The 122,165-nt window shown below is 38.1% G+C and overlaps 4 protein-coding genes, 1 long non-coding RNA gene and 1 pseudogene across 5 annotated transcripts; 4 read left to right on the top strand and 2 right to left on the bottom strand.

Annotated features, from left to right (window-relative positions):
- Positions 1-15,631: 15,631 nt before the first annotated feature.
- On the bottom strand, positions 15,632-20,359 carry LOC109092928 (synaptotagmin-4-like). Its single transcript, XM_019106644.2, has 4 exons — positions 20,041-20,359; positions 18,451-19,313; positions 17,403-17,523; positions 15,632-16,716 (listed from the first exon to the last, which is right to left on the bottom strand). The coding sequence occupies exons 1-4, from the start codon at positions 20,072-20,074 to the stop codon at positions 16,406-16,408; spliced, it is 1,329 nt and encodes a 442-aa protein (XP_018962189.1). The 5' UTR covers positions 20,075-20,359; the 3' UTR covers positions 15,632-16,405.
- Positions 20,360-23,597: 3,238 nt separating this feature from the next.
- Positions 23,598-26,853, top strand: LOC122137888 (prefoldin subunit 3-like). Its single transcript, XM_042726891.1, has 6 exons — positions 23,598-23,740; positions 24,021-24,145; positions 24,416-24,482; positions 24,663-24,761; positions 25,217-25,355; positions 26,183-26,853. Exons 1-6 carry the CDS (start codon positions 23,660-23,662, stop codon positions 26,257-26,259), a joined length of 588 nt encoding a protein of 195 aa, XP_042582825.1. The 5' UTR covers positions 23,598-23,659; the 3' UTR covers positions 26,260-26,853.
- Positions 26,854-28,657: 1,804 nt separating this feature from the next.
- LOC122137887 (ras-related protein Rab-39B-like) lies at positions 28,658-32,275 on the bottom strand. The gene is made up of 2 exons (XM_042726890.1): positions 32,057-32,275; positions 28,658-29,127 (listed from the first exon to the last, which is right to left on the bottom strand). Exons 1-2 carry the CDS (start codon positions 32,269-32,271, stop codon positions 28,701-28,703), a joined length of 642 nt encoding a protein of 213 aa, XP_042582824.1. The 5' UTR covers positions 32,272-32,275; the 3' UTR covers positions 28,658-28,700.
- Positions 32,276-33,949: 1,674 nt separating this feature from the next.
- Positions 33,950-38,491, top strand: LOC109092926 (ras-related protein Rab-38-like). Its single transcript, XM_019106641.2, has 3 exons — positions 33,950-34,475; positions 37,224-37,504; positions 37,613-38,491. The coding sequence occupies exons 1-3, from the start codon at positions 34,283-34,285 to the stop codon at positions 37,811-37,813; spliced, it is 675 nt and encodes a 224-aa protein (XP_018962186.1). The 5' UTR covers positions 33,950-34,282; the 3' UTR covers positions 37,814-38,491.
- An 816-nt stretch (positions 38,492-39,307) lies between these two features.
- LOC109093525 lies at positions 39,308-41,672 on the top strand. The gene is made up of 3 exons (XR_002018409.2): positions 39,308-40,203; positions 40,321-40,407; positions 41,018-41,672. It is a non-coding gene; the product is annotated as an uncharacterized LOC109093525 (long non-coding RNA).
- Positions 41,673-44,813: 3,141 nt separating this feature from the next.
- Positions 44,814-82,552, top strand: LOC122138031 (annotated as a pseudogene).
- The last annotated feature ends 39,613 nt before the right edge of the window (positions 82,553-122,165 follow it).

Raw genomic sequence — 122,165 nt, 5'->3', positions numbered from 1 at the left:
TCTAAGTGAGTCTGTCAACGAATGACGTAAACTTGTGTCTGTTTAGAGCTCTAGAGGGAGGCGGGGTTAGACAGATAGACAGATAGATAGATAGATAGATAGATAGATAGATAGATAGATAGATAGATAGATAGATAGATAGATAGATAGATAGATAGATAGATAGATAGATAGATAGATAGATAGATAGATAGATAGATAGATAGCGGTCTGAACAAACAAAAGAAAACCAACTACTCACAGTCAGGTCTGCATGAAAATAACAGTGATTTTAGGCATGTGTAAGCTTTCATTTCTCTATATGTAATATAAAATAGAAAATGTGGTGGTATGTGCAGTTGTTTTCTAATCTCACTTTCCTCCCTTTTCACTTTTTAAACTCTTTTTTTTTCAGTCATTAATTTTTCAGTAAGCACATCTGTATATGTGTGTGGTTTGAGGCAACCCAGAAGCAAACACGCCCTTCTATTGATTGAAAGTCACCCTGACTCAAAGTCTCTGAGGTTCTGACTGATGAAGAGATGGATTGTGTGAGGCAGGGAGAAATCAGAGCAGGATATGAGTAGAAAATGCTAGAGAAACAAAGCAATAAATGTGAACTTGTTTTGAGTTTAGTATGCATTTTGCACATGCTAATGATGGCTTAATTTTAGGGCTGCACGATTATGAAAAAAATCATAATCGATTATTCCATTGAAACTGTAATTGCGATTATTAATTACGATTATCACAATTTACACTGAATGATGTTTATACCATTGTTTGATGCAACTGCATGCTGTATTTTTATATGAAAATAAACAAGCTGAAAACACTGTAACTGAAAAACTTTTAGTGCTTTTCTATAGTATTAAGCTTTAAATGTCAGCTATACATCAGATTGGTTTCTTGTTTAAATTATAAAAAAAGTAAAAATATGAATGGTATTATAATGTTATACTAAAATTAAAATTAAAATAATGGGAAAAATCCTTAGGATAACATGTAGAAAGAAAAAAATGCATCTTAAACACACAGAATAACATAAGTGGACTAATTACCGCTTTGAACGATTACATAATTGTGGCATCCATATTTGTAATTGCGATTAGAAATTTGATTAATTGTGCAGCCCTGCTTAATACAGTATACAACAAATTTTGTATGTCTGGGTGTGTGTATGAGCTCTTTGTGAGTGACACAGAGGACATTGTGATCTTGCGATTTGAGTGACATTCTCCTTGCGTGGACAGAACTGGTTGATGCTTGCTCATTTACAATGTCTCACAAGCACACACACACACACACACACACACACACACACACACACACACACACACACACACACACACACACACACACACACACACACACAGAGGCTCTAATTAAGGATGCACAGACTGTCTGGCCAGTTGTAGATCGTTAGCCCTGCATGTTCTGGAGTCAGAACGCAATTATCTGGCTGTGTAGTGCAGTGGCCTCATGATCTGTGCTCCAATTCACCCCACCCACAGAGCTCAGATCTGGCTAAAGCTGCCATGGGAGGCCTCAAGTCAAGCTGTATGTGTTATTTTCTTAAAGGGACAGTTCAACCAGTTCATCAGCCTCATGCCGTTCCAAACTTACTTTCTGTGGAACACAAAATATATTTTTGATAATGTATCTGTGTTTTGTTCTTATGCCATACAATAAAAATCAATGGTATTCATGGTTATTTTGGACCCCACTGACTTTCATTTGTGTTCTGCAGAAGAAGAAAAAAGTAATTCAGGATTGCAACAACATGAGAGTGCGTAAATGATGACAGAATTTTCATTTTTGGGTGATATATTTTATTAATCGCACTGCTTCTAACTTATGTGACATTTTAAAGTCCAACTATATGATCTAATCCAGGGATTCCCAAACGTTGGGAGCCAAAGTCCTACATGATCTAAACTATTTACTTGAAGTACAGAAATTTTAATTTAATATTTCAATATTTCAAGAAAACATTTGACATGCAGGTACACAAATAAAATATAGGAAAAAATGTAATTTTAAGATTATTGATTTATTTAAAAAAATGTAAAGATTTATTTTAATTTGACACTTTTTTAATTTAATAAATTCTTAGTTTTTCATTAACTCACAAACCCTTGTAGTTCCCTCACAAACCCCAGGTTAGGAAAAACTTGATTCATTCAGAGTGATTTGCTGTAGTGTTGTGGAAAGCTTTGGATTTAATTATGAAGAGAAGCACACTGATACATTAAGCATCTCTCTATATGACATAAGTAAGACATATTGTGCATTCCTCTATATGTGTATAGAGGAGTGTATGTGTCGTTGGTGAGTTAGAAAACACTAAGCAGTTGCCATGTTTTACAGGACTTTTTAGCATATACATGTGCACACACACATATACACACACACACTATTCCTCAGTGTCATTGACTGAATAAGCAGCCCGCCTTAAAGGTTACACTGACAAACTCAGACAAATGACATTGAGGGCTGTAAGAGTCTGGTTCTATTTTATGGAAATGGCTAAGCAAATATTCTTTCGCATTGTGTGCTTCTCTGAGATTTTTTTTTTAGTATTCTTTTCCAAGAATCAATGTGCTTGTTATGTATACTTGTACTCGACTTATATAATCCCACATTGTTATATATTCCTTTATAATCTACTATTACATTTTTCTATGATATACTTGCAGTTTGTTATTCAACAACATGAGTTTAATAATTGTCTTTTCTTTTTTTTTCTTTTTTTTTGTACTAAATTGTATTGTACCCTAAAGTTTTAATATAGGAGTCTGATTCTAGACTAATTTTGTGATTTATTTGAATTTGGCCATTTAGCTCCACAACCAGTCTTTGTGTCCTTTTAAAGGTCAGTCTTGCTAGAAGCACCAAGCACAAATTAGGTTCCATAAAGTACAAGGAAGAGATAAAGGAGAGAGGTTGGGCTGGCCGATTAGATCTGAGGCTGATCGATAGAGAGGATATATGATCTGGTTCAGTTTTCAGCAGCAGAGAGAGACTAATGTTTGCACAGAGAGAGAGAGAGAGAGAGAAAGCATGAATGTGTATGTGTGTGTGTATGTGTGTGAGAGAGAGAGAGAGTGTAGTTTAAAGAATGTATGCCACAGCCGCTGAGCTGACTAATGGCTGTTCATAGCAAGTCTTCAGATGACCACAGGGAATAAATGAGAGAGGAGAGAGCGGAAATGAGATATGGACATGGATAGAAAGAGAGTGAGATGGTGTGAGAGGACATAAATTGTTCAAGAGTCCTTTTACCACAAGAGGAAACTCAGAAAACAGTTTAAACCCTTCTGAACTTTTCTGCCTCCCCAAATCTCTCTTTATCTTGCTCTTTATCTATTTTTCTTCACAGGAAATGAAGACAGTTTCTCTTAGTCTTTACCTTAGACGACACATCCCTGGACTGACTGCAGTAGATTCAATGGTCATTTGATGCATATTAGACACAAAAGTGACAAGTTTCAATTGGATTTGCTGACTGATGCGTAGCTTCAGGGAGTCGGACTGCACAGGCTGTTATTGTGGAATCATCTTTTTCAGATTCACATGTCCCTAAATGTCACATGGAATGATATTTTCCAGTCTAGCAGGCAGTTCTTGGCCAGAATAAACTGCAAAGTGGGCCAAACTATTAGACTAGTATTGCTAAAACACTCAAAACTTTCACTCTCTGAGAATCTCTTTACACTGCTCTTAGGGAAACAGATTCTTAAGAGTTTTTTTTAATCTCAACAATCCACTATAAAAACTTTCATCCATGAAAAGCTCTAAGAGAATTTGGGGGTGTGTGGGTGTATTATGTCCCTTAATTCAGTCATGCAGAAGAGAGGCATCTGCCGTGACTCACACTGCTATTTCTTCTGGGCAATGGGACAACTTCTCACAGATGTAGATGTAGCTGTGCTCCTCACAGAATGGGCTGGGAACCAATGACACTTCTTATTCAGAACTGGCTTTATTTAAAACAAATACAAAAATACCGTAAGTGAAATCTGTCTTTGGTGACTTGGAGGAGAAAAATTGCTGTAAAAAGTAATTGTTTTTGTTTTCTTTGTGCACAAAAAGTATTGTAGGCCTGGGAACATTCAGTTACATGGAGGATCAGAAAGCTCTAATTTGTATCAGATCTTAATTTGTGTTCCTAAGATGAATGAAGGTCTTACGGGTTTAGAACGACATGAGAGTGAGTAATTAATGACAGAATTTTCATTTTTAGGTGAACTATCCCTTTAAGGTTTATAGCTTAATTACAGAACAACTGACTCACCTGGTTTAGTGAATCAAGTATTGCTTATCAACCAAATCCAATAATTTGGAGAAAGAAAAATGTAGTAAAAAAAAAATGTTAACACATTTTCATTTGTTTAGCAATGTTGTTTAATATATAGTTCTTAAATGTACTAAAAGAATCATTAATATAACTGTCAAGGAACCAGATCCAGGGCTGGAAACATTCTCTATGATCCCAACTCTCAGATCATTTACAAAACACATGGCAGATGAGCCTTGGAGGGCAGCCTGGGGTTTAGAGTGTTTATGTGAATGGAGAGGAAGCAAATAATCCCTGGGTGAGTCTTGTTGATTTGCCCTCTCCCTTTCTCTGTGTCTCCATCCTCTCATTTTTCTAGTGACTGGTAATATCCTTTCCTCGGAAGTGCGGCTGCCTGGTATTCAAATCACACACTATCATTATCGCAAGACTTATTTACCGTTTTATGTCTGTGTGTGTGTGTTTGTGTGTGCTGAGCTGTTTGTGTGCTGGTGTGCCATCCATCATGTCTCCCAGCATGAGCACAGCAACAATTTGTCATGTCACACTCCTGCCAGTTTAATTTTGGCCCGTCAGGCATACTTTCTCCCAGTAACAACTGCTCCCTCTTTTTCTCACTACCTCCCTTCATCCATCCCTTCCTCCTTCGTTCATTCACCCTCTCTGTCTCCATAACAACCAAAGGAGTTTAGCCTTGACAGTTCGGTGGAATGGTTTCTTTTCTGTGCAGAGTTCAGTAATTCCTACTCTCTCACACACACACACACACACACACACTCTCTCAAGTGCAACGGCTCTGCCTCGTATTCACTGAGACTCTCAAGCAAAAGCTTTGTCATTCCTCTCCACTTCTTAGCAGCCTATAGATCTCCTTCACACAGCATCTGACACACATACACAGAGCTTATGGAGTAGTCTAGATCTGATTTGTGCTGATACCTGCTGAAGGGTTTGTTCAGTGTGGGATGGGTTCATCTCTGAAAACTGGGTCAGCATAATTCATACTTCTCCCACTGAGACATAACAGCATGTGTGTGCATGTGTGCATGTGTGTGTTTGTTTGGGTTTTGCCAACATTGTGAGGATCAAATATACCCACAAGGAAAACCTGAAATCACCTACATAGCCCACAAGGAAGATCTCTTAATATAGATGATAAATAATGTTTTTACGATTATGTAAAAAAGACAGAAAGCTTTGCATGATATTTAGGTTTAAGGGATGTAAAATACTCATTCCTACATCTGCAGCTATCAGCTAAACATTACATGTAATGAAACTGGAAAATAATTCTTCATAAACCATTCAAAAATGCTGATTTGGTGCTCATGGTTCTCATTATCATCAATGTTAAAAACCATTTTGATGCTTAATATGTTTTGAAACCATAATATGGTTCGTCAGGATTCTTTGATGAATAGATTTTTTTTAATCTCACTCACACCCCAAACTTTAGTAGCTATATCATGGTTTTTTCACAAATATTTAATGATAAAGTTTGTGAGGGATCATGCGATATTGAAGACTGTAATGGCGTAATATAATGTACGTAATGGATACTGAAAATTCAGCTTTGCCATCACAGGAGTAAATGACATTTTCAAATATATTATTGTATGAAATAGTTTGGTTGTTATCTAGCCAAAAGCTAGAAGGATTCATCCTTTCACTAGCAGTCTCTTGTAAAAGGTTTCTAATTAAAGGTATAATTTATATATTTCTTTGGGGGTGTGTGTTGGGAGAGAAGAATGAGAGCCCTTTAAAGGCTTCGGTGGTTGTTTAATTGTCATTGCCGTTGAAGGTCATGTAGTTCCAGCGGTATGAGTCAGCATAATGCTCATCCAGTGGCCCATCATCTGGACACATTCACCTTTAATTAAGGACATTCAGACCAAAAAATGGCAAATCACTTTCCTTCAGTTTTCTTTTCTTTTTTTTCCATTCATCTAATTTGTGTCTTTGACTGTGTCATTTTTCAGTCAACCTATTTCATTCATTTTAAAAGCCGTTCAGTTTCCTAAAAAATAGTTTTCCCAGAAAATATAAGGCTGTTATAGAAAATGTGACCACACTTTATTTTTAAGGTCAAGTTCTCACTATTAAAAAACCATTAACTATGGCATAGATTTTTTTTGAGAATCAATAAATTCTGAATCATTTACCATTGTGTAAACAATTTGTAATCATGTAATCCATAAAAAAAAGTAGCTGTAATCTGATTACAAACACATTTAAAAATGTAATATTATCTAATTACAAGTATTAAATAAACAGAATCTGATTATGTAATCCAGAATACATATAATCAGTTACTACCCCAGCTCTGTGTAATAAAGCTGATACAAATACACCTCTGCATCTCTCACTAAACCAACCCCCAGCTCTTGTGTCTCTCTCTGGTTCAGACCAGGTGATCTCTCACACTCATAGTTACATTTCTGCAGTTTTCCTTTTTCATTTTAGGTAATAATAGATCTGAATGGATGACGCAGTGCCTTAATTAGCGTTTTAGGTCCTACTCAAATGAATCTCCTGAGCTTGTGATGACAGTCTCTGGGGAGACTCGCCTGTGAATGAGAGTCTCTGTGTTGTCTGTGGAGGTGTTTGGGTGTCAAGCCTGACGAGACAAAAATAGAAGATCCAAAACTTGTAGAAAAAACATGCACAAATGTGTCATCAGTGAGTTTTATTCAGTACCTCAAGGCACTGCTGTGTGTGTGTATATGTGTGTGTGTGTGTTTGTGGCCTTAGGCCCAAATCACAGTGGTCCATTTCTTTTCTGTGATTTAATCTTATTTACATCCTTTAATAAAACCATTTCTCTGTCGAGACACTCACTAGCTGCTCTGAATGCCAAGAAGTCAGAGCCGACCTTACATGCCTCATCTCTCTTGTACATCTCACATCACCCTAATATTTCATCAGGATCCTCCATCAAATGCACAGACTCAGTGTTCTCTCATTTTCTTTATCTCTTTCTAATCCTTTCCCTTTGCCTTTATCTCACTCCCTCTCTTTCATTTCCACCTTTCTTCTTTCTATTGGTTTATGACCATTTCAGTTCCAACTGTTTCTCCACTTTTATCTATTTCATTCATGTTCTCTCTCACTTTTAAGTTCCGCACTTCCCAGTTTCATTTAAGCTTTACTGGCAAGACAAATGACAGCATTTTGTATTGCCAAAGATGTAGCAGTTTAGACAATAACCTCCTTGCCTCATTCACTCGCTGTTTCTCAGCAAGGAGACAGCAATCCTTCATTTGTCATTTCATGATATACTGCAGCATTTAAAATGCATGTCTATTACATCTGAGAGCTATAAAAGATCCTAGCGTGGAAACACACACACACACACGCACACGCACACACACACACACACACACACACACACACACACACACACACACACACACACACACGCACACACACACACAGTCTGAGCTGATTCACAGCTTGATCTCGCAGCTCCCGCAGAGCTGGACTGGACAGGGTGGGGACGTGTGTCTGATAATGTTGACGTGGCTGTTCTTTTCAGATACTAGCTTTGTTTCCACAACCTACTGAGTCGCCCACATAGATAGCATTTAATGGATTAATCGTATCCTGTTATCATAAAAATGATTTAAAATCCATTTATTTCAAAGTAAGTATAGTTCAAATCTATTAACATATTTACTGACATATCGCTCAAGACTTACTGATAAAAAAATTAAAAGTCTAATTTATTTGGAGTATTTGTTTATTGTACAATGCACACTTTTAATATTAAGCCTAAAATGTGTTTTAATGTCATTATTGGTGAAGACTGTATGATCTTTGAATATTAACGGTCTTTAAAAGCAAGATATTTAAAGTGTACCTGAAGTACACTTGCAATAGTTCCACTTTAGCACAATTAAATATACTTAAGTATATCTTTAGTTTGGACCTCAGCACTACTTCTGTACAATTAAATTGCTTTAAGTACAAAATTAGTTGTTCCAATTTAGCAGACTTCAGTTATACCAGTTTAGTATAGTAAAAGTACAATTGCATGATATTAGATAAATACGTAATAGGTATTTGTAATATATACAGTATACCATGAAATAAATGTATTTCAAAAACATTTCATTGTATTTACTTTTCACTAGGGTTCACACTTTTAAACATATGAAGATTTTAAAGCATTTTACACTTTTTTAAAACAACCTAACGTTCAAAGTCTTGACAAACACTACTGATTAACAATTACAATTAGGAATTTCTTTAAAGTTTAATTCAGTTTTATTTCTACCTCTTTAAATTCAAACAGACTCATTTTATATTAATTATATTCATGATTTTAAAAAAATATTAATGAAAAATGAAGAATATGTTGCTTCCTTAGAATATTTAGAGGTACGTTACAATCCAATTCATTTTTTCTGTCTTCAATCTCTGTAATTAAATTGCATGTTGCATTCAAACTTATATGTATCATTTACCTAGTTCTTGTGTATGTGTGTACTTTTATGCTTAAAGTATAACATTGTTAGCTTAGTAAAATGTGCAAATTACAAACTTAGATTTAGTTGGTGCCTTAGATAACAGATTTCTATGTCGGCAGTAGACAGCATAGCAGAACTAGTGACTGAGAGGATCAGTTTCTCAGGTGTGCAGAAACTGATGATAGAGTATGAGCTCTCTTTTGACATTATTCTCTCCATTTTGTGGGCAGACAGGTTGTGTGTGTGTGTGTGTGTGTGGATCAGTGTGTGTGTGTGTGTGTGTGTGTGTGTGTGTGTGTGTGTGTGTGTGTGTGTGTGTGTGTGTGTGGTTTGACCATTGCCCAGTGCTCTTTATGCCGACCTATTCTCTGATGTATAACTGGAGAGACACCAGCAGACGCATCATTGTGTATTACCTGACGTCAGAATCTTAGTCATCTTATAGATTTGCATGCACAGCACACACACACTTTTCACAATTCCTGTTACTTTATGATATCCCCCTCTGCCTGTCCTCTCATTCTTAACGTTTCTCTTCTAGCCTCAGCATGACATTTTTTTAACTGTCACATGCATACAAACATCTGTGTGTATATCTACATTTAATGCATCTTGTAGATAGTATGTGTATGCTTGTCTTTTCTGAGTGACTGACTCTTAGCTTTTTTTTGTCACTCTCTCACAAGGGTGTGTGGATTGGTTATGAGGCAATTAAGTATTTATGGTAAGTGTGGGTACTCACGTTTGTACTAACTAACACATGCTTTTATAAACCTGGAGCACTGACACATCAGTGTAGTGCTCAGTGGACTGACGTTGAAGGCTAAGAATAGAGCTTTAGCTCATTTTGCCACCGATCCAAGAGAAACAGAACATTCAGGCCCTTCTTGATATTCCAAGCCTTGGCAACCCACCCACAGGTTTTGTGAGGGTAGCGTTCTTCCTGATGCCAAGATAATATAATAAATAAATAAATAATATTACAATTTAAAGTAATTGTTTATATATTTATTTATATATAAATAAATGTAATTTTTTATTCCTTTAAAATAGAAAACCGCTCAATATTTTTTGTAGAAACAGTGATGCACTTTTCAGGGTTTTTGAAATGAAAATTGTGCTGCTTAATATCAGTATAAAACTTTTTACAGGATACTTTGATGTTTAGAAAGTTCCAAATAACTGCATTTATTTGAAAATAGAAATGTTGTGTAACATTATAAATGTCTTTAATGTAATGCATTCTTGCTGAATAAAAGTATTAATTTATTTTTAAAAAATGTCAGATTGTTTCCTGAGAAAATATTCTGGACATTAGATATATTACTTCCAAACCAATTTAAGAGCAACAATTTAATTGAGGTTCAACAAATAAAAAACAGATACAATACGGATAAACAAATGATAAAGCTTGGCTTATTGAATATCATGTCCCTTTCTACGGAAGCACTTTTTGTAAATAATATGATCACAGATCATAATCTAGATGCACTCCAATTAAAAAAAAACTTTCAAAAACCTGATGATTACATTATTTTAAATGAGTCTACACCCCAAGATTACTGTTATAAACACGAGCCACGTCCAAAAGGTAAAGGAGGAGGTGTTGCTTCAATTTATAACAATGTTTTCGGGATTTCTCAGAGGGCAGGCTTCAAGTATAACTCGTTTGAAGTAATGGTGCTTCATATAACATTATCCAGAGAAACAAATGTTAATGATAAATCCCCTGTGATGTTTGTACTGGCTACTGTATACACGCCACCAGGGCACCATAAAGACTTTATTAAAGAGTTTTTCTGATTTTACATCCGAGTTAGTGCTGGCTGCAGATAAAGTTTTAAATTGTTGGTGATTTTAATATCCATGTTAATAATGAAAAAGATGCATTGGGATCAGCATTTATAGACATTCTGAACTCTATTGGGGTGAGACAACACGTCTCAGGACCTACTCATTGTCGAGATCATACTCTAGATTTAATACTGTCACATGGAATTGATGTTGATGGTGTTGAAATTATGCAGCCAAGCGATGATATCTCAGATCATTATTTAGTTTTGTGCAAACTTCATATAGCTAAAACTGTAAATTCTACTTCTTGTTACAAGTATGGTTGAACCATCACTTCTACCACAAAAGACTGCTTTGTAAGTAATCTTCCTGATGTATCCCAATTCCTTAGCATATCCAAAATCTCAGAACAACTTGATGATGTAACAGAAACCATGGACTCTCTCTTTTCTAGCATTTTAAATACAGTTGCTCCTTTACGCTTAAGGAAGGTTAAGGAAAACAGTCTGACACCATGATATAATGAGCACACTCGCACCCTAAAGAGAGCAGCCCGGAAAATGGAGCACAGCTGGAGGAAAACAAAACTAGAGGTATTTCGTATTGCCTGGCGGGAAAGTAAACCTATCCTACAGAAAAACATTAAAAACTGCTAGATATGATTACTTTTCATCTCTTTTAGAAGAAAACAAACATAACCCCAGGTATGTATTCAATACAGTGACTGAATTAATGAAAAATAAAGCATCAACAAGTGTTGACATTTCCCAACATTAAAATCTAATAAGTTGGGCTTACTTAAAAAAATCTACACTGTAAAATCTAATAAGTTGGGCTTACTCAAAAAAAAGTATGCAAACTGATTGCCTTGAAAAAACTAAGTAAAGTGAAATAGGAATAGTATGTTGTACTGACAAATGCTTAGTTAGTATAGTTAACTTACACAAGGGTTCTAGTAACTAAAAAAGAACTGTAGGGGGTACTTGATCCTTTCATTTAGGTTTACTCACAACTTAGTATAGCTACTCACTGACTCCCAGAATGCATTGCGCAGAATAAATTATGCAGTTGCTTTTTTTTTACAGTTGTTGTTTTTATTTGCCAATTTTATTTGCTGTCTTGTGTCAGTAGTAGCACAACAAAAAGAGCAAATAAAATGGCTATTGTTACAATTAATGAAAATAAATTAAACTTAATTGTTACCATTGTTGTGATGCACGTGATGAATGACAGAGAATCGAAATTGCGTTACTCTCAGACCCCCGACTCATAAGTCAAGTCAAGTCAAGTCAAGTCTGCTTTATTGTCAATTCTTCCACATGTACAGTACATACATACAGAGAATCGAAATTGCGTTACTCTCAGAACCCCGGTGCATACAGATAACACTAACAGTAGAGCCTAAAAATCTAGATCAAATATAAAATATAAGATAAAAACTATACAATAAGGGAACGTAAAAAAGACATAATAGAAAAAATAAAATAAAAATAAGGTTAAATAAAAGCAGCGCAAGGCACATGGCAGATAGAGTGCAAACCATGAACAAACAGTGCAGATAAAAAGATTTTTAGTGCATAAAAAAATAGCTTATTCAGTCTGATTAAAAGTGACAAAGTGACAAAGGGCTCAGAGCAGTTATTTTATTAAACTGACTGATGAGGAGGTAGAATGATGTCAGATCCATGGTGAATGAGGTAGTGAGCAGACCACTGCTGCACAAAGTGACTGGTGCATGACATTCGTATGTTAGAGGGAGGGGGGGTTCATAGTTCAGTGGTGCCTGAGGCAGAAGAGGGACGGGGGGGTAAGTTCGGGAGCGAGTTTCAGCTTCCTGACAGCCTGATGGATGAAGCTGTCCTTCAGTCTGCTGGTCCTGGCCTGGAGACTTCGCAGTCTCCTCCCTGATGGCAGCAGACTGAAGAAGCTGTGTGACGGGTGAGTGGGATCACCTGCAATGCAGAGGGCTTTTCGAGTGAGACGGGTAGGATTATATAAAAAGCATATCAAGGTATTTATGAAAAATAAAATCTCAAAAATGTCATTATTAAACGCACACATAAAAATGCTCTAATTAAAAAATAGGTCTTTTTATAAAAGCAACCTATTTATTACTTCTCTTTGAAATCAAATAACTCTGATTTCATGATGCATTGCTGCATTAACAGAGAAAAAATTATAGTAACATAAATGAAGTTTCAAGTGCCCAACCAAAGGGAACGCTAATCACTATAATGGTGAGAGAAGAAAAAAAAAAACGCAATTAGCAACATATTAGTGCACTGCTGCCTCTCACTGGTTTATTAATGTCATTGGTTCCTTTGTGGCTACTTGAATATTTTAAGTAAGTGTCACTCAAAACAGTAAGTAAAATTGTTTTATTTGCCTTAACTTAATAAAACCTAGTAAGTATAACAACTAAGTAAAGATAACTAATTAAATCTAAGTAAGGTAAACTATTGGATTTTACAGTGTAAAATCGATACTATTAGAGATAAAATTGTAACCATGCAGCCGTCAGCTACAGTATTGCATCAGACAGTGCACTATAGATCCTCTGAGGAACAGTTCCATTCCTTCTCTACTATAGGAGAGGAAGAATTGTATAAACTTGTTAAATCATCTAAACCAACAACATGTATGTTAGACCCTACTCCATCTAACTCCTAAAAGAGGTGCTTCCAGAAGTCATAGATCCTCTTCTGACTATTATAAATTCCTCATTGTTATTAGGATATGTCCCCAAAACCTTCAAACTGGCTGTTATTAAGCCTCTCATCAAAAAACTACAACTTGACCCCAAAGAACTAGTTAATTATAGACTGAACTCGAATCTCCCTTTTCTGTCAAAGATACTTAAAAAGGTAGTATCCTCACAATTATATTCCTTCTTAGAAAAAATGGTATCTGTGAGGATTTCCAGTCAGGATTTAGACCGTATCATAGTACTGAGACTGCTCTCCTTAGAGTTACAAATGACCTGCTCTTATCATCTGATCGTGGTTGTATCTTTCTATTAGTGCTATTGGATCTTAGTGCTGCGTTTGACACTATTGACCACACCATTCTTTTGCATAGACTAGTACACTTTTTATTGGCATTAATGGAAGTGCATTAGCGTGATTTAAATCGTACTTATATGACCGCCATCAATTCGTAGCAGTGAGTGAAGAGGTATCATATTGATCACAAGTGCAGTATGGAGTACCTCAAGGCTTAGTACTAGGGCCGTTACTCTTCACGCTTTACATGTTACCCTTGGGAAATATCATCAGGAAACACGGTGTTAGCTTTCAGTGTTAGCTGATGATATTGAGTCTATATTTCTTCGCGGCCCGGCGAAACCTACCAATTTAAAAAACAAACAGAATGCATAGTCGATATAAAAAACTGGATGACGAGTAATTTCTTACTGCTAAATTCTGAAAAAACAGAGGTGCTAATTATAGGACCTAAAAGCTCTGCATGTAATAACCTAGAAGGCTTTCTAAGATTTGATGGCTGCTCTGTCAATTCTTCGTCATCAGTTAGAAACCCAGGTGTGCTATTTGATAGCAATCTTTCCTTTGAAAGCCACGTTTCTAGCATTTATAAAACTGCATTTTTCCATCTCAAAAATATATCTAAATTACGGCCTATGCTCTCAGTGTCAAGGTTAGATATTGTAATGCTTTATTGGGTGGTTGTTCTGCACGCTTAGTAAACAAACTCCAGTTAGTCCAAGATGCAGTAGCTAGAGTTCTTACTAGAACCAGTAAGTATGACCATATTAGCCCGGTTCTGTCAACACTGCACTGGCTCCCTATCAAACATCATATAGATTTTAAAATCTTGCTTATTACTTAAAAAGCCCTGAATGGTTTAGCACCTCAGTATTTGAATGAGCTCTTTCATTATAGTCCTCCACGTCCGCTGCGTTCTCAAAACTCAATTTGATAATACCTATAATATCAAAGTCAACTGCGGGCGGCAGATCCTTTTCCTATTTAGCGCCTAAACTCTGGAATAACCTACCTAACATTGTTCAGGAGGCAGACACACTCTTGCAGTTTAAATCTAGGTTAAAGACCTGTCTCTTTAACCTGGCTTACACATAACACACTAATATGCTGCTAATATCCAAATCCGTTAAAGGATTTTTAGGCTGCATTATTTAGGGTAAACCGGAACTGGGAACACTTCCCATAACACCCGATGTACCTGCTACATCTTTAGAAAAATGGCATCTACCCTAATAGTAGTCTGTTTCTCTCTTATTCCGAGGTCACCCTAGCCACCAGATCCAGTCTGTATCCAAGTCAGAGGGTCACTGCAGTCACCCGGATCCAGTACGTATCCAGACCAGATGGTGGATCAGCACCTAGAAAGGACCTCTACAGCCCTGAAAGACAGCGGAGACCAGGACAACTAGAGCCCCAGAGACAGATCCCCTGTAAAGACCTTGTCTCAGACGACCACCGGGTCAAGAACACAGGAAACATATGATTCTTCTGCACAATCTGACTTTGCTGCAGCCTGGAATTGAACTGCTGGTTTCATCTGGCCAGAGGAGAACTAGCCCCACCGACTGAGCCTGGTTTCTCACCGGGTTTTTTCTCCATCTTTTCACCGATCGAGTTTTGGTTTCTTGCCTCTGTCGCCTCTGGCAGGCGGAGCTTGGGACACTTCATGTACAGCGATATCGTTGACTTGATTGCAAATTATTGCACAGATACTATTTAAACTGAACTTAGCTGAATGATGACATCACTGAATTCAATGATGAACTGCCCTTAACTGTCATTTTGCATTATTGACACACTGTTTTCCTAATTAATGTTGTTCAGTTGCTTTGACGCAATCTTTTTTTGTTTAAAGCACTATATATAATATATATATACTATATATAATATATAATATATAATAAAGATGACTTGACTTGACTACTTCATCTGTATCTTTCTCTCTAATGCTAATCACTAGTATTGATTTGTGTGTGACGTAAAACCACTGACTCAGACTTCCTGCTCATCACAGTAAATAGCATTAAAACAAATATTGCTCCATCAGATTGAATGAATTTAGATGAACTATATGACAGGAGACACACTGTATTTCTTTCTCAGAACTGGGTATTTTATAGCAATACAGATATACAGATATCATTTCCACATTCTGTCTCACACTCGACTGAACTAACACACACGCACATTCACATTTATATATACACACACACACACACACAGACACAGGCACGCACACTCACACACGCACTGCATGCGATCCTGTTCAGTTCGTGCAGTCGTCCCGCAGTAACACATCAGTCTCTGCTAGTCCGTGCCTAATTTAGGCTGCTTCCACACCATGTTAACTTACAAAAACGTCAAGCAGAAAACACACAAAAACGAACCAAAGTCGAGAAATCAAGTATAAAAGGAAGAGAATAAATGAATTTTAACATCTGAATAAACAAAAGATAAAAGCATTTCTTAAAAAATAAACAGATCATTCAGTTAATTTACATCATCACATTACCAGGATTTTCTTTAATTTTATCGCATAATGGAGTATTATTGACAGTGAGAAGAACAGCAATAGCAACATGACATTCTGTACTGCACAAAGTGGTGATCGATCAGGTTTCGAATGAAGCATGAAGAAAAAGCGGCATCGGGCATCTGAGACAGTCTTTGGAATCATTAATTGGTCGGGTTCAGCTGCCGCCTCCCCCTTTAGAAGAAGCCCCACCCCAATGATATGACTGAGATTAGTTGATTGACAGAGGACATTACTCGCGACAAGTCCACAGTTCAAATCCTGCCCACTCAACCATGAATTTCCAGTGACAGTTCCTGGGCATCTGTCGGCAATGCAACCAACAGAGCTAGTCTTCGGACAGCGCGTGCCATTTAGCGATCTGTCGTCGCGGGTGGTCGCAGATCTCGCGCCAGTGCTCGCCGGCGGTGCCAGGGGAGGAGGTGCCCAGGAGGAGCCGGCCAATGACAGGTGTACGGGACGTTCTGTCAGAGTCCAGCAGGAGGAGCTCCACACTGGTGTCTCGCAGGCCATCTTCTGAGGGCAGGTCGAAAACGAAGAGCTCATTGAAGACGGGATTGGGGGCGCACTTTTTCACATGCGTCTTCTTCTTACACACTCGCTTCTTCCCCTGGAACAGGTTCACCTTCACGTAAGGGTCTAAAAAAGATGGCAGGAAGAGAAATAAACAGAGTGAGACAGAAATCAATACTTCAGTCGATGCACAGAAATGATTCATTGTGCACTGGGAGATCATGGACAATACAGCTTGAGAAGTGTTGATCATGTTTATTATGGTTGACTAAAACCATAGAAAACAACATGTTACTTGAAATGAAATAAATGTAAACTAAAACAAAATATATTAAAAAATATTTAATTATTATTTCATCTAGCTGGCAAGGGCAAAATTTCTCATTTTCATTTAGTTTTACTTGATGTATTAAAACAAGCTACAACCGAAATAAAAATTAATAAAAACTAAAATAAAAAAGACAAAAACACACACAATAATAAAGTTATTATTAAAATTATTATTATAATCATTATTACTAATACTAAAATTAATATTTATATAATTATTGATATATTAAAACTATTAAAATTATTTTAATAAAAAACATACAATCAAAATGTAATTTAATTTTTTTGTAAAATTATTTTTGTTTTCCTCAATAAGTATTGTTTTTTTTAACATGCAGTTCTTGAAATGTCTGCAATCTCTCTCTCTCTCTCTCTCTCTCTCTCTCTCTCTCTCTCTCTCTCTCCCCCTATATAAATATATATATTAAACATGGTGCTTCAGCTAATGACAGCTTCTATCTGACCCGTGCTTTAAACCTCACCCGAGGGTCCGTTGGAGTCAGTCTTGGGCAGGTGGCGGGCTTTGAGTACCACCACAGTCAGAGTACTGGTGGTCGACTGATAACACAGGGATAGAAGTAGCTCTCCTCGACCAGCACTCCTCTACAGAAAAAGATAAAGAACCAAGACATTTATTTATATGTTCTTGCAAGGTTTGGACACAATCAGCATCACAAAGCCCAAAACACCTTCTTTTTTATGATTTCACATTTGGGCAGCTAACCCTAGGCAGGTTTAAGAAGACAAACTTCTAAGTGCGTTAACATTACGAGCAACTGACTGTGAATCATTCCTTTGGCACAACACCAATGTATGACTCCAATTATGTGTGAACACGGCAGCATGTTGCCTTGGCAACACATCAGCAGGGTTCTGCTGCTGCCACAGTGATGACTTGGAATGTCTCTCAACCAATGAGGCATAATTATGTGTGTTTAACTATATGCAGCCACAGTCACCAATGAAAGATAATAGCTTTCCTTTCAGCTTAAATGGAGTGGATTCTTATGCACACAACAGTGAAATTGTGTTGCCAAAACAAGATTTTGTCAAAGATTATGACTTCTGCCCCGTTTACTATTATTTTAATAAGGTATGTGGCCTTTCAGTCCTCAACAAAGCCGTTAATGCATTTAGGAGTGCATTATATGTGACAAGAAAATTGGTATAGACTCTTTATTAACAGGTTAGTTCATTTATTATCAGCCTAAATACATGCAGTCAGTATTTAAAGGCAGAAACACTGAGTCATATGTGGTCCATTAGTGGGTCAAATTAAAAATTTACAACCTGTGGAGATGGATGGTAATGATTATTTATTGACCCAATGGACAAAACTGTCACCATTAATTGTTTGTCTATCCAGACTTGGGTGTGTCATTGACTGCCCGCAGTAAGCAAGACCAACTTCTGACTGTCTATATATACAATACATTGTTCATTGTAAATAGTCTTATATTTAAATACATGCATATTCATGTATATATGTGAAAATTTGATCAAAAGAAATATAATTAAAGCTATTCTTACCCTGACATTCCTTTTAATAATGTCTCGGCTCATGAGGACGCGCCCCTCGGATAGGTCGATGTCAGCCAGAGGAACGAGGGTCTCTCCGATCACTTCATCACGTGAAAAGCGGTCGAAACTCAGCACCATGAAGTGCAAAGCCAGCTGGGAAACCCGTGCATATGGGATTCCATAGAAGCTGAAGGTCTCGTCGAAGGCTGGGTCCAGAGTCTTCCTCAAAACACGTGTCTTCACCTTGTGCTTCTTCTCAGGCAGCAAGGTCAGCTTGATATAGGGGTCAGAGGTCAATGACTGTTCATCAGTGGGAGACAATCTTTGTGCCTCCTTGATGTGAACCATGAAAGCCTTCTTTTCAAAGTTGTACTCAACCGAAAAGTAGAGTGTCCCCAGGCCACCCTCTTTGTCCTGAGATTTCTCCACAGCCGGTGTCGGTGTCTGACTGGACAGAATGCTTTCTGGAGTACCAGCCTCCTGGTTACCACCTGACCCAAAGCCTGCTTGCAGAGACGGGATGTCCAGGTCTGGGGAGCTACGCACCTTGAGTTGGAGGGTTGGTGACTTGGAAGTGAAGTTTCCATTAAGATCTCGTTTCTCCAGGTCCAAATGGAGCTCTGACCGCCCACCGCTGGGACTGAGGGTCTGTTTTCCATGAGCTTCTGGTGTCTTTTCTCCTCCAAACTTCTTCTTTCCATTCAGGCTCTCAGGGTAGATGTCAACTCCCTTCAGCATGTGGACAAACTTATAGGGTGGGGTCTTGTTACTAGCCTTATTGCCTTTGCGCTGACAGCAAATCCATGCAAAGATGGAGACGCTGAAGACCATGCCAAACACACTCACCACTGCCACGCTCACAGGAACCTCCGCTATGTATAAAACAGGAAATTGAGAAAAAAAAACACACCAATAATTTATTTATTTACTAGATGTATGTAGACTTACTGTTGCCTTAAAATATTAAAACACCTTCAATAGGGGAAAGTAGAGAGATTATATAAACTGTTTTGCATCTGAGGCAACACAAACACTGACATGTGTTCACGTTAATGGTTAAAAACATGTAAAACCATGCAAAGAAAAATAATGCCACTTTTTCCACACCGAACAAGGTCTCAGGAGATCACTGTCTCTTAAATCATGGCGGAGATTACTATTTACATTTACAAAGAACTGTTCATTTCGATTAAGCTACAAAAGCCTGACAAGCAACAACCATGTGGCAGTGCAGTTGCAGTAGTGTCTGTGAATCTGGAAAATTTCCGTTTTCGTGGAGGGTGCAGCACCTCTCCAGTGAATCAACTAAGATGCTCTGTCAGCCTTTTGTCTTTCTCTCAGAAAACAAATCACGTACACTTATGTGACTAATACGTTATCACCGAAGGCTTCTGACAAACATCTCAACTCGTTTAAGAATCTTCATACACCAGTGATGTCATAGGCTACTAATAGAGCACGCGCCTGTTTATGCCTGTCCTCGCGCATCAGTGAAAAGCCGCGTTACTGTTACTGAGCCACGTTCCAAAAAACAGTTCTTTAACCATGCACAAATACCATATGTTCTCCTAAAATGATAAATAACAACAATTTACTCACCGAAATGTGCTTCTTCTGTCGTCACTGGTGCCATTGTATGCGCGCGCTCTGTCCAAGGTCCTGAAAAGATGCTTCCAGCTCGCGCTGCCGCTCACGATTCTTCACGCACGTTAAACTCGCCCGTCTTTCTCTTCAGGCGGAGACTAGAGACACGAGACTGAATAATTTAATGCTTGTAGTAGATTAAAAATTAACGCCTGTTTATTGTCGTTCCAAAATAAACAGAATAAGCTAGATTTCCCCCGTTCGCAGAGGTTTCCTCACACCCGCCCAGTGCTGATACTCGCTGCGCTATGAGTCTGCCTCTCCAGTCCCCTCCCCTCCAGTGAGTTCATCGCTTCTGACGCAGTTCTGACGAACACGACGCCTGAAATCACTGCCCTGCGCACTGATACCAAACACATGCCTGTTAATCATTGTAACTGCCCAGTGCTTATGGCGTATGTGTGCTTTCAAACGTATCTGAAGAGGTCCAAGTGAAATGGTCTTTGTTGTGGTTCTATTAACGGGAAGGACTGAGCTGATGACACTTAATTTCATTTGCTGAAGTGCACATCAATTCACAAAGCACAGGCCCATCACACTGTGTGAATTGAGTACAACATGAACTAATCTCTTTTATGTTTCCTGGAAGTGACTTTGGATCATAATAACATGGGTAATAAAGCAGTCTGCCTTAATGAATATCATTAATACGACCTAAACTTATCTGGTTGGTCATATAAAAACCAGTGGACTTGTTTGTTTTTTGTTCTGTTGGCAGAGATGCATATGGTCTGACGTCTTTTAGGCCCTTTCTTAAAATTCTTTAATAAGTGTGTCATTGGTAACAATGTTCCTGTCCTTATTTAACATCTGTTGAATATTCATGCTCATTAATGAAAATCTGATTTATTGTGCCATGCTCAGAGCATTCTTCATCAATTTGAAGTTTTATTTAATAATATACAGAAGGGAATCTACACACAGACACACACAAAAATATTTGGTTCTTCAGCGGTTCTTGAGGGGATCTATGTTTTTTACATACAAAGTTTAGTTAGAGAAATATTAAAAAACAACATTAAAATACAGTGTATTTCTTGAAGATAACGTTGTTCTACACTTTTTTGCCCGATATATAAGGAAATATTGGAAATATCCACATAAGACTTTTTGACCTCAGAAAAGCATAAAAGTGATTCAAAACAGCTTTTGCCATTGTAGTATATTCCCCATTCATAGCAAACATATGAGAGTGGAGTAACATATCTAAACTGAGGAGAATGGCATTTGACAAAGGTGCTGTATAGCACTTATAGTGGTTCTCTGATGATTACAATCCAGTGAACCACTTGCATTCATCTAAAAGGCATGCTGAGAGCATAAGATGTTAAAATTATATTACATTTATTAGACGCTTTTATCCAAAGCGACTTACAGTGCATTTAGGTCATACATTTTTTACCAGTATGTGTGTTCCCTGGGAATCGAACCAACAACCTTTTGCACTGCTAACACAATGCACTACCACTGAGCTACATTAACATAAATAATGGAGCTATTTATAATCGGGTAAAACAGGTAAACTGACATTATATTTCTTATTTTATTAAGAAATGTATCTCATCCCCTATGCTTTTTATGAAGAACATGCAGATCTTAAAACATCCGGAAATCACAAAATTGAAATGCAGTTGATTATTTTAATTTGCTGCTCACACTCCTAGCCTTTTCGCTAAAAAAGATTTTTCATCATAACAGGTGTATAAATGAAAACATTCTAGACTATGAGGAGGCTCTGACTAGACAATGGGTGGCTTGGGTCAAAAAAGGTTGAAAATCTCTGGTTTAAATGAAGCCATGACTCTATCTTGTATATACCCTTGTCTCTAACTGGACACTGATTTCAGCAACAGCCATAAATCATCATCAGCGTGCATTCATTTCCTGAGTCACCTAATCAACAGAACCTCCAGCCACTGTATTAGCAGCCAAACTATATTTCAGGCAAGCAGGTTGGTCAAGCACACTCTTTCTATACAGAATTTATAGTCGGTTCAGCTAAACCTTTTTATCCAGAAGTGAGTACACAAGGACAGTCTGCCCGAAGCAACCTGAGGTTACATGCTAAGCTCAGTGGCATTGCTCATAGCTCACTCTCTGACTCAATCAGTAGTCTTTTGATTAGCAAGACTACCATAGACTTTAGTCAGGGTCAGGGTACACATTCTATTTTTATTTTTGTGCAAGAAAACAAGGCTGTGAGGGACAGGTGTACAGTCTGTTGTTATTGTCACAAACATATGCTTTACAGAGTTGTTATGAGGATTTTTTTGTTGTATTTTCAGTGTTGCATTAGCAATCAACAGGAAGTTAAAAAAATATAATAAAAAAAACTAATTAGCAAAGAATTATATATGGGTGTATGCTGACTAAGGTACATACCGTACACATCTACTCCATTTTAGCATTGTACTTATTCAGTTTTATTGTGGTGAGAGATACAGAAATTTATCAATGAAAATATTCAGTGTTCAAGACCAAACAGTGTTCAGAAAACATTTACTGAGGTCCTTCACACCCAAACTCTCACATGTATGCAGTGAAGGCCTGCACTTAAACACACTGGTGATGTCGTATTGCATCATTTTAGTATGCAGAACAGAGCGCTGACTCATTATCATTTAAATCGGATTGAAGATAAATGGCCATTGTATTTATCTTTTTTTTTTTTCATTTTACCCTAAATGTATGAGATCACACTTTTTATTAAATACAAAATGTCATTAATAAGTATACAAATAAGAATCTGTTAATGAAGGCTCAACACAATAGAACCATATTGATGCCAGTCAAGCAAGATATATAACATAACATTAAAAAAAAATACTTTAAATAATACAACAAAATAATAATAATAAAGAAAATATAATCACAAGTTATATACAAACGAACAAAACCGTTTTAATGCCTTTTGATTTTTCATTTTACTATAAGGGCATCTGCGAAGTATTTTAGATCATTTCTAAATATAATAAACAAAGGAGGAGATTTAAAATATCTTCATTTATGTATAAAGTATTTTGCTAATAATATAATATTATTAATCAAATCGTACAAAACGAGCACTCTTTAGTTATTCCGTACATTACGCTATTGTAAGGTGAGAGTGAAACTATCAGCAACCACACCCCTCTCTACCATCCAGTCCTGCGACAAATAACATGTAAAAAAAACAAACAAAAAAAAAAAATCTTTATCTTAAAGGAATGTTTGCATAAATTAATGTATGAGATCACACTTCTGGCTCGTCACCGCCAGCACACGTCACGGCCAGCGCCTCGTGCTCTGTCTGTGGGTCGTTTGGGCGACACTGACATCTGCTGGTTGATTTGTTAAGTGACGAAGCCTACAAAACATAAGTTCACCATGACTAAGGTACCGAATTTGAACTCAGAGAACATTTTCAAACACATTTAATGAGATAATGAACAAATTAAAACATGAGTGGGCCCTAAAAATACATAAGTGGCTCACCGTTAGAGACGGACGCCGTTACTTTTATTTTGCAGGCAGCGCTCGTGCGTAAGAACAACGGGCGCGTGCGTGAAGAGGAAGAGCCGTGAGTCTCTCCAAAATGGCGACGACCATAGAGAGTGGCAATGCAGGAGCTGGAAATAAGAAAAAACACCTCGGAATCCCCGAAGCAATATTTGTGGTCAGTGGGATTATGACAGATAGTTAATTTTCATGTCCGTCCTGTCGACAGTTTCCCTTGAAAGCGGCGTGTTGGTTTTTAACGGCTTTCTTTGGTAGAAAGCGCCCTGCTCTCCTTATAAGGCTGCAGGCTTTGCTAGCTCATGTCTTGAGGGTGCAGTGGGCTTTAAATGAGAGATAACACGAGATTAATCAGTATTTAAGTACTACACAGGATGTAATTCATTAACGGAAGCTTGTAAGATGTTAATGAGATGTGGACTGTAACTGTGCTTCTGTAGGAAGATGTGGATGCATTCATGAAGCTGCCGGGCAATGACACAGCAGACGCCGTGCTGAGGAAGCTGGATGAACAGTATCAGAAATATAAATATATGGAGCTCAATCTGGCTCAGAAGAAACTCAGGTTTGCTTTTGATCTATTCTACGCGGTAGAGTAATAGTCAATGATTAGTTTCTGTGTCAAGGCTAATGGATGCTCTTTCTATACGTCTGTTTAACTGGCTGCCAGTTTCCTTTGCATCATTGCTGACTATCGTTTTCTTTTGTTATGAGGAACAAATAAACAGTGATTTATTGCTGCATTAAAAAAAAAAAATCAGGTTAATTACTCAGAGTAAGCATAAATTATTGGCACTAATTCCACTTTACTCTGATATTTTTTTGTATTTCTTAGGTTGAAAAGCCAGATCCCACAAATCAAACAGACGTTAGAAATCCTACGGCACATGCAGAAAAAGAAGGTGAGCCTATCACAATAATTAAACTCCCATATCTCCATATATGCAAATGGTTGGAGGGAAGCAAATTAAAGATCAACTCTCTAATGCCTAAAAATGTGCTTTTAAATGAGTGTTTTGTTTTCTGTCCTCTCACACTTTGTCTCATCTATTAATTGTTTGTTTTCTTGTTCTTAATCCCAGGACACTACAGATCTCATGGAGACACATTTTCTGTTGGCTGACAACGTCTATTGCAAAGCCTCTGTCCCACCCACAGATAAAGTGTGTTTGTGGCTTGGGGTAAGCACTGACTACTGTGTGTCGTTGTTTTAATAGTGAACATGAAATAAACAATTGATAATATCTAATTTATTAAGTCTCCACACAGATAATATCTAATTTATTATATCTCCAGACAGATAATGTACAGATGGAAAAAATCAGGTTGCTCTTTTTTCCCCCCGAGTTGGTCAATGAGAAATACATCATATTATGTAAATAAAAATAGGGTAGGACTTGAATATTGCTGTTTTGACATTTTCAGTATTCAAAGTGTTGATGTTTACTGCCTATAGCTTTTCCTTTTTAGACTATTGTGCAGCTCAGTTGTGTTGTAAGAGGGTTGGTAGGGGATTGTGCAGCTTAAGCTCCTCATGAACTGATGAAACTTGATTGGCAGTGTATCACATGGCTGTCTATTAATCGTTAATGTGACAAACTAGCTCACAGCCATGGTTTTTGTGTTTGTGTACCAGGCTAATGTCATGTTGGAATATGATATTGATGAGGCCCAGGCACTGTTGGAGAAAAACTTGGCTACAGCTTCCCGGAATCTGGACTCTCTGGAAGAGGACCTGGACTTCCTTAGAGACCAGTTCACAACCACTGAAGTCAGTATCCTTTAAAAATGGCAAATATATAGAGAGACTCAGGTTTGTATTTGTTCTTTTCCATAATTATGTGCGCATTGCATTTGATTAGTTCTTTACCTAAAATCTTTTAAATTGAATAATTGTCTTAGTTAAAAATGTGAATGTAAATGTCAGATCAATATCTTGTCAGATATACACACTGCCATTCAAAAGTTTGGGTTCAGCAAGATGTTTTAATGTTTTTTTTTAAAGAAAGTGTCTTATATGCACTAAGGCTGCATTTATTTGATAAAGTATTTGATGTGTAGAGCAGTGGAGAGCATTGAGACACTTCCTTTTGTTACTTGTTATCAGATATTTAATAATGAATCTTGTTTAGATTTAGCAAAGAGGCCAGCTGTGAGAGAGATGGAGTTATGCACTGCACCAATTTGGTGGAAAAAAAGTAATAGTGTCATAGCTATAATGTGATGGGAAACGTTAATATTTATCCGTGCAGAAATTTCGGTATGTTTAGTGTTGGTTATGTGATCAGTGAGTGAATCAGGTGAAATATTTCTATACAAAATTCATATCAAATTCTCTCAGCATCTCAGCAAACTGTGATGTATTTTAATGGTTAGTCAGACATTTGTTTGACATCGGTTGATTTCTTTCAAGGAAGAACTCCTTGGTTAAATCAGATACAGGCCATAAGTGCCACCTGTTCCCACCATCTGTTAGAATCCGTTAGTTAACGTTTTGTTGAAGACTCTCGTGTCATCTAAGTGTAACATGTTCTTTCAAGTGGCAGTGTGAGGAAATACTTGCCAACCTTTTCAGATCCCCCCTTAACCGCTACTCTCCCAGATATGGCACGCGTTTACAATTGGGATGTCAAGAGAAGGAGCAAAGACAACCTCCTCAAATCAGCTGAGCGGCCCTAGAAGAGGAGGCCTAGTTTGGGTCCCACCCCACCCAAAATACTTCCCCATCAGAACATTCACCGCCATGTATCTGTTTGCACCAACACCAACTGTTATCTATTGATTTATTACTTTTTAAAGTATTTTTTCAAGTAAAGAGGTGGAAAAAAATCAAACAAAAGTCATAATGTTAGTTTTCTTTTTTAATGATGAATTATTAGCTGTTTAAGAGGGGGCCTCTCTCCACAGGGTCTACACATTTGTCTTCCTCGGTGCTCTTTTTTTTTTTTTCTCTCATTTGTTGTTTGGTAATATTCTGAAATTTCAGTTCTGTTAAAGCAAAACTGTTTAAACTCCTATGGCCCTCAAATTTCTTTCTGTGGAATTTTTCTTGCCAGATTTTGGTGAGATGTTTGTCAAAATGCAGCGTGCAGAATATCAGGGGACATTCGGTTTCATTTATCAGCCTCTCCTCCACTTATCTTCACTCCTCCTCCTCTGATGTCTGTTTTTTCATCTTTTGTCCTTCATCTGTACTCATTTGTCACACTGTAGTCATTAAACACTGAACAAGGAACTAATAATGAAGAAATTTGGGAAAAGGCACAAAATCGATGAGATGGTCTGTGTTTTTAATCTGCATACAGTAGCTTTTTATAATTCCTCATCTGATTGAGGTTCTGGCAGTGAGCGGGATGAATAGGCTTTGATGAATCCAACTAATTAAATATGTGTGCCTGCAAATCTGTACATTTCTTTCAGTCTTTGACAATCACTTGTGCGGTACTGAAAATACACATTTTGTCTTGATATTTTATTGCATTTTAATTACATGCTTTTGGAGCAGCACACCAGCTGTAATGATAATATCATCGAACTGTACAATGGCCCTCAGTTCCTACAGGTCGGGGGTGGAATGTTAATGAAGTTATAATATACACAACCAGAACATTTTTAACATGTTTTTTAATCTCTGCAGTACATTTACAATTCCCTTGATTAAGAAGTACAGGGTGTCTCAAATTCACTGAAACAGTAGTGTTTGTACAGTCAGTCCTTGCAAATCCACATAAGCCACAAAAAGCTTATAGAGCGAGCAAAGTGGTGAACCCAATCCAAACTCCTCTGGTTCTTACCTGAGACCCCGTCTCAGCCATGTTTTGAAATGGCTTCATGTTATCCAATAATGTGACAGATTAACTACTCAGCCAATTGTGCACTGTTATGGACAGTGTCGAAACACATCTCCTCCAATCAGATTCAAGAAAGCGACCATGGATACATTTCTTAGGGGTGAGAGTGAAAGTGAAGAGCAAGTCATTTCAAAGTAAAGATGTTATAGATGAATAAAGTAAGGGTTAAATACATGGCGATGCAAGCTCTATAGATACAGATGTCTTGTGTAAATGTGTACAAGGTCAGTGGCCCTCACTGGGTGATTAGAAAACCTATAGGAAGAGCTTGCTTTTTTCACATAGTACATAGTACAATCACAAGCTGTAACATCAGAAACACTCTTTGGGATAAAAGGTGTAAAAGATGTACTTAAGTACAACTGATTAAGGTTTCTTTGTAATTCTGATAAGCTCCAGAGGCCTCTTGTGGTAATGTGTGATAAGTGAAATGTTAATATTTGTAAAATAATGCACGTTTATTAATCCATCTGGGGCTCATGGATCTACTTTCAGTAGTCTCTTATGAATCTCTGCATTAGATCATAAAATTAACCTCTTTGGTGATATGATGGATTATCATATCAGGTGACATGTATCTCGCACCATTTCAATTACAATTGAAAATCTAGTTTTGTTCATATGGGAATCATTACAGATTGTGTGTTTTTCCAGTCTTGGTATTCTTCATGTAGTATATTGCAGTATATCTCCTTTCCGTTTGTCTTTACTAAAATAATCAAACACTTGACACCTTCAGCAGTCAAATGTTACAAGTCTGAGATCTTTGAGTCAACAGAAATGCATATCCCAGCATCCATCATTAAAGTCAGCAAGTAAAACTTGTGTTAGTCAGTTTTCTGCCCCATGATACAACCAAGAGAAGATACCTGGAACAAGCTTGTTCTTGATACTGGAGATGTCCAAAGCCAGAGCATCTTCATTTGGGAAGTCTAACTTTCGTGGCTCAACAGAATGAATGAGAGATGTTACAGCTAAAGTGCAGATATAGTTCTGACCGGCCTTTCAGCAGGAGTTCTACAATAGCCTTTTATTCTTAGCAGTTCAATTTAGCCATTTACAAGATTGTGGGATTAGGTAAATGAGCAAAGTAGTATAGAAAAGTGAAGCAATATGGCATGGTGGGACTCATTTAGGCATTCATCAGGCAGGAAAGGGGTGATAATCATAATCAGGGAGTTGAAGACTGACCCTGTGATTGGAGGAAGCAGGGTTTTTTGTCAACCAGGGCCCAAATGTTTGATAGGTTCCAGGGTGATGATTACGGACTCAGCAGAAACACCGGCGATCACCCTTTGTCACTTCTTCTGACGAATGCACCACGTTCGGTACAAACCCGCTCTTCACTCCCTCCCAACCTTCCTGGATAGTAATCTCCCCACTCTTCACCAGCTCGAATATATCCCGTGTTAGCTCCGTAAAAGCCCTCTCCACGTTTATGGCATCACGTGCTGAAGTCTCCACGTAGCGCATGCCGTATGCAGCCGCTAGTTTCTCTGCCTCTTGCCGGCTCACCTGACGCTGTGGTTCCAGATCACATTTGTGGCCGACCAGCAGGAAGACAATGCTGTGGGGCTGCACGTGGCTACGTGCCTCTTCTAGCCACTCGTGAACGTTCTGGAAGGAACGACGGTTGGTGATGTCAAAGAGCAGTAGACCCCCCACAGAGTTACGGTAGTATGCTCTGGTAATAGACCTGAAGAAAGCATAATAAAATGAAACAATGTTCCTGAATTTGAATTGAAGTAGCCTAGTATACGGGATGCAGAACTGCAATTCAAATTTAAATGTAAACAAGTAGAATTAATGTCGGCATGAAAATGTATTTTCTAAATGCATGTTATTGATCTGAAATTGTAATGACTCCAGCTTTCAGTAAAACAACAGATTAGTTGGAAATTTCACACCTTTGTTAGAACTGACTGAAAGTTTGCATTCAGACCTGCCTCCTCCATCCAATCAACAACTAATGGCCTGAACAAGATGTTCTACATTTCTCTCGTCACAATACAGAAGGAAAAATCTGTCACTACTTGTGTTTTAAATAATTTAATTTAAATAAACTAATTATAACTAGAAAGGTAGAAATTTTGTAACAATAGTCTTGAATGATAAAGTCAAATGCCCTGTCAGTAAGAAAAAGGTTTATAAGTTTGTAGATAGATAGAAAGTTAGATAGGGTATTGTGTAGCATCTAGAATAAGATGATCAAACTACATGTTTATGAGAAGTGGAGTGTGGATGTCCTGCAAAATTAGAAATGAATCTGAGAAAGGCATTTGTGTGTGACAGGTGCAGAGAGAACAGGAAATGTAAACCTGCAACAGAAGGCAGAGATGAAAACAAGGTAGATGGGAAAAAAATGTAAAAAGGCATCAGAGTGAGACTGTAAAACAGTCTGAGCTTGTGAAGGAGTACCGCTGGGAATGCACTGAGCTGTGAAGGATGCCGAGGGGCCTCTGGAGTTACTGACATCACTTTATGTCAGACATTTGTGACATTGAAGAAGGCAGTGATTCACCAATATTTATATTTCCTGTGAGTTCTGCAAAAAACTTTTGTTGGTAAAGAGACCTTGAGATGCATTCATTAGTAAATATAGACAGCATCTCTGAATCCCCTAGGGTTAATATATAAAAAAAAGAATCAGTGATGTGTGAATAAGTCTGTCATCAAGTCTGGGAGAGATACATCAGCACGGATACCATGGAAACACCAATCAGGTGGATAATAGGGACTTCTGATCAGGTAAGCTTGATGATTTAACTTAATTTCTCTTGATGTGTAAGCAACTATTTGACAATGTACAATAATTAAAAATTAAATAAAAATATTTCTGAGCTAATAAACAGTTATATTATTTATATAGACATACAGGTGCATCTCAATAAATTAGAATGTTGTGGAAAAGTTCATTTATTTCAGTAATTCAACTCAAATTGTGAAACTTGTGTATTAAATAAATACAATGCGCACAGACTGAAGTAGTTTAAGTCTTTGGTTCTTTGAATTGTGATGATTTTGGCTCACATTTAACAAAAACCCACCAATTCACTATCTCAACAAATTAGAATATGGTGACATGCCAATCAGCTAATCAACTCAAAACACCTGCAAAGGTTTCCTGAGCCTTCAAAATGGTCTCTCAGTTTGGTTCACTAGGGTACACAATCATGGGGATGACTGCTGATCTGACAGTTGTCCAGAAGACAATCATTGACACCCTTCACAAGGAGGGTAAGCCACAAACATTCATTGCCAAAGAAGCTGGCTGTTCACAGAGTGCTGTATCTAAGCATGTTTACAGAAAGTTGAGTGGAAGGAAAAAGTGTGAAAAAGATGCACAACCAACCGAGAGAACCACAGCCTTATGAGGATTGTCAAGCAAAATTGATTCAAGAATTCACAAGGAGTGGACTGAGGCTGGGGTCAAGGCATCAGGAGCCACCACACACAGACGTGTCAAGGAATTTGGCTACAGTTGTCGTATTCCTCTTGTTAAGCCACTCCTGAACCACAGACAACATCAGAGGCGTCTTACCTGGGCTAAGGAGAAGAACTGGACTGTTGCCCAGTGGTCCAAAGTCCTCTTTTCAGATGAGACCAAGTTTTGAATTTCATTTGGAAACCAAGGTCCTACAGTCTGGAGAAGCTCACAGCCCAAGTTGCGTGAAGTTCAGTGTTAAGTTTCCACAGTTTGTGATGATTTGGGGTGCAATGTCATCTGCTGGTGTTGGTCCATTGTGTTTTTTGAAAACCAAAGTCACTGCACCCATTTACCAAGAAATTTTGGAGCACTACATGCTTCCTTCTGCTGACCAGCTTTTTGAAGATGCCGATTTCATTTTCCAGCAGGATTTGGCACCTGCCCACACTGCCAAAAGCACCAAAAGTTGGTTAAATGACCATGGTGTTGGTGTGCCTGACTGGCCAGCAAACTCACCAGACCTGAACCCCAGAGAGAATCTATAGGGGATGGTCAAGAGGAAAATGAGAAACAAGAGACCAAAAAATGCAGATGAGCTGAAGGCCACTGCCAAAGTAACCTGGGCTTCCATACCACCTCAGCAGTGCCACAAACTGATCACCTCCATGCCACGCCGAATTGAGGCAGTAATTAAAGCAAAAGGAGCCCCTAACAAGTATTGAGTACATGTACAGTAAATTAACATACTTTCCAGAAGGCCAACAATTCACTAAAAATGTTTTTTTTTATTGGTCTTATGAAGTATTCTAAATTGTTGAGATAGTGAATTGGTGGGTTTTTGTTAAATGTGAGCCAAAATCATCACAATTAAAAGAACCAAAGACTTAAACTACTTCAGTCTGTGTGCACTGAATTTATTTAATACACGAGTTTCACAATTTGAGTTGAATTACTGAAATAAATGAACTTTTCCACGACATTCTAATTTATTGAGATGCACCTGTACATCTTTATGGAACTGGGGGTCTATAGGATTTTAATTCTATGAGGTAAACCACCTAAACAACTTTATATGAAATGTAGTCATCCACCCTATGAACAATCAATAAATGATTGGACAGTTAGGCTATTTACAGTGATGCAGAATAATGAGAACAGTGTATAATGTAACATAATACAAGATAAAGATTTACAATACCTGAAGCGTTCCTGGCCTGCAGTGTCCCAAATCTGCAGTTTAATGCGTTTCCCAGGTTCAATCTCCACCAGGCGGGAGAAAAAATCTACCCCGACTGTCGGGTCCGACACTTGTGCGAAGCGGCCTTCTGTGAATCGTCTAATTAAACATGATTTTCCAACAGTGGAGTCCCCAATAACAATCAGTCGAAATTGGTAAAGCCAAATTGCCTCCATGTTTTATTCAGGTCTGTCAAAGCAAAAAAAAAGAAGTAAAGTGAATTAGATGCTGCCAAAACATGTGTGATGATTTCCAATTCCAAGGACAGAACAGAAAAGAGAAAGACAATTCTTTATTTTATTCACTTGCATTTTTATGTCAGCCTGTTTTACCAGTTTACTAAAAGGAGAAAACAGAGCAAATTTCTCTTTAAAGCTTTCGTAACCTCTTCTGAGGATGTGTTGTAGTTATCTCTAAAGGTAGCTGAAGCACAAAATTATCCTTTGAGAGTTTAATTTTAAGGCCTGCATCAGTTATGATAAGGATCTGGTTGTGTATTCTTTATAAATAGAGCTCAAGATGTGACTTTATTTTTTTAAAATATAGCAAATATATTCTATTCAAATATATTCAACTCTATATAATTGCCATACTATTTTAGTATTAACTTAATGCTTTTTTCAGTAATGGAAGAATATAGGCTACACATAATTAGATTTAATGCAATATGTGTTTATATGTTCTTAGTCGTGTGCAACTGAATAAAACCAGTCTAACAGTAACATGACCTACTGACAGTAGGCTATGTGATGCCTGTTAGATTATTGAGATTTCACTGAGGCTCGTCTGGTAGCTGGACTACAGTAGCTGGCTATCGTTGGCCTTGTCGTTATAACGATTACTACAATCTGTTCTATATCTACAAAAGAGGCAACTGTTTAACAAGCGTTGTCTTTGTGTAGAAGCATCTGTGTAAAGGGTCCCTTATTCGGTGCTCTTTACTTACGTTGTTTTTGTTTGGTCGGTTCAAAGCTACCAAACGGCAGATTCCATAATCTATAAATAATTAAAGCATATCAACAAACCGCTGGATGAAACGACGGACATAAACTATTTACATAACATACCGAATAATAAACAAAACATTCGTCTCTACGGAAAATCAAACAAATAGGTGCACACCAAACAGCGCCGTGCAGGCGGTCTATTTTTCTTGGATGTAGCTAAAGATGAGTCGGCGTGTTGTTGAAATGATCCCTGCGTGGATCAAAGTCGCGTAAAAGTCAAAGGTGATTTATGCATGTCATGTTTTGATCCACACTTGGAAGATGGAGAAATGTTTGGATGTTTTGTGCTGATGAAATGGAAGCGACAGTAGAAGCATCATATAGCCTGACTCATCCCGCATCAGCACCAGTACCACAATCCTCCTAATAGCAGTCACAGACACTTAAATATTTCAATGCTTTCTTTCTTTGACTCACTTATTTTGTTTCATACATAATTTTATGCTGATCTTGGGAAACATAGGCCTACTGATTTTTTTTTTTTTTTTTTTGATAGGCCTATACATTTTCAATTAGCCTAGGCCTACTTTAAAAGTGCCAGATTTGAATGTTTGACTAGGCTACATCCTTTTGTTAAAACGTTACAAAAAGTAGTATAGGCATTGTCTCTACTCCTTCTTGGGTAAACTATCTTCCAGTTTTACTTTGCTTAAGTAGGCTATACATTATCTATAGGCTACGTACAGTACAGAGGCATCTACATTTCTTGTGCGCCGTCTATTTCAAGTGTTACGAGCAGACGAACCAGATAACCAGGATGACGGGGGTTGTAGTTTATTCTCGAGACTAAACCCTGGACTAAAATCTCCTGTCCTAAAGTTCAGTTAGGCACACTGTGATCGGCTTCTTGAACAGATCAGCAGTATAGGATTTGGCTTGAGTGACTCGACAGCGGATCCACAGCGCGGTGAAAAGTTGTCGACAGTCAGGCAAAAGAAGTGCGAAACTTCTCGCTCTTGAAGGAACGCTTTTATGAAACGCACTAGTTGACCGCTGTATGCGCGCGTCCTCAACTCCAAAGAAACGCAGTGAATTTTTGTGTTGTTTTGTTTGTCATTTTTACGATCCACCAAAACCTAGATGTTGTGAGAACTCCATCCAGCACGACTTTAATTTTACATAAAACAAAAGCTTTCTTTCTTTTGGATAAAAGTGTCATGTACTAGTCAAGACTGTTGACATGCAGCAGGAGAGGTTACTCAAAGTCCTTGTCATTGGAGATTTAGGTGTGGGGAAGACTTCCATCATTAAGCGTTATGTGCATCAGGTTTTTTCTCAGCATTACCGCGCGACTATCGGTGTTGACTTTGCTCTGAAAGTCCTGAACTGGGATCACCAGACAGTCATTCGACTGCAGTTGTGGGACATCGCAGGTCAGTTGTTTAAGTTATGTATAGTTCCTCGTCTCTGCCTGCAATGTTAATGATTGTCACTGCTTTATCTAAAAAGTCAATAGGCTTATGTAAATAAATCAGCATATTGGTAGTTAAGAGGAGCCTTCAAGCGATATGATATGACGTACTGCGTCTTAAACTATTCTGCACAACATTTTCTAAATCTTGAATGGCTATTTATAGTAGCTATTATCCATGTCATTTTGGACTCAAACTCAAACACTAAAAGATCATGCCTAAGATATCTGTCAGCTACCTACATTTATACATAAAAGACGGATTTTTGAGTCGTCTTAAATATATAATCAAAGTGGTGCCAAAGTCTGCAGTAATGCACTTTGACTTTATATTTACTGTAGAAAAAAAAAAAATCACAAAATACATAACAAATTAAGTTTTGTGTCACATAAAATGGATGGAACCAAAACGGTTTAGATAAAAAGATTTTTACAGTGTTTACAAAAAGAATATGATGTCAGACAAGTTTCAGCCCTTTCTAACCTTCAGTTTCCTAGCACTGATGTTTTTTATTGACCGTACACAGTGGAAATGCACTACATAATATTATTCCTTGGAAAAATAATCACACACAGGAGGCTAAACAGAAAGACATAAAGAGAAGAAAAATGTTACTGGAGTAATGCTTTTAACACTTGGCTTGAACAGTGCCATTACAGTCCATGTTTGAGATTTTCCTGCTCTCAGCTGGTGTATGTGATGTCACAGTGGTATGAATGATTCTCTGTGTTTATACTCAGAATAAACTGAAGCACAGGGACAGGAATGTGTGTCTCGTGGTTATATTCACTGGTCTCGTGCTTATATTGGTCTCATGTGAGGGTCGTCACATCACCTACTGGTGGAAAACACACAAAAACACACCAGCTCCAGGACAAAACATTCACACAGCGCATTTAATTCAACATGGCTGACAGATTGGAAAATGTAGAGATATGTTTACATGATTCTAAAAACTAGAGATAGAATTGTTTTTATTTTTCAGGTTTACGAAAACAATTAATGTTAAATTAACAAAACTGGAAAGATTTAAATAAAGGTTTCTATTAGCATAGTTAGTGACAGTGTTATGAGTGGCGCTTGTGCTCATGAGCTTGAATTTAACTCATCTGGAAGATTGCATGACAGTCATCCCTAATTGAACGCAGTAGTTTTATGACCTCACACAAGACCTCAATCGAATTTCAAGGTACGCCACGGTGAACCATGTGAAAGTCTAATTGGCCTCATTTCGCCTTAACATTTCCCGTGGTAATGCATTAATACAGGTTAGGTCCATTTAAGATCCTCCATAAGAGAACTGTTCTCATTGTAAAACCTTGCCAATCCGGTCACGTCTTTTTCTATTTGGTGCTATGAAATCAAGATAAAAATGTATGTAACCTTGATGATGCAAGAGTTGGAAACAATGCAGGACTGTAGGTAAACATTGAAGCTAGTGCACTGTGGAGAATGATTGTGTCATATCAAAATTTAGAAGTTCCCAGACTAGCTAAGAACATTTATTGACATAATATTGTATGATTTGATTCAATTCAGTTCAAGATATATTCAGTTAAGCACACATAATAAACATGTTAGACAATGATTACAGTTTGTGTTTGTAATGATTACAGTATAGGGATAATATACGTATGTCCATCCAAAGTTGTAGTAATATATTAATTTAATGAGTTAGCTAGTATAATGTGTCTTCCTGCCAAAAATGTGTGTAGAAAAATACTGTACTATACTGTCATCCCATCACTATAGGTGTCCCATCAGCATGACTGTTCACAGTTAGTTAACCATGTCGAATTGTGAACCGTGTTCAAATGGAAATGCATCTGTCTGTTCTGACAGATTTTATAAAAGAGCTTAAAGATTTTGCTTTTCCATTATGGTCAAGCACATGTCATTTGTGATATGGGAAGATGTTTATGTTGTCTGCAGTCAAGGATCTCATGCACATTTCTGAATGGCTGAGTAGTGTGTTCAAGTTAAAGTCAAAGTTTAGCCATTCTAAGAAAAGAAAAATATTGTGAAAATATTACCAATACCAGTACAAAAAGCGGGAACAAAAATGACTTTAAGTCATCCAAGACTTAGATGAGTTGTGAATGGGTGCCTTCAGAAAGTGAGTTCAAACAGCTGATAAAAACATCACAATAATACACATGTACTCCATCACTACGGTCCATCAGTTAATCTATTGTGGAGCAAAAAACTATGAATGTTCATTATCATTTAATTTCAAAACATTGCTTCAAGCCTTTATCCACAATTTTGCTTTCACCAGTGAAAAAAATCATAAGATGAACCGGGGATGGACTTTATTTACTGGAAGAAGCATTATTATAGATAATAGAAGTGGTGGTTTAAAGTTAAAACGCCTTAAGGATGAATGTGTTTCTTACAAACATGCAGTTTTCCAGTTCACAATACATTAATTAATGGACTGGGGTCTTATGGATTATTGTGATGTTTTTATCAGCTGTTTGAACTCTCATTCTGACGGCACCCATTCACTGCAGGAGATCCATTAGTAAGCAAGTGATTATGGAATGCTAAATTTCTCAAAATCTGTAATATAAAGAATCAAACTCATCTACATCTTGGATGGCCTGAATGTGAGCAAACTTTAAGCAAATTTTTACTTTCGAGTGAACTGTTCCTTTAAATAACATACACAGAAACTGTCTTGCACTTTTTTTTCTTATATATTCTCAGGACAAGAGAGGTATGGCAACATGACACGTGTGTACTACCGAGAGGCCGTTGGGGCGCTGGTGGTTTTTGACATGACTCGTGCTTCCACCTTCCAAGCTGTGTTGAAATGGAAAAAAGATCTTGATTCTAAAGTTGCCCTTGGCAATGGGCGTCCCCTTCCAGCTGTCCTGCTGGCCAACAAGTGTGACCAACAGAGACATGGTTTGTGTTCCAAACTGCCCAAACTCGACAATTTCTCCAGAGACCATGGTTTTGTGGGGTGGTATGAGACGTCTGCAAAGGTACTGATTATAGGCTATATATTTTATTATATTACACTAGCTAGTGACTAGATGCCTGTTTGAAAATACATTTCTATTCATATTATATTTTCCCCTTTTTTATAACAGGACAACACAAACATAGATGCAGCCATCATGTGTCTTGTAGAAAATATAATGGCCATTGACACGGAGGCTGTTCCTGTGGAATCAGACCCCAGTGTACTGACCCTCCCTGCTTTTGATTATAACCTAAAAGAGCGCAGTGACTCTAGTTGTTCTGTCTGTACAACATTCCAGTCCAGCAGAAAACCCCACAGTGAATTATAGGGTGAGATGATGAAAAGAACACTGAACAGAGTGGGAAAGAAAAATGTAGAGAGAAAAAGAGAGAGAACTGTCACACCCTTTGGGCCTTCAGATTGTGTTGACGTAAGATGTTGTGGCAAAGACAAGACCATGAAGCCTTAACACTTATGCACTTTCATTTACACATACCAAACACAACAGTCATCAATAAAACATGCAGCGTTGACACAGAGTTTTCTCTGACAGATACCTAATAATGTTATAGACTTGCAACTAAGTAAGGCTCTTGCAGTTATACTGCAGCAGAAGAGCAGTGTGTGCACATTTACCTCAACGTTGTGTCTGTTAAAGCCTCTGACTTGAACACTGTCTCCTAAAAATGTGTGCATGCATTTGTGATTGCGTAGGGTGTGCTATTTTAAACACAGTCTACAGCAAGCTTGAACACGATACTTGAAGCGCTAAAAACACAGTTAAGTAGTCTATTATTGCTTATCAATTTAAGCTAAATGCAGATCACAGATGACAAGCACATCTGATCCAACTATGTTTTTTCTTTAGAGATATGCCTGCACATTACAATTTTTCAAACATAATAGCTGATACAAAATAATTTTAGTTATTTATTTTGTATATAAGTTTATATCAAGGATGATGTAAGATCTTGAAATTATAGTGACTTCAATTCAAAGTTAAGCAGTCATGTGCAAGCAAACAAAAATAATCAAAAAACTTAAAACAACAACAACAGAAATCAAACAGCAAAGAATTATCTCTGCGCGCATGCGTATATAAAAAAAAAAAAAGAAAGAATTAGCATCAGACATGTAATTGCACAGAAGTGTCTCGGCTGACACTGAGGAGGCGCGTGCCTAGTGTTTAAATGTGTCTCTGGATGTTTGAGTGTTTGCATGTCATGACCCATATGCTTACTGTCTGCTCACAGCAGTAATTTTGCACCATGTCTGTTTAGTCTGACTTGCAGAGGTTTTTATTCACAACCCACCATCCATGCTCCGGTGCCCATAATTTATGGATCCCCACAGCTCTATTACTAAATAGGCTTCACTTTTTGACATGATTTGAGCAGGTGTTTTGGACTCTGTAACTGTATAGTTGCATGTATCTTGTAGCTATAATTTAACATCTCACAATACAGTAATCATATGTACATTTTTTATTTCTCTCTGCTTGTTGGACTGCTTAAGTGGTCTTTGCCACATAGAGCGTGTCTAACAGTGACCTTTACTAAGCCTACTTTTTATTCAGCAGACATGATGATGAATAATTTTATGGCAATTTATACGTGACAGTTAAATGTTTCAGCAAAAAAAGAAATGGCCTTTTGTGTCACTGAACATATGTGTATGCAATGGGTTGAATAATGAAAAGCTTTAACCAACCTTAACTATGTTTGTCATTTTTTCATGCTGTATTAGCATATATATAAACATTTTTATATAATAATAAATAATACAGTAATTAAAAGGTACGTAATTATTTTATATATTTTGATTTCATTGGACATGATATTAAAAAGATTTGAAGTTGCGTCCCCAGATTATGCATAAACCCTGTTACCATCCTAATTCCCTTTTATTAAAAGGATGCTAATTTCTGTAAATAATATTTAAAAAGTTATGAAGGAGGTGGTTTTAAAAAGGCAGCCTATACCATTTTATACAACAAACAGCTGGTTATAATCTCAGAGCTATTAGTTATTATAAATTATAATTCAGAAACATAATCTAATCTTAGAGTGATACAATGTTTAATATCTAAGGAAAAAAAACATTTTAAAATGGTAATTGGCCCATTTCATACATTTACTGTTTTTGACAGATACTCCAGAAGAGCCCTCAGAAAACGGGAAACTTGCGGGAACATTACACAAATTCAATGCAATGCACAACTGAGGCGTGATTTCATTCTAGCGTTATGTGCAAATGAAGGCTAAAGATGCTCTATGATTTTAAGAGGTAATTGCACATGTTATCATTTGGAACAATATGGGGTGAGCTGCACGGGCTAATGAGAGAGAGCATCATTTCACGCCCATAGGAGTAGTGTATTTCCAGGCTTGGGCAATAATCGTAGGTCCGAGAGCATCCCCAGCGAAAGAGTATTGATCGCTTTACAGGTATATTGTAGTGGGGGAACGTGAATAGGCGAGCGATGAGGATATTTGCTCCTTCGACACTCCAGCTGAAAGATGCGATAGTGTCACGGCGCGTCGTCGTTACCGAAAGATCAAAGGGAATTCCGTAAAAGTGCGTTGGACAGCAAACTGTTACCGGCGTTCGTGCTTATCGAAAGGTTAACGACTGTCGGGACCATATTACCTTTGAAAAAACCGGGACGAGAAGCGGTGCAAGATGTTTTCCTGAAATCAAGTTTGAGCAGGTATTTTGGTAAGTAGCACACTTAAGAGAAATGTTATGTCAGAAAGGATTAATCAAAAGTAAATTGCAATTTGTAAAAATAAAATTAAATAGATTTAAAGTTATGTTTTGCTGTGTTTTCCAAAGATGATACAGCCCAAACCGGTAAAGTCTCCATAATGCTGTGGAAGGATACAGAATTGCTGCTTCTGTTTATTTTTCCATTGATTTCAGGTACTGCCTTGGATTCTCTTACTTATAAAATATTGTTCATGTACAGCCAGCTGTCTTGCTCTCTATTTATTAATGTTTAATAGTTCATTAATAATTAGTGGCATCTTGAAACAGTTTATTTAAATAGTTGTAGCATAGGCTACTGTTTGTTTATTAACTGCATCTTTTATATTTTATAGAAGTGTTAATTAATAAGTTGTTTTAGTAGATTTTAGGGTAGTATGAGAATTAAAAAGACCAAACATTAAAATGAAAACATTAAATTAATTTCTCCATTATTACATATACTATCTCTAAACAGTACTACACAGTACACAATACAGTACATGCATGTTATAGCCTACAATACAATGTACAAAAGAAGATGGCCTTAGTCTTTTAAAATATCTTCATTAGATACTTTATTGTGGCTGGTGGACATTTTGTAGTTGCATTTTTTGGAAAATATACACAGAATAATAAAATGTGCAATATAATATACAGTAAACAAACTGACAGGTAAAGGTTATTTCACAGCAGTAGGTAAAATATTGCGAATGTGATGATATGATTTATCTAATAAATAAATTGCTAAATAAAACCAACAGCTCATCTCTTCTCAATTTACCAGCCCAGGACTCTGAACTACCTGCAGTAATGGACAGTGACATTCTCACCGAATTTGCATACCAACCTGGGCCATCGTACCTGAGTCTGATCCTGCTGGCTCTGACCGTGGGACTGTCCGGCAGCGTTTACCTCTGTGTGCTGCGGTACATTTGCACCGGCTGCTGCCAGCCTGTAGTTGTTGGACCTGAAGATGAGAGCATGTCAGGAGTGGTGTGATAGCAGCTTTTGTTTGATTCATGACTGTGAGATTGGTATGTGTGTTGAAGCACTTATGTTGGTCTTCTTGAGTGGTGAAATAGACATCAATGTTCTTGCCTTATTTAAGTAATATGGTTGAAAACAGTGAAAATCTGGTCAACTATTCCTGTTATTTTCAAAATAAAACAGCAATGTTTCAGTCAGAGATCACTGAAAATCTCTGATTAAAATGTTATTGTTTTATTTCAGTTGAACAGTGTGCAGATTTTTGGTTGAGGAATAGCCCTATGTTTTTCTATGTTTCCATTTTCCTTTTGAAATACTTAAATATAAATCACACTTTTTTAATTAATGTAACAGAGCTAAAGGGTCATATAAAGGACATCAGAATGTTTAAAATGTAAGATAGAATTTGTATAATAAACTGCTTATCGCTTGTTACTCACTTGAGATAAAAGCATCTGCTATATGAATATTGTAAATGTCAAATTCACGATCTAAAGCCTGACTGTATGTTGGCAGTAAAATAATTGATTTAGCATCTACAGAGACATGCATTTAACTACACACGGATGAACACAGTGTTGACCGAATGAGAGGGAGGAGTAAACCATTTTAGCAGGTTTTGGATGCTCTGTTAGTCAAGAGAAATCGTTAACAAGTCCTCTGCAGTACCACACACTGTACTTTAAATGAATGTATTAAGAGCTTTTGTAAAAACAAGGTAAAAGAATTATGAAGCCATTTGAAAACCATTTTTATTTTCATTTTTTGGGCCATAGATTTTAGTTATTTTTAATGATCTAATGATCCAGAATCGTTTTTTTGGAATAGTCACCCAATGCAACTTTCTATTACATTTATAAGCAGAATTTGAACCATGTTGTATTATTTTCATGTCAACATCTCTTGTTTAATAAAAGTAGGATGCTCCCTGAGCAAGTGATCAGTCAGCTGCAGAAACTGTTGCCAAGGGCTACTGCTGGATCTAGTTGCCATGGAAATAGTTGCATCTATTTTCCTCTAGATGGGGCTGTCACATCAGCTGTTCAGGATCACCGAACTGCAAGTATTCAAAATATCTGCTACTTTAGATGTTATAGAAATACATTTGTAGTTCAGTTTAATGTTGAGTGTTTTCTAGTGTCAGACATATTAATGTTCATTGCAAATGCATTGTCTTTGTGCATATGAATATCACACCATATATATGTTTTTAGTAATTTGATAGTAGTTTTGACAATGATTAAAAAAAAACAGGTTTATTTACAACTAATGTTGTGTCTTTGTTAATCATAACCTCAGAGCTCACTGACATATAGTTTAGAGTGTCATCAGTTTTAAGTAGACTATATATAGCCATGTGTGACACAAGTGCAAATGAACTATTTACAAATAAATAAGTTTCTAGAATGAGACATGTTCTCATGCTCCTCCCCAAATGAAGTCATGACACACCATTGTGGTTTTTGCTCTTTAAACCACTTCCTCGTACAGAGAGGTGTTTTTAAATGTTCAATGCACTTCCCCTCTGAAACATTTTCCTTTGCTTACCTCATGTTTAACAAACTGGGGTTTTAATACTTATGAGAAAAGTCAGGTATTTATTTATTTTTTTAATTCAGGGTTATATACATGTTTTAAACACTCAATAATTTACTTGTTCACTGTTATCCACTACATTCTAGTAGGCCTATGTATACATCTAATATAGACATAAAAATTTTAAGCGAAATGTGAAATGTTTGTTCATCTGTTGTGTCTGTTATTTGATGGCATTTGTGTGGAATATTTTAATATACTTACCCCCGGGTTTCACAGAGCAGACTCCGCCTAGTCCTGGACTAAAAAATGTAAGTCTGAGCTGTTTTAAATGAAAGAAACTTGCACTGACTGTTCTTAGATAATATCAGTGCCTTTGTTTTGTCTCAAGATGCACACCATGTTTTCTTTTCTAAGGTTCGTTTTATATAAAAAATACTCAACTGCCCTAACTGAAACTATGGACTAATCCTGGTTTAGGCTAAGAGCCCTGTCTATGAAAGCCGGGCCTTAGTGTCTTTTAATTACATATTTTTAAAATAAGTGTTTCATGAACAGATCAAATGGTATTTGGGGCCTCTTCTCACTTCTCTAATTGGGGATTAAACAAAGAAAAAGGGCTCAGTTCATAATGGTGGGCTCTGATGGTTTCCCGGTCTTCATTCTGCCTCATGCATCAGGTGTCATAAAGCAGTAAAAAACACAACAAGTCAGCCAGTCATTCACATGTGAAGAGACAAGGGCAAAGACACCTGAAAGCTTTGTTGTGGTTCTCAAACATTTGGATGTCGTTTTCAGAGAGACATGCAGACATACAGGCTAGTCACATAAAAATAGGTTGAGTGACTGAGTCATAAGCATTTCTATGAGACATTCCGAACATATTTATACTTCAAAATTTTGGCCTGCGGCTGATGATTTGAAATGCAGGAGCCAGGAGGTTCGTGAGATTGTGATGTCGACTAGCAATGCCAAACAAACAAGTTTTAAAAATAAAACGTGTAAAAAGGATACGTTACATTTATTCAAAATTTAGAGCATTTTATGTAAATGATTTATGGATCATCTGTAAAAAAAAAAAAGGACAAAAAAAAAAAAAAAATCACAAGAGTCCAAGTAAAGAGTGGCAATGCTATTTCCCACGAGCGCGTGAACGCCACTTGTGCATCCCCGTCCAATCAAAAAGCAGCTTTTTCTTCGTTCACGCTGATCACAGCGAAGCCCCCATTTTTGTCCTGAACGGCTTCCGCCAGCGCATTTCTTTAGCAAACCGGAATAACGTATAGCTGTACAGTTTCAAACCACAAGCCACCACAAAAGCCACAGCAGGACGCGGCTTCAGACGGTGTGGTTTACTGATTCACTCACCACCCCTCTTTCGGTCCCGAGCTACTCGACGTGAGTCGCTCTCGGTCTCCCACAGCGGAACCGCGTCGTTATCGCGGACTAAAGGGGGGAGACTTTTTTGCAGCGGTACGGAAGGGAAGAGAACGCAGGCATCCGGTTTAGACGCGCCTGGCTCACCGGGCTGGAGTCCAACTTGAGACGGACACTTTCAGCTGCCCTCGTCGGGATGCGTGCTGGACTTGTTTTTAACAATATTTACTCCTCTTTTTGAGTATTTTGTGTAGATCTAGGAATCACTTCGGCTCGCGCGCGGGATTGTTTTTGTTAGTACGTTAGTTGTCTAACATAAGAAAGCTTGAGCGCTAGTTCAAGCTCAGACGTGATTTATCTACTCAGCTGGCTGGGCAGATAGTTTAGAGAGCTTGTCGATTAGATAAGTCCGTCTAAATAACTAGATCTTACCGGTAATGGTTTTTTGTGTTACCGCCCCCCCCGTATAGTTAAGTTTTTTAAGTTAATCCAGCCTTCTCACCGTCTGTTTTGCCAAGTCTCTCATAGGGTTTGGTTTGTGTGTCCTATGCATATTTCTCGCGAGCAAACTGTTCAGAGTTCTTGACTGGTTAGGTTTTGGTGCCAGTAGTAATAGTAGTGTTTATAAAGGCAGGAAAAACCGCAGGCCAGGACAGATCTAAATCTCAAGCTCCTAGTCGATGTCGGTGGCTGGAGGCTTCCCAGATCCAGTTTGTGTTTTCCTTTAAAAGGTCTGTATTGGTGAGGCTCAAGCTGGCTGACAGGTGATATTTTCTGCCTGAATCCTCTGAGCTGGCCTGACTGATAGCTATGACATTTTCCCAACAGTTTGTTTTGTATCTTCAGACTTCAATATTTCCAGTTTCTGCTCTCTTGGTGCCAATGTTGTATTTAGTGTATATATTAGCTAACAAAAGCTCCGTGTTTCGCCCCTCCAGATTAGTTACGGCATATCTAGTTGTGACATTTTTACTAGTTAGTCAGAGAAAGGTCAAGTTTTCCTTCCTTCCTTTTTTTTTTTTTTTTTTTTTTTTTGCTACTAGTGTGTGTTTGAATTAGTGCCAGTTGACTTGGTGGCTGGTTCGAACGTATCAAACTCCAAACCGTTTTGTGTCGAGTTAGTGTATATCTTTTTGTAAAATCGTGGAAAGACACACCTTTGCAGCGAGACAAGGTCAACGTTTAGCGAGGGTCATTTTTCGTATCTCAGAGTTGAATAAAAATGTCAGGACGTCCATCACAGATCGCAAGCGTCGCAGCGGCCCCCAGCACAGCATGACTGGGTCCGCCATCAGCAAAGCCGTCTGCAAGGCCACAACGCATGAAGTCAGTGGACCCAAAAGGCAGAACACACCTTGATTGTGAGAGTATCCAAAAAATTTTATTGACATGGTCTCTTCGCAGTTATTCCATCCCGAGTGCTTTTTTTTTTTAAAAAAAGCTCAAAGACTTACTGCATCCCTGGCATGCAGTCCCCACTAGCCTTGCACCTCCTCAGCTGTCTGGACACCAGTGATGAATTGGAGCGTGCTCGTGATGGGAATGCTGATCTGTCTTTGGACACGGTCAGTTCGAAGGAGCTGATGCCACTGTAAACGTAATTTGTGGGCCATCTGATTTTTTTCTATAATGCTCTATATGTTAATTCAGCAGTGTTTAGTAGAGGTTATGTCACTGTGCAATCAACCTCAATCTGTTAATAATATCTGCTTCATAATGAACGAGCGGTAAAAAAAATAGCCGCTCCGGCTTGAATCAGTGAACGCAGCTGTCAGGGTTTCTGATGCATTGTGTTTGAAGTCATGTGTTGTGCGTAATGTCTCCGCGTCTTGTGTGATCCCTCTTTAACAGTCTTCGCCAAGACCGTGTGAGAGCGGTGAAGGTCAATACAGGCGTGTGTGCAGTGAAGCATTGAGTCATTGATTCTTTTGACAAAAGCAGAGTTAATGCAGAATGCAGCAGGTCAGTTTCATCCTCCTCGCATTGGCAGTGTTACAGCATAGAGGAAGAGTATTTGCACGACTTGTATCTGATATACTGAACATAGATAGATTGCATCTAGGTGCAAAATGCTCTTCATCAAGGGATTTGTTATTTAGAGCTTTTAACTGCATGAGTCTGGCGGCTTTTGTCACTTGTCATGTTGTAAAACCCCAACATGAGAAAGTCTGATTGGGTTGTTGTGTGTGTTTGTGTGTCTGATTCATCATGTGTTTGCAGACACAGCTCATGTTTAGTCTGGATTTGTTTTTCCTGTGTCAGCCGCCAGTTATGCGGCCTAGCAGCAGAGTGCCCGAGCATCCAGCTCCAGTGCTTCTGGTTTAATCTTGCAAACACTGGCATAACAGTATTTTCATAACTGTATCTCAACACACAGTTACTTAAGGTCAAGTGTTGCTCAGTTCCCTTTTTTTTTGGTCAAAGCAGAAAAGTATTCTTATCCAGAAGCATTACTTGCTTTAAACCAGTTTTTAGAATTGGGAAATTTCAGAAGCCTGGACTGATGTATGTTGTTTTGCTTTTGTGTGTTATTAAGACAACATGCAGTTCGTCATAATTATGTATCAGGGATGCATTGGTAGCATATTGGTTATTGGCTGAGATTAGATGTTTTTTTTTAATGCTTACTGATATTGGATGATATTGGAAATATCATTTTTTTTATTTTTTGTTATATTTAGATTACTTTTGCCATCTATATTCAGTTAAAGTTACTCCTTTAAAACATGTTTGAGTAACACTGTTAAATGAAAACCTTCAGAGAATTTTTAATGCTAGATATTTATGATGTTGTGTTGCTCAAATTCATTTATTGCACGACTCGTTTTTATTTTTTATTTCAGACAAAATATTATGCAATTATTTATTGGTTATATTTGCCATAACTTTAAAATAATTGGATTGGCATATGTTGTATCAGCCAGATTTTTTAAATATCAGTGCATCACTGTTATTATCGTAGTTTAGTAAAGCCCTGTGTTTATCCATTTGCTTTTTCATTTTGGCTAAAGCAATCTGTCAGACAAGCTGGAAAATTTAGATAGTTGTCAAAGATGTTGATATGGCAGTTTTTTTTCGTCTTTTGAAGGTTCTATCTTTTGTTTTGTTTTTGTCCAGTTTGCATTCACTTTCCTGTTCTGTGCAAACAGCAGTGAGATTTTTACTGGAGTCAACAAACAGATTTTTGTGCTCTGACCTCTTCGGAAGCCGTGAGTGGGACACTTGAGCCTAATATTGTACTGATCTGAAATCTATGCCCAGTCTTGCATTCTAACAATAAACTAAATGGGGAACTGTTTTCAGCTTTTTCACGCCATTTACAGGTCCTCTTGAGCAATATTTCACAGAGAAAAATGACAAAGGCTGTCTGTAATCACAGATTCTATCTTGTTTTAATGTAAATTTGGGGTGTCAGGGGGGGGTGCACTAGATTTTATCAGTTCACTGGGAAACAGTTGGCAAAGCCTGCCAGGTTTTTGTGCCATTTATAAGTTTTGACTGTGCCCATTTCAAACTATTAGTTGGAAGTAAGCAAAATATTCTTAAGTACAGCTAGAAATTTATTTGAGTTACACGCTCCTTAAATACGGAATAAACACAAACGTATTAATTTCATCTAATGGTCGTTTAGCTCCTTTCTGCCTAATTGGTTTAAAGCTGCAGTCAAGGAAAGGTTTGCCTCTTTTGTCGCCATCTCTGTTTGAAAACCTGCAATTGCAGCTGTTTGCGGATTTATCTTTCTTGCTTGGGATGTGCTCTTGTGCACAGGGCGGTTGAAATCTAATGTTTTTGAGGAGTATGTGACCGCACCCGTGTGGATATTTACTGTACTTCGCAATCACAGATTCTAGCCTTTGTCTTGGGAATATGTGACCCAAATAAGAATTTTTACCAGATATTGTCATCTGAACAAGTAAACAAGTCTGCCACGTTTGTTTCTGACCAACTAAGGAACAATGCATTACAATAACATCGTGCTAATATTACCAGTGGTGATTTAATTTAAATTAGCTCATGTCACATCAAACCATGCAAATTATTATTATTGTAATAGTTTATTCTCAAATTATTAATGTTAACACAGGGCTCCAGACTAAGATTTGAGAGCAGTGGCACCAGCGCCACTAAGTTTTTACAGATGGTGGCGCCAGGTGAGCAGATTTGGTAGCGCTGGGGTGGTGTGTGGGGGTATTCAAAATAAACATCATTTAATCATAAAATTACTATTGTTTTGCATTAATAAGTGCAGTTACTAATAACATTTCATGTTAATTTCTTATTTATCGTTCGCAATTTTTGTTTGTTGTTTTATACAGATTTGACAGTAAAGCACTAAGCTTGAGTTAAGATCATACAAAATTTTACTTTATTAACAACAGTAACAGGGTGCAAATCTACTTTTTATATACAGAAAATTTTTATATTCCACTCTTATTAAATAAACATTATATTTATAGCATATGGAACTGACCAACTTCAGTGATTTGTGTGTGATTTTGTAGCAATTGAAAAGTGTAGAAAAAGCACTTTGTGACTTTTCTTACTTCATACACAAAAAAAGTGTAAAATTCTGACAAATCAAATTTTATCATTTCAAAATGTAGAGAAAAAGTAGAAATAAATAACTAATAAGCCCAATAAGTGCTCCTCTGCTGCAGTCTACTTGGTTATAATTGTGGGATTTGATGTATTTTTTTTTAAATTTTACGTAAGTGTTTGTTTACCACAAAGTATATTTTGTTCATCCCATTAAAAATAACATTCAAACTGGATCCTTTTAGAGCTTCAAAGTGCTGGAAACAGTTGTGTGAAATGCTTGCAAAGTCATGGAAAAGTGCTTGAATTTCGGTCTCTCACAATAGGTTGTACAAACCCTGAAATGAATGATGTAATGCATTTGACTATTTCTACCACAACACCATGGTTGCAGTTAGCATTACAGCTTCTGGTTTCCTGGCACGTTGTCCAGCACTGTTTATAACAGAGACTTCTTTGCAGAATTTGAATGCTTCTCATTAAATCTCACTGCAGACCTTATCATTGTGTGGCGAATTCAAACTCTTCTCACTGGATCTCGCAGCACTGTTGCATCTGTGCAGTAACAGTGTCCGCGCAATCAACCCTGGCTCCCCGTGGAAAGCTGTTCTGAGCTCGGACAAGTTTGTTGTGCGTCACGGTCGAAGCTGATAAACGGTTGGGTGTCACGCTGTGCAGCTGAGATGTAGCCCGGTTTAGTTTCATTTCGTTCCGTCCGCGCATTTGATGTTTCTCAAATGCAACAGAAATAGCAGAGCTTATGAGATGGGTAACGCGGTTGGTCCGCACCAGTGGGCGTATAACAAAAGTAGGCGCCACTGGCGGAAAAAAATGGGTCGCAGTCTTCGCAGTCTGAGCCCCGGTTTAACAACCTCAGCATTGCGGCCTGTAATTATAGTGTGTATTAGCAATGGAGATTGTTTCCATATTAAAAGTTATGTTTAAACGCCAAAAACAACTATCTCCCTTTCGAATTGGTTGTCATTAAAGGGTCATATGTGTAATGTACTGAAAAAGAACATTTGATTTTTGTATTGGGTGTAATCTGCAATGTTTATGTTGGTTTAAGGTCAAAAAACACATTAATTATTCCACATACTGTAGCTTATTTGTTTTCTCCTCTATAGCCCCCGCCTTTCTAACAACGTTGCAATTTTATTGTTTTTGGCGAGGTGTTCTCTCTGATTGGTCCACCTATCCATGCATTGTGACTGCCCGAATGCCTCAAGCGTGTGACAAATGTTACGCCCCAAACACTGTTTGTGGACACTTGGCGAGATAAGACAAACCGGTAAAACCCATTACAAACAAGGCATTCATTGCATCCACTTGTAACACTCACAACAGAAATAGAAGGAAAAATTTTAAATCCCATCATATGACCCCTTTTAAAAACCAAATCTCATGTAATCCCAGCGATTCTGTAATCAGAAGCACATGGTTAAAACGGGAATATAATTTAATTTCATTCACGTTTCATAACACACACAATCCTTTTTCTGGATTTCAATCCGACATCAAAATGACACATTTAGCTATTATAGCGGCTGTGAGAACAGAGCGGATAACCGATCTGCCACCCTGCAGATCCTCACATGTGACAGCCTAGTACCCCCGGGACAACTTCTTTATGTTTTACAAATGTGACGTATGATGCAGTGCCTTGCTCGAATTTCCAGCGAAACCGTACCCAATACCACTGAAATTAAAGGCGATAGTTTTTGAAACACTGGCTGGTTTTGTACTTGCTCAAATACTAATTTCATATAATTTTTACCAAAAAGTTTACGGACTGAAGCTTTAAATTTGATAAAAATAAGCAGTTTCCAAATAGTTGAGTAGTTTTAAATGATGTTCTTAGAAATAAATATTTTAGATCTTTCTTTTTTTTTTGATATTCTTTTTCTTGTTTGTTTTTGGCAGTGCATTCCTTCTTATTTTTTTTGCCTTGTCACGAGTGTTGCTTTCTCATGACGCACAGGTTAAAAATGTCAGGTTAAAAAATAGTTATAGAAAAAAAAGAAACACAAAATCCTTGCATTCTGTTCCAGTCTATAGAGTTCTGTCTTTGAACTCAAAAACTCAGAAATATAAACAGCCCCAAACTTGTTTAAGAGAAGCCGAAGGAGCTGCCTCATTATGTATGGGACGACTTGAAGTCTTCCAGAAAACCCAACAGGACTGATTAATTTCAAATGTATAGTTTTGCACATGCCTAAACCAGACTTTACAGCCCGTAGTCAATGATCGTGAGACTCAACTAGCAGCGTCCTGAGTCTGGAGTGTGTCAGGGTTAAAGGTGAAGTGTGCTGATTTTTAAACCAGAACAGCTGAAACAATGCTGTGCAGCAAAGACAAAAACAGCCATTTTCAGACATGTCTGGGGAAAGACCACCCAGCCTTTCAGAATACAGATTACCCTTCAGGATGCTTGGTCCACTGTTTACAGCCATCGGCTCTGCAAGAGCAAACTGCTACACAGATAAGTAGCTTTTACCTTATGAACTCATTGTAATTTTGTGGATGATGGATGTAGTATTGCTTGCAAGTAAGAAGAAATTGACCCAGGAGCTGCAGTACTTAAACTGATAAAAGAGGATGCCTTTGAAGTACAGTATTCAGTAATGGAGTTTTGTTTTTAGGGGAGAGAAGAGGAAAAGCAGTGGATCAATGTTTGCTGAGCATCATTCAGTGTGAGGACACAACTGCAACACAGCTTTGAGAGAGTTTAATACATGCTGCATGACACATTGCTTCTGTACCCCTCACACTTATAGTGCTGATGGGCCTATTTATAGTTGCTGAGGGCCGTTGGCTCTGTTTGATAGCTTGTTTTTGTACCTTATACGAGCCCTTGGTTCCTGATATCCGACATCTCCTGCAAAACCTGGGATTTTATTTATGACGCATCTCAGAAGAGAGAATTCTCTGCTCTTTTTTTTTTATTCTCAATGGCCATATGTACAAACTAACATATTCTCAAATTCAGAACATAACTATAACATTTATTGCACAAAACTAGCATTAACCTCACAAAAACAGACTGACCCAAATAAATGGACATTTGAAAGTCTGATAAGAATAATTATTGAAATTAGGATGTAGACACAAAATTAAATAAGAACAAATGAAACTTTCCTTAAGCTTAAAAACCTCTCAGAAAAAGTTGTATTTACATGCAATTCTCTTTATAGCATCAAACTATAAATAATAGTAATAACAATAATGACTAAATAAAAGTAAAATAATATTTTTGAATGTCTATCTTTTATATATATATATATATATTATTAAACAACTAGTTGCCATTATCTAGGCCAATTTGGGGGACAGTAGGTCACACTTTATTTGAGGGTCCAATTCTCACCATTAACTACGACTTTTTGCTTCAAACTCCTAAATTTTGCTGCTTTATTAATAATCAGTAAAGTAGTTGTTAAGTTTAGATATTGGGTAGGATGTAGGAATGTAGAATATGGTCATGCGAATATGTGCTTTATAAGTACCAATAAACACCAATTTGGTTAACAATAGACATGCTAATTAGCAACTAGTTAATAGTGAGAATTAGTCCATATACTAAAGAGTTATACCAACATTATTGCATCAACAGTCATGCTTAAAGACTCGAATTAGATTTTTCTGGTTTTCATTGCCTTATACATTTTCTCTGACGTGTGGGAGAAATAGAGTGAGGACTGATCTTATATATGATTGGTGGCTTTCTTTTTTGCTTTTTTATTATAGACTAGAGCTTTAAATAAAGGTTTCAAGCTGTTTTTTCTCCAAGTTGCTAATTAGCTGCAAATCTGTGCTGGTGAAAAAGAGAGAGGGGGGAGAAATATGGGAATGATGTGAGGAATGGCTGCGGTATTCCACAGAACTGTGTCACTGAACTCACGGGTTCAGGAAGCCCTTATAGGCCCTTTTTTCACAAAAAAGTCACCGTCATCACATTTATGTTCCTATAGCCGCTGGCGAAGACTGACCTCGTCTCGACATATTTGCAGCTTGATTGTCAGAGGACCTTATCCACCAAACCGACCCCAGATAAGCATAATTTCCTTTTCCAGCACTTCACAATCACAGCAACAAAGGCCATCAACACACAGCTGGGGAAGGAAATGGAGCCAGAGATACAGACATAGCAAACAATCGTTCAAAAAGGAACCCAGCTATTTTAATAGAGGTCCCAGGTTCCCCAAGACAGAGTGAACACAGGCGTTTATTTGGAGACAGAATCTCCTTGCCATTCTCCTTCAAGCTAGCTGAAGCGGTTAGCCGATAAAAGACTGCATGCTCATTAAATTTCAAAACGGTTTGCTGTTCTTATCTGCAGGTTATTGAGGTTAGCAATTTGTTTCTGAGCATAGAGAAAAATCTCAACAGATTATGGATGTCCTCTAATCTGAGTGATCAGCTTTTCCACAAAGGAAACCACTATCCTTTTGATATTTTTTTTTTATTGATGTAATTAGGGATGAAATGACTTACTCAACTCATGATGCGATTCACGAGTAAAGTTTTTTTTTTTTTAACAAAATTATATTTAAGAACAAATTATGAATTAATATGTCCTTTTATTATTGCTTGGGACAAAATGCTGTACATTTATTGTGAAATGATAAATATAACTATAATAATATACGATATAGGCACTTGCATATGTATTGCTCATTTTTTTGGTTGTTTGAATTGTTTCTATTGTCCTCATTTGTAAGTCGCTTGGTGGATAAAAGCGTCTGCGTAAATGACAAAATTTAAATGGAATGTAAACTGTAAATAACAAAACTAAATTTTAAAATTTAAAACAAGCCCCAAATCAAATAAATCTAAAACACATACTGTAAAAGAAATCTCATAATATAAACAAAATAAGGCTTTGTCTGTGCTCTTTCCATTAAAAATTAGAGGCAACCAACTGCATTTTACATCATGATCCAAACAAAGAGCTGCATACACGCAACATTAGCAGTTTTTAATTTAAATTAGGTTGTATATTTTTAGAGATTTTGAAGCAACAACAGAATGGTTTGACTTCAGTTTTGTGAAACTATGTCATAAAAATATCTGCATTTGAAACAGCAGACGAGCTGAATGAGACGCAGATTCACTCTCTGCCAGCAGGTGGCACCTTAAAGCATTTCCTTGGTTTCAGCTCTAAACAAAGCAGCGCTGCCACTTTAATATGCATTATACAGAGGGCAAGATGAAAAAGAAAAAATACCATCTAAACTTTTCTAAAGGCAGTAAGTTCTCCTCAGACATGCATTCATATAAACGCCTACCACTAAATGAATCACAATTTGTTTAGCATCTCAGCCGATTTGAATCGCCACATATTTGAATCTATTTTCAAACCGGCTCGTGGTTAATCGGTTAAATCCCTAGATGTAATAAACCCTTTTCATGCTCTTCCACTGGAGTTCCATTTTGTCAGAACATGTGGCTAAACGCCACACACACAAAAACTTGTCTAGTGGTTACTTTGTTAAACTATTTACTATTCTGAAACCGTTTTTGTGGTCCCGTCAGATTTAGAATTTGAATCTTAGGACGGTTTTTTGGACTGTTTAATACAATGACAATAAATCTGGGGTGATGGAATTTCAAATGCTCATTGCTGTTATGGGAATCAGCTTGGCAATACAAATATTGACGTCTGGGTCAGGATACGTAAATATTTTAATTTTGTGGTGTTGTGATTAGAACTGTGAAATTGCAATCTTTTAGTAACTAGCTTCTCATTCATCTTCATTGGACTTAAGTACTTTGCCCAAGAAGTACTGAATTGCAACTTTACTTCATTGTAGAGCAATAAAAATAGCGTAAAGGAGCAGGGTGGTAAGAAAATATCGATACACATGAGTATCACAATATTTTGTTTTGGCGATACTGTATCGATTCTCAAAAATGGAATATTGATGTTTTACAAAAAAAAAAAAAATCATACCAGACAAGTTCATCATACAGTTGTTTCATTTTAAGTTTATATCACGACTGCTTGATAGCATCTTCATCTCTGAACAAAGAGAGCAGCGTTCTCTCATTTTTGGAGGGTGTTTTTGTGCAGTTGGGGCGGTGCTCGCGTCGCGGTTTTCAGCGATTCCACGCGGAACAAAAATACAAACTGAAAAACCCCTGTGAAATCCAGTGGGAAAGGTTCTGAGAATGTTTACCATCTGTATTTATCTTATTTGTTTTAAAAAAATTTTGTTTTCTTAGAAACCCTGCACGTTACTTTATTTTTCATTGATATTAAGCAGATGCAATTTTGTTTGTTCAGATCAAAAAAGTTATGACATTGCTTAAGTTACAATTGTAAACTTAAAACTGTGAACCTTTTAAAAAACAGGGTCTAGAATATATATGGTCTTTTTATAAAATAAATTTTATATGTATTATACATTTAACTAAAGGATTCTGCAAGCACTTTTAAATTTTCCCTCTTTACTCATACTGCACAAAAAGTTGAATGTTTTTACAGGGACTGATTATTGCAAATGCAGATCCCACTGTGTTCTGGTTAAATCATTTTTAATTCTTTATTAGGTGCTTTATGTTTGCATATGGTGGTGTGTTCTTAATGGACAGCTTTCCTAAAAAAAAATCCTATTCCTAAAATAAGAAATATCCCAATATATCGCCTTACTTACATGGGTTGCGATACCATTGCGATACTGTATGTATCGTGGTACGTGTCGTATTGCCAGATTCTTGGCAATACACAGCCCTAGTAAAGAAGATTGGTATGCAATGATGACGTGTACTATAGTTCCCCGCATGTTTATCGTAGCACAAAAACTCAGCAGACTTGCACTGACTGCTGGTCAGTCTGTTTTCCCAAAAAAAAAACATATTGAACTAAAAATATTGATTTTTGACTGAGACTTTAGTGCAATAAAGCATTGCAGTGACTCTGAAATGTCCAGTTTCCCACTCCACATTTAGTGCCATTATGGGCCAGTTCTCCGGAAGTAGGGGGTCATGCAGGACTGACCTGGAGTCAGTGATTAGTACGGTTGGAACAGGGTAATTAGCATGGCAGCTGTGACTGGTCAGAGGTGAGCACCAGCTATGGTCTTCTGGCTGACAGCTGGACAGGACTGTCAGGCCACCTGGTCAAGTTTACTTCCTCGTACACACACACACACGAAAGAAAGGTTTCCTGCCAAACTTTCCTGTGCCTCATCAAGGCTCAATCCTGATTAATTTTGTAAGCCCGGGCACTGCAGGAAATAATCATGCTTTGAATCAAAAGCACTTTAATTTGTAATTTTGCTCATTTTTCATTCTTGCAAAGAGCTGGTTTTAAATCCAAACCAGTCCTCTGCCGGGTCAATTATGGCGTCGATGTATGTGTTGCAAAATCCAAGTATGTTTGTAACATCTGTCATTTCCAACTGGGTGGCAGGCTCAGCCCGGTATGGATGTTTACAAAGGGCTTTGTTTGTCTGTCAGTCTAACAATAAGACTTTGACACAGACTGGAGTGAAGAATGGGTGACCTCATCGCTCATAACCTCTTCATTTGCTGCACTGTAGTGACATCACTGGGCCCGGTTTTCTTCCCCTTCTCTTCTCTACGATTCGATTCTCAACGCTACAACTCATTTCGTGCACTAATGCACAACATCTTAGCATGGAGCCATCCAGGTGTGTGTGTTTTGTAAGGGATAACCATGGAAGTGTGATTGTCTGTTTTAGTGAAAGACTGTCAGAAAGTCTATTTAAAAGGCTGTGGGTTGAAGCGCTGCCTTTTCTCAGTTACTCTGGAAATCAACTTTTATGATCACAGTGTGTGACGCTCAGAAGCATTGTAAAGGAGAAAATTTGAGATTAGTATCAATGTTGCATTATGATTTAATTTGATCGCAATTGAAACTAGAAAGAACAAATATCTGTGTTTAGTTTCTCTTGAGCAGTTTGCTTTTGCTTTTGTCAAGTACAGCATCTAAAAAGCTGTTTCCTTCCAAGTGTACATTTAGTTTAAATGTACATCAAATTCTGTTATTATTATTATTATTATTATTATAATTACTACATATATTAGTAAATAAATAATATATGTTTTATACAGTATATATTAATATATTATGTATATATTAGTAAACTCTATTAACCAAATAAGTGTATTAATAAAAATAAATATTTAAAAGGTAATTTCAAAGTGACCAGAGCATACATAATAAATATTTCTTAGACAAAATTGCATGACTGCTTTTGCCAAACCGGGCATTCTACTCTGAGCTTTTTACATCTTCGGACTATGAATTTTTGCCTATCTATGACGATACTTTTAAACACCAAAATGGTTGGTAATTTGACTAATCAAAAAGACAAAACCACAATACAACAAGTAACAGTCATATTATTTAGCAAGACATTAGTTATCTGATTCGCTAGCTCCATGAAACTGTAATGTATGTCGTACATTTATTTTCAGTTTAATCTTTCTCAATTAACAATAGTCATAGTTTAATTGTAAACAGAAATATTATCAGATCTACTATTCTACTTTGAAGCTGGTCAGGTGGTACAAAGTCGGAGCTCTCTGAAAAAATTATAAGTTGTAATTATGAGTTCAGTGAGAAAGAGATGTAATTCCAATAATGCATGAACGCACCCTGTGAGTGTGACTATAGCATTTTATGTGCAAATATGTATCCACATTAAGCCAGTATATGTTTTTAATGCACATTTTAGACATTTTACAGGCATCTTGGTTTTTTCATCTAGAATTTTTTATAATGCACTTGTAGTAAAATTTGCATGTGAAAACCTGACTGAAGTAGCAGCTCTAATTGCACTGGCAAATGCCTATTTAATAGTTTTCTGCTTAATTAGGCAGCCTAAATGTTTAAGAATGCTTAAAAAGAAAATAAAAAGTACTGATGCTTTCATTTAAATTAATGATACTATAGAGTAAATACAATAGTGCTCAGGTCCAAGGTGTACAAACCACATACATTATCTATGCTTCAAATTGTTATGCAGGAATGGGGAGTTTTTCTTGCTTAATTTTTCACTTTTATTTATGCCTCTCTCAGTCTTTCTCCATTTAAGACAATGGACTTTGTGATCAATACCACCAAATGTGTTGGGTTTAATCTGATTAAATCAGCACATATCCTCACTTTTAGACAAGTTTTTCACTCTCTTTCTCTTTCCTTCCCCCTCCCTCCCAAAGGAGCCAATCAGCTCGCAGGCTGTCCTTCTGACCATAATAGAAAGTGAGCAAGAAAGAGGAAAAGAGAGACAGAGTGCTGGAGCAAAAGCCATGATGCATTTCTAGACTGGAGGAGAGAGAGAGATGGGTGAAAAACACTGTTGAACAGACAGCCATTCTCATAACTCATCCCCAACAGGCTGCAGTATGTTTTTAATAGTAGTCACACTGCGTGAATATGCATTAATCCTGGGAAGAGAGGCTGAATAACTCAGTGGAAATTGACTTGAATTCTTCAGGATTGCACACATTTATTAATGCTGGTTTGCAGTACTAATTACTATTGCTCACTAGAAGTACTGGCACGTAACTCGTGTTGTGCTACGGGCATGAATGATACCCATCAAAATGTGCTTCTGTGTGCTATTACTTTCTAAACGAACAGACTTGCATTTTTTTTTTTCCCCTGTGATGGGTGATACCAAAGACATAAATATAAGGGACCTAAGCCATATCTAGAGACCAGAATATCAATAGATTTAGGGCTGGCTCTTTGCACTTGGGCAAGTAAGCAGCCACACAGAATAACCTAGTAACCACCTAGCAAACCACCCCACAACACCCTAGCAACTAGGGCTGGGTGTAGACCAATTTCAGTGTTTGCAAACAGTGATGACGTTTTTTTTGTTTGTGGGGCGGAGCCTATCTGGTGGCAGAAAATGGCAGTTTTAACATAGCAGTCTCTGGGAAGCCATGGGATAAAAGGGAATTAAAGAAATTGTAATTTTAGTTTAGAGTTTATATGTCAAAATTCTAACTTTTTTTGCTTGCAATTCCCAGATTCTATCTTACAATTTCTCTGGTAAAAAAAAAAAAAAAAAATCAACTTGTCATTCTCCTCTTTTCCCCCGCGTCGGCTCAGAATCATGAGTTTATAATCCCACACTTCTGCCTTTTTCTCAGAATTGTTTTTTTTTTGTAAGTTGCTTCTATTACATTAAGTTAATAAACCCTGAACTAACTTTAATGATCAATAAATTAATATTTAATATTTTATACATTTACAGCATATTACAGGTTCAGTACTGTTTTTTTTTTTTTTTGGATTTAATCTGTATCGACCATTGTGGTCCAACCTAGCTGTCGGTATCGGTAAAAAATTCACTATTGGTTGACCAATTGTTTTTTCCCCATACATCTTCAAAATATCTTATCAGTCTGTTCCACAGAAAGAAAAAAAGTCGACACGGTTTAGAGCAATATGAGAGTGAGTAAATAATTGAACGTTATTTTTGGTTGGAAATAATCCTTTTCAATGCTGTAAATATACAGGGATCCTTCTTACTTGGTAATTATGAAAATGTTTGATTGTTAAAAAATTAACAACAGGGCTCAAGCTATGCTGTGATTAATAAATTAACCTTATGCATTTGCACTGTTCCCACAGGTCCATCAAATGGTTTTTAATTGACTTAAATTTAGTTTTATAATTTAAGGCTAGTGGAAGTCCTTAAAAAATATATAAAAAATGTCTCACCATTTTTAAGAGGTTTTACAGAAAAAACAGAAAATTACTATCCGGTCTAAGTAAGGTTATTAGACTTCAAAAAGCAGTGATGGTTTGCACTGTCATTAGGGGATATTAGTTACATTGATTGTATTAATTGAATAGCATAGTGAGCAGCATGTATCTAGCACGCGTGTCTGGTTTGTGACAGAGCAAAACGGAAATCTGAGTGCGTGCGGAGCGGGGGATAGATTCCGCGAGCTCAACGCCATATTATTTTAATGTGCTTTCGGTTACAATAACTCGCTCTCGATTGCTGCTGCTTCTGCACCGCATACACATTACTGTATAAGCACTGCAGACGGCCACCAGGAGCCCCTAGTCCATTGTGGAACCTGCTTAAATGTATACCCAAATCACTGTACACTAACACTTGAGGCATTTGCACGACCTGGCCACGCTACCATGAGCTCTACTGACCAAAGCTCCTCCATCGGCAAAAAAATCAAAAAATCACATTGGATCACGACCAGTTTATTTTATTTATTTATTTGCTTTTGGCAAGTGCATAGTCTCGCGGGGACCGCCCTATAACTTTTGGCTCCTCTCATTACCATTACTCATACTCACCACCAACCCAACCTGGATTTATAATACTTATAGCCTAAATACTATGGCTAGTCTAATGCGTTACGATTCTATTGAAAATAACAATAATCGCGTTCTCTACATAAAAATAATAAAAACACCTGAGCTGTCGGTGAGTTGACCCAACTTTGTTCGAATGTGGAAAAATCGGAGTGGACTGGAGGAAAAGGAGGCTCAACAATACAACAGCATGTAGGAAGCCTTGTGATGATGTAAGAGTGCAGTCTGTAAGACGCGCAGACACGGACAGCGATAGACGTGACACGCGAGAGCATATGGCACACGAAAAATGTGGCGTTCACAAGCATTAGCGCTGATGTGAGTCGCAAATATGCGGAAAGCAACTTTCGAAATTTGTCCTTAACAATATGACGTTCTCGTACCAGAGATGTTTTGACCCACATTTCTCAAGCAATTATAGGACTGATTGCTGACGTGAGTATGGATGGATGTTCTTTTTGCTCAAGAACATCAGTGCGTGTGGGTGCAAACCGAACAAAAAGTGATGCCGAAAGTCCAGTACTCTTCTTGTCACTGCTGATACTGCGACTGGTTTCGTGTTTGTATGTGTTACTTTACTAGGCCATAAGTATCCACATTTAATTTTTCCTCCACCTTAAATTAAAGCAAATTTATCCATTCTGATGAATACAATTTTGTCAACTAATGCGCTGTTGATGGATATTTGTATGCCATTCTGATCAATAGCCGCGGCGCTTGTAAATGTCATTCAACACACACGGCGTAATTTAATTATTGCTGACAGTAAGGTCTGCCTCATGATCCTGAAAATAGGAGAATATTGTCCGTATGAACAAGACCAATAACAAAAAAATATTTAAGATAAAATACATTAGGCTATAGCTTTATTTCCTTTTGCGGTCAGCACGTGCGGCAGCATTTGCAACTTCGTTTGGAGCCGGGCCGCCAGGTTGAGAACCACGGTTCCATAGAACATGTGGTTTACACCTTTATCTATAGTGCTTATTTTGATCTTATGTCTGTTCAGAGGACATGTTACAACTTTTGATAATAAGTCTAATGGGTTTTTCTTTTGGAAATATGTTTCAAAATCATACGAATGCATTGCTGACTGGATAAGCATTGTCTGTGGTGTGTCAAACACGTGATAAAAATCAAAATTGCAAAAATGATGCAAAGAAATTCGCCATAGTTTGTTTTGGTCATTATTGCACAAGGCCTAGAGAAGGGTGTTCGGCCCAGGCCCCAGAAGTTTTCGCTCCCAGTGTCAGCCCAGCCCCAGAGCACTAAGCTCACGGAGGGCTCCAGTCCCCGGTCAGCCCAGGATAGGGCTCCCGATGTACTAGGGTACAGTCCTCTTGCCAGTTCCTGTGTGATAATCATACAGACTCCAAGTGGGGAGCTGAACTACTTACCACTTAGAACTCCCTATTTCGAACAGCAGACAGGCCCACAGGGCCAAATAGGCCGACAGGATACGGAGGAGTAAGTCTCCCTCATTACCCCGCTCTGTGTGTGAAAACGATGTTTTTCTCTCATGGGAAGGGGGGGTAAGAGGGAGATGTGCACTTTGAAGAACACAAAAAGAAAACCACTAAAGGGCTGTAGGAGGAATGTCTTCATTATGCAAACAGGACACAGAACAGAAACTAGAGGAGGGCGCTCGGTGTAGCCTCTGATGGCGTTCAATGGAGATGACTTGCTGTCTTGGATGTGAGTATGCAAAGCAAAAACTGCGGCTGCTGCTGCATATTTAAAGACATGACGCTGCCTTTGGGCTCTTTTCTTGTCTGGTGAGTGTTGGCCCTAGACAGAACGACGAAATGGGTTTAGAAGCTGTCCTGTAGGCGTGCACAGAGGGGATATTATGAAAGTGTCCACATGAGATACTTCGTTCCATTAGCACTTGCTGCAAATTCTTTAATGTGTGTTTCATGCAATGCAAGGGCCACATCCTATTTTTGTGTCCGTGGCTGTGTTTTATTGAAACATCTGTGATGGATCTTTGAACAACCATAATCGAGATGTGAATCAGTTGATGTTGTGTGTCTGCTTCTAACATGGATGCCCCCTGTGTGGTTTCCAGACTGATCCACTGCACCACATGAGATGAATGTGAATGTGCCCCAGCTGGCCGACACTCTGGTTGAAAGAACCACCAACTAGCAGCTGGGTTGTGGTCTTCAAAGCGCATCATCACCACACAACCACCTAAGATGTATGGAAATGAGGTGAGAGATTCTGCCCTGGTGGTCTTCATATATTTTTTTTAGTCTTTTAATGTGGGCCCCATATCTGCAAGTCAGCCATTGACACTTTTCTGCACTGTTATCATTAAAGATCCAGCTCGGTCAAATTGACCCTACATGACAAATCACACCTCAGCAGTCACAATTTCCTGTTGTGACCAAGCCTGTTTGGAGAGACATGGTGACAGTAAAAAACATTTACTTGTGCCGTCCTGTGATTCGGTTTTTACAACTGCCGCAAATCTGTAGGTAAAAAAAAAAAAAACACGTATTAAATGAGTAAAAGGACCCAAAACAACAGAAAGGACTGAATGTGTTTGCAACTTCTAAGCCCGGCTACATGCAGTAAAGCCTCATCCAGGACATGTCATCTTGTGTACATTAGAATAACATTTTCTTTTAGTTCAAAGGCAAGCTGTCCGTTTGAGACCTCAATGATGTCCATATTCAATATTTTAACTATTTTAATATATTTTAAAATATTGTTAATATTTTACACTACCGACTCAAAAGGACTGTGGACTGTTTTTGAAAAAAAAAGTCTCTTTTTGCTCACTAAGGCTCATTATTTTTAAAAAAACAGTATATACTAATACAGCAAAAACTGTAATATTGTGAATTTAATATTATAGTTTACCTGGTTTTCTGTTTATATTAGGGATGCACCGATTTTCGGCCGGGGGCCTCGAAAAAGTTGGATCAGCCTATCAGCCTCTTGAATATGTTTATTCTGCTTATGTACAGTCTCTGGTACCTGGCTTTTACTCTACCGGAAAAGCAAAAGTCCGCCTAAAATAAACGCGCCCCAACAGGAAAGTTCCTATGTAGTAAAAAAAAATACTTGCTCTTGTTTGCTCATTAGCGCTACTGTATGCGGTAGCTCGTCTGAGCCACTGCGATGAACCATAGCGGTCGTTCCCTCCATTTGGGCATGGTGGATCGAGCTAGGAATAACAAAAACAAACAGTTTTCACGAAAAACTGAGGCTGGTTAAAATGATCCGTCTCGTTCACGTGATCTGCGCCCCCGCTATGCTTGCTCACATGCTCTGATAATAATAGCTTTTTAGGACTGTACTTATTTGGATAATAATGTCAAAAAAAGTTATATTTTAGATTTCTATATGCATAGAACTGATAGTAAAATAATACATTGATATTCAATATTAATATATTTTCGGTCCAATTTATTGTGTTACTTTCAAAATGAGCTGCCCGATTAATCGAATGCGATTGTCATGCGCATCTTTTCAGTAAAGCGGATCTGTGATTAGTAATGAATCTCCACGCATCGTCCTTTTCAGATGGGGAGCAGCATTTACTATGCACACAGATAACCGTAAGTTCACTGACAAGCTATGCAAAATCGCGTTTATAATCGCCAGACGCATTTCGCATCGCAGGTCAACGATTATGAAATCGAGAAATTGTTCTGGCTATTATGAAAGCTGTTTGTGTAGCTTGTCAGTGAAATACAGCTCTGTGGAGTAAATGCTGCTCCATCTGAAAGTGTCGTGAAAATACAAACATTTAATAACATGTTTAATACTCCAAACTTTCTTCATAACCATCAGTCGACTAGTGTTTGAAAGATAAAGATTTCTGTGAGATGATGTGACTTCTTACACAGACATAAGGCATGCAACATCTTTCATAGTATTCTAAGCAGTGATAAAGGTTAAGTTCGGATTAGGCATTGCATTATTATATAACTTTATTATAATAAAATTCTAAATAAGACAACTCAGGCTAAAACCAGGTAAATGTCGTAGTCGTGTGTGTTATTAGTGCACGTTGAATAATATGAAAAGCAGTTAAATCTTCTACGTTTACGCTTCAGCAACCACTATAGGGATTTCCTGGAATTGCTTCCTGACTGGGCGTGTATTTGGAGTGGTTCAGTTGGCAAGAGTGCGCCATCATGGCCTTCAGATGGAGAGTTACTGTTGATCACAGAACCGTGCTTCACTGAAAGAGTAATTCGATTAATTGTGCAGGACCTAACCTTTCAATAAAAAGCGTGGTATGGTATTGGCTTGTTTTTTTTTTTTTTTTTTTTTATTGTGTGTCATTTAAAATTGAGTTAAATTAAAAAGTTTATAAAATTACTTTTTATTATTTAAAAAAATTATAAAAAATTATTTCAAAGCATTTGTAGTGCTTCTATTTGTTAAGTAACTTGTATGCATTTGTAAAATTTAATTGGTACCGAGTGGATGGCATTTTTTGCTAGGAATGGGAAATCTGAAATCATTCTAATATGCTGATTTGTTGCTCAAAAACCATTTCTTATTGTCAGTGGTGCCATGATGTGTTTCTTTGAGGCTTGTGTTCAGGATTTTTTGAGGAATAAAATAGTTTAAGCATTTACTTGAAATGGAAATGTCCTCTTGTAACATCATCATATAATCCTTACTGAGAGGGAAGTAGTATATATTTTCAAGTCAGCTTTTTTTTTTATACTGATGGCAAACCTTTGAATGGTAGCTTTGTGTATTTTTGCACGGTACATTTACCTATTGGTAGGGTAGGTCATGTTCAGAAAGGCTAGCATTAGCAACTTTGAAAGCAAGATCCCCACCCTCCCTGCGGTAATCATTTTTTCAAGGCCACGGGCCTCCCCAAAAAAACACAACGCGCTCAGTGCAGCCCAGAGACTAACCTGTGACACGATGAAAGATGGCGTTGGTGGAGGGTTGAATGCACCGCGTCAGAGTACCTCATGTTACTGCATTCACCGATTGAGAAAACATTACAGTACAAAGTGCATAATTTTACAATTATTGCGCCTTTCATTCTTGTTTGGGACCGCTCTGTCTGATGTATCATGTCTGCGCACAAACAGGGTGCACAGAGGAATGAAAATACATATTTGACAGGCAGACAGGACAAACCTATCATAATGATTGGACAGACATTTTTCATTGGATGAACATTTTTATGGTCCTATGCTCTTACACAGACGATATAAACACCACACAGATATATTAGACTGCTTAACTTACCAAAGCTATCGGGATATATAGAGACTTTTCAACCAGCATAACAAAAAACTGTTTTTGAACCAAAACACCTGGGCCCTGCCTTTGAATCAGATGCAGATCTCCAATTTCCATGATTCTGAGCCACATTTAACCGTGATGTTAGTGTGTCCTGTGTGTGTTACATATAAAACTCAATATATTTGATTTCATTAGTTGTTGTATTGTCATCCTCATGGGGGCTTAGTAGACAATATGTTAAACTCCTCCTGGATGTTTCTAGCATTTTGAACACTTGCAGCCATGTGCTGTTAGTACAATACAATGTTTGAGTTTGAAATTGTGCACATTGCAAATGCAACAACGAGAGTTAGATACTTTTATACAGGCACAAACACACGTATAGTCCACTAATGATAAACAGTGGGTAGGTGAGAAAACAAGACACACATACACATTAATGATATATACAGTTAGGATGTGACCTAGATGTGCACGTGGCCCGCTTAATGCATTGCTACAACATGAGCACCTTGCTACAGTATCTAAATGAGGACGTACCAAATATTTGTTCTCCTTTTTATGGAAAGCTAATTGTAACTATTTTACACACTACTTTGAAACAGAAACTACAACTTTTTAGAATTAAAAACACATTATGAACACTTTCACAGTACTTCTGAGTGTATCCCAAAAGGGACATTTTTGTCAGTTCAGAAACCTTGTGGGCTTCAGTTAAACTGCAGTTAATTCAGCTCTAAGAGATACTGAGTAAGTTTAGTGAAGGATTCATCTGCTTTAGATCAATAACTTCATGAGTCATTGCATGATACATTAAAAGAATTGCCTCAGTTTCATTTCTTTGTGAACTGGACTATACCAGTCGCACTGTATATTTGTTTTTAAGTGCAGCCACTACTGAAGAAAACACACATCTATTGTATCATACCATTGTTCTTTTAACAGTACACAGTCCTTTTTTATCTCCTCACATTCAATTGTTAGACTGCAAGCTCACAACTAGGATACAAATATAATTACATTTTCTGTGGCGCTGTAGGATTCTGCGAGGAAACGCATAAAAACAATGGCAGCGCTAGTATGACTCGGACAGCGCGTCCTTCATCATCACTTGGGTATAAAATAAAAGACCTTCACTTTAGGTCCTCAGCCCGCCTAGTTGTCAGAGATAGAAAGGCGCACAGGACTGTCCTTTCAGCACACCCTGTTCGCGGCATGACGGGTCCCTAATCAGCCAGGGGTGGTTTTGTTATCAGACCTGGAACCGTCTGGTACCAGGTCGAGTCTGGTCTTAATCCTTTACATATTATGGCTTGAAAAAACAAATGTTTGGTTATCGCGTCCGTTGAGGAACAGAGAACATTTGGAGAGGACATTTGTCTTGTCCAGCAGTAGCCCTGTAAGAGGGCATAGGAAGGGCCACAGATAAGGTGTTGTGATACAGTTTTTTCACATGCGTTTGTGCAAATAGGAGAGAGAAAGGGCGATGTCACTCACTGATGGCCTAGATGGAGAATGCACAGTTTGCTGTAGTGGACGTCACCGGAAGCGTATGTTGTGTAGGGTAGAGATAGAGAGTGAAGGGGGGTATTAAGAAACAATCAGGTTTAGGATAGGGAAACTTTTAAGAGACATGGAGAAAGGCAAGGGACAGAAAGAGAATGATTGGAATTTTAATCCGCTGGTTCATGTGGGCGTCACACAGTGGGACTAATTGCTTAACCTTGTATGGGGAAACCACTTCCCCTGTTGTCCGTGGAGAACGGTCATTTACGAGGGAAGACTGAGTGGGCGTGAGTGAAACTCATACTTGAGATAGAGGAGTCGTGTGATTGTGTGTGTGGAGGGAAGTTCCTGGATCTAGTTAACGCTTGAGGCTCAGATAAAGTTTTGTTTTAATAACGATAAATAAACCCCTGATGATTCTATTTAAAGAGGGACCTGCCTCGGCCTCTTATGTCTTTTGGGTTTCGACATTAACTTCTCTTGTCAGTACTATGTGAGTTGAATAGCCCATAGACAAAACAAACACTTGTTCATCTTCAGAAATACACAAACACTGACCAGTAGATTGAATGAAAAAACAGACGCGTGAATGTGAGATAATTGACTATGATTGCAGAATATTTGTCACTTTTAAAAGTTGCATCCATCTAATCACTTGGGATCGTGTATGTATAATAAAAGTTTTTAAGTGAATTTCCACCGTTATTATCTCTTAAACGTATTTTGTTAACACTTTAGTATAGGGGCCAATTCTCACTATTAACTAGTGCTTGTTAACATGCCCTATTATTAACCTATTGTCTGTTTATTAGTACTTTTTGAAGCACATATTCTGCGCATGAACTATTTCTACATTCATAACTCCATACCCAATACCAACTACCTTACTTATTATTAAGAAGCAGCAAATTAGGAGTTTGAGGCAAAAAGTTGTAGTTAATCATTTGTTAATAGTGAAATTAGGGCATTAAGATAAAGCATGACCTATATTTTATTAAATGGTGCTGGTTTAACTTTCTCAAAAATTGAAAAATAAATAATTTTGCTTTGGCAAAATGTGGTGATTTGTTTTGAATCGACTCACTGTTGTCTAATGCAGCTGTGGGCCCTACAAGAAAATCAGAAATTAACTTCAGTATTAAACTTTACTATGTTTCTGTCCTTATTATGCAGTGCATTGTTAGTCCAAAGATGAAAAAAAAAAAAACTGAAATTTAATTAACACAGCTTTCACATCTGAAATCGTCCTTTTCTTGTACAGCTAATGTCACATAGGCCACATGGGCTCCTGGATGTAAATCAATGGCCAAATAGCTGTAGGCATTGTTTCCAGGCCGTATTGCTGTAATTAATGCAACCTTTCTGAAAATATCGCTGATACTTAACACAGAGATTAATGTCAACTTAAAACCCACCAAAGAGTTTCAGCATTTAAAGTTATGCTTTTAATAAATCCATGTACAATGTCAGTCTTGAAAATGCCTTTTGCCGTCTGTGAGCGTCAACAACAGGTGCTCGCATGTACTCGGGATTCCAGCCTCTGATTCATACAGTGCACTTGCAGAAATAAGCTGCAATTCAGTCATGCTGTGTGATGGTTTTATAATTAATTCGTGCTATTTATAAGAGCAGAATGTTGTAATGTATAATCCATGGAGTTCATAATTTCATATTTCAAGAACATAATTGAGCATAAGAGCCATAATTGCTTCTGTTTTTCAGAACGATCTGTAAGTGACATGAAAAAATGACTACGATTTTTATCATTACAAATTCATACATACAAACATTTGTTGTGAGCATCCTGTAAAATTTGTAAAGCGTCTAAAACTGCACAGGAAAAACAACGCCATTCAGGGTGGTGAGTTTGAAGGCTTTTTCTGACATAGCTGTGTGAAATGGGCTGCTTAAACATTCTGGCCATGTGCTGACCTCTGAGTTCAGGTCTCTCCTGTGTGGGATCTGTGTGCAATAATGGATGGCTGTTGTGAAGTGATGTGCGCTAGGTAAGGTAATTATTACCTTTATGAAACATTCTCTCACTCCCCTGAGGACTTTTCCTTCTTTACCCCTGCAGGGCAGGAATGGCAAATCTGGGCAGAAAAACAAACAGCTGCTGCGCGGTAATCAGTAATTCATAAGTAGGGAGTACAGATAAACTACATGTTGGAATTGGTGACTCACCTTGTTGGATTGGACCATTGACTTCTTTCCTTTTTTTGTGGTAGTATACAAAGTGGCAGCGACATAGGGCTCCTACTCACAGTTATCCATGATACTTTTTCACTGCTATAAGATGTTGTCCACACTGGTGTGCGGCAGGGTCATTTTATTTATTGCATTGCATTCTTTTTTTTTTGATGGTGAGATTTTGTGAGCGTTAAAACATAGCACTACATCAGTTTGTATGGTGCATGAAGTTTTTTTTTTTTTTTTATTTGGTCACGCATTTCTGTTTTGCGTTCTGGTACAGTCAGTTTAGCTCTGAATCAGATTTGATTCCAGCTCTCTGCTTCACAAATCAGAATGGGTTTTGTGTTTGAAAAATAAATCGCTATCCAACAATGCACCTCCTTTCGCACAACCTGTCATCATCTTTTGTGCTCAGCCGGTTTTTTCCTTTAAGCCTTTATTTTTTTTTCTAACCGCGGGTAATTGCTCAGGCTGTATCCATAGAAACCTCAGAAACATGTATTGGATCGAGAGAGCGAAGACCAAGCAGCGGCACATTATCAGGGCATCATCATGGCAGCCTATTTGCACATGTTCCCTGCAGGGTTAGCTCACCAACACGCGCACACATACAGATTTCACATAGCAGAGTTCCAGCGCTGCTTCTGGATCAGTTCCTGACTGCACCAACAAAATCAGTGCCTAAAACACGAGCAATCCCGGTTTCCATATTGCTGATATCTTTCCCTCAGCCTGAGCTGCTGTGTTACATAGAAGCTGCTCTCTTTGGGAAAAAAAGCTCCCTGCCAAAGAGCCTCCTGCCTTAATAATAAATGAAGCTTCACTCTCACAGTACTTTGAGGTTTTGTTTCACATTAATTATTTGCTAAGCAGAGACCCTTCCTGGCCTATCACTCTATATTTGTCATCCTGACATCAATTTTTTTTTGAATAACCTCAGCTACGTAAAAAAAGGCATTGAGATTCTTTCATGGCGCTTCAACGCAGAGAAGCAGGCAGGAGGAATGTGGATTTGCAGACGCCACTGAATTTAGTAATCTATATTGATCTACGTTCAGGAATGGAGCAATATCCTCTGCAAGTTTGGTACACACTGGCTCGGGCAATGCATTTGTTCCACAAGGTTTCTCTCTGAGGTTAAGCCACGGTGCCAGAGAGAACTAGCTCATGCTTTGCACAGCTGCCATCCTGGGGTTTTTTGTCATGGTCTGAATATGGTACGCCTCACTCTGCTTCTCGTCTTAAAATCCCTAAGGATTTCAGACCGGTATTTGAGGCACTGGTGCAAAGCAAGAAGTATCTCAAGTAGTTTTCTGTGAGAGATGATTGGGAACACACTGGAAGAGCTGAATTTTTTTTTTGATGCCAAGAAGCTTTGAAATTTTAAAAGGAATCCCCTTCCTAAAATATTTATACATCCACACTGTATAATTTTGTTTATAAAGATTAATTTATACTGTGTAAGGAAAAAGTGTGATTTTTGAGTGACAATTTTGTTAGCAAAATTACATTTTTAATTTTTATCTGTACTGTACAAATTCATAACTTATAGATAAATATTTCCAAATGTTAATTTTCTTTCTGTAGAATTTTTACAATAAAAATACAAAACAAAAATACTATTCAAAAATATACAGAAACCTTATACATATCTCCTTAAACTCTCTTCTTATACTTCATTTCTGTTCTTTTTTCTGCTGAGAAAAACTATGGCTGATGGCAGTAATTGTAACTGTTAAATTCTTAGTTTTTTTAAGCTTGCTGATACTTTCTATCCACACTATCCACACCATTTGTCATTTTTTTCTATATTGTTAAATGCAGCTGAATTTTTGCCATTTGGCTGCAAAAAATTCTAAAAGAAGCGAATGAGGAACCTAGCACACCAGCCTCAATCACATGACCAGGGCCACCCCAGGAACCATGAGCTCCTTTGAGATCATTGATCTTTCAAGGGGGGTGTGGCCTCTTTCCCTCTATATAACACCCAAAATGGCAGTCAGCCTACTGTTCGGTGGATCGCCACTCTTGATCCGACAAACTTAAGTAGAGTTCTAGGAATGTGGCATTTTTTTTAAGCCTCCCATTCCTTCAGATGCATTTTAGGAAACTGTGATTTCAGTGACTCTCGACCTTTTTGCCACAGGCTGAAAATGGCCCCTGCCAGGACTATTTTATTCCTCTGTGCCAAGCAGATTTTGCCTGACTGCAGAGCCTGTCACCAGGTCCTCATGCTGGTTCTCCCCTGGGGTGAAAACAAGCCTAAGGCTCCATCCCAGTACGTAAAAACTGTTTCCTTGCTGACTCTTTTTCTCTGGTTTATGGATTTAACAAATAAGATCAAGGTTCACTTGATGCATTCTGGTTTAGACTCAGTGTGGCACTGATAACTTTGTAGTGTCTTGTAAATGACATGGACAAATACAGTTTCTAGGAAAAAAACAATTTGTTCTATTCGGATTTACTCACTAATCGTTTGTTGTCGTACCAGCCTATAGTGTGTTGCAAATAGGCACAGGCTGTTTGCGCTTGTAATTAAAGGGGTACTCCACCCAAAAATGAACATTTTCTCATCATTTACTCACCCTCACGATGTCCCAGATGTGCCGTCCCAGTTACTTACGTTCTTGTGTGTCTGTGGTACACAAACAGAGATTTTTTACAAAAGTTAAGTCTCATATTATGAGTTTTTCATGACTCAAACGTCAGCAGAGCCCACCCTCACAGAGATTTGATGTATATAGACTTCTCCGATTATTTAGTAAGTTTAAATCCTGTCCTTTTCTTTCAGTCGGTTTGCAAGCTAACATTGAGATCTTCCTCAATTCCCCCATCAACAATCGAAAGATATAACCAAGCCCCCATCATCCTCCTCTCTTTTTTGTTTTTGGTGAAATTGTTCTACTCGAACGTGCATCACAGTACTAAAGTAAATATGTCTCTGCTTCAGTTACATCTCGTTTTTAAACCCTGTGGTTGTTTGAGGGGGCAGACCTTTGTGTGCGCGATATAGTGACTAAATGAGATCACTTATGTTTCATTTTTTAATCTCAGAATATGATTTTTGTGATCAGATCACAAAACATTGATTGGTGGTGAGCTCTGTGTAAAGGTTAAAAGCGAAATGTTTGAGAGTCTGTTTTTACTTTTTGTTCGTCATGTCCACCACCCATACATGAATGAGGTCAGAATGCATGCTAGTAGTAGTAGTTCCAAAAATTCCCATCAAGCCCGTTCACAACAGCCCCCAGATCGCCTTGTGATTCTCTTTGCTCTTTTTTCCTCAACCCACAGCTGTGTGAGCTGATGGGACGGGGCTGGATGGAGAGGGGAGCTGCAGCAGATGTACTTGCCAGCTCTAAGAAAGCTCACAGGAGTCTGGTCTTGGTACACGGGTCTAGGGTCTCACACAGTGTACTGCAAATTTAGCAGCGAGGAGTTTCACGCACATCAGGGATGAAGCGCTCTCGGCATTCTGACAGATTAAGAGCTGCAGAATCACATCTTGTATAGACCATATTTTGATTATCTCTTCTCTGTGACCCACAGCGTTTCATGCAGTATATCGGCCTCAAGAAACACGCTCTTCAATCTGAACAATTTCCTTGATAAAGGTGCATTGCAAGGTATGTCAGAAACATGAACACCTTTCCTGTCTCTAAAGCATTGTATGAACACTGATGATAAAGCCCCATCAACCTTTCTCTCAGGCTATGACATGTCCACGTTCATCAGGCGGTACAGCAGATATCTCAATGAGAAAGCCCTTTCCTATAGGCTGGGGGTGGACTTCACCAAGATGAAGAGAGGGTGGGTATACCTCAGTTCTGCCTCTGTAATATTGTCTGCCTAGAGTCAAGATTGTGTTCAAACACATCGTCTCAGCAGGACTCAAATCTATCAGACTAGCTGATTACTCTGATAATTAAGTTGCTTTTAAAAGCTGATTAAGTAGCTGATTTTTTTAAACCGCTAATTAAGATTTCGAGTAAGTGGCGAGTTCTGATTGTTTGTTTATCTGTTTTGTGGTGCAGTGTTGATGGAAGTCATGCGCACCATGAACACAGAGAAGCTGATCAAAACGTTGCCTATCATTCAAACCAGTGACGCTCTGCTGGATTTCCAGGTTTGTTATGGATAACATGTATGTATGCTTTAAAACTTCCCAATGATTCAAATCAGAATTATTTCTTTATTTTTATAGAATTGGTTTTCTCTTCTCTCAATTTTTTTTTTTTACTGGTTACATGCTTCATAATCTCCTATTTAAAAAAATCTATGTAATGAAAAGTTTGTGGTCGAAAAAAAGTAAGATTTGATTAATGTTTTTAAAAGTACTCTTCACTGCATTTAGTTGATCAAAAATGCAGTAAAAACAGTAATGTTGGGAATTGATTTATATATAAAACAGCTGTTTTCTTTATTTATATGCATTTTTAGCAGTTAATTACTTCGGTCTTCAGCATCACATGATACTTCACAAATCATTTTAACATTTAACGTGGTGTTCAAGTAACATTTCTTATTATTATCAATGTTGCAAACAGTTGTGCTGCTTAATATTTTTGTGGCAACCATGATCATTTAGTTTTTTTCATGATAGAAAGTTAAAATTTATTGTGAGATCTGAATCTTTTGTCACATTATAAATATCTTTACTGTATTTTTTGACCAATTTAATGCATCTTGCTAAATAAAAGTTTTAATTTCTTTCAAAGAAAATCTTACTGACCCCAAGCTTTTAAATGGCAGTCGGTATGAAAACAATTGAAATGTGGATGTCTGATGAAATGCAAGAACATTTACAGTATTACAAGTCCCTTAGTCTTAGTAATTTCCACCTCAGCTTGGATGGATTTGATTGAAGTTATAATCAGTTCCTTAAAATCAAGCGACCCTGAAGCCCCACGTTGGAAAACACTATTTTAGCAGAACAACATTGATGTGAGTCAGTGCAAGATATTTGGTATGATGTGTACTCTACTCCTGTGGATGTGTGGGTCGGTCCCGTAGGCTAACCCTAATGAGCTGACTAACGGAGTGATCAACGCTGCCTTCATGCTGCTCTTCAAGTCCATCCGTCTGTTTGCTGCCTATAATGAGGGCCGTTATCAACCTGCTGGGTAAGAGTAATCCACTCCCCTTTCACTCTGGAGAGGCGTCCTACTCTCACACTCGCTTTAGGGGTTACGTCTTACTGCTTTTCTGAGCAAAGAACAGTGCAGTTGAACCACAGGAGGCTCAGGTCTTTCTGTACGCTTTTACATATTAATTACTAGTATGAGATAATTTCATCCAAATTGAACTGCGTCTGTTTGTACACCAAATACAATGTTTATTAAAGGGGGTGGTTGATTGCGATTTTACTTTTTAAAGTTAGTGTTTAATGTTACTGTTTGAACATAAACAATATCTGCAAAGTTAGGAAGTTGAAAGTTCAATGCAAACGGAGTAAAATTCTGGAAGTTTAATGCCTACAGAAACGGCTGGTAGGAACTACAACAAGTTACTTCCTGGGTTTGTGATGTAGCAAACCCAGATAAACCCTCCCCTTAGGAAAAGGCAGCAAAGGGGGCGAGGCCATACTGCGCTGCTTTAGAGAAGAGGAAGAGAAAACTAGAGGTGCAAAAAAAAAATTCTGTTCATATAATGAATCGCAAGTCTTCTAATGATTTTAATGGATTCACAAGTTTCAAAATCAATGTTTTAAAGCCTCGGTTCTTAACTTCTTAACACAACAGCAGTAGCATTTACAAATAACAGCATATCTAAAAGTATGAGACAAACAACATACAAGAAAAACATAGGCCTACCTTTAAAAGCCGTGCTTGCACAGGTTCTGCATGATCCTCTTCAGTAATATCCTCTGCTTCTCATTCAGGCTCAAACTGATAAGAGGTATTAACAACGCCGTTGTTTACAATAACAACAGGAGCACATGCTTAGCCAATCACAACACACTGGACTAGCAAACCAATCAGAACCCGTCGCCTATTTCTGAGGGAGGGGTTTCATAAAAGCAGGAAATGATCAGCGCGTTTCTCAGAGAAGGGACAGAACGGTGAGGATAAAAGTAAATTATGTGAAAAAATCACATTAGATTGCACCCCATAAACAATCAAGCCTGGAGAAAAAAAAAAAACACAGTGAACCACCCCTTTAAATCAATCCTGCTCTTGGTAGAAAACATTGTGTATATTTTGAAAATTGGTGGTACCATTATTATCTATAACCGCTGTTGAATAGGTCTCTCTAGACTACAATGTTTTGAAGTGTGTTTTAACTTTAGCTTGTTTCTTTTTGGTTGATTCTTAAAAGTGCTGTATGTAAGTTTTTGACTTTACTAAAGCATAAAAATACCATAATATGTTTGCAGATATTTAAGAAACATGCTAAGTTAACATATTTGTTTATCTGAGGAACAATGCTACAGTCAGTTATTTTCTTTTGAAAATGTGCGTTCGGGAAGGAATGTTGGTCTTTGTTTTGGTTTGTGAAACCCGCCCACTGTGAGTTTACCCAATTGTATTTCGGCACCCCGGGTTGCCAGTTGGCGGAAAACACAGCTTATTTAATTTCATTCATCATTAAGTGCGCTTGTTAAGTGCGCTTGTTGGTGTTGTCAATCTGGCAACCTGCGTGTGCTTCAAGTCTGAGGAGGAGGGGCTGGGTAAAAAAAAAAAACCCTCTCCAATATTTTGAATTTGGACTGCAATACCTAGTTCAACCACTCGGTGTCAATCCTACATACAGCACCTTTAAAAAAAAGATTTAAATGAAGTGAGGCCAGATTTAGTTTTAGATTTATGAAAGATTACACATTTTATACAATTTGTTTGTATTTGTGTATTTGCTTTTTTTACTTGTTCTTGCCCTGAATATAGCCACGGTTGCTGGCATGGAGCTAAATTAAAGCAAGCCAAACAAATATTACCGGAGCAAGTCTTGACCTTGTATCGCAAGAACAGTTGACACTTTCAGAACAACACTGTGTGCGATACTTGTGCTTTTGTCCTATGTTTGACCTGACGTTGCACTTTGCATCCAATGTGTGACTCCCTTAATAGTCTAGCAGAAACGAGGCTTTAATTCCTCTTCAGCTATTGCTGCTTTTTACTCTGTTTGAGCTCTAATTATTCAGTTGTTAAGTAGTTCATTTTTCCATCATTTTTATTGTTTTATTATTTTTTTATGTTGTAACACGTCTGTTTAGGTTGATGGTCTGAAAATGCATTAGAGTGCTAGCTCTTATATGCCCCTGTCTCTATCAGACAGCCCAGAGTATTTTGACAGTCCTCTGATGGGTAATTGCAGTCTTTATCTGTTTGAGTTGCTCTGCTAATCGTTCTGCTCTCCCTCGTCTCTCTTTTTTTGTCCTCCTGTTTCAGAGAAATACTTTGATATGAAAAAAAACCAGTGTAAAGATGCCCTGGACATCTATAAGAAGTTTCTGTACAGGATGACCAAGCTGTCAGAGTTTCTTAAAGTGGCTGAGGTACCAGTGCAATGTGTCCACACACACACACACACATGCACACACACACACAGACAGTGTTTGATAACGACAGGTCTGAGATTAGACAGGCTGTTCAAGGATTCCTCCCGCTCCCACAATTTCTCTCTCTCTCTCTCTCTCTCCATCCTACAATGCTCTGTCATTCATATTCACTAGACTGATGCATGCACGGATGCCATATATTTAGTGTTCTGGCACTGCAAAGCATTGCACAGTCCCCATGAAATGTGTCCATATACACATACATGTGCCTGTCCTGCCAAAAAGTCATTTAGATGTCACTAAAGCCCCTTTCACACTGCGATTCTGGAAAATACACAGGTAATGTGTCCCGGCAATTGTTCCCGGGTCACTAGATTTTGCCCCTTTCACACTGCCAGTGATTTCCCGGAGTATGTGCATGCGTTCACACGCGTCCCGTAAAGACACGTGACATCAGGATGTGACGTGTAATGCACGAGTTGAAAATGGTTAGACACGTTAACTTTCCCTTAAGCTGGCGACGATCTCAGCTTCAGCGCAGAAAAGTGAGGAACTACTTAATCTCTGCTTCATTACAGTTTGCACATATTTTTTTTTGTAGCGAACGTTGATCTGCCTTCAAAACACCAGGTAAAAGAGTCAAACGATAACATGCGTCATCATTACGACGTGGCATTGGTTTTGGCTTTTGATCACACAAAGCTTGTTCCGGGACTGAACCCGGGCAATGTTACTAGGTCCCCCAAACCGGGATGTGTTTTGCGTTTGAACCAGAATGTGATCCGGCAATGTTCCGGCAATTTTCCGGGTCGAATGTGCAGTGTGAAAGGGGCTTAAGTTTCACCCTTTGTTTGAGTCGAGGTTGAAAACTGCCCTCTGTTTTGGTTTCTCTGTAACAGCTCCTAACAATACTGCAATTGATAAAAAAAATTGAAATGAGCATAACATCAGACTGTTGGTTGAGGGGTCTCATCGGGTATATTTGTACTCAAAGTACAAACTGTTTAAGTTTATTAACTTGCTTATTACCTGACATACACTACCGTTCAGAAGTTTGGGGTTAGTAAGATTTAGTTTTTATTTTTTGAATAAAATCAATACTTTTATTCAGCAAAATGCATTTATCAAAAGTGACAGTAAATAGATTTATTGTAAACGGTACCAAAAAATTTCTATCTTCAAATTATTGCTATAAAAATCTATTTGATGTCAAATAAATGCTATTTTTTTTACTTTCTATATATAAATTGAACAGTTTTTCACAAAAAAAAAAAACTAAGCTGTGCAACTGCTTTCAACACTGATAAAAACAAAAGTATTCTCCTGAGCATCAAAATCAGCATATTAGAATGATTTCTGAAGGATCATGTGGACACTGAGGACTGGAGTAATGATGCTGAAAATTTATCTTTGCCATCACAGAAAATAAAATACATTTCAAAATATATTAAAATAGAAAACCGTTATAATAATTTGGAAATATTTTTCACAATATCTTTTAAAAACAATAAAAAAATCTTACTGACCCCATATTTTTAAAACGGGTACTGTACATATATAAATTAACCCCCAGCAATCTCCACAATGATTAAAAACACAATCTTAATTCAGTAATCATGAATGACTGGATAAGCTCCTGAAAAATCCATGTAAAGTTATTGGTCAAAGTGTGGGAACCCTGCAGAGAGAGTATACTCCACTAAGACTGCTTTATACAGTGTGGGAATGAGCTGTTTCTCTCCTGTTATCCGTACTGTGGCCATTGATGGCTGTTGTTCCTACTGTGGATTCACGTGGCGCGAGACCTTTAAAGTCTCTCTCTCCTTCTGGCCCAAATGTAGATCTGTTTGGTGCTAATAGGACTCTCACTCCCTCCTCTCTCTCTGACACTGATGAATTCCCGTGCTGCCACCTTCTTTCTCTCACTTCCCCTCTCAGTTCATCCAGCCAGGCGTTAGACTGTCTGGTTTTATGTTCCAGACTGACTCTTCTTCTCAGGGATCGATTTGACAATGAGTCTCTGAGAACAATTTCCATCACCATGTGAGATTCTTGTCTAATTTTCTTTATTACCCCCCACCATTTAAAAGTCATCATTTGTAAAAAATTGTTTTTGAATGTTAACCACACCTCACAGTCAGCCATGTGGAAACATTATCAATGTCTGTGTTCGTGCCCACTGGTCCTCTGTGGCTCTCGGCATGCACATCTCTGTTATTTTTATTTCCTTCATTTTTAGTCACTGCATGAGGTAATAATCCTTTGTTTGTTCTTTTTCAAATTCCTCCCCCCTCCCTTCGTTTGTTTGTTTGTTTACCGTTTTTTTGTTTTGTTTTGTTTATGACACAGCAAGTTGGGATTGATCAGGGTGACATCCAGATCTCACTCAGGTCAGTGTACATTTCATTTCCACTTTCTGTTTCTCCTCTACTTCCTGACTACGCTGCTGCTGTCGTCCATTGTACCACCGCTCTCCCTTCCTTCGTTTCTCTCTGTGTTCCACCTGTCCTCGTCCTTTCTCTGGTTGTCTTATGTGCTGTTTTTGTACCCATGCTCACTGTTTTTTGGACGTTCTGTCTCTCCTTTTTGGTTTAAAAAGTCAGACTTAATATTAATCGCTTCAAGACTTGTGGCTTGACAGACGTTACCAAACACTCCTCTCTCTGTTTAGTTTCCTCTCAAATGTGTGTTTAGTGATGATCACACTGTTTCAGTAGACTTTGTGGAGTTTCACTAGGCACAGTTCAAATTTGATGTCTTTGTTTGAGTTTTGACATTACAGAGTGGGGTTAACACACTATATTAAATGAGTTTATTCTCCTGCGGTAACACATTGTTTATTGTTCTTTTCAGACGACTAGAGGATCTTACCTTGTAGGTGGTGGGTTATATGCACTGCTTGTATATGACATAACTCTGCTACTACTAGTGCTGGGTGATATATCAAATATTTACAACATATTCAATCATTTTTCATTGAAAATTAGCCAACATCATTTTTATTTGACCGTCCAATTATTAGATACCTGTGCCAGTATTCCAGTTTTTGCACTTAGTATACCGTAAGTGCAGAAATCTTTTAAAATTAAAAAAATGTTTTCTATTTTAATTCAGTGGCATAGACCAATTAAAACTTAAATGTCTCATTGTACACAAAGATAAAACTGAAGAATGTTTATATGAAAAAATATGTGGGTAATTATTATAATTTAATAATATATTGTTGTATTGTTCCGTTATAGTAGTACTGGAATGAAAGCAAAATTATTTGTTTTATTTACAAATAAATAATATAAATACAATATAATATTTAATTATATAACATGTAATAATCATGTAAATATCAATCTGTTCAATTAATAAAAAAACATTCTTAAAAACATGTTTATTTATTTTTTTAACATTTTACTGTATTTTGAGTCTGATTCTTGGTTTAGTCCAAAGTAATTATTCCTTAAATTGAAAGCCATTTTAGAGCAAAAACATACTTTATGTGTTGAAATCAAAAATCATCAAAAAGTAAATATTGAGGTAATTATTTTAGCTCTATCTCCCAGCCCTAGTTCCTTTCTGAATGCATCATCTGATTCATCCCTTTAAAACCAGGCTAACTGATTGAATGTGGCCCAAACTGCCATTCTTTTCTCTGTCACTTTGCAGGCATGGCTGTACATCGCTATTTCTGCTGATCTGAGACCAGATGTGAAGTTGTCTCTTTATAGTTTGATCAAATCGTTAGCTCAGATCAGCATAAAAGCAAATCTCCGGCTGGGTTGCATGATGGCTTCATGCTTGCAAACCCCCTGACCATCAAAGTTGGAAAAGGTGGAGCTCTTGTGAGAGCTATATGATTTACCCACTGCCCTGTTTCTCCCTTTACATGAGAAAACTGCCCTACGTTTGTAGGATTGTGATGAAGTATTCATGTAACCTCACTTTGTCCTTTGCGTAGCTGCACGCACATCTATAATGTAGTCATTTAATCAAAAGCCTGTTCGTGCCGTGTCTTCTCCAAGGAAATCAAATCAGACAGGAAGGAAGCAAATTAAAACTGTTACACTTTCATCTTTCTTTTTAATCTCACTTCTGTGGAAGTTAGGGGTGGGAATCTTTAGGCACTTCATGATCCGATCCAATTCCAAAACAATTCTTGAACTACATTTTTTTTCCTAATTAATTCTTCTTCTGTGCAAATACAACTTTACATTTTAACCAAAATTGGCCGAATATCTATCTATCTATCTATCTATCTATCTATCTATCTATCTATCTATATATATATATATATATATATATATATATATATATTATATATATAATCTATATATATATATAGATAGATAGCTAGATAGATAGATAGATAGATATTCGGCCAATTTTGGTGTAAAATGTAAAGTGTGGCCCAAAAAACTAAAGAACTTGACTAAAGAACTTTTGTAACTTAAATAATAGATAATAAAATAATAATAATAATAAAATATTTTTTTTTAATTCCTTCTTATTTAAGTTACAAAAGTTCTTTAGTCAAGAGCAGTGTGAGATTTTCCTCTCGCTTTTGTTTGATTAATATGAATGGCAGACAGAACTACTATTGGACGGCTTCCTCTTTAAGACCGAAGTCTGGATCAGTTTCGTTTTCAGCTGTTTATTTTCTTAAGACCTAAATCACTGTGTTTGAGGATACTTGCAAAGACGGGGGATTCTGATGCATCTAAGTGTTTATAAAATCGTTCAAAGCCAATAAAAGCGGCAAAACATGCACTCTCCTCTCACACAGAAACAGAGACAGCGGATCCATATAGCTCTGTTGTTGTTTCAACAACTTAAAAATCGGTTGTTTTAAAAACGGCAGTGCTTAAAAATGCGTGTCCACGCTTACAGATGTAGTCCCTCGTTTAGGAATGAGCTCCTCGTTTTTCGTCCTAGCTGGTTGTTCTCCACCTGGTTCTGTCTCTGCTTCACGCCCCGTGGTAAACAATGTATAACCGTAAACAATGTATTTTGTGACACCACAAAATAAACAATAGAGCATAGTATGAAACGATAGAATCTTTATTTTGTACATCCGATATATATCGCCATATCGCACAGCCCTATGTGGAAGTAATAAATTTTCCCGCTTATCCGAAATGTTTGTTTTTAGTTCTATTTGAATTGCAGACTGCTGCATATTTGTTTTTCTCTCTTTTGGCTTCTGTTTTCAGTTGAATGGATTAGACCCAATCTGCCCTCTCAGCGATGTGGAGAAATAGCCAACCTAGATCAGATCCAGACATGTTGGCCTATGCTCAGTCGAAGAGCTTTCCTTACCTTTAGTCCATAAGAGCAGTTTATACTGTGTTGTCTGTTCTGGAAACTTGGCACAAAGCACCTGCTCTTTCACCAACCATGAGCTCTGAGCTTGTGCTAACATTTGCTCTCATTTGAATGAAGCAGCACGGGGTGTGTGTGCTCTTAGGTGTTAACATACACATCCCGTGTTTGCTGATGTGGGACCTGTGTTATGCTTCCTCTTGTAGTTGTTAAGATAATTCTTTTCAAAAGAAACAACTCCTATATCGGTATAAAGGGCTCAGAGGGGGGAAGGTTTTAGCTAGATTTGCGATTCAGCACCACAAAATCTCTTGCAGAAACCCAAAGTACTAAATTCCAAAAGCCAGTATAAAGAGTTTAATGTCATGGTCCGATAATGAGGTTATATCAGTGACTCATGAGTCTGTCATGCGTTTGAGGTTGGAGCTTCCAGTGTGCATGTCACTTCCTCTCTTTCGAATTCGTAATCTTCCTCTCTCTTGTTTTCTGTGCTGTTTATCCTTTGCCTGTATGCCTCTTACTAAAAGCTTAAAGCATGCTCCTGTTATTATTTGCTGAAACTCAGGTGAATCGATCGAGTGGGGTGAGCGTTTGTAAGTGTGTTTAACCGTGTGAGAGTGTGTACTCTTTAAAACTGGATCTGTATGTTTTTTGACCCTTCAACTTTTTCCTGCAGGCTCCCAGCAGTCTCTTGGAGGCTCTTGAGCAGCACCTGGCCTCTCTGGAGGGAAAGAAAACCAAGGAGCTCTCCGCCGACAACAGGTACGAAATCCTACAGTTCTAAAAAATCCAGCATCATACTGTAAAACACTGTTTGGGCAAACATCTGTGAAAACATGAAACCAAAATTCATTCATGAATTTCAAAAAATTCACTAAGACCATTCTAAAATAAATCCTTATAAATTGAGTAGTTTAATTTCAAGTCTTCTGAAAAACATGATCGGTTAACATGATAAAACAATTTTAATTTAGGCTTTTATTCACATCACAAGTATTGATCAATGCATCTTACATAGAGCTCATTCAGATATTGTATACACAGCCAATGCTCAACCAGTGAGGTCTGTTCTCACATGTCCAGCAAGCAAGGTAGTTGATCTTCCATGTTTGCCATATTTATCCGTGAATGGGGACAAATCCCATTCCGCATTATCCATCAGCAGGGTGAAAGTAATGGGCGCTGAACAGATATACCCCAGAAAAATATTTTTATTTTTCTTTGTTTTATCATTTTAATCTTTTGTTGTCTTTGTATTTTTGTCACACAGGAATAGCGTTTTTGCATTCCAAATTCCAAATGAAAACATTTTAACACAAAAAACATTGATCTGTGAATTCCAACATTCACTGACATTTGTGTGTATACATTACCTTTATATTATGTAAAATAAAATACCTTTTATTAAGCCAATGAATCTCATTCATTCATGTGTGTACATCTTTTTTTTTTTTTTACATCAACCTTTTTTTTATTGCTTTGAAGATAAGACAGAGTCAAATTATCAAATGCGAAGTTTCCTTTATATGCTGTATAAACAGCACTTTACATCACAAGCCATATGTTGAAGCACTTGATACCAGCAACAACAAACCTTTAACAAGAGATTTATCTATCTATATATAGCCCAACATACTGCAAGATATGGACACTTTTTTTTTTGGCTTGTGTAGAGTGCTAAATTAATCAGGTCCTAAATCAAGAACTGATAGGTAACTCACACTTCTGTGGTTATCTGTTTTTTTTTCTCTGTAAGCCAACAACTATGTCCAATGCGGTGTCGGTCTCTCTCCAACGGCATGTCCTTCTCCTTCTCGTCCCGCAGGATGGCCGAGAAAGAGAAACAACAGGCCCTGGAGGAGGCGCGAAGCCCGTCTGCAAGCTCTCAAGGTGGGTTACAAACTAATCCCATTTTTTTCTGTGAATGTTTCAAATTGCCAGTTAAGTTTAAGTGTGGACAGGAATTGATGTTGGCTGGTTCTATGTAGGGGATAAAGGGTTGCAATACAGTAAAGGCATATCCCAGCTCTATCCAGAGGAAGCAGAAGTTGTTGCTAACTGAGATTTGGCAGAATCTTTAAGCTGCTGTTCTGGGAACATTTTGTTCTACACATACAAGGTGTATGTGTGGTTACACAATAAGCCCTTGTACCTTGCAACGATTAAGCCTGCAGCTGGTAAGTGGTCAGCGGGGGTTAAAAAACACCTCTCTGTCCCCCATCAGGAGTTACTGTCCTACCTAGTGGGACACAAATACTCACCACCAACACACCAGATGCAAATGAATGACAGGACGGCAGTGGTGTGGACTGTATCCCAGATGGCAAAAACAGCTATATATCTGAATAGTTCAAACATTCAAAAGCAAATCAAAGTACAACATCCAAGGTTTTTTTTAACATTTTTACCAGCCCCATGTTCGGATAAGTTTGTAGTGTGACATTGAATTGGTGTTTCTTTGTGATTGTTTGGGTGCTCAAACACTCCACAGTGTTGAGGCAGTGCTATCACTTTCTTTTTCTGTTTTTTTCTTCTCACATTTTCGTGTTGTTGCAAAGGCATAAAACCTTGACATGTCGAAACCTACTTCCTCGCTCTTAGAAACTAGAATCTAGGGCCTGCATGGTTTAAAGGAAAGAACTTGAATTGTGATTTTTCTGATTAGAAATTAAAATCTAAAGTATGATTTATAGAGGAAAAAAAAAGTTTTAGGTTTGCTTGTTTATAGGGTTGCGCAATTTGGCCCAAAATGTTGTGTTTTATCTATCAGTATGATGATGATGATGATGATGTGATGATGATGATGATATATAATAACTAATAATAATATAATAATAATAATGTACACATTTAATAATATAATAATTATATCTAACATTATTACTACACAATAATAATGATTGTTCTTGTTGTTATTCTAAATAAAGTATCTTATTTATCTTTATTTAATTATTTATTGCTAAATAAAAAAAGGATTAAAACAAGAAAAGTTACTACTGTAATATTTCACTGTAAAGGAGAAAATAGAAAAAATATAACTTTACAGTACAACTGTAAAATTTAAATGACTAATATTTATGCCCATCTTGATTCATTTTCAGATGTTAATCCATCAAGCTTTTATTTTGGCAGAAATCAATCGGTTTAACTGCTTTTCTTTACAAGTTTGGGAAGATGGTTGACACATGTTGTACTCCCCAATGGATGTTCTAAATCAGGGGTCTCCAACCCTGCTCCTGGAGAGCTACTGTCCCTGCAGATTTTAGCTCCAACCCCAATCAAACACACCTGAAGCAGCTAATCAAGATGTTCAGGGGCTAATTGATAATTACAGACAGGTGTGTTGGAGAAGGGTTGAACTGAAGCTGCAGGGATGGTAGCTTGCTCCAGGAGCAGGGTTGGGAGATCCCTGTTCTAAATGACTTAAACTCAATGTAGAGAGACGAGGAGGTTGTTTTGTGGGCAGTTTTTGTTCTGTGACCAGCAGTCACAGGCTCAGAGTGCTCACATTAAAAAAGAACACAGTAAACGGTATTGGTCAAAGTGCCTAGTGGCCAGACTTGACTTTGGATTTTGGTTGTTCTGATGTCAAATAGTTGGCTCTAGTAAGTTGCTTAGGCTGAAATAACTCTACATGCTGGCGATTTATTGACTTTTTGCTTGTTCTTTTTGTGATGGTTGGTCTAAAGTCTGATCGAGTAGTTGATGTTTTTGAGTTGTGCTCGTTTCTGGTCAAAGGAAGTGGACCTTGTGAGATCTTTTGACTTCAGCCATCTTTTCTACTGTACAAATTACACACACACTAACACACACACCACCACACACGCACTAGATCTGAGCTGTAGCTGACTGGCACTTCAGCTGCCTGAGTGGCTCTAATCTGTCTGATTCACAGAGCAGAAGGAAATAGTCTCTTACAGTGACCATCGCGGTAGGAATGAGGCCGAGCAGCCCAGTCTTAAATGCTTTGTTCCTCTCTAAATGTTTTTATCTTGCCCATGGTGATTAGTTGAATTGTGATAGAACAGCGTCTGAAGGAGATCAGCATACAGTACCCCCTCTGCCTCTCCCAGTGGAGCACACAGTCTATGGTGAGTGCCAATCAACCACACTTGCGGGCATGGACCTGTCACCAACCGACCACAAGCCCACCTTTACAACAAAAGGTCACTAACATGCTTGTAACATAACTGCCGTATAACTATTATCTATAAAAAAAGACCTCACACATGAAGACAAGTAAAACATTCGAGCATTAAGTAAGAATAAGAATGAAAGTAATAGAAACAAGTAAATAACAAATTGCTACATACATCATATAAAGTAATTCAAATGTAATAAAAAACAGTGCTTATTCTTCACTGTGTAAATTAAATATCTATATTTTTATTATTAATTTAGCATTAATGCCCCAGATCCAATATACGGTTACACGTTTTCCCTTTCTAGCTGCTTATGCTTTTAAAACAGCAAGAGCCAAAATTAGTGTCTACGAAAGATACGTGCAAGATACAGGGTGTTTTGACAAAAGTGGTGTATTTACCCGTCAAGCCCTTAGAAAATGGTGGCAAACAATAACTGTTAAATACTCTCCGGCGCACTATAAGCACCGTCCCTCATGTGCAACGTGCCTCTCCTGACAAGCATCATATGTATCGGAAAGGACTTCTCTTTTGCCGCTGATGATATTTTAACGGCTTAAAATAAATTAGTTTTAAACTGCTTAAAAACTGCATGCAAATGATGCTGTACATTTTGTCGACTCTGTGTAGCACAGCAATGTCATGTAAACGTGTAAACTGAGGAAAAAAAACACTAGTTAGTTCAAAATTCGTCCTACACGGTTGACAAATTTCTACCGGTATATCGGCCAGCACCCCTATGTACAGTAAATACAAAGCTCAGTAAATATATGCTATAACAATATGGTCCGAAGCCTGAGATTTTGGGATTCAAATTCAAAAAGGATTAGGACAGACAAATGAAGAGATATTTAAGATATCTGTAATACTTCATTAGTGGCTTGTGCTCATTCATAATATTGAACTTAGCAAAAAAAGTCAACATCTTTCAAGTACATGCAAAAACATGTTTTATAACTTGATCACATTCAAAAAATATAGATTGTCAAAGATGCTATATTCATAAATCTTGACACTTTAAATATTATATTTATTTAGATATTAGTATCAGTGTTTCAACATCTTATATGCTGGCTGTACAATACTGCAAAGTATAAAATGTTTTAAATAATTGAATAGAGTTTCTGGTAGTCATCTAAACTTTATTTGATGTATTTGACAACTGTTGGCATCATGAATCTCATGGTTGTTGTGGCAGTTGCCTTGCTGATGATGGGCAACTCCCACAAGGGGTTGATTGTTGTACAAGAAGTGAGCGGGATGAATCTTTTCACCCAGCAGTTCTGGCTTTTAACATTTTTTTGAGGTTCTTTGATGATCCTTTTTTTGTTTTTTTTTGGACTCGTGAAAGTGTCATTTGAATTGCCATTGGTGAGAATGAAAAAAGCGTTTGTACCAATCTTTACGAACTCCAGATGATTTAAAAAGACGCAATCCAGTGCTGTGCAGTAAGATCACTAGTATCTCGTAATGGAGATGCACGATACTTTTTTAGATGAAAGAACTGAGCCTCTCTGCTTCAGATTCCTTTTCATACCCCTTCAAAGGCCTTTACAGAACGACACACAAAGACTGAAAAACGTTAATGCAGTATTTAGAACCTGAGCTGATACACTATGATGTGAGAGAGGAGGGAGTACTAGAAAAGGCTAGCGTCTACAGAAAAAGGACATGACAACGTCAATAAGCTGTCGTGCTGCTGTTTCGATTTCACCTCACTTTCTCCAGTGAGTTGATTGAAGCCTCTGTGGCGATCTGGTGGTGCAACATCTTGAAAACGATGAAAATCACAGTTCCAGCTGCTTTTCACTAAGTTCTACCAGACATTGTGTATAATTATCCTAGTTTCTAATTCTCTCAAACTGGTTGGTGATACGTGTTCTGTGTATGCTAGGGCTGTGCAATTAATGCTCTCTTGCCGATTTTCATATGCGGCATCGTTGTCAGTAAAGCCACAGAACGAAAAGCCTTCGGTTAGGAAGCGGATTATTGCCTAGCTTGTCAGTGAACTATGGCTCTGTGTAAGTAAATGTCGCTCGGGCATTGTGAGAGTACGTGATGGAGATTTACTACTAATCACGGAACTGCGGCTTCTTACTGACGAGAGATGCGCAGGATTTATGCTATTAAAGATTGATGGTTTTTAAATGTTTTTTGGAAAAAGTACTCTTATGCTAACCAGTGCTGAATTTGTTTGATAATAAAATAAAAAACGGTTTTATGAAACCAGTAAGTTTACAATTTAAAATCTCTTTCTCTGTTTTAATTACGAGTGCTGGGTAACGATAGAATCGTGATTAATCGCATGTGCAATCCCAAAATAAAAGTTTTGTTTATATAATGATATGTGTGTGTACCGTGTATTTTTAATGTTTATATAAAGACACCCAAATACAGTATATATTTGCAAATTTTGCTTTTCCTCTGTATTCCTACATGTGTATATTTATATACATAAATATGTTGTGGTATAAATATATTTGTCACATATAACAGTTTTCTTAAAACTAGTACATGCGTGTGTGTGCATTCCCATGATACATAATAAAATATGCCACAGTAAACTTCACGCATTTATTTTGTACACAAAAGATTTTTGTTGGATGCGATTAATCGTTGCACGGTTCAGCACTAATTTGCATATTTTTTTCTTCATTGTTTTTTTTGTTGGTGCATGATTCTTTGATAAACAGAAAGTTCAAAAGAAACTGAATAATTATAAAAAAGAAACTTTTTTATAAATATACAGTATGAAAGTCTTTACTGTGACTTATTATCACGCTTAATTTAATTTCTGAATTAAAAAATATTCAAGTTCTTACAACAAAAACTATCTTCTTGTTCCTCAAATATGTGGAAATTTGGAGTGTTGTAAGGTTGCCTCCATCAGATGTCTTGTGATTCTTTCTTATTAAAGTATATTGAACACATAGCTTGAGAACTTCTGCATCTTGTTAATGGTAAAAACTTCAGATATTGTCGAGCATAAAATGTTTATATACAATATCTGTGTGGTAGAAATTGAAATGTTTTACTTTTGTACTCCAACTCTCTTTATCGGTGTACCAGCATGCCAAACCTCAACAGTGGACTTGTTTGACCTCCAGCCGTCCTTCGTACCTGCTGTGCAGAGCACTCCTATTCTCCAAAGCCAGCAGTGCCTGGGGAGGTGCGGCCCACGTCCAACACACTCACACAACCACCCGATCAACGCCTTGCCGGCATCTATTGCTTACCAATCTTTAGATCAATGACTTTTACTTTAGTCCCTGAAAAATCATTTAGAACAGATAAATCCTATGCTAAACTGGCAAGTAAATGTTTATCTATTATACTGTTTGTTCACTTGCTAGTTCATTTCCCATGTTTGTCAAAAATACTGTTTGGCAGATAATGGTATATTAGATTGGTTGGCCCATATTGCAGCGTTTATGGCATCAGTGATGCTTCTCAAAGCGGCGGACCAAGCAGAGCTTGCTCGGTTTTGCAACCCCAACAAGGTTTTGTTGTGTTTGTGTTCTCCATACCAATACAGGCTCCTGTTGTGTAGCGGTTAGAACAGTGTTTCTCTAGATATTCCCAAAGCATGACCGATTGTGGGTGCGTTTCACGTTGAGGGATTATCGACGCTGGTTGGGAGCTGTGCTGAGTGTCAAGAGGTCAGTTTTCAGCACGTCCGACAAAATCTGCTTGGCTTGTGTGAATTGAGGGACACAAGGTGCGAGCGTGTAGACCCACTGCCAGGATTGGTAGGTCACAGCCTGCACTTTGGAGCGTTGCGCTTTACAGCTAGTGGGCAGGTTGCACTGAGGGCTAGCCAGATGCACAAGCGAGAACGCAGGTCTCCAGAGACCCACATATACCTAATATACAGCGCAAAAGACACAGCAGACAGATGGAGGGATGAGGGTGTTTTAAAAAACGAGAAAAGGGACTGCATGAGGTAATGAGTCAGAGTAGTGAGAAAGAGACACAGGCACAGGAATTGAAGCTGGTGTTAAAATATTAAGTCCATACGAAAATCATGGGTAATAATACTAACGGAATCCACCAAAATTTAGGACCGTTTCAAGCGCTTCAGCTGAAAATGGTTATTTAATGACATTTTAAGACCAAAACGCATTTAATGGCATTCTCAGATGGATGGAAACTGTTATCAGAAACTTTATGGTTCAATGGGGAAAAGTATGCATGTAAAATGGTTCCAAGGTGAACTGGGGTTGCAAAACAAACAAATATTGTGAATTATTTTGATAACATTGCGATTGACAGTTGTGACATGAGAACATTTAACATTTTTTCATATTGCTGTTGCTTAGGATCTTCAAGCAAAAAAGACATAAAAGCAGTTTTGCAATGGCGTCTGGCAAAAAACGACCAACAATAAATAGAGTAATATTAACACCACAGTATTAAGCCCTATGTGTTTGCAGATTGTATCTAGATGAATTGTCTGCAGCACTTAGATCCCAAATCGACAAATGGTGGCAACTTGCAAAGCCGAAAGTTCATGTATCCTGCCATTTAAAAGTTGGGGGACACAACACTGCAATGATTTTTTTTTCAGGATTCTTTGAAGTAAGGAAGGTTTTACAGATTGATTTATGTTAAAATGGAAATATTTTTTAACCTCCCTAAATATCTTTACTGTAACTTTTGGTGAAGTAAAGTATTAAATAAGGATTAACAAAATAAATCAAAATCTTACTGACCCCAAACCTGTCTGCAGTGAGTATGCACAAATGCGGACACACATGCTGGCTGTCCAATGGTTTGGGTAATTTGAACGTACAATTTTTAAATGATAAGTGTTGAATTTCGTTGTTGTCACTGTTATGCACTCCACTCCTGACCCCCTAAACAACTGAAAACAGTCTCAGAATTGTCAATTGGGCAAAAGATAAGGGAAACACGTTCATAGTTTTTTCTCAGCACAACAAGCATGGGTTGTGTGTAAATCTTTCCATCTTTACATGTTTTGTATGTGTGGTGTTACTTCCGGTGCTAGACAGCAGCACTCTTCCTCCCATGGCTTCCATGCCCCCCATGAACGTAGATGTTGATGACTGTATCTTGGGCCTACAGCTTCCAATAGGGATGTGAAGCATCAGCTGGTTAAATGTCTCACACGTGTGATGCTTAATAACTTGCGCTTATTAATCTCTGAAGTTTGATCATGGCTTGTGGCGCTTAATAACTGCAAAACTTCGTAACTTCACCCTAAAAATAAACCTCATTCTGCTGGTTTTGCTGTATGGTGAGTTTGTGGAGCTTTGCCGCTGGAACGCTGATGATGAAACCAAACGGTGCAGCCGGCTGCAGCACACCTGCCCGCCTGACTCGGTTTCTGGAGAGATTGGGAATGTTCTTTGGGGAATCGCTTATGCTTTTTTTTTTCCCCGTCCACTTACTCACTTCGCTGCACTGTGGTTGTGGACAGTCTGTTATTCATCCCTTCATCCATCTACTGTGTGTGTGTGTGTGTGTGTGTGTGTGTGAGGCTGGGTGCTGACTGGCATTTTTTCTCCATCTGTTAATCGCACTGTCGCCACACTCCTTATCTGAACACAGAACAGACGCACACACATTTCCTCTCACCAGTACATCCATTCTCTGTCTGCCCCATCTTCCCTTTTTTTTTGTTTTCCCCTTTTTTTACTTGGCCCCTTTTTTTTCTTACCCTTTGCTTTTTTTGCCCCCCCCCACCCCACCCTCGTCTGCTCTCTTTCCTTGGTTATGATGGCTGATCTGATGTGGTGAGTGTACTCGTGTTTTTTTTTTTTTTTTTTCTTGGCCTCCTTAGTTCCTGCTTGCGAAGCAGGAAGTAGAACTGTAAAATATGGCATTGGTCAGCAAACTGTCTGTTGTTTTGTTTTTTTTCTCTCATTTACTAAAAGAATAAGCAAAATGATCTGTTTTTTGTACAATTTGAAAACCAGTTGCCTCTTCAATTAATGAAACCTATCAGCTGTTTGAAGTCAACATTAAATTGCATTCACACAGTGTTATTATTGTAATATTTATGTATTATTACAGTATTGTTAGTATGTAGATTTTTTTTTTATTATTGGTTTCAGTTTTTCATATTTCAGTATATTTTTTCTATATTTTAATTTTAATGCGTTTAATAATAGCAGCATAATTTTTTTTTGTAATTACTATGCCAAGGCAAAATATAAAAACACATATTTTCATTTCTAATGTTTTGAGAGCATTGATGTAGAGACCTGTGTGGGACGTGTTTTTTTCAAGTCCCGCTCCCGCAAAGATTCTGTCCCGTGCCTGCCCACCCGCAGAAAGATATATAATATCTGGTCCCGCTCCCCGCCCACAAAATTCATGTTTTTGTCCCGCTCACTGCCCACATAAAAGTAATCTATATTAGATTTTTTCAGCACATCAAAGAAATTACCATAAAAATGGTTCTGTAACATCTCCTAAGATCCACATCTCCGATCCCAGCATATAAACACTCCCAATAAAATAATTTTAATTTTAGTAGGGATAAGCCATTAACATTCACAAACCAGTGTTATTTTTACTAGAAAGGCAAGCATGGGGCGGCTGCATGCATGGTTTGGCATGGCAGAATGCGAGCAGCTCTTCCTTTGTTGACACTAAAAGATGACATACTCAGTTCATCGTGATCTCATAAAGCCCTGTATATAACACAATGAACATATGCCCAATGAATATTTCAAAATGTCTACACTTCATGTGTTAAAATGAGAGGATTCATGAGCATGCAATGTTACAGCACTGCGGTGAGTAGATTTCTAACCTAATCACCTCTGATTGGCCATTGTGTTCCAGAAATCAACAGCTCTGGAGTATGTGATTGGCTACATTGCGCAAACCCTGTAATCACGTGTTATTAAGAGAAGCTCTGTCTAGCTTGGGCACGTTAATCATTTTTTTATTATTATTAGTTCGTTTTTGCTTTCGTGCAACACATAAATAACAATTTATGTTTTGAAACATTTTATGTTTAGATAATTTCTATTTTGCGGGAGTCCCACAAATCATTTTATTTCTCCCACATCCCGCAACACAGCGACGGTCTCTTGTGACCGCCGAAGCACCCACACTCGCCCATCAAGAGGTCCCGCAGGTAGTACAGGGTCTCTACATGATTGGTGATTGTAATAACATTGGCAAGATTTTAGAAAGTTTGTGTTCGTCTGCAAACAATATCTAAATAGCTGTTGGTTAACATTTAATCAGTAGCCTTTGTGGTCCTAAAATGGAAAAAAAAAAAAAAAAAAAACGACAGGCGAAAAAAAAAAAACGCAAAGTCTGAGAGTTATGTGTGTGCATTTTATTTAACACGACTCAAAGGCCATTTTTCCACTTTGAAAATAAACAGGCACTTAATTAATCATCCACAATATACAGACGAGAAAGAGAAACATCGATTAAGGAAAAGGAAATGTGAAGAAGAAGCACAAGAAGAGAGATGGGCAGAAGCCACTAATGTTGTTGACACCTCAATATTTAGTCTACATAAGGAGAAGAATAAGAAAAATGAAAGAAAAACGGGGCCTATGATGGGGCGATTTGCCCATTGGAGCATAGATTTCCAGGTTTCTTTGAAAGGAGCTTTCATTCTTGGTCGTAGTTTTTATTTCTTCTTTAGATCGCTGGGGTGGGTTCTGGCCCGTCCTGACCTTGGTGGTTCTGCCTATTCTAGATCTCTATGCGGTCTCCTTTTGTCATGCCGAGAGTGAGTTGGCACTCACAGAGGCGTGCATGCCCGCGGCTCGTTATCATTCAAACAAGTTCAGCAGGACCTGACAGCAGCACTTTCTATTTCGGTCTCACTGGTTCCTGTCTGCTCTGGGCTCTTATAAACACCTATGGCCCTCACGCAGCATGATGCGACAAGTTGCCCAAGCCCACCCCACGATATAAGAAGCATTTGTTGTCACATTGAAAGTCGGTTGTAGTAACGGACGCACATTATGAGGCTTGTGTGAAAGTCCTTTGAAGAGTGTTATTTGATTGTTTTAATGTACAGTGTACATATTTGAGGATGTTGCACTGATCCTGTTTTTCCCTTCTCAAGACTGATATAGCTCGCTGGTTAGCAATGAGCTATACAGAGAGCACTGATATGATCACCATCGCTGCACCAATAAGTAACAGTTTTATACTTCACTCTCGCGGCTGAAACCCTAACACGCCCATGTCACAGCAAGACAACGACAGTAGACGTGCTAGGTAGAAAGTAGCAACAGAGACGAATGTTGGTTCGGCAAATCGTAAGACATAATGTCCAATTCTTTTAAAAACCAGAAAGTGTCAGCATTAGTTGCAGAAAATAATAAAACCTTGATTTGCTGGTTGCTTGACGTTGTCGCCTTCTGCGGTAAGTGTGCAGTCTGCAGCACAAAAAATTAAAGTGGTTTTGCCACTCTACGTACTATTTAATCAATGGAAATAATATAGGTTTCTCCTGTAGTTTTTTCTCAGGCCAGATGAATGAGTTAGGAGACCTTCGAATTGAAAGCCACACGGTGATCGGTGCAAACTAAGGACACGGTCATGGCTTCTCATACAGGCAGGGTAAAACTGTTGGGCCAATGACCTGGGATTCGTCCTGGGCCAACCTCGTATAGGCAGTGAGTCCCTCTTGCCCACCGCATTATTGGTCTGTTTGTGTGGGCTTTCTTTGTTTTCTTGCGTCATTAAGTCCTCTGACCTTCAAATTGCATTTGTGCTACTCATTGTATCTTCTGAACAGAGAGTCAGCCGCCATATGTTGTGCTATCTGCTATGGGTGTGTATGTGTGGCGTGTTAGTGAAACAGAGATATGAAATTATTTATATTTGCCAGCTTCTGGGGAAATCTGATCGTTTCTATGACTGCCTCCAGTGCCTGTAACTCTCTCAGTATATGCGTGTTATGTTGTGGCTGTTTTCTATATATCACTATCCGGTTTCTTTTGCTCCCGCCTTCTTTTTTAGACCCTTGCAAGTTTGTGGGGGAACACCAGGCAAACCAAGTGGAGGAAAATTTAACAGATTGCTTATATATCTAAGTAAAATTTCAAAAAATGATTGTTAGATATAAAACTCTATCGTTATAGACAAATGGTCTTTGCGAGGATGGACAATGAGTCTACTGTCTGATATATAGTGATCAGCATGGAGGATAAGAAAGGCTGAAAGCCGGCTAAGGTGGCACACTATAAATGGCAGCGTCAACAGGACAAAGAGCAGACATCCACTGCCTGGAGCCATGCCCCTTAGCCACCTGCTGCCATGCCACCTGCCGCCCCACCCACCTGCACTGTGCCACACCACACCATGGTGAGAACACACCCTACTGGCCACACACTTGGATGCACACACTTCACTCACACAAAGTCACCAAGGCTGGGCATTTATTTGGGGAACAGAAAAAATACCGTATTTACAGGAGAGAAAGTCACCAGTACACAAGCAAGTTGTACCATCTTAAAACTGTTGTCTGGAAAAATCTTTTCTTATATTTATGTTTTGTTGGGAAAAACGGAGTTTTCTGGTTTTATTTATTATTTTTCTGCAAACCGTCATACATTTTTTTCCAAGTAAGTTGGCCATTTTAATAAGACACTAAAGCGGATATTGACCCAGCAATGATTCTACTCATAGATGCTTTGCGGGCCTCTTTTTGCTATCATAATAACACTTTACTTAAATTGAATATCCATATGTCCGTTTATTTAAATAAGACTGTAGTTAAATGAAGAATGGGTTGTTAAGGAAAGTTCTAAGTAAGCATGCTCGGTACGTCCAGTTATCAGCAAGAAATAAACAAATTTAAAGTTATGAAGTAGCACAACCCCCGATTCGCTTCTGTTACCCGCTTGTGAAGACTGGCTATTACATTAGTAACATTTAATATCACTTTAACTGCTTAGATTAAGCAACAGACAATTGGCTTGCAAGTACTTAAATAAAACATCTCTGTCATCACTGCGAGAAACATCATTTCACTACGCTTAAACTGTACAAAACCTCGAAGGAAATCCATCTGTATGTTGTTTAAAGCTCAATGGTCCAGTCAACCAAAATATCCAGATTTTCCATACAATAGAATTCAGAAAAAAAAAAACAAACAAGTTCTTAGTTCACAACTTTGCTTGTGAGCTCGATGGTGTAGCTTGCCAGGAAATAATGGCATGTGGGTTGTGTTTCCTGTCTCACAATCACGGGTGTTGTGATTGATTCCAGTTCATGCAGGTGATGTGTTCGTCTTTCTGAAGACGGATAGAGAGGAGTTTTCATCACTGTTACATGTGTTTATGGCCTCTCTTGTCTCTCTCTCACAGGGGCGTTCAGAGTACTATGACCTCCTGATAGACTGCTTTGGTTGAGAGAGAGAGAGCAGATGTCTGTGAATAGAGCTAATCATTCAGTGATGCTCTCTTTCTGTCTCTCTGCCACCTTTTCTGTGGTCCGCAGCTGGCTTTCGTTGGGACACGTTTTCTACTCGTGTCTGAACGTGCCTTCGACATCTCTCCTCCGCTCTCTAGTTCTCTATATGTTTGCTGGCTTGTACCTCTGTATCTTCTTGTCTTGTGCTTTAACCCAGCATACTGGAATGTTCTAGCTGACTAGGTTTAGTTATGTAAGTACCTCCTTATAGTACTGATACATGGTGAACTATTACCTTTGTAGCTAATTGTTTAACGAGGGAATCATGAATTGCTCCACCACACATTATCCTCTACATTATTCACCTCACATTTCTACATTCTCACATCCTTATTTCTTGAATTTCTTGATTGCAATCTTTGACTATTTGGATCATTGTAGTTAATTGTTCAAAAAATTTTTTTTTTAGTTGTAGTTGTGGATGAAAATGGGCAGGTTACTGGAAAAAGTTGTTTGTGGTAATAGTATCTATAATGAACACAGATAAAACGTTGTTGGTTATTTTCGTCCATTGGTTGCTTTAAGGAGGGAAATATCAAATCGCCACTTGTATAACAATTATGTTTAAATCCTAGTTTTTATTTTACATTTTACTTTAATGTTAGTTTTCTAAATTAGTATTTTTTTAATTCACAGCAGTAGTGTACAGATTTTTAAACGGTAATACGAGATGAATCCTTACTTTAATCTAATAATTATATATAATAATAATAGTATAGTAAGAGCTATTTATATACAGATGGTAATTGGTATTATGTATATCATATGCCTAGATGTATGTGTATATTTTTAAATTATAATAACTTATTTTTTAGCTTGAGTTTGTTTGACCACAAGTGGGCTTTTTATGATATAATAGCCACGCTAGAATACTAACTTAAAACCAATAGTTTGGATGTTTCCTCTGTATAATATTATTTTATCTCACACACTGTGTGAATGGGCCCTAAAAACACATGTCTACTCGGTGGTGAAAAGGCCTTTCATGACTTGCAAAACCCTCATGCACTACTCGCTGATAAAACACAGAGAAAGTACAATATGTTATTTTCCTCCCGGTGAACATATTAATGTTTTGTTCGGCCTCTCTAGACAGCGCTATTCTGTAAGATTTGATGTATTCATCTTTTGGAGCTTTGACTTTTGCAATACCCGTACGTTTGTGTCATAATGTTGTGCGTTTGGGGGTGGCTGGTAATATTACGTAACAACACCTGTTTACGCGAATTCAGACACCGGAAAACTGATGACAAATACCGAGGTCCCTGTGTCTTCGTGTACATAGCATCATGTAATCACATATGTATGCCATGTTCTATGAATATAAGTTGTCATATATATAGTATTTAGAGGCTTGTTATTATTTTAATGTGGGTGCACAGCTTAATTCATGTAAGTCTTTGGTTTTAGGGAAAAACAATTTCAGACATACGCTCACTATCAAAGTATTTTAAGGTCAACCTTACTTTACAAAGATCGATTTTCTATTTTTAATCGATTTTTTAAAATGTAATTTTATTCCGTGATGATGGCTAAAGCTGAATTGTTTTAGAATGCCAGTCTTCAGGGTACCAACGACACTGATTACATTCCGAACGCACCTCTCATTTACTTGTTTGTGGGTGCGTAAGATAACATTTTTTTCTCGTGTTGTTATCTAGTATGGTTGATAAACAGTTCAAAAGAAAATCCAGTTATGTTTTATACATTGAGATGATATAATATTTTGTGATTACATAATCAAGTTGTCTTGTCTCAAGCTCTCGAACTAGCTTTTAATTATGTGAAAGTGCGAATCCTTGTGATTCAAGTTTATTTAAAATGTGAACCAGTGTGGCGACTGTGTTTTTGGACTGTCTAATCTTTACCAATGCATGTAAATAGTATACAGTCGTTTTTTATCTCTATTTTTATTTATGTGGTTCTTCTGGATATAAGTTTTTTAGTACTTACTGTGATACATGTTACATGTTGCCCTTGTGAGCTTATACTTTTTTGTGTGTTTGCTTTCAGTGTATTGTATATTAGTTTGTTTTCATCGTTTGGTGTTTTAGAATGGAATCCAGCCCCGAAAGTTCTATGTGTCTTGGTATGTCGACGCGTTTATAGTATTCTCTCTCGAACCTTGTTGTTCTAATTGAGTTTTGTTGTGGTTTAGATGTAGTGGTTTGTATCAGGTAATCAGGTGTTTGACTCAGTTGAGTAGGAGTACAATTGGTCATATCGATCAGTTGAAGCATTGTTTGGTCATTCAGTCGCAACTGAGGCTTGACTGTTGACGACCCTTTTTTTTCCCCCTTTTAGCGACTCATGCGTCCCATGGCGAATTTCCCGATGACAATCAATACCAGCCCAGTTGCCATTGTGTATGGATATGGTGCGTAATTGTACTTTACAGTGGGCTACACACATGGATACTTTGTGTATATGCATTTCTGTTAATGTGTTAAATTAGTCCTACAAGATAAATCATAATCATAGAGATAATGTTGTGTTTGTGTGCAGTATGAAAGGACTAGTTTATGTGAGTCACAAACTAACACTCATCTTCGGGACCAGCAGGATATATCTGTGTGTCGAGAGGGATCCAGTAGAGTGCCCAACCGCCCATGTTGTACAAACCACCGCCTGTTCGTGGCCGGACCCACTAAACCTTCCAATCCTGATACTTGTCCCGGAGAAGCCACAAGGTACACACAACAAAACAACATTAGTATATCCATACGTATCACGCAAGCATGTAGTGGCACCTCGCGGGCATTAATCCGAGTTAATAACCAACACTGACACTGTAATACAACACCTTTATACGTAGTTATTATTTTCAGTATTCAAACAAAAAAAAAAAAGCACTGAAAACTTAATTGTCAATAGACACACAATAGAACGTGATTTACTGTCTATTTATACCCATTAATGATAGTAAACTAAAAAACTCCAATAGGATTAAATTGGACGCTTAGAAAGTTAGGAACAGTATTAATAGGTTTCGTCTGTTTAATTATTATTAATATTATCACATACAAAATTGGTTTAATAGTAAGCAGTAATATGATTTTATGAGAGATTTTTTTTAATGTTTTCTTTAGTCTCTTTTCCATTTTATTGAAAGCCAAGTCAATTGTACTTACTTAATTGTAGAAATGTCATTCAAGAGGCTATAGTGCCTAGGTTTAACCTTCTGTGGTTAGATTAGGTTGCAGTTATAATGTGTTAAATAGTAGATTTCATGCATATATATAGCAATGCATCTTTTTTACTCTTGAGCAGTTTTGTAAGTGTGGTTTATTGTAATATTTGTTGGAAAAACCTTTAAAAGCTAGGAAAAAATTAAAGTCTTTATGTATAGTAGCTCTACTACTTAGTGTGAAATACCCTTTAAAGCGAGGAAAAACGACAAACAAATTTAATCCATGAGACACAACGTACAATATTCCAAAGAATATTAGTATGTTCACAGTTAATTCACTTTAAATTCAGATTTGTTATAATTTTTTTTCATGTTCTAGTATTATTTGTTAAAAAATTATATATATATATATATATATAGTATATATATACTTATATGATATATATATATAATAATGTAATATAGAATACTTATATATATATATATAATATATATATAATATATAAAAAATAGTATGATTAATTTGCAGGTGTAGGCCTCGTGCTTTTAATTATAACTGTAATGTTGAATGGATATAACTTGTTACTATTTTATACCCACAGTGACAAAAACACCAAAGAGTTTAATAGAGGCATCGCACAGAAACACAGTAGATAGTTTGTCTGGATCACACATGTAGTAGCTCGCTGCATTTAATGGTAGGAGGCCACAGAGAGGGGCAGATACCTTATATCAGAAGTTATTTTAAAATATCACAAGGATTAAATTTTTATTCAAACCCTTAATAGACCTTGTGTCTATTTATACCATTAATAGGAGATTAAATGTAAACTCCATAGGATTAAATTTGGACTTAGAAGGATTAACAGTGGTAGGAGTTCCTTGATTTTAATAGTGATTTAATAGTACGCAGGAAAAGACTGTATAAGATCTTTTATCATTTTTAATGATTATTAACAGTCGCTTCATTGAGAAATGCTTCGTTATATGCCTTATGTAACCTTTCTGTGGTTAATATTTGTGCTCTAAAGAATGCAATATACACGCTATGCCATGTACAGCATCTTTTTTAACTAATGAAGAAGCATTTCTTAAATCGTTACTATCGATTTATTGTGAAAAACCTTTAAAGCGAGGAAAAATTAACTGAGCTCATTCAAACAGATTTCAGCACATTAAGTTCACTCTTTAATTCAGACTTGTCATAACATTTTTTCCATGTTCTCTCATTGTTAAAGAATTATATATATATATATAGAGATATATATATATATAGATATAGATGTATATATATATGTATATATATATATATATATATATATATATATATACACAGCATATACATATGTCTGATAATTCTAAGTGTAGGCCTGGCAACGCATTATACCACGATGCTGAATGGATATAATTACTCATTTTAAAAATGGCAGTGAAAGCTCCGTAGAAGCTTCATGAGCATCAGTAGAAGTGAAAGCGGAGGACATTAGGAGGGCCAGCTACCATTAACATATTTACGGTATCATTGAAGTGATGGAACGACAGCCTTTGTTGTTGTCTTACATTAATTTGGAGATTTAATGTAAAAAAATATATCGAAGTGATCACGGATTCGATGCTAGGTTTGATTGGGTATGATTTAATTACAGAAGACTGTTACTTATGGATCTTTCACAGATTAACAGTCTTAGAATTGTTAAATGCTAACTTCTTTAAGTTAGGCATGATAAATACTATTATAGCAATTAATTCTTTAGAAGCGCCAAATCTAAAGCGGCAATAGAAGTTTTTGCCGGAGCGTTGACGATTTATACCTCACTGTTGTTCAGATTTCTCATCAAGGCAAATTTCGCGCATTATATTTAACAACTGAAACTGCAGTACTGCCGACATCCCAGCCACACTACCCTCAAAAGGGCGCTCCAACGACCACAGGGCGCACTCGAAGCAACGAGAGGGATGCTCCAGTTACAAGACGCTCAGTGTCAGCTGTAGGACAACGTCGTTACTGAGTGTACGAACTGATTTGCTATTGTTGTTCCCCTTTCATACCACAAGGCCCAACTCGGCAGCAACGGAGCGGACCCCAGCCGCACAGACACAGGACCAGAGCGCATGACACGGCAACCGAGACGGAAAAAGCCCGGAAACGGCGGCAATCGGGGGTGTGCAGTTGAGTTTGATCTGTGAAAGAGCAATATTCGAGTTCTTGGCTGGCGCGCGAGAGAATGGAATCATACTGGCAGGGGATAACATCCTAGAAAGAAATCGTGGATTTTATTGACAGTATTAAAAAAAATTACAATGGGGTAACAAGGACAGTGAACTCTTCTTCGTCTTTTCTTCCATAATTATAAATGAATTATGTCTTAAAGTGGAGTTACTGTCAATAATTTATAGACTCTGTTCGAAGCTAGGCAGTGGCTGAAGTTCAAGGGAAACGGGAGAAACGAAAGAAACAAAAGGAGAAGCTGCATGTCCAAAAGATAAACAATCCACTGAATAGAATAACAAGAGAAAGAACACCTACTAGATCATGAACAAGTGTGTAATGGACTCTATTAACCACTAATGCACCCGCTATTCATTTCACCGCACGAAAAACAACAAGCCACAGAGAGTTCTGACCCACTAATAGTAAAGGTGCTACGCACGATAGGCCCCGCAGAGACCTTAATAACCCAAGTGTGTCAAGTGTATGTGTGATATGAACAGTATATATAAAACGCTTGAAAGCTGCGTCTCTGATAACGACAAGCGAGTAGGAGACTCGATCGGGTAGGTTCACACAATGTTATTAATCTATAGATTACTGTTTACTACGAAATTGTGACAGATGCTGTATCTTAGAAAAGTGGGTGCATGGATCAATTCTTATCATGTTTATAATGGTTTAGGGGTTTGTACGTTTTGTCAGAATGTGATGGGTTTGTGGTACTGCAAGCATGAAACCATCTAGCAGGCACGTTGGTGCTTACAGGGGAGCCACGAAATCACATGAAAAAGAAAGACACCACCCTCACTGGGCCTCCCACACTTCAGTTTGTGTTCACTCCAAAGGAAAGGCACTGAATAGAACAGACATAATCGTGCTCCTGCTCTTCTTGTGGTAACCAGAAATGTCAATGTCAAGGATGCATTTACGACTATCATCTCACACTCTGAGCCCACTCCCCACATGTACCACCCACCCTGGGACGCGGCGGGTGAGGGGGACCGAGGAAGCATTGGAGAAGGGCATGTTGGCGCCTATTCAAAAATCTGTTTTTAATGAGGGGGGTTTAATCCTAGTTGTTGTTGTTGTTTTTTTTTATCCTTTTTGTTCTAGAAAAGCATGTTATATATATTTTTTATTATTTCAGAAAATGACATGAATCTTGGTCTCTGTGTTGCCAAATTATGTGCATTTTGTGATTCGCAGAAATGCCAATAAGCTAGCTCTTGCTTGGTCGGCGCCTGACAACGCGGTTCTTTCTCTGAATGACGTCGAGGCGTATCAGTGTTTGCCAACAAGGAACAAAAATCAATAGCTAAAAATCTCAACTTTTAGGTCTGTTTATTGTTGTTTGTGCAGTTTCTCGAAATACTGGGGCACATACAGGGTAGCTTTATTTTTTGCGTGTGCAGCCAAAGCTTTCCGCCCTCCTAAAATCCCTTTAGCCCTTTCTAGAGCAGGTTTCCACTTCAGCCTTGACATCATCCCATAATTCCTGCTTTGTTTCTTCATGCTAGATTTAGTTTTTATTCTGCATGGACTGATGGAACGTTACTGGAGATACGGTGTGGTTGCAGGTGTGCCATAGTAAATGAGTTACAAGAAGCTGTGGTTTACAGTGATTTTAGAATTTGCGCTCCTTGTTTTGCCTAACAATGCTTTTTAGCTGTAAATAAAAATCACTGTATACTACAGCTTCATGGAGCTTAGGCTTTTTTTTTTTAAATGATCACTACCGAAGCTGGCAAGGTTTCGGAATGTAAACACAGCACAAACATGTTATTGGTTACAAATAATAATCCTTCCGCAAGCTTATGGTAGTTCTTCTGCAAGGGGTTTAGCAGAATATGCTACTTGCAGGCAAGGCCACTAGACTCAGTGGTACGAGTAATACTGATGTAAGTAAGCCGTCACAGGACGAGTTGGTGTGATGTTAAAGAGCCGATCCCCAGCGAATGCGAATTTTCTATTTTATAAGAGGATTTTACTAAGTGTACATTTTCCATTTGTCGAAGGTCTGAGTTTCGCCGTCTCTAGTTCCATCAGTTCTGTAAAGTGTCGGTTCCTATTGAGCAATTGTTATGTTGCTAAAGACACAATTATATGGTCGCTGGTACCATGACGTGCTGTAGTGACCGCATGCCGATTCCATTTCTTGTAGACATCAATGTATCATCGTGTTTTCTCTGCCTTGCATAATTCTGTTTGTGGTATGCCAGATTTTGGTTACATAATGTCTTTAATTGAAGCGTTGTCTACTTAACACTGCTGTGTGAGTTATATTCTCATTTGAGATGCCCGTCTCCAGGGGGTCCAGCAGGTTAAGACTGAAATGCATGCTTGTTAATATGCTAAGGATCGAATGATTGAGTTTGAACTCTCCCTGGGTTTGACAGGCTAATGCCGTCCAGCGCGAGGACCGAGGCAGAAATAGCTAGTTTGATTAGGATTCTAATTTATCTATTATCTCCCGTCCACGCGGAGGCTTGAAGTGTAGTGAAAATGAGGAGAGATGGATATGTTCATGATTGTGAGCTTCCAGGGGAGGTGTCGAACGAGATCTGAATGTGACCACGACAAGGCCCGTCACGTGCTATACATGAGCCAGGGCGCTTCCATAGGATGCTCTACCAGTTTCAGGTCCTTGCACATGGTCGCTATGAGCACAGTACAAGCCACAGTGCAAGCATTTCGCTTCTACTAGTCCATATTTGTGTCTTTCTTTTTTAATATTATTAAAAAAGCGGTCTGCATGCCAGGTAAGTGTACAGCCCAGCCAGAGGTGATGTGGTGAAAAGACGATGACGTGCCTGAAAGATGTAAATTTCTTTGGACATAACCTACCGTGCTGTGGAACAATCAGAGAGCGCTATAGAGAGCTGCTTGTTGACTCTGTTGTCAAGACTGATCGACCACGAGGGTCATGACTGCGTTCCTCTCTGACACCAAAAACCAAAGGCTTATATTTCAACTGTTGAGGCGTGCAATGGAACAACTTTCATATTTTGGTTTAAAATCCCTGCTATGCACAGAGACGTTTATTGAATGTTTTTCACATGCTCCGCCTTGTGCGTCTTACGGGGTGTCCATAACTCGTTTATAGAACAGCTGCTGCGCTTCGGGCTGGTTTTTGGGGGAGAGGCTTGCTGGTTGTAGCTGTTCTAATGGGGCGGTTGCATGACAGCACAAAGCAAATGTGCTGGAGTATGGAAGTGGTATTGCGACTGGCCGCTCTACATTCATCCTGTTATTTTTAGAGCACCCAGCCAGTACTGAAAGCTAGCACGCCAATCTGACCAAGTGTACGTTGATGGCAACAATAGCTGTTAGCCTGGGAGATGTGTGATAGCGGTTTCTACACAGTCTCGGCTTAATTAACTCGGCCCTGAAATACTCTGCTCAGGCAGCCCGCGCCGTTTCCGAGGTCGATCTGTGACAGCGGGGTGATAAGCCAGTCCTCGCGTCCCCTACTGGTTGGAATTGCTGGTGTTTCCAGCGGGCCTTTTCACAGTTTGTGCTGGCATAGCGATCGCTGCTCCTTGGGCTTCTATTCGGTTATAGTATGAGGTTTGTCTTAGTTGGGCTCCTATGTTTGTCTGCTACAGTTTTATTAGCATCTCTTTCTGTCCTTATTTTCCGTGTTACGCAGACATCATATGCAGTCTATTTAGAAAAGTATGTCTTCAGTCAAAGGCAACCTCATCCCTCGGTGTCGCGATCGCAGGAGAGAAGGAGCTCTTGAACAATGCAACCCCGGCAACCTTTATTTTATGTATTTTTTTTCAATCCATTTTATCATCAAATGGCCAACAAGATGAGAACAAAAACCCCAATGTTATGCCTGTTTTCCCAACTGTATTTTTTTGTTTTTTGTAATGTATGTATGCAGACCCATAAGGCAAATTTATTCAGCATGTTTGAAAATTTAATAAGTCAGACACTTGGTGGGCATTGGTGTAAAAACTTGTATTGTCCCTGTCATTTCTTGTTCTGACCTTAAATTCACATAAATAAAGCCCTCTTTTTTTCCTGAGTTGTTGGTTATTTTTGTGTAGTATCATTTTGTCTGTCATCTTATACATCTCATCATTTAGATCCCAAACGGGAAAATCATTGCCCATTTTTTCTGAGTGCATTCTGTATTTTCCGCTCTTTTCTTTTCTCGTCTCGGCCTCGTGAAATTACACTTCATGGCACTGCCTCACGGCCCAGAAGAGCAGGGTTTTTTTTTAACAGTATGAACGCATGGTTTTAATAGATATGGTCAAATTTTCGCGTGTAGTGCAGTGTCGGTGTTGTTGTGGTCGTGTTCTGGTCGATGTGATTTCTGTTGAGTCTTTTCACGATTTTCACTGAAAAAGGAACAACCTGATAATGTTTTGTAGCATCTTTTTAAACAGTGGACTCAGAAAACAGGAAAAATCCACCAATCTTTCCTTTGTGTACTCTGTTTTTTGTAAGGACCAACTTTTCAATCTGTTCTGAAGTGTTGTCCAAAACAGTTAAACGTGTATTTGGAGCTGGTTATTATAATGTGTGGAAACGGAAGGAGTTGTACTTCCACACCTACCATTTTGTGGTCCTTTTTTTCCCAACTTCCACAGCAAGTCTTGGTCTGGTTCATTCCATCTCAATGATTTAAAAATGTTCTGGGTGACAGGATCCACGATTAGCTCTCTATAGTAGACCCGAATTTTCCAATCATGGGGCTCATTAGGGGCAATTCCTTGACTAGTGCACGGAAATCATCAATCTGATTTCACGAATTAACTAAGATCTGGTTTGAGCATTGTTACTGCTTGCTCTTCTGAAGGGTGCTGTTCTGTGATTTGAAGCAATGGCCGGATAGTGACTAGTATATCGTCCTTCAAAATAAGAAATTATTGGTAGCGCAAACCCCGTTCTAGTTTTAGAATTTTATGGAGCCGTTGGGGAAAAAGGAAAATCAGACATGTGCTGGTTGTGCGATTGTAACAAAAAAGTCAACTCTCATCAAGTCTGGTTAGACGCCATGTGAAAAACGCTAAAAGGCTGTATACTAAACATGAATCACGAACCCCACTCTGGATCCCAGCCATCGACCTTTTCACCGTGTGGTAGTCCTCCCCATGTAGCTCCATAGGAACCAAGCGCCGAGCAATACGTTGAAACTGCCATGATTCTTATGAGTACCAGGCCCCCCCTGCCACGCTCGTTTGGTTCGACGCACAGTGCAATGAGATGCTAGAAACCCAGTACCAAGAGACCGGATGAGTTAACTCACACCATTGTCTTATCGACCGCTTTATAAATTTTGACTCTGGTTTTCTTTCGATGTTGTTTGGGTATATGGAACAGGCCCGGGGAAACTTGTCACAGTTCAATTGTAACGTTTGCGAAGTTCTATTAAATATGGGATGCGTGTTTTTAGTAAGCAGTTGTGTGTATCTTAAGTGAGGCTGACGGGAGTTCGGTGTTATTTTTATGATTTGTTATGCAGTGTGGTTGTGGCTGTCTGATCTGATATGTTTTATAGGTATCCTCGGCCGGACGGATTTGACTTTGAGTCGGTTTTTGTCAGTCTTTCCGTTGATCCTGCTACACAAGAGCTTTTCTGACTCTCGAGTCTCGGGGTCTGTATGTCAGTCTTAGTGTGAGAGAAAATTCTATGGTTGAAGCTTGCAAAACCTCTAACGCTGAAATCCATGAGTTGAAACTTAATGCCTTGTGAAATAAATGGAAATTTAAGCAAATACGTTCCGACTCACGGGTGCTCTTTTGCTTGTCAATAAGGCCATTATTACCTATTCCTTCTGTCCTCGCGGACGTATTTCCGTATGTCTATTTTAGTCCATGGCTACATAGTGCTGCTGAGGAATTGTCCCCGTGAGATGGTGCCAGTCTTCAAGGTGGCGCGGCGGCAGTTTGCGTGATTGGGCGGGCATTGCCCTTTAGGGGGTATCCTGTGGTCTGGTGCCAAGTGCTGTGGCAACCCCTGTGCTGCCGAACACACAGTTATAAAACCAGCAAAGCGTTCCACCAAACAGCCTCCAGACGTGACCCTTCTGACGGTTTATTCTATCAGATAACTGAAATGAGAAATATGTTGGTGTGGAGAGGGAAAGTCGCTAGAGTGAGTATATAAAGTTAAAGATTAATAAATCTATACTTATTTTGATTATAATTAGAAGAGTAGAAAGAGGGGTGCAACAAGAGTCAGCCATGGGGGCGTGAGTAGGCACCAGATAGGACGAGGGTTAATACATGTAACAAAAAACACAAGAACGGAACCTGCATAACCCACCTTAGGGTTAGGTGTGAAAAAGAGGTTGGGTGTGGGGTTCGGTTGTTGGTGGTGGTTTGAGTGATTCATGGCTGTGTCGCCATGCCCCGACACAGCCCTGAGCGAGAGACCGCCAGAAGGTTATGCACTCGCTCAGACAGAACCCAAACAGCTGTAAGGAGAGAGAGATAAGAGCAAATGTGCGTGACTGGGGGCTATTAAATATAGATGGTGCCTATGTCGGCACAAAGTGCAACAGCCCCGGGTAACTCCATCCTTCTCAAATGTCCGGGACGGAAGAGGAGTGCGGATCACGTGTCTGGAATCGCTGTCACTATTGCGAACTGGAAAAGTTTCTGGAGGGATTGTCACAAGCAGCCGAGTGCGCATGGGTGTCGGGGGGGATGTAACCAATGGATACGAACACAGGACAAGAGCATAATAAACGAGGAAAGAGGTCAGAGCAGATTGAGTGATGGAACAATTAACTCTAATATCTTCAAGGAGGCCCACAGGGCGCTACTGTGGTACAGATCCGGTGGCGTCTCGGGGGTGGAGGGGTCGAGTATGGAGTATTCTGTGGCAGAAATAAAGTCACGATGGTAAGAGTTTGTATTTTTTTTATTCACTATTTATAATAATAGTATAGGCCGATTGGGGAAAAAAGTAGTGCTTAGAACTGAGAACATTTTAATTGGTCCAGGTGAAGTCCATGAGACATGTATTACAGGACTAATAGAGATGTCTACGTAGCACATTTGGAGTATTTTCTTACTCAAATGTTACTCATCCATAAATGGCGAAAAAAATCTTGGCTTTAAGCGTGATGCCATTAAAAAATAGTACTAGGAAAGGAATATGGTTTTCTGGATAAGGGTCTCCTACTAACTCTATTTCTTCTCTCTCAGCACCCCATTGAACGATGTCTGCCAGTTTTCACACCCGGAGTGCCATATCTTCCACGATGCCATTAAAGGTGAGCTCTTTTTGTTTTCGACAGCAGCGCGCGCTGCGGTGAAGACCTTCACGCGGCTGCGGTTCGGTTCTGTCGCTTCTTGATAAGTCGTGTCGTCTGTCCGTGTTTTGCCTGCTTCTTAGGGCAAGCCTAATATCCGTGTTTTTGTTTTTATTTTGTATCTTGGCTGGTCTGATGTGTTGGTTTGTTTGGGGTTTTTGGGTCCTCAGGCTAGGGGTCCTAGCTGTCTTATGTAAAAAGGAGGACGACAAGATTTCTCTGAGATTCCTTGTCAATCAAGGTAGTGCTAAGTGGACAAGCTGGCTCTGATACACGCGCTGGCCATACAGATAGTCCAGACTGAATATATGATTGACATCCTCACAATACACTTAAAATAAGCACACTTTACACCAAGTGAGGTTTCAGTTTATGAACTTTAGTTAACTAGCAAGTAGGGCCTGTAGGAGGAACATTAGCTATTATTTACCAAATTTGTAAACAATTTATCAATAAGACTGCCGTTAGTTAAAGCATTAATCAATAGCATCAACTAACATCAAGCTAGCAATGCATTTGTTTCAGTGTGTTATTAAGGATCTTTGTGTTAACGTTAAGAAAAAAGTGCAACTGTTCCTTCCTAGAAATAAGTTCTTATGGCTATCGCAGGTCCATTAATTAACATTAACAAATATACCTTGTTGGATTTTATAATCGTATTGTAAAGATCGAAATTAATAAATAAGTTAGATTATATAATATTTTAATTATGTTTATAGTTAGTTCATGTAGATGACTAATGTTGAATAAATGGGAATGCATCACATAATCAAGTTCTAATCAAGGCCACAATTTTCTTGTTTTATAGATTATAAATTATTCAACTGCGGGCTGGAATGGCGGTAAATATGTTCATTGTGTCTTTTCGTAGATAGAAATTTTATTAGCTCGGAAATGAGGAATCTTAACGCTCCTTTTACAAGAAAGTGTTCTAAAATAGTATCCTGATAGAAAGATGCAGTCTCAAACATTTCCAGCTCACGGACAATCGAAGGTATGGAAAATAATGATTTTTTAATTTCAGTTCATTAAATGAAGCTCTCTTCTCTCTCATCATTGCCATCAATCATATCGAACAGTCCTAATCTCATCTCTACGCTCAGACAAGAATACTCATAGATGGCGGCAGTCTCTCCCTCTCCGTGGGATCACTCACTCTGGCTCTTCAGCAGATATCTCTCTCTCTCTCACTCTCTCACTCTCTCTCTCATCATCAGACATCTCTCTTCTCTCTCATCCTCTCTCTCTATTCGCTCTCCCATCTCTTCGTCGTCAAACTTCCCCGCATCGTCTCTCTCCGGGGCTACTCCTTCATACTCTCTCTCTCCAGCCTCTCTCTCTCCCTCCTCGGTCGTGGCGATCTCTTCCGACTTCGTCTCTCTTCTGTACTTGAATAAGCTATTAAAGATATTTTTAATTATACATAATAAGTCTGTATTTAGGCAGAATATAATGTTAATAACTTTACATGACCTTTTCCAGGTCTATGAAATCACATTTTTGAATTGAAATTAAAGTCATTTTTAATTCTCCTTGTAATTTTTCTACTCGGAGGGCCCGCCAATTGGGCTCTGGCCTCAGTGTAAATAACCCCTGTTATAATAAAACCAAAATCTTCCATCCAAAGTTGTTTTCAAACAAAAGCGTGGACTAAAAATTATGATTCAATAAGTGTGAGAGATATTCAAACCATTAATATTCCTTTAGCAGATGCTTTTATTCAAGAAGTGCCTTATGCAAATATACAAATTAGTCATGCTGCACGCCATATATAACCTAACTGAATGTCAAGTCAGGCTAGAACAGAATGTGTAAACTGACAAATAAGTAAATTATAGGTACAAATAACTGAACATCATCTTACCGTTCCTTGGGATGGAGAGACTTTCACAATAAACAATCTTGCGACATTAGTTTAATCCTGCTCTGTGTCTGCTATAATTATTTTCTCCTCAGGCTACACTCATGCTCTCGGGTGGCTTGCCTCGCTCCAGGTTGTTCACTCGCGGGCGTGCATATTAGCGAGAAGCCTCATTAAGGCCTCTTCTGCAGTCCAAGAGGTGACGTCTGAGAAGGGAGACGTGAATTCAGGCACAGTGGATATGAAATTAATCTACCAGGACCCAAATCTGCAGAAGCCCCTGGAAAAAGCAGAGACCCAGGTATATAGAGTACATATGCAGCTCACGCACACACACAGATGTGTTCTGTTTCACACTACACAAACAGGACAGAACACTCATTGCTCTGAATACAAAATGTCCTTTTCTTTCTTCTGAAGCCCTCCTTTGTTGTCTCTTTCAAAGAAGAGAATATACAGCTCCTCCTGACTGTTAAATAAAAAACAGACAGTGACATGTTTTTCGATTTCACTCCTTCCCAGCTCAGGATGAGTTCCAAAGACGAAAGCTGCAGGTGAAGATCGCTCCCTCGTCTGGCTCAGATCGCAGAGAAAAATGGAGATCAACTGAGAGGGGAGGAAAGAGAGAGTAAGCTAGGTGAGCAGTTCCTGTTATCCCCTTGCAGCTCAGGATCACCTGCAACACAATCACTATTAAAAACTAATGCTTGAATTATCTACTGCTTTTGCTAGACACATAAAATAAACACACGTCCTTAAAGTGAATCAAGAAAGATGCATTAGTAAAAACAATGTCTTCATACTAATATAATAAGTTATTATTAATATTATACATGTAAAAAAAGAAACATCGTCAGAAATACATTGCACCTCAGTCTACAAATATATTGTTTATAATGTTGCAGCCCAAATTTATCACTCAAAAGTAACACAAAAATAACCTTTAAAAATTAAGTGATGAAATGTAATTAGTTTTAAAGAATGAACTAATATGAATATAATAGTTTTAATATTATGAATCAATAATTATGCATGAAATATATGGCAAAAAGGCTAAATGAAACTTGATAAATAAAGAACAGACACTAGTCAATCTTTCCATGACCATAATATTTGATCATTATAATTTAGATATTAATAATTACAATAATGTTAAAAATTAAAAGGTATTAATCTACGCCAATGATTTCCAGAATAGAGCCTAATAATTTGGCAAAATGGATCTGGTTTAGTCAGGGAGGAGCCAAATCATGTTCATAATGATCTTTACATGTTTGGCAGCAGTGAGCCTGTATTTAATATAGTGAAGGAGAGAATAGCTAGCCTACAAGACACTGATTTTGAGCAAGATGCAGTGGACTTTTACAGTTCCTCCCTTACAAGTTGTGTTTGGGGTCTTGCTTCCTACTCGGCATGTCTCGCGAATGGCTATCGCTACTTCCCCCTCAGCTTCATACCTACAGAGAAGTGCATAGAATGGCTGTCTGGTCAAACAGTAAGTTGAATCGTAGTGATATGATAATTACAACAAACAAATCAGTTTTTCGCTTCTACAAAACATACAGTCGCCAAGCTGTCTAGAATGCCATCTAGTGGGCGTAGTTAAAGAATGACGGCTGCTGGGGCTAAAGGTCTGTCATGTTAGAGTAGGCAGACTCCAAAAAGAATCTTGGAATCCTGGATCGCGAATGAGGGTTTTAAGTGTAACAGTCACTGGGACTGTCTCTAGGCATCGATGTCTAACTTTGGTCGCTATCTACTAGGTTCATTAGAATCGGAGAGAGGCAGCAGAACCTGACTTCGAGTAATGTTTTTTTTTTTGTTTGTTTCTTTTTGGGGGGGGGGAGGGGGGGAACCTGTGATACTGGTTGAACATGGGCCCCTACAGTCAGGGCAGATTAATGGACTAAAGTCCGGAAAAGTAGAGAAGGAAGAAAAGCAAAGGAAAGGAAAAGAAGTAAAGGGGGTTTTTACCTCCCCTGCTCACCTGTGACGATTGTACCTTAATGGGCCTTCTGTTAAACCTTCCCATCAATCTTTACTGGATTAGTTATTCATGTGGGGGAGAAAAATACCCACTAAAAGTCCATCATGTTACTAATACGTAAGTCCCTATGAGGCTCCTCTTTAAGATTGCCCTTTGGATAACTAAACTAAAACCCTGGTAAAGGTCAGCAGTGGGCTGTTCTCAGTCACAACTGAAAATGAGATTTTTCTCTTTTTGTGTTATTTCGTTCAAACAAAAAAATTTTCCACAGTGCAAGGTTTAGGCTATGATGCAGATGTTATCAACGAGGGTTGTGAAATATCACCAGGAATTTTAAAATTAATTTGAATTTCTTAATCATTTACAGCATCCTAATGTACATTTTCGGTCTCTCTGGGTTTATAAACCGTTTTTAGTAAACGCATCCCTCGGAAGAACATTGCTATAACTGTAGCATTACTTCTCGCCACGTTTATGTCCTATGGCGATCTCACAAGGCAGAGTATGTGTTTACTCTCGGCAGCGGCGAACGACTCCAACAGGCCTAGCATAAGTCCCAAAATAATCACATTATATATAAATGTAGGCGTCGCTTATTGATTTGGGAGAACCGTAAAGAAGAAGTCTAGATTTTTGCTAGGAGCGAATTTATGATGTACTCGCTGCTTTATTATACATTTTAAGTCAAATTTTGAAAACAGTAGGGAAGTTCGCATAGATGTGTGCTTTAAATATGTCGTTGTTTTTTTTTTTGGCAGGCCATGGTCTTTGAATAGCGGGACTGGGCAGATTTATGTTAAATTGGTCCTCATTCTTCTCCCGTCCATTCAAATTCCATTTCAGCCCCTGTGGAAACCGATACTCTATCCTTGAAATGATGCTCATTTATCTAATGGGATGAGTAGAAAAATGAGTGTGTTAGTCCTGCTCGTTCTCGGAGTTTTTTCTTCAGACAGCATCATGTGTAGCTCTGTTATAGCTTCCTGCTCATTTATCTAATGGGATGAGTAGAAAAATGAGTGTGTTTTAAGTTGTAAACGGATGACACAGAGCTTATTATCTGAGTTCAGAGTGCCTCAGCACTTTAAAGTTGAGGTACATCTATTAATAATCATTCAAACACTTTTTTTTGGTGACGGTTTGGGTGTTCAGATTTACCAGGGTCCCCCCGAGACAGACCAGAGAGATCTGCACATATCATCCCGGGGGTTCCTGGCTTCCACGAAGGTAAAAAACGAAACAAAAAAAAATAAGGGTACGAACTCGGCTATTTGGGTCTTGATCTGGACTCAGTGTGTAACTATAGACCTGTCTGTTTAGTAGACTACCCTAGTTCCTGTATCTATTAAACATTTTGCAGTACAGCAAGGCCTGTTTTTTCATAAAGCATCTCGATTGTCAGAGAAGCTGATCTAGATTCATGATCCACATAAGCAGCCGAATACAAACAAGAGATATCTTGTAATCTTGTGATCAATTAAGGATATTGTTTTTGTTTTGAGTATGAGATTGGAGAATGCATGATAATTCACATCTGCTGATCATTGTCTAGATACAAATACTGGAACTGCTGCTGCATAAAAACCACGTGACTTCAACGCCTTCCTGGATCAGAAGGCTGCACATACAGGAAAACACTGCTGGATCCCTAAAAAGGTAACCTGCTGATGGACTTTTTTAAATATCTGTGGATGTAGATATTTACATGGACAGCATGCTGCAATAATCAAGAAACAATCGACTAACCCTTTTCTGAAATCTGTATGTTTGTAGTTTAGTGTTGGGTCTGCACAGAGACAACAAAGAAGGTTGCTTGCAGGCTTATGAGTTGGCAGCCAGACAGAAAACCAGGTCGTGGTCACAATCTACCGCCAAGAACTCCAGTTCACGAGAGCAATGGGCTACGTGGAGGGGCAAACGGCACTCAGTGGTGTGCGTTCAAATGTCCACCTTAAACAACAACAAAACCTGAGTCACTTCACATCAGCATGCAATGACTTTCAATAAATGATCTTATGGTCCATAAAATACATTTTCATTTGTCTCTGTCGCAATCTGCAGTTAACCATGCCACAATTCAGTTTGAGGGTGACAAACAGTTTTGCATAAGGACAAGGTCCACTTATGGTGGGGTAGAGAACTGCTGCTGTACATTCAGGCCCTCTCCTATGATTTAGCAATGAATATTATCCTCACTCCTCGAAGACTTAAGTTATCATTTTTTTGTAGTTTAGTGCATAGGAAACAATTTACAGTTTTTGAAATTCCATGTGCTTTTGTAATTTAAAAAAACAAAACAAAAAAAACAACGTATTTTCTTTATCATACAGTACAATTTTTGTTTGCGTTAAGCCTTTATTTTAAAAAGCAGAATGTTAGATTTCAATATTTTGTGTGTGTAGAAAAATTTTCAATACATTAATGTAGATGTCAAAAAGAAATAGTATTTTTATGTATTTAATAAGTCAACACAACGGAATCAGATCCGTTCTGACATCTGTGTCGCACGTGCTGGTCTCTGAGGTGATGGTGACCGTAAAGTAGCAGTTGTTGTGAACATGGTGGCCTTCCCTCTAAAAGTTGATGTGACGGCAATGCGGAAGCATGATGCTGTAGTGCGCTGGGGAAATCTTGAGGAGCGCCCAAACACAAACGTTCTGAGGCCACAAGTCACCTGATGAGACGAACACTGGATGGCAGGAATACGTCAAACCGGACTGGTACATCTCAGATTGATGACTATCAGTGAGTCTGACCCTGGGAATGAATAAGAGGAGTGAGCAAAGAACGAGCCTGAGTAGGAGGAAAGAAGAAAATCATTGCACGTTGATGTACTGCTGCCGAGCTAAGCTAGAAGAGGGCCTGGCTGTTTGTCCCTCCAGCAAAATATGAACATTTATTGCTGAGGTTATGGATTTTTTTTTTACAGATCACACAGGATTTTACATACACACAAGGGGCTGCCCTGCTTTTTCAGGCAGTTATCATTTTTTTTTGTTTGTGTTGCTTTTCTCACACTTTTGTCTGGCTACAAATATATTGTAAACAGTAGGTTATTGTTTGTACAGTTGTAGGGAAGTCTTAAACCGGTCAGTTGTCACATTTTGCATTGGCAGCCGGGAGTTTTATTAGAGATTTTGGAAATATTTGGCTTTTAAAATTATGGGTTGGTAGTTAAGAGGAGGTTACAAAATAGGTTCTGAAAGATTTGAAACCTTTCAATACTGTATGTATTTTCCGTTGAATCCATGAGATACTAACGTGCAACGAGTGCAAACAGCAATGGCCATACAGAGCACTTTAGTTTTTTCGTCTCAGTTAACAGCAACAATTCGCTGCAGTAGGTGATTGCCGTCAAGGTCAGAGTCCAAGGCCGTGGATGCGTACTGCAGACGAACTACGTTATGTGTCAATAATAACTTTGAAATCGAAAGATCATAATTAAAAGTATAACAGTAGTCTGGATCAATGAGAAATTGGTAGCTGTTTTGGTTTCTTTTTCTCTGTTGTCAAGGAGATAGAAAAACAAAAAAACATTTTTCCTGTTCAATTAAAATCATTGGCCTTCCGGCGCCTTGGTGTACCTGATTACAGCAGTCAGGTATACGCTGTGGCTGCTACTTCAGAGATTGTCAAGTACGTTGGGGGGGCTGAGACTCGCGTATGTCGATATCAAAACTAGGTCATCTGCAGCCAACAATTCATAACACAGGATTAGGAAGTTTGAAACAAATGACATGCAAAATAATACATACTAGAAACACATTCCCCTAACGTTGAGGGCACACATGCGTCCACCTAGACTGTCGGCATAAAACTTTCATATCAAGACGGCATATTGTGTAATTTTCATTTTTAAAAAACAGCAATACTAGGCTAGACTTTGGCTTTACAAACGATTCATGAAAACAATGGTAAGTATGTCGCGAGTATTGTGTATATTACTTCTATTTAATATGGAAAAATGTTACAGGGGCTGTACCATCTGCTTAATAATATACTGTTTGATGATCGCAGCACATTAGAGCCAGTCCAAGTTTTGCTTTCGACCTCATGGTTTTTCCCTGTGGACAGGGATCCGTGGCACAGGTACAAAAAAAAGGGCGACAGTTGAATAAGCATTCATAAAGTGGATTATATCCCCTGTTCTTATATGGGACTATCGCCATCATATGCCCTCTCGGCATGAATGGGATAAAACGCGGTTTTCATATATTAGAAACGAAACCTACCTGTTTACGTTTTGCTTGTTTTTTAATAGGCGCCTTTGTTTTCTATATATAAAGTGCACGGCGATGATAAATAGCCTCTTGTAAGATGTACGCCTATAGCAGCATGCACGTTCTTATCACGAGAGATTTGTTCGCCTGCAGAAAAAAGTAAAGAAACATAAGGAAGCACTTATAAATGCGCAGCCATGCGGATCCCCTTTAGCTTTCATCTTGGCATATACACGGTTATCGCACTGAAGCTTGCGTAAAAAAAAAAAAAAAAAAGAACCCGTCTCAAGATTGAGCGACACGAGTGATACACTTGGCTGACGAGTGCGAGAGTAAAAAGAAAATTGTTAGACGCTTTTTTTTCTGCATGAATGGGGGCATTACAGAGGCATTCGCAAAATACTAGGATGGGTCTTCTGAGTAGAGAGAGTATAGTTCATAGACGATAGTATGTTCAGTAGCTAAGCCCTTCAGCCAGTTTTTGACGAAATACATAGCGTCCAACCTATCGACATTCATAAGTCATCAGGAATGACCTTCCTTTTTTGCCATGTGTTTAATTATCTGCAGTTTTAAGCCAATTGTTTTGTTTGATTTTGTTTAGGTCGGTGCTTTTGGTTGTTCAAAAGCGGCTACAGGTACGGGACCGAAGAAATGTCTTTTTTTTTTGTGAGCGTGAAGAAAGTTTATAGTTTGTGTCTGACGGCTTTGGAATAAACTTAGAAACAGAGAAAAAAGACACAAGATCATAAAACGAACAGATTAGCGTCACGCACGGGAAACAGAGAGATGACGGACGATCCACTTCCGCTCCTCTGATGATGAGCATTTGCCCCGCGGCGCCATCCGCCGGCGCAGAAGAAACGCAACAGAAGCCTGCAGTAATGCAGTGCCGGGCCACGCACAAACACTGGGGTGGGGCATGTGTCTGCACAGGGCTCTCCTCTGTCCTCCCGTCACTGGGCGTAAAGCAGCGTCCCGTGGCAGGAGCGTGTCCTCGTGACAAACCCCTCTTCAGCTCTTTAGCGTTGCCCGCAGGATCCACATCACACATCCCGCCCTTGATATCCCAAGATCCTGAGCGGTGCAAACAAATGTGTTAAAAGAATAAGGTTGTGAGTTTAATGTACCAACTTCATTGTGGTGGATTAATTATTTAAAATAAAGTCAAAAAGTTTGGAGAAACAATGTTCTTAATGAAGTGCTCTATGCTTACTAGGGCTGTATTTATGGACTCAGGAATACAGTAGAAACACTTAAAACTGTGAAATATTTACAATTTAAAAGAACTTTTCTAAAATGTACTGTATATTCTGTGATGGCAAAGGCTGAATCAGTTTTGTTTCAGTGTCAATCATGAACCTTCAGAAATTGTTTCTGGTATTTGATCAAATAAATGGGGGGGGGGGATTCACTTTGCAGCAATCATCAAGTAACAAAGTAAAGAAAGTCATTAAAAACATTTTAAAACCATATTGTTTTGACAAGTAGCTGTAAAGTGCACAAAGAATTTTATGCAATACATGAGTTTAGGAGAGGATTGTACATAATAAGTTCCCATACTGCACTCCAGTGGCAGCTGGATATGACAGTCTCACTCTCGGTGAGTTTATGAGGCTGGTTCTCAAATAGGCTGTTTCCTGCTAGTGAATGTGTCTCTTAGCGCTCTGATAAAGAGCTGCTGGAACCGCTGCTTGTGTAACCTCTCTCTCATCTCTCCTTCTCCCTTGGGCATGATTTTCAGCTTCATACTGCTTTTCCCAGGCACACGGGTACGGGTCCTGGAATTAAAACAGGAAGACAAGAAGTGGAGGGGGGGGCGGGGGCATGTTTTATGCCATGATGCAGATGATTAAAGATTAAATGTAACATTATAAACACTGACTTAGAATAAAAAAAAAACAAACATTTGAATGATACTATATATGATGATGGCCATATGAACAGTTATAGCACTACCATTCAAAGTTAATAGAAATTAATATTTTTATGAATAAGTATTGTCACAGATATAATACTTTTATTCAAAAAATAATACAGAGATAAAACAAAAATAGAAAAAACATTACGTAAGAAAATAAATAATAAATAAAAAAGATCAAAAGTGACTGTACAAGACATTAAAATATTACAACAGAGAGACATTATATTTCAAATAAACGCTGTTCTTTTAAATTCTGTTAGAAACTTGTATTAATCAAAGAATTCTGAACAAAATGCCATGGTTTCCACAAAAAAACAAAAGAACAACTGCTTTAAAATATTTGTTAAAATTGATATTACTAATGTTTCTTGCCGCACCAAATCAGAACTATTAGAATAATATCGAAGGAAGGATCATGTGACACTAAAGGACTGACACTAAAGAGTAGAATTAATTAACATTTAAAATTATATTTAAGGGGTCATATGATGATGGCTAAAAAGAACATTAATGTTGTTTCTCCTCTATGCCCCGACTTCTGAAACGCGTTAGATTTTCACAAGGCTCATCGGTCTGAAAAGCGAGGTGTGCTGTGATTGGCCAGCTATCCAGCACACTTTGTGATTGGCCTCGAATTCCTCAAGCATGAGATGGAAATATTACGCCTCTTAACAGATTGTGATGCCTTGTTCCGGCCGTGAGCGACGAGACATAAAACATATAAACCATTATAAAATGTGATATAAACATGATTTCTAGTCGTGTCCTCTTTTGGAAGGCAACAACAAAGTAGTTTTCGCTTTCTCAACAAAACAGCATCACACACCGCAGCCTTGAGTTGAAGCAGAGGCCGGAGAGTCTAGAGTGAGCCATGGCCGGCTTGAATGAGCAGATTTGGGGCGGGCGGATTCTACGAAGGAGCACACATGTGGTCTCTGCAGCAACCACATGACGACCCACAGTGAAAGTTCATGTATTTCCTCAGTGACCAGACACGGATAAGCATGACAAGTGGATATCATCCACTTTGGAAGGCCAAATAAAGTAGTTTTGCTTTCACAGTGAAACACACAGCATCTATCCGACATGGTGGCAACAATACTACAACAAGATTAAAAGGTACGCCTTCTTTCTTTGCGTGAACATCTGGGCGGCGTTAGCAAATCTTCCCCCCATAGTGATGTAGAGATGTGGGGGCGTGTTAGAACGAGCTGTTTCAGGGGGGCTTGGAAAAGAGTCTCACTTTTTTATAAAGAATATCTCTTTAGATCTGAGACTTTAGTCTTTGCAACTTCACACGATCTTCTTTATCACCAAGCGCTTGTAAACACTCCAAAGAGAAAGGAAAAATTTAAGGCTATCCATACAGCTATGATCAGCTGAGAAAACAGTATTTATAAATTGTAATATTATTTCACAATATTACTATGTCTACTAGTGTTTTTTGATCAAATAAATTGCAGTCTTCTTGATGAGCATACGATCTTCGTTTCAAAAACAATAAAAAAGTGTAGTTAAAATTATACCATATCTAAACAACTTTTATTTGAAGTAAATTAATGTACTTTTTTACCTTCGGTATCCAAATGATGTGCTTTATAAATGAAGTAACATTGACTAAAATCAAGTCTAAAGGTTCACACTCAAAGTTAAGCTCCTGGAGACATGAATGCTGGTGTAGAACAAACCTCTTCAGAGCAGTGCATGCTGGGACAGATCCAGTGAATGTCCTCCAGCTTGTGTAACTCTGCTGAGGCTGTCCACTGTGGAAAAGAAGCTCTTCTTTTTTGAGAAGGCTCCAACTGCTACACACACATGCAGAAATGTCTTTTATCATATTTCCGACTGCATTACTTGTGGTACAAGAACAGGCCAGAGAAAGAGAGAGAGAGAGAGAGAGAGAGACCGAGACAGAGATAGTGATGCCGCTCACCAGCATTTCCCCTCCAGCAGCTCTTGGTTCTTTGCTGGAGAACTTTACTGCTGTTGACAATGTCTACAACTGTACTGCGACTCAAACCCTGCAGAGGAAACACACACAGGTCACAGTTCAGGTTTAGGTTTTGACACTTCAGAAAAAAAAAGAAAAAAAAGAAAAAAAAAAGAGGGGAGGGGGGGGGGGGGGGGAGGGGAAAGGGGGGGAAAGGAGGGAAGGGAGGGGGGGGGAGGGGAGAAAAAAAGAGGGGGGGGAAAGAAAGGAAAGGAAGAATGCCAGGGGACCTCTTGCTGTATGAATACAGTGATTAACACACACGAAGTGTTGTTTAGTTACTTCAGTTCATTCTTCTATTGCCTTCTCAATGGAGGTCCTGTGGAGAACAGCATGAGCAGCTCAATAAGAACATGCTGGAAGGTCTCAGCAGGAAGAAAGGACCTGCTATTATTCCTACTGAAGACTGAAAGGCGCTTTAAAGCAGAGCTAGACTTAGCTGAGCTGTTCCTCATCACATCCCCCTCGCTGCTATGAGCTATGAATATATATATATATATATATATATATATATATTATATATATATAAAATTAAACAAAGTGGGGTTCTCACTCAAAAAACGACATTTCAAATTAAGTTTAAACTCACAAAGTAAGCAGAATGTTGAGGTTTTTAAAAGAATATTGTGACATTAACTGGTTTCCTTGTTTCCCCTTCCCGCATCGTGTTTACATTTTGGAGTTTGTGGAGTTAAATGTACAATAGCTTACAGGAAATGATGATGTGATTGAAGCAATCGTATTCACCAGTGGTGTCACACATTTGGACTGTTTATGTTGTACTGTTCAAAAGTTTGGAGTTAAGATATTTTAATGGTTTTTGAGGTTATTGTAATTTATTTAATAAAAAAATACAGTAAAAACAGTAATATTGTAAAATATTATCACATTGTGCACTATTCAGTATATTTTCAAATGTAATTCATTCCTGTGATGTAAAGCTTGATTTTCAGCAGACACTACTCCAGTCTTCAGTGTCACGTGATCCTTCAGAAAATCATTCTAATTTGCTGATTTTGCTGTTCAAGAATCATTTCTTTGTTATCATTTATATTGCTGCATAATATATTTGTGGAAACTGTGATAGATTTTTTCCAGGATTTTTTTTTGATGAATAGAAAATTCAGAAGACCCAGCATTTATTTGATAATGATTTTTTTTGTAGCAATATCTTTAACATTGACTTTCAAAAGGCATTAGATCACGTTTGACCAATTTACTAACATCTTCGCTGATAAAAATATTAATTTCTTTAAAAAAAAGTGA

This window comes from Cyprinus carpio, chromosome B7, assembly GCF_018340385.1.
Source record: "Cyprinus carpio isolate SPL01 chromosome B7, ASM1834038v1, whole genome shotgun sequence".
NCBI classification, from domain to species: domain Eukaryota; kingdom Metazoa; phylum Chordata; class Actinopteri; order Cypriniformes; family Cyprinidae; genus Cyprinus; species Cyprinus carpio.
Note: the sequence above shows the minus strand (reverse complement) of the source record. Positions and strands in the feature narration are given on the sequence as shown.

Excerpts from the sequence above, each read along its gene's own strand:
- LOC109092926 (XM_019106641.2), top strand. The coding sequence starts at position 34,283 with ATGCAGCAGGAGAGGTTACTCAAAGTCCTTGTCATTGGAGATTTAGGT. Across the intron at positions 34,476-37,223 it reads GCAGTTGTGGGACATCGCAG|GACAAGAGAGGTATGGCAAC; the intron begins GTCAGTTGTTTA and ends ATATATTCTCAG. Across the intron at positions 37,505-37,612 it reads GGTATGAGACGTCTGCAAAG|GACAACACAAACATAGATGC; the intron begins GTACTGATTATA and ends TTTTTATAACAG.
- LOC122137887 (XM_042726890.1), bottom strand. The coding sequence starts at position 32,271 with ATGGAGGCAATTTGGCTTTACCAATTTCGACTGATTGTTATTGGGGAC. Across the intron at positions 29,128-32,056 it reads GCAGGCCAGGAACGCTTCAG|GTCTATTACCAGAGCATACT; the intron begins GTATTGTAAATC and ends TGCTTTCTTCAG.
- LOC109092928 (XM_019106644.2), bottom strand. The coding sequence starts at position 20,074 with ATGGCACCAGTGACGACAGAAGAAGCACATTTCG. Across the intron at positions 19,314-20,040 it reads GACAGAAGAAGCACATTTCG|CGGAGGTTCCTGTGAGCGTG; the intron begins GTGAGTAAATTG and ends TTTTATACATAG. Across the intron at positions 16,717-17,402 it reads TGACTCCAACGGACCCTCGG|ACCCTTACGTGAAGGTGAAC; the intron begins GTGAGGTTTAAA and ends CATCTTTTTTAG.
- LOC122137888 (XM_042726891.1), top strand. The coding sequence starts at position 23,660 with ATGGCGACGACCATAGAGAGTGGCAATGCAGGAGCTGGAAATAAGAAA. Across the intron at positions 24,483-24,662 it reads GGCACATGCAGAAAAAGAAG|GACACTACAGATCTCATGGA; the intron begins GTGAGCCTATCA and ends TCTTAATCCCAG. Across the intron at positions 24,762-25,216 it reads AAGTGTGTTTGTGGCTTGGG|GCTAATGTCATGTTGGAATA; the intron begins GTAAGCACTGAC and ends TTTGTGTACCAG.